Here is a 125,268-nt window from a genome sequence, read left to right on the forward strand (position 1 = left end):
AATCCTGCTGAATCAGTTACTTGTGTGTGCTTTCTGGGTGTGATTGCTGGTGCAAACTCTTGACACCTCCTTGCAGCAAATAGCAAACAGCCAGGTTAGCTTCAGCACATTATTGCAGCCTGATTCAGCATGAGCAGCTGATTGGTGGGTGGATTGGCCTCCCAGAATACCCCCAATCAGCTGTTCCAGGCTGCAGGGATTGCCACAGACCATCACTTCCTCCTTGCCTCATGTTTTTCTCTACGTTCGGTGTACAAGACATACCCAAAATTTCACCCTCTTTTAGGGGGGGAAAGTGCATTTTATACTCCGAAAAATACGGTAATTCTCAAACTTTTTGGCTTTTTGTGAGAGTTTTCCATACCTTGAACTGATTGCAAATAAGAAACATTTTCAGGAGCGGCATATTTAAGGTAAATTATTAGCATTACCCTTCTTTTGTAGTCCAGTGTTAACAAAATACAAGAAAGCAAAATGCAAAGAATGAGATGATTTTTTTTATTAAGATAATCCCAGAGCTGGAAAATGAAACATCCTAAATTACATTATGACATTCCTCGCCCTCCCAATTCATCCCCATCCTGTCTTTTACCCACCCCCAGGAAAGAAAGAAAAAAAAACTCTAGGAAAAAAAAAATCTTTACAAATTTACATATTTTTTTTACAATACAAAAAAAAACAACAAATAGTTCATTGCATATAAATATTACATTTGGTCTGCCATTCTCAAGTGGCATTAAAAATCCCTGAAGCGTTTATAATTTTAAAGGGACCTGAGATAGTGGATGCAAAGGTATGAACTTTAGGAACCAACCCCTGAAATCAAGACAAAAAAACCCCAACCAAAATAGAATCAATTTAATCATGTGCACCTTCTTCTTCTTCTTCTTCTTCTTGGAAGGATTAGGGGGGATTGGCAAAAATATTAAGTCAAGAACACAATATCCATGCAGGACATCCTTCAGCACTGCGTTCCACACAACTCAAAAGTAAAAACTGCAGAAAACCGGCATTTCTAAACCAAAGTTTCCGTGATGCTTTAATTTTTTTAAAAAAGAAAAAGGGGAAAGCGGTCGGCACGAGATTAAAACAAAACAGACCGAAGGATGGAAATAAGCTTAATACCACTTCATTAAAATTCACTACCATCACGTCTCAATACTGACAACCTCTGTTGGGAAGCACCACCAAGTGAGATCAGGGACCATCCTGCCCCAGCCAATTCGCCAGGACCAATCCGGCAGCAGGACAAGGGTCACATTAACCTCAAAGAAATAGTGGAAGAGAATCATTAAAGAAAGGATGCCAAAAAGGACGGACAGAATGAAATGCGAATGATAAAAATTAAAACGATTTTAAAACTTTTTTTAAAAAATTGAATTTTTGAATTCTTCCATGGCGAGTTGCCCATGTTGAGTTATCCCATGGCGAATTGGCCGGAGCGGGTTAGCTGTGGCCAGTTTCCCATTCGGCCCCAAGCGCTCTTAATCCTACTCTGACATAACATCCTTCATTCAATGAGGAGGGGAAACTCAAGAGAGCAGGAGCCATTATTCAATCAAGGTTGAGATCTGCTAATCGTATTACGCTGTTTTGAGTTGGAACACTTGGATCGAAATGTGTTCTTTTTTCAAAACAAATATCGACTTAAGGAGGCGGTGTGTAGGATTATTACCGTTTCCAGTTTCTTTTGTTTTGAATGCTCGACCCGAGTAACAAAGGACACACATTCATGCGTAATTGCGGACACGCATATTTTTCAAGCACCATATTTCTACACTGTGAAGAAGTTAAGGCGGTTAGCAGTTCTATTGAAAAACGAAGCAGAGGAAGTCGGCCGCTTGGGCGTTTTCCTTTGAGATCAAGAGATTGAGTCTTTTTGGTTCATTTTAAAAAAGGCTGGCTAGAGAACTGACCAATAGGATTGCAATAATATTTCTCTGAGATCCATTAATATATGGATAACATTGCTGCATTCAGTATTTATTTTTATATTGCGTGCGCTCAAAAGCCCGATTGGTCTTATTATCCGGGGAGGTCTTATTTTCAGGTAAACAGTATAGGGGTGTGTGTGTGTGTGTGTTTGTGTGTGTGTCTGTCTGTGTTTGTGTGTCCTTTGTGTTTCATTGTTCTCAAGAAATATAATTGCAAAAAAAAATATGAATTGATATATTACAACTTTAAAAAAAAATATAAACATCTGATCTAGCCAGAGTTTGGGGGGGGAAATGATCTCTTGTAAATGCACAGTCAGTTATAATACATATTTTAAAAATAATATCATGAGTCCTCTTTAGAAGTCTTCGACTATTTGATCACTTTTGGGTGTCAAACGGAGCTTTTTATCTATAAATATTAACACTATTTTTTTTAATCGAAAGAAAACATTCTCATGACATTTTATAGCATAACTTATGAAGCCAAAGCACAAATTTTTAAAAAGCATTTAGCATTATAATATACACTCAAGCAAAAGCAGTCCTCTATAAGTTGCTGATGCACTTAGCCTAAAACTAATTTCACTCTTTAATTCATTCTTTTGTTCCAATATGTTATCAGCTGCGCTAGGATAAATTATTCAAGTTAACCTCTATTTTTCCTGAATTCCCCCATCCCCCCCGTCCCCCCAAAAAGGAACCAAAACACAGACATAAAAATTGAAATCCCAGTTAGTTTTGCATGATTTGGATTGTTAAGAAATGTCTTGGAACTAGTTTCTAAGAAAGTAGGCAGGATTTTATTGGCAATCATATTCCTCCCTATATAAAATTATTGTTAGAGATCATGAGTTGACTGCTATTTAAGGATTTAGGACTACAGGCGCATAAGAAGGGACCATCTTATTCTACGTGGGCAAGAAGGCTCAAACAGCATCAAGAAATTAATAACCACTTCAAAAGATCAAGTCTCCACTGTTAACTCTTAGGGTCTGGTTGCTAAACATCCATTTATTTTTCTAAAGGGATTCTAGCTTTGGGAAGAAGATAATGCTTATTAGATGGTGAGGCTCGTGAATTTGTGATGTGGCCCACCTTTATGGTTAATTAGCACGCGCACATGCACACAAGTGCAACCCACAAGCCCTTTGCTTCTTGATAGAAAAGAACCCGAGAGAAACTAGCAAAGACCTTAATAGATAGGATCACCCATTTCTAAGATGCTCTCCCAACTTCACAAGTTCAAGGAAGCATTATGCACATCAGAACCATCTGTTATTGCTGTTGAGGATAGCACAAGATTTCATGTAATCACAGAAAGCACGTATATAAAAAGTCAAGTTATCTCTTGCCTTCATTCATGCTGGAGTGTTTTGTTTTGTTTTGTTTTTGATCAAGACACTAGTCACCGTTCTCCCTAATGAAGATAACTTCTAAAATGCACATGCCAAGTTGCAGTTCAGGGCCTCAAACATTAGAAAATGACACACATCAAGTAAAATACTCTTCGTATGACAGGCAAATCACATAAACAATGGAATGATGATTCCCTTGTAACAAGCAGATAGAAGCACCCGGTCTCCACTTACAGAATCAATTAAATCTATTTTGCCCAAATATTTACTGGCTACCTAATGGAATCAGGCACAATTCCCAAAGCAAGCTTTCTCTCTGGATCAGGGTTGTCCAACCTTGGCAACTTTTAAGACTTGCGGACTTCAGCTCAACCAAATTCTGGACATTGAAGTTCATGGGTCTTAAAGATGCCACAGTTGAATACCCCTGCCTTAAGTTTGCTGTTGCTGGTTATCACCGTTACCAAATGGGCATATTGGAGTTACTGGAAATGTCACTTATAATTAATTCAAAGAGCAAGGATGCACGGCTTGGAGAGAGGTCAAAAGACAGCAGAGAATGGAATAAAGCTAGAATGATCTCTTAAATAATAATAAAAAAATTGAGGAATACCAATTACAGCCTATAAAATGGAAATTACTAGATCATCAAAGGAAAAGATGGCTACAGATATGAAACCAAAAGGTAAAATCAAAGCAAGAACTACAGTTGCCAATTAGTAGTTGTTTGCAAGGCTTTGTTTGATCTAAAGTTTCTGACTTTGAATCTCCCCGGAGTAACCAGAAGAAATAGCAAGAGAAAGAACTCAATGAAAGTTCCCTGCTAAAATAGTTACTGCTACCCTTCTTCCTGACATGACGTAAATTAAAATAGTCCTCTTTGCTCCTTAATTATGTTGGGTATGAAAACCAACTCCAGTGTGAATCCACCCAGTGGCCATATTGGATTAGTCAGTAGTTGGCCAAATAAAACATGCTATATTGTCCATTTATTTCTCCATCCCATTCCTATATCTACAACAGAACCCCAAGTTTCCGTCTGAAAAACAAGAACCTTCTCAAGATGTGCCTTCTTCAGACCAAGAGCCTGTAAATAGAGGGGAAATATGATTTTTCTTTCCACATGCTTCATGCAAAGCCCTTTCCTGGACGAGTCTCTGGATTCAATTCCCCCAAGGGGCTCAGAAGTGGGAACAATGAACCTGTCAACCACTCTTTTAGAGCAAGGATGCCTTGATCATGGGTAGCTGCAGAAGATGTTCACATCCTCTCCAGAAAAAGATGTGGCTGCTTTAAAGAGTTGCCAACAAGTGTTACGTTCGTATTTTTAGCTGCTTCAAAAGTAGCTTTTCTAAATTATTTTCTAGAGCACTGCATTGCCCCAATTAAAACAGATCCAATTAATACTTAGTTCCCAATAAAGTAATCCTTTTTGCTGCCACCTATAACCTTCAAAGAGCTACATCTAAACACAGAGACTGACTTGCCTAAATCCATACCTATATTTTATGGGGGAATTAAACCAGTTTCTCGTCTCACTGAAAAATTCAGCTTAGTCAATACCAGTAGGATTCATTAAGAATTTGAACAACGAACATAAAACATCTACTGTTAGATACAACTTTAGTTATTTGGAATAACTTCGATTTGTCCTGTGGTGAGTATAAGACTATGAGGATTATGTCTGCTTGATAGAGTCATAACGTCCTGAAAAAAAACAAAAAATTAAGAGAGATTTCTTTGAAATATACGCACTTGCCCTCTATGTAAGAAACACATCCTGAGTTGTTACTCATGTGGAAGGATGTCCTTGGGATAAAGAACATTCCTCAAGTTGGATAAACGGAGCAGATACACATTAGCAGAAGATCAAATACTTCCAAACACATAACTGATGGAACTGCAGCAGCGGTTCAATTGAAATTGGCTCTAAGATGGTTCCTTATGCTTCATTCTTCACCTGTCGAGTTTTTTAAAATTTTAATACACCACACACAATTTGCTAAGTGCCTTCCATGTGGTCTAAAATACAAGCATGGATTTGTGTAGTTGTGAGAGGTCTGTCCTTGCTTCGGTGTGATTTAAATTAAAAGTTTCGGCCCTTGCAGGAACACAACAGCTCTTTAATTACTACCTAAAGCAGCCACCGATATTTGAGAAGCTTCCAGGGTGCCTTAAGGAGTCAGTTCATTAAAGCAGCCCTAAAAACGCTTCCTTCAGGGCCATTTGAGGACGAGCAAGGGATGCTACACTCACATGAGTTCCAAAGCACTTTTCTCCAAATCGATTTAGAATCACCAAAAAAACCCCCCAAGAATTGAAGTATGTATTTGCATTGCGGAAGATCTATGCTGCCTCTGTGTACAGACTTTTTATTAAATTATTATAGATCCTACTGTTATTTAGCGAAGATCAATCAACACTAATGGTTGGTGCCAGGCCAACCTCTCCCCCACTCTCCCCCCACCCACAAGAAAGCATCTGATCACAAAACGAGAAGAAAATACCTCTTCCTCCTATAGAAAGATTGCTATTGGGAATTCAATATACCATATTTTTCGGAGTATAAGACACACTCCCCCCTAAAAGTGAGTCAAAATTTGGGTGTGTCTTATACTCCGAAGGTAGCACTGCCCACCTGCCAGCCCCCACCCTTCGGCTTCCGCGTGTCGCGTTATAGACCTGTTCCAGGCTGCAGGGACTGCCATAGATCATCGCCCCATCCATGGCTTGTATTTTTGGCCTCTGCGCCTTGATTTTTCAGCCTTTGAACACTCTGTTTGAGAACCGTTCAAGGCTGCGGGGATCGCCAGAGCACATCGCCGCCAATCGCTGCCTCCGCACGCCATGTTTTTCGCCTCTTCGCGTTGCGTTTTTGGCGGCAATGTGCTTTGGTGATCCCCGCAGTCTTGAACGGGTCTCAAACGGGTCTTGAACGGAGCATTTGAAGGCTGAAAACGCGAGGCACTGAGGCAAAAAATGGCAACTGCTGCCTTGTCTGACGGCTTCCGCGCTTCGCCTGCTTTACTCACTGGCGCTCCCTCCGACGACCAGTGTTTTTGAAGCTGCGTATCAGCCCAAATGTGCGCTTATGCTCACAACCAGCGAACTGTGCTGAAGCTGACCAGGCTGTTTGCTAAGGGAGCTAGCCAGATGAATACCGAAGGATGCTGGTAGGCAGAGGTAGATATTTTTTTTCTTATTTTCCTCCCCAAAAACTAAGCAATTTATACTGCGAAAAATACGGTATGCACCTTGTCCATTTCAGAAAAGAAAACACAAATATATTTTAGGAACATTTAACACGCTACTATGGCAAGGGAAATGAAAAGTTTTTCTCTCTCACTGGGTGACATAAATTGAAAATTACTTTGAAATGCAAATACAAGAGCCGACTGCAAGACTTTTTTTCCCCCAGAATTAAGCAGCGCGTTAATTATTTTCGCTCCAAAAATCCCTACAGAGCCAAAATTCATATTGGACGTTCCATTATTTGTGAACTTTCCTCTATATATCAATTGGGGACAGCCCAATGGAAGGAAGAACGATTTAATCAGCTCCTTCATTGAAGCAACTAGAGCAGTGTTTCTCAACCTTGGCAACTTGAAGATATCCGGACTTCAACTCCCAGAATTCCCCAGCCAGCATTCGCTGGCTGGGGAATTCTGGGAATTGAAGTCCAGACATCTTCAAGTTGCCAAGGTTGAGAAACACTGAACTAGAGAAACTAGAGGAAACTTTTATGATATGTATCTCTGGTAAGGATGGGTAAGGACACCTAAATTCTTTTCCTTGAAGCATCATCGGCTTTCATGACTTAAAACACTAAAGGAAAAGCAAAAAAAAAATAATTACAACAGCACGTACATATTAAGTGAGCCAGCAAGGATACCTCAATCTCTTATTAAGTGGAAGTGTGAACGTTTTAAGAAACAAATAAAAATATAATAATAATGCAATGGTTGCACCGAGGAGACGCACGTGCATAGGGGCAGCCCCCATGCACCAACAAAGTCTGTGAGAAGCACCTGATGACGGATTATCAGATGGGAGGCCAATGAAATTATTCTGCCGTTTCTCGAGTGATTTTGTTCCTGCCACATCGTCTATTATAATGCCATCATTGAAGAAGGAAACAAAACTAAGCTCAGAAGTCTGCAGGTAGTTAACCTACTCAAGAAGACATCTGGATGAGGAAACCATTCCATGTTGATGTTAACACCTGGAGACCATCCGAAGGGATGCTACCGTGTTTCCCCGAAAATAAGACAAGATCTTATTTTCTTTTGACCCCCGAAATAAGCGCTTGGCCTTATTTTCGGGGAGGTCTTATTCTTTTTGAGGTGCAGGAGGCAGTGAGCGTGGTCACCTCATGGCTGTTGCAATATTTTCAGGGAGGGTTTATTTAAGCGCATGTGCTCAAAAGCCCAATTGGGCTTATTATCCAGTGAGGTCTTATTTTGGGGGAAACAGGGTATAAAAATACAAGGGCAGCAGAAAAAAAAAAGAAGGAAAAAAACCCAGATGTGAGGGTATTTCTGCGTTTTGGCACCTGTTGTATCTTAGATAATCCTAGTTCTCAAGTATGTTGTTCCTAATAACATGAATGTAGGTGTTAAAACATCTCACATCTTTGATTTGCTACATTATGTACAAGGTACCACCCACCCTCTCTTTTAAAACATAAATTAAACATTAAAAACCAACCTGGGAGGGGGAGGAAGGAGGGAACAAAGCATATCAGGACATCCGCATGGGGACATATTTCAGTATCAATCACAAATTCATGAACATTTGGCCTGCGTGGGTGGGTGGGGGTGGGGAGATCAAAAGCAATCCGGATCCTGCGCACAACAGAGAAAACTGTAAACATTTTATAGCTGCCTTTTAGGATCTTGTGTATTGTGCAAAAAGTTATTATGAGAAGTAAGGAAGTTCATGGCAGACCATGTTTTTTAAAAAAATTCTTGGTAAGAAGGTGCTGCTTCTATAACACACACATACACACACACAAAGGGGGGAGAGGAAAAAGAAAGCAACAAGGAGAGACTTCGTAAGCACAAGTCCTGTGACCAACTCAAAGAGGTTTAGTGTGATTTTTTTTAAAAAAAAGCATTTCTGCAGGTAATAGGATGTGCAAAGAAGACTTTCATAGCCTGCATTGGCCAGAAAGCAGAAGTCTCCAAACACATGAAAACCATATGAAAAAGCACCAGGGGGAGGTGAGGGTTTGGGAATCAACAGTTTCCCTCCCCCACAATTTGCTTAGCTGATTTTCTGGCGTGAAATCCCTGCAATTAAAAAGCCTTGGAAGTCCTAACCCCACTCTGCAGGTCTTTCTCCTCCACTGCCCACACCGCCAATACCCCGCCACCGCCGCCGCCCCCACCACCGCTGTGTCGAGGTCAATAATTCCATCCCATGAGATGGCTAACCCTGGCTTTCTCGGTCATTTTCCGTACCCTGCCCGACCTGGAAGTGCCAAGGTTCAGGGGATCCTCGGTGTGCACGAAAGTGTCATTGTCCGAATCGTCGTTGTACAAAACGGTCCGCCGGCCTTCGTTCCGGGTTTTAATCCGGGGAGGGCGGCCGAAACGCCCGCTAAAGGCGTTCTCGTTGAAGCGTCCGCCAAAAAGGTTCTCGAACTCGTCCTCAGCCATGCGGGGGCGCTTGGCCCGCGAGGCTCCTCTCCCTCGGCCTCGTCTTCCTCCTCGGCCTCCTCTTCGTCCCTGGCTGCATCCTCTTCCTCCCCGGCCCCCTCGGCCCCCTCGGTTCCACCGCCCCCACCGGCCCCAGCGCCCTCGCCTTCCGGTCCCCCTGCCCTGCCAATTTTTTCTCCTCCTGCTGGAAAGGTTCCTCCGGATCTTCCTTTTCGGCTTCACTTGTACGGATTTGCTGTAGTCGTGGTCTCCGTCGATGTAGTCTTGATCTGTCCTAGAGCTGGAGTCCGAATCTGAGTCGGAGCCAGCTCTGCTTTCGGAACTGGAACCCGAATGGGAGTCTCCGCTTTCGGACGATAAATCGGCCTTATCTTTTGGTTCCCTCGTCTCTTGGGTGCCCTCGTCCTCCTCTTCGGAGGCACTGGAAATCTTTCTCTTGACTCCCGTCCGAGATTCCTTCCCGTCCCCGTTCGTCAGAGGCTTTTCGGAAGGCTGATCTAGAGAGATCCAAATCGACCCACATGTGAATACTAACATCGAGTTATCACCAGCAAGTAGCACGTTGGTGAGAAAACCCCAAACTAGGTGAACAATTTTACTTAATAAGTTTGTTAACCAGTAAATCACAAGTTGCCTGAATACATCACCCCACAATGTATATTGAGGTAGAGAAAAACTAACCCGGAATATCTCTGCAACAGTGGAATGCTGCATTTTTTATAGGAATGCAACATGATTCAACTATTGCAGGTCATTTCTAGACTCATATTCTTGGGGCTGCTGTTGTGGCCCGCCAGCGGCCAGAAGAGCTGGCAGCAGAGTTGGACAGTGAGGAGGTCGGGGAGGAAATTGGGCCAGTTCTGGAGTCTGGGGAAAACTCAGACAAGGGTTCTGCATCAGAGGCAGAGAGGGGGCCAAGGCCATCTGGCAGTTCTCAGCTGCCTTTGGAACTAGACAGCAGTGAGGCAGAGGAACAGCTGGAGCCTGTTCTCAGTGTGCGCATGCACAGAGCTGCCAGAAGAAAAGAACAGCTAAGAAATCAGGGTCGACTTGGGAGTAAGGCCCCAGGTGGATGGTGAATGGCCCCTCCCATAGGAAATAAAAGAGGAGCGAAAGAGGAGTGAGCTTTTGCAGGAAACCATTTGTTCGTTCATTCGTTTCAGGAGTGTGAACATCTGTCCGTGAATCTCAGAGACTCTGTGCCCAGTCTTCCCTTGCACAGCACTGCATTTGGAAAATATTTACATGGCAGCTCTCCAAGCTAGATAAGGTCTGTGGTCATAACTTCACCTTTGAAAGACTGCTGAATGTGAAGGAGAGGAATTCACATTCGTTTAATAAAAGGGCTTTTGTCAGGACCAGGAATCTGCTTCGTGGTTTTTGAGGAAGCCTAGGTCAGAACAGCTGCTTCAATGCTGATCAAAGGGGGATGAGTCCCTGCTAATTTTGCTCTTCTCCAGCCCCAGAGAAAACCCCATAAGCTACCACATTATTAAAGCAAAAAGAAACAAAGGAGGGGGGGGGTGAAACCACAATTCACTTCTAATTTAGGGTAATGTTTCTCAACCTTGGCAGCTTACAAGATTTGTGAACTTCAACGCCCAGAAATCCCCAGCCAGCAGCATACAGAACTTAAAGCATATTGCTTGGGAAATCCTGGGAGCTGAAGTCCACACATCTTAAGGTTGCTAAGGCCGAGGGGCACCGATTCATAAGAGTTTGTGTGGCAAGGTTAATCAACAAAAGGAAAATCCATTTATATGGAAGGAGGAGCGGGGGAAAGGAAGGGACAAGCTTTGATTTCTGCAGTTACCTACCTTGTTTCACTGGTGTGGATTTATTTCTCACTGGCTTATTTTTTCCTGCTTCGACATCGTTCCCACTACGATTATGGCTGCTGTTGGAGCCAGATGAGGAGGAGGGCTGCCTTTCCATCTCTTCGGCAGTAGGTGAACCAGGGGGCTCCTCTGTATCTGAAACTTAAGAGCCGTGGTGGCACAGTGGTTAGAATGCGGTACTGCAGGAGACTTCTGCTGACTGCTGCCGACTGCCAGCAGTTCGATCCTGACTGGCTTATGGTTGACTTCCATCCTTCCGAGGTTGGTAAAATGAGGACCTCGATTGTTGGGGGCAATAGGCTGACTCTGTAAACCACTTAGAAAGGTCTGTAAAGTGAGATATAAAAGCTATTGCTATTAGGCAGATGCTCCGCAATGGAGCCATTTGGGGAAAAATATCAAATAAAAATGAAACTCCTAAATCCTAGAGAGAAAGGGGTTTTTTTTCAGAGCAAAAGCCATTTGCAGGGGCCACTCTATATTGTTCAAGGCAGAGAACTCTCTGATGCTTAAACATAAGCCTACAAAAGATTATTGATTTGGTAACTTTTTTCTTTACCTTTTAACTTTCTTCTAATTATAGCTAAAGTGAATGTAAAAGTTCCTCTCGCACATATGTGCTAGTCGTTCCCGACTCTAGGGCGCGGTGCTCATCTCTGTTTCAAAGCTGAAGAGTCAGCGCTGTCCGAAGACTCTGTTGTCATGTGGCTGGCATGACTAAAACGCCGAAGGCACACGGAACGCTGTTACCTTCCCACCAAAGGTGGTTCCTATTTTTCTACTTGCATTTTTACATGCTTTCGAACTGCTAGGTTGGCAGAAGCTGGGACAAATAACGGGAGCTCATTCTGTTACGTGGTGCTAAGGATTCGAACTGCCGACCTTTCTGATCGACAAGCTCAGCATCTTAGCCACTGAGCCACTGCATCAGGTACAATTACAGGCAGTCCTCATTTAATGACTGGTTGTTTTACAACCGTTCATTCTTACAATGGCCACAGAATGAGAGCTTTACGGCCCTTAAAACATCCCTGGTCATTATCAAAAGGTTGCATTGTCTCCCCTCATAATGTAAAGTATATGTTGGGTGGGTCATTTTTATGATCAGTTTTACGATTTGTGCTTTTTGCTGAGTTTAGGTATATATATATATACCTATTTAAATGAATGGTCCCTCGGGGAAGTTTTTCATGGCCACACTGAAACCTATTAACTCCAAACATCTCTCCAAATATCAGTTATTAGAGTAACACAGAGCATCCTTAAAAATAAGATGATATTTATGTCAGGCCTGGAAGCCATCTTTTATATTGGGCCTTCAGGCCTGTCACATTTTCTACTGTGGGAAAATGGGAGAGGAGATTATATGGAGTTGGGGAGATATATAGTTTAAATAACATTCCTTTCTCAGAGAGTCAAGGACAACTTGCCCTGCAGCTGGAGTGGTGTGACTGGGAGGCATTTCAGTTCGGATGGTGCCTGATTGGACCATGCGATGGACATGTGGGTGCTGGGCAGGGACTTGAATTTTCATTTGGGTGGGATTATATGGAGCATGGGAGATATATACTTTTACTTGGAAGCCTGACATTAACCCGAATCTTTTTTTCTGACCTGAACTGAATCCAGCTTGCTGGAGTAAAATTTATGGCACAAGCCACTTGAAACACGTTTTTAATTCATTAAGGTGGTCTGCCGTCCAGAGTCCCTTGCCAAAGATGGGTGATTGTACAAATTGATTGATTGATTGAATACATGAACCAACTAATCCTACTTACCATGAGATGAAACTGAAGAGTTAGTCCTAGTTAAAGGCAGTGAGGTATTCAAGTTTGTTTTAGGCTGCATCTTCAGTTGTTTTTGTTTTCCTTTTGGGCTGAAGGCATGGAAGAAGGAAAACAAATTGAACACCCAGAAACCTGATTAATCATAAGCAGCTTTCTACAGAGTTTTTTTCTCCCCAGTTAGACACTGTTCTGGCCCTTCTTTTCCTTTTTCCACCTTACAAAGTCTGGCCTAAATCTGATCTGCAGATCTTACTCTCTGCTATATCTTTCATCGCATGATGCATTGCAGGGTCTTAAAAAAAAACCTGCTTTCTCCTTTCCCTTCTAAAATCTTCCCATTGATTTTCTTGTGGGTGCAAAGGGCTAGAGAGTGAGCAGTACAGTGGATTGATGGCCACAATTAAGAAAGAAGGAGGGCACCGAATAGGAGAATAATAGGAGGAGGATAGGATAGGATAAGAAAAGTAGATTAAAGTAGAACTTAACAGGAATAAGAAGAGTAGAGTAGGAATAAGAAGGATAGGGTAGGGTAGGATAATAGAAGAAGGATAGGATAGGATAAGAGTAGAGTAGAGTAAGTAGAGTAGAGTAGGAATAATAATAATAGGGTAGGGTGGGGTAGGGTGGGGTGGGGTAGGGTAGAGTAGAATAGAATAGAACAGAACAGAACAGAACATGAATAATAGAATAGGCTAGGCTAGGCGAGGCCAGAATTGAAAATAACAAAATAGAACACTTTATTTGGTCAAGTGTGATTAGACACACAAAAAATGTGTCTCTGGTGCTGAAGCTCTCAGTATACATGCAAAACAACAGAGTAAGCATCATCATCATCATGATACCCACAAGAAAGGTTAGTCGGGGAAGAAGAGAAGGACAGTAATAACATAAGCACTGTTTCACATGCAACAAACCCATCTTCCTACCTTGGCGCTCTGCTACTAGAAGAAGAACCGCTGCTGCTGCTTCTGAGCCGTTTTCGGTACCGTAACCGTGGACGTCGCCTCTTCTGACACTGGACAGCTGACTTGTACTCGGAAATGATGGTTTTGATGTGGTTTTCAAATAAGGCAGAGAGTCGGAGTGTCATGCTATAGATCTATGGATGGATGGATGGATGGATGGAAGGAAGGAAGGAAGGAAGGAAGGAAGGAAGGAAGGAAGGAAGGAAGGAAGGAAGGAAGGAAGGAAGGAAGGAAGAAAGATTTGCATTAAAGAGTGATGTGGACCAGAAAGTTTGCCAACCTGATATTGTTTTGCTTGTTATTCATGTTCCATGAGAAGCTAATTGCTCAAGGTGTTTTCAGTAGGATGAAAAATCTTAATAATATGCAACCAAACAAAAAAGGAATCTTTTTTTAACCAATTTCATTGTACTTATTTTGTACAATGACAATAAAGACTATACTATTTTAGCTAGAACGCCTGATATTGACAATGCCTTTTTTCAGACTTATTACAGGTAATCCTCATCTTATAGCGCCAAAATAGGACCAAGATTTCTGTCGTAAAGCAGACCAACAGATTAACAGAGTTGGAAGGGGTCTTGTAGGTCATCTAGTCTAACTCCCTCAAAGCAGGAGACCCTACACCATTTCTGACAGATGGCAGTCCAGCCTCTTCTTGAAAGTGAAGCTCCCACAACTTCTGAAGGCAACTTCTGTTTCATGGGTTGATTGTTCTCACTGTCAGAGAATCTCTCATTTCTAAGTTGAATCTGAGGTGCTTTGGAAAATAGCTTGAGCCCCTCCACTCTGGCACAATTAAGAGAATTTGTTAAAAAAAAGCTCTATCTGGAATGAAGGAAACCAACAACTGTTTTCAGGTAAGCTCTGAATTTTAAAACATGACACTATGGTATTTAAAATCTGCAGGGTTGGGGTGGTTTTTTCATGTGCATCTTAGGCAAGAGATAAATAGAATAGCATCTTAGGCAAGAGATAAATAGAAAAGATGGCCTGGAAGCCATCTTTTGCATTGGGCTTTCGGGCCTGCCACATTTTTCTGCTGTGGGAAAATGGGAGAGGTAGGATTATATGGAGTATGGGAGATATATAGTCAAAATAACATTCTTTTCTCAGAGAGTCAAGGACACCTTGCCCTGCAGCTGCGATGAGGTGACTGGGAGGCATCTCCAGTTCTAGAGGGTGCCTGATTGGACTATGTGATGGACTTGTGGGTGCTGGGCAGGGACTTGAACTTTCCTTTGGGTGGGGAAAACCTGGAAACTTTCAGATTCGGCTTTTCCCAGATGTGCTAATATGACATCTCTAATAAAATGGAACTTTGAGGAAACTCAAGAACTCAGAGTCTTCTTTTGTTGGGGGTGTTCCTTGGAACCCTGCCACCCAGATAATAAATAAATAGGAGAATATAATGAAAGGTCATCCAAGCATTCAGCCTTCTGACTACCCTGTCACTACTCAAAGCTTTTGAATTGTAGAACGTTAGCTTCCGCACCGGTCCTAGAAGAATGAAATATTGTTGGAAATATTAAAAAGGCATATATTACATTTCCCTGTAGAGAAATGGAGAAACAAGCTCTTGAAAAGCAGCCCTCACCTTTCTTAATAGCCCTCAGATGATGTCAGTGTCAGGCAAGCCACATTTAATGCTCTGGGAAAATGGGAGGGGGATTATATGGAGTACGGGAGATATATTCTCTCTCTCTCTCTCTCTCTCTCTCTCTCTCTCTCTCTCTCTCTCTCTCTCTCTCTCTCTCTCTCTGTCTGTCTATCTATCTATCTATCTATCTATCTATCTATCTATCTATCTATCTATCTATCTATCTATCTATCTATCTATCTATCTATCTATCTATCTATCTTACATTTTCACATCTTACCCTTGATTTCTTATTTGGAGTGTACGCTTTGGAATTGTAGAAGATCAAGCGGACATCTTTGTAGAACTCGAGAGGGTTCATATAATTGCCCGCTTCCAAAGTTTCTTTCACAGTGCTGAAGTCCATGGGAGTGTCCACGATATCACGATAATCCTGGGAAGAATGTTTGGGCACCTGTGAAAACTTCAAAATCTAACAAAGCAATCTGAAGGACATGATTTTTTTTAATGTTTTATTTATTTTATTTATATTACTTTCCATTTTCACTAAACAGGGTGAGGTCGGGTTATAGCCATATTTGTTATTACATTAATCACAATAATATTACTAATATAACTGTATATCAATACAATTAGAAGAGTATATAACATCTTCATCATCAAATTCTCTTCACATTAACATTTCCTCCTTTTTATATTTCCTTCTTCCTAATTCTGTTTCTCATTGTCTAATCATTGGTAAAATATATCCCACGTCAAGAAATATTCAGTTTCTTCTTTATACTTAATAATCTGTCCATTTCTGCGCATTCTAATATTTTCTTAATTATGTTCTCATCTGACAGTATTTCATCATTTTTCCATTGTTGCGCAAATACAATTCTAGCTGCAGTTAATATATGTAAAACCACATATATACCGTGTCCCAATTCTGGAAATTAAACACATCCCCGCAGGAAAGAACAGCAGATGCTCTGTCAAGAAAACCGTACTAATGTTCTAAGATGTCTGCTTTATTAAATTGGAACTTTAAGGAAAGTTTTGCCTTGGACTCTGATTTAATTCTACATGATACTTGGAACGCTGACACAGTGTTTCCCCGAAAATAAAACAGGGTCTTATTTTCTTTTGACCCCCCCGAAATAAGCGCTTGGCCTTATTTTCGGGAAGGTCTTATTATTTTCAAGGTGCAGGAGGTGGTGAGCGTGGTCACCTCATGGCTGCTGCTGTGCTGCAATATTTTCGGGGAGGGCTTATTTTCAGGGGAGGGGTTATTTTAGCACATGCACTCAAAAGCCTGATTGGGCTTTTTATCTGGGGAGGTCTTATTTTGGGGAAAACAGGTGAGTCTTTTTATCGTATTTTTCCAGTAGAATGCCCAACAAAACACCTGTGAAAGCTTCAAAATCTAACAAAGCGATCTGAAGGCCATGCTTATTAACTCAATATCAATTTACCCAGCTGGTCTGACTAAGGAGAGGCTCTGCCCCACATTTTTCATCCCGGATGTCAAAGGAAGGATATTAAAACTTACTTCCCCTAAGTCTCATGGAACATTCTTACTCCAAAATGTACTTTGAGCCCAGAAATGTGCCAGATGTTTTTTCCAACCTGTGTTAGTGGCTGGAAAGGCCGAACTCTAGGTGAAAAGAGCCTCAGAGACAAAATTGCACCTTCTCAGGTAGTTGTTTTACCCGCCCTCCCAAACTCAGAAAAAAAAAGCAAAACTTACAGGGTAAGAAAAGAGATCAACGGGTTGTCGGAATGGCTCAGAGTCTTCCCGCTCATAGATCAGACTTAACAATTGCTTGCAGTGGTTTTTCCAGGAATCAACACATCCTTTCGAGGGTTGCCTTTTCATTTGCCGTTTGACCTTAAGATTTTTTTAAAAAATAAAGCAAAATGTGTAAATTGAATAATCTCTAAAATAATAATCTCTAATCTCTAAATCAGTGGTTCCCAAACTTGGCAACTTTAAGACTTGTGGACTGGAGCTGGCTGGAGCTGGCTGGAGAATTCTCCAGCCAGCTCCAGCCAGCTCCAGTCCACAAGTCTTAAAGTTGCCAAGTTTGGGAACCACTGCTCTAAATAATCTCTAAAATGTTTATTTTCATCTCATTTAACAGGCACCAAGTACCCAGAATCATAGTAGCACAAATGAGTTCTTTTCTTTAAAGATTGCCCATAAGATAGGTAACTTTTAAATGGAGTGCTTATTAACCCAATATCAATTTATTCAGCTGGTCTGGCTAAGACCAGATATGTGCCAATATGATATTTCCAATAAAAGTATTCTTTGAGGAATTCAATTGCCTCAGAGTATTGCTTGCCATGGATTTATTACTTGGAACCCTGACAATTCATGAGAGAATTCTTGTTAATGAGAACTGACTTTTTTTAAAGAGGAAGAAGCTTGGTTTTCTAACTTAAGAAGCATTATATCGCACAAAGAGAAATCAAGGGGCATCGGATGGCCACGCGTATCAATCAAAGTATTTTTGGAAAAAATAAGTGCACAGCTAGGCTTCAACGATAACTCAGTTACTTACTACTCGTTTTCCAGAGGAGGTTCCTGGGCCCTCTGAATCAGGAGACACTTCTGCCACCTATAGCAAAAACATGATTACTACAACTGAGAGAACATCTAAAATAAATTAATTCAAAATACACGAACAGGGACGCGGCGGCTCAGTGGCTAAGACGCTGAGCTTGACGATCAGAAAGGTCGGTGGTTCGAATCCCTAGCATTGCCTAACAGAGTGAGCTCCTGTTATTTGTCTCAGGTTCTGCCAACCTAGCAGCTCGAAAGCACATTAAAAAATGCAAGTAGAAAAAATAGGGGCCACCTTTGGTGAGAAGGTAACAGCATTCCGTGCGCCTTTGGCATTTAGTCATGGCGGCCACATGACCACAGAGACGTCTTCGGACATCTCGGCTTTGAAACGGAGATGAGCACTGCCCCTTAGAGTCGGGAATGACTAGCACATATGTGCGAGGGGAACCTTTACCTTTACCTTACATGCACACATGGAAATTATGGCCTTGGGCAAGGCCTTAATATTTGGTGGGATCCCAAATCATCCATGGGCTTTTTGAGAGGCAAGACAAGAGCAGCTAGTTTTGCAGTTTTCTTGGCCAGGTTTTTCAGAAGTAGTTTCCTAGAACTCTAACTTTTGGGTTTCCCCCCCACAAATTCACTTCCGGTCCAAACCAATCCCCAAAAGACCCTTTTCTTTTTACCTGCTCTTCTTCCTCTGTGCTACTCAAGTCTTCTGCTTTCACTTTGTTGTAGATCTCCAGAATATCTGTACAACTCTGATCCCTACAGAGTAAGAAGGGGATCGGCATGAGGGCGAAATAGAGATTAAAACAAAAACAAAATAAAACCTCCTCCCCAAAGCTTATTATGGTTGTCAATTCCTACATCAAAGATTCCATTAAATGTTCATGGATCGCCTAGTAGGGATTCTATCGTAGGAAGAAATTTTTCCATGTGCCTTTTTTTGTTAAAAAAAACTCCATCAAGAGACATGCACATATAATGAAACAGGGGAGGAAAAGATCCGATCCAGGCAAGTTTTCAGAACAGTATTTCCTTCCGCCACAAGGGAACTGACTGCTCACCCAATGTAGTGCAGTAAAACATCGGTGACGATTTTGGCTGCTTTGACAATAGGGCTTTCGGGCTCATTGAAAGTCCTTGCGTTATGTTCAATGTATCGTACCTCCCACATTAATGCTGATATTCTCCTGGAAAAGGAGAGAAGACAAAGACACTTGTTTGGATTATCTAGGCAACTGAAAGAGGTTGGACAAGATATACTGTACATGGATTCTGCATCAGGTGTTTTTAAAAGCAATTTCATTTTTTAATACAAGTTTTAATAAGAACGAAAAAACTATGTGTTATGGAGATAAGAAAGCATTCTGGCCCAAAATGCCATCACACAGAACCCTGGCACCATTCCTTTCAAGAGAGCCCAGAACTTAGTCAATCTGGAACTGCACCACCTGTGATTTGATCTAAGCATAATCCCCAAAATTGTCTGCTATAATGTCTTGCCTGTCAATGACTTCTTTAGGTTCAACCACATTAATACACGGGCAAACAATCGATACAAACTCAAAGTAAACCAAACTCGATTGCAGAAGATACGACTGGAAGGCTCTACCCGACTCCATTGCTTCAGCCTCAAACCCTCACAGCTTTTACAGCCCTCTCTAAGCGGTTTACAGAGTCAGCCTATTGTCCCCCAACAAGCTGGGTCCTCATTTGACCCACCTCAGAAGGATGGAAGGCTGAGACAACCTTGAGCCTGGTGAGATTTGAACTGCCCAACTGCAGCTAGCAGTCAACTGAAGTAGCCTGCAGTGCTGCACTCTAACCATTGTGCCACCTCGGTTCATTGTTGTTACGTAATTAACTCACTGTTGTTAGTTAATTAAAATAGTTTTCTTTTAAATCAACTTTGGTGGACTGCAAAGCCTATTTATAGATACAGAAAACAGCTAGCTTTCTGAGCGCATTTGTTAGAGTGCAGTACTGCAGGTTACTTCTGTTGACTACTGATGCCAGCAGTTTGGCAGTTTAAGCAGTTTGGCAGTTTAAGCCCGGCTCAAGGTTGGCTCAGCCTTCCATCCTTCTGAGGTGGGTAAAATGAGGACCCAGATAGTTGGGGGCAATATGCTGACTCTGTAAAACCACTTAGAGAGGGCTGTAAAAGCACTGTGAAGCGGTATTTAAGTCTAAGTGCTATTGCTAGTGCTAGCTACTGAAGGTCACACATCCTGAATCCGGATTTGAAAAATTAAAATTAAAAAATCAAACATTACAAATATCCTTTGTGTTTATTAGCAAATTAGTCCGTTCAATCAGAAGAACTCTGGTTCCCTTATTATTATTATTTTTAAATCACTAGAACAAGTTGTAGCAGAAGTTGTTTAGCATAAAACCAAACAATGCTAAGAAACTCTTTTATATATTAGTGACTATTCATCCAACCTGTAAAATCTGTTTTCAAGTCTTCTCCTTATTGTGGTGAGATCAGTTGGATAAGCAACCACAGTGCAATACAGAGGATAGGCCGATAGGTCGACTGGAACTGCAAAGGGATTAGAAATCTCTGCAAAATACAATAAAATAAAGGTGAACTGAATAAAACTTTTAAGGAAGATGGTAGACGCATTATGCGTTTAAGGGGAAAAAAAACCTCTCTGATAATAAATGTGAAGTTTGACTTCATATTACTCTAAAGCCCTAATACGAGGTGATGCCCCCAAGATAGCCTCCTAATTTAAATGTTGACAAGTAAGAATCAGATTTCTTCTGTACGTGTTATGATGCTTCAGCGAGGCCTGCAGGCCTGGAAAGTTCATCATTTTTTTATGTTTTGAAAGATTATTCCAAGGAATTACAAACAGGAATAACAGATGCCTCTTTAATGTTCTGGAATTGATAGTGTCATTTGGTTTCTTTCTTTCTTTCTTTCTTTCTTTCTTTCTTTCTTTCTTTCTTTCTTTCTTTCTTTTCTTTCTTTCTTTTCCTTTCATTTGTTTTCTTTCTCTTTCTTTTCATTCTCTTTCTTTCACTCATTCTTTCATTTTCTTTCTTTCTTTTTCTTTCTTTTTTTCCATTCATTCATTCATTCATTCATTCTCTTCCTCTTTCTTTTTCTTCATTTATAAATTTATATGCCACCCATTTCACTTCCCAAAGTGACTCCGGATGGCTTAACAATTAAGAATGAACAATTCTGCTGATTCTAGCCCCCAACAGAGGCAATAGGAGAAATCCAGACCTTATGAGTTAATGTTGCCCTACCTAGAGAAAGAAGCTGATCGATGCCTCGGAGAACTCGCACGCATTCTTCATCTCGGGAATGGGAGCCCCATTCTCCTTCCTGGGGCTTGTATAGCAAAGAGGCCAATTCCTCGCTAGTCACAGGGACTCCAGCCCCCACCTCATCTGGATAAGCAGCTGCAGGGGAAAGGGGGAAGGGGAGGGAGAGTGAGTGACTTGGATGCATCCAGTTGTTGCATCATGGTAATGATATATCGTTATGAAGTGTCTAAAGCAACGCTATCCATATTTCATTTAAGGCAATCTCTGCAAAATGCATCCTGAAACAAAATCTGGGTATGGCTGTAATTACCGCATTTTTTGGACTATAAGACGCACCGGAGAAAAAGACGCACCACGATTTTGAAGAGGTACATTTAAAAAAAAAAGTTTTTGCTCACCCCGGCCCCCAGAAGCACTCTGCAGGCCTCCCAAACTCTCTTCACGCCCCATTTTTTGTGAAAAATGGAGCATGCAGAGAGTTTGGGAGGCCTGCAAAGTGCTACTGGGGAGGACAAAAATGTGATGCATTGGGGGGGGGGGAGATGGAAAACGGGTCCGTTTTTCGCAAAAACAGGTTGTGCAGAGGACTTGGGAGGCCATTTTATTGTTGTTTCCAGGGCGGCCCTGTGGGCTGGATGCGGCCCACGGGCCTTGAGTTTGACACCCCTGCCATAGATAAACAAAACTGCCAAATGCAGGGTGATTGTACGGTCAACCCTAATAATTTAAATTTATATGCCATACGACTCCACCTTATGTGGTGCGGTCCTCATCTGACAAAACACTTTATCCAAACTTCCTATCCTCCTTCCCCCGGGAAAAATGCCCCATTACGTTTTTTTTTTTATAAGAAAGTCCTCTGTTATGCAATTAAAAAGTTGATATTTTGACTTTCTCCTGTATTCTTCAAATATATCCTTTTAGTGAAATTGTTCTGGCAGGTCTGAAAGGGCTTTGATTTTAATTTTACTATGCTGCTTTTTTTTTTTTTTAAGAAATCCGTGTAAACTGAAGGTAGCCCATGCAGTCAAGTTAAACATTATTATTATTTTAATTTGTATCTCATTTCTCTTTTACTTGAAGTTACTTAAAACTTGTCAATGAAATGCAGTCATTTCAATCCAATTCAAATTGAATTCTTTTCTATGCACAGTAAAGGCTTGGAAAAACTGAGTCCAATTTGATCTAAAAAGCTGCCATAATATTTTGCTGTTATAAAAAATAATCTCTACCGTTTTCCCCCGAAATAAGTGCTTGGCCTTATTTTCGGGGAAGTCTTATTATTTTTGAGGTGCAGGTGGCGGCGAGCGTGGTCACGTCATGGCTGCTGCTGTGTTGCAATATTTTCGGGGACGGCTTATTTTAGCGCATGCGCTCAAAAGCCCGACTCGGCTGATTATCCAGGGAGGGCTTATTTTCAGGAAAACAGGGTATCAAAGAGATTATTTGTGCCAGTGTAGTCTGTAATATGTATATACCATGATATAAGATCATACACCAGAGTAGTGTACATATTGCACAGAATACGACATATATATGGAAAGGTATGACTAGTCCCCCCCCCCGCAACTACTTGTATAAGGATTATTCTTTATATTATTCATGTTGTCTTGTATTCTTGTATAGACTGCACCAGTAGAGGCTAAACCAATTTTGTTGTATACATGATGTACAATGACAACAAAGGCTTTGAAATTAAATGAAATGATATTAATTAAATTAAAAGGAAGGAGGTAAGAAACAAGCACTATTTACTTCCTTCTGGAATTGGTTCCATGTCCCAGGGGCTCATATTTTCTCTTTCATTGTTGTCCCAGCTGCAAAATAACAACAATAACAACAATAATAAAACATCTCAGAAATAGCTTAATCAAGTTAAGAAATGCACTGCAAGATTTTGGGGAAATTTTCTTGCTCTGCAAATTTTGTCGAGATCCGGTTCATATATACATGATTTTTTATCCGTTTGTCCTCCTTATCCCCATCCCACTAAATTTGTTCCCATTTTGCCTATCCTGCCAATAAAATCATAACCCAGTGTACATAATTTATTTCCAACTTTACACTGGGTTGCAGAGACTAAAACAAAACATAAAAATCAGCTTTTCATGGCAATTGAGCAGAAATCTTGTATTCTAAGAAACGGGACACAAATATTTTCAAACCAGCAGATTATCAATGCTCACGATTACTTAATTTATATACAAAAACTTGGTTATTTCTGGGTTGGTTTTTTTTTTTGTTTGCATAAAATTCCGACACTTAGATTCATCCTTACTGAACACTGTAGCACTGGAAGGAACTGTCTGGATATTCTGCTTGGAATGGCTGTTGACTCTCTACGGTTCCAAACCACCATGCATCATCAATTATGCTACGAAATCTATCCCCTGCAATAAGAAAAACAGAGAGAACAAAGTGATACCTGCAGAGGCTGGTAGAACAAAGTTGGAAGGGACCTTGGAAGGCCTTCTAGTCCAACCCCCTGTTCAAGCATTCCATGCCCTTTACTGTTTTGGACCAATGGCTGTCCAATCTCTTCTTTAAAAAATTCCAATGATGGACCACCCACAACTTCTGAAGGCAACCCATTTTCAGAATCTATGTTTTTTTGGGTATCAAACTTTGAATGGGCAGCAGGAATTTTAGAATGATTTGGTTCTGAAACCATTTGTTCTGCTCACCCAAGTGAGTGCAGAATATACATAATGTTGCTGTATCAGATTAGACTGGGAAAAACTTGAAGGTTTCACAGTTAAACAGGCAAACATACCGATCTGCCAGTTTCTTTCTTTGGCTTCATTGTAAAATTGATGCAACACAAGGAAATCAATGACGTCAGGCATGTCATGATACCTGAGGGGGAAAAATGACACAACTCAGTCAAGAAGAAGATGGAGGTGGTAGCAATAATAATAACATAGGAAACAAAAGAGGAGCGAAAGAGGAGTGGGTTTTTGCAGGAAACAATTTGTTCATTCATTTCAGGAGTGTGAAGATCTGTCCATGAATCTCAGAGACTCTGCCCAGTCTTTCCTTGCACAGCACCTCATTTGGAAAATATTTACACGGCAGTTTTCCAAGCTAGGTAAGGTCTGGGGTCATAACTTCACCTTTGAAAGACTGCTGAATGTAAAGGAAAGGAATTCACATTTGTTTAATAAAAGGGCTTTTGTCAGGACCAGGAATCTGCTTCATGCTTTTTGAGGAAGCCTAGATCAGAACAGCTGATCAAAGGGGGATGAGCCCCTGCTAATTTTGCTCTTCTCCCACCCAGAGAAAACTGAGTTCCCCATAAGCTACCACATTATTAAAGCAAAAAGAAACAAAGGGGGGGGGACCACAATTCACTTCTAATTTAGGGCAGTGTTTCTCAACCTTGGCAGCTTTGGAAAATATTTACATGGCAGTTTTCCAAGCTAGGTAAGGTCTGTGGTCATAACTTCACCTTTGAAAGACTGTTTGCCAGGCCTTTGCTGAATGTGAATGAGAAGAATTCACATTTGTTTAATAAAGGTTTTTTTTGTCAGGACCAGGAATCTGCTTTGGGCTTTTTGGGGACACCTAGTTCAGAACACTAGTCCAGGCAATTGCCAAGAACTAAAAACTGATTTGAGTGCACAATCATAAAAAGAACAACAAAAGTAGCCATTGCTTAGGAACTGTCTCTTTCAGCAACTGTTTACAGTTATGGTGATGAAAAAGTAAGTTGGACTAATCCTTGCATTTATGACCTTCACAGTTCTGTAAAGCAAAGGAAGTAAGAGCAAGGAGGTAAGTGCTTATACAGAAAGATCACTTAGCAATTGTTTTTGTTTAAGGACTTAGTTGCCAGTCCCAACTGTGGTTGTTAAATGATTAAAAAATGATTTAAATGTCTATAGTGACCAATGACTGGGTGGTTCATAACAATCCAGAGACATTATAATAAAATTGTTAAAAGATGGCAAGTGCAACGAAGTGAGGGGGTCTCACCCTACCCATCCTAAAATCCTGTATGAAGAGCCAGGTCTTTATAATTTTTCTAAACATGATACTTTTGATTTTATTTAAGCATCACTTAATGCAACTTTTTGGGAACCCCTAGCAAAAAATAGGATAGGAAGAAGAATGGGAGGGGAAGAAAGTCAACAGCTCAAAAGCATCACAGTGCAGTTTTAACTGGAGCCTTAGCAAGCCACTCACTTTATGGAAAACGATTCCCCTGTCATTTTGCCCGAGATGGGGTCAAGAAAGGCAAGCTTCAAGCAGCACAGCGTAGGTGGTCCAACTTCATACTTAATTCCCACAATCTTCACAAATTCTTGTTCCTGTTGGTCAAAGAGCAGAAGAGGTCAACAGCTTTAAAAATCAAATTGCCCCCCCCCTGTGGGGCATGGACCCCCACGTTGAAAACTACCAATTTAAACGGAGTGCGCCTTTGTTAAATTAGCATCTAAGATAGAAATGTCTTCTAGCTCAGATTCTAGCAAGACCAGGAATGAAATATGGATGCCATCCCTGAATCCTTAGAATCAGAGTCAAATCAGGATAAGGTTATATATACGGAGCCACTGTACTGTTCCTTTGCTGGGGGCTTAATAAACAAGGGAAATCCTCACCCCACCCCCGATCACAGCTTACTGTTATACGCTGAGTCCTTTATTGTTTCACACCTATAGACAGAATCTTGTTAGCTCTTTATTGTGTGAAACAATACAAGTTTTAGTTTGGAAGAATTGCCTTGGTTTTGGACCTGACACACACACTGTCCTATTTTCCTTATATCATGATACATGTAACTGGACTCAGGATTTATTATTCATATTTATTCTATTCTGTTCTAACCTGTTTTCTATACTTCTATTCTTCTATCCTTCTATTGTTTATCTCAGGGTGGATTTGATTTAAATCACTAGTAAAAAGGCTTGATTTAAATCAATGTATAGAATATATAGCTGCATGCTACATAACTAAGCTCCATTTCATGCTGAATAAATGAAATTATTAATGTATCTTAAATATAAAATCATCTTTAGACAGATTTTTACTCCAAAAGCATTTTATTAGAATAAATTTGATTAAAAAAATCCAATTTAAAATTTAAAAATCCATTTTTTATATTATTATTTTTTTAAAAAACATCGATTTTTATCCACCCGGATTTATTTATTTATTGGATAAACTGCACTGCAGAAGACAATCAGGCAGATGTGTCCACATCCTATCAAACTCCTTTGTCAAAGGCAGGGCTGTTTTCAAGAGCTCTTGATATACAGGCAGTTGCCAGGCTCAAATCACAGCACCTCCAGGCAGGACTGGGGAAAACCTGGAAACTATTGCCTGAAAGCTGCTTTTGAATAGAACACAGCTGCCTGGGGAATTCTGGGAGTTGAAGTCCACCTATCTTAAAGTTACCAAGGTTGATAAATGCTGGGGGTAGACTAATGATTACTTGATATAGAGAGTACATTCTGGCCATAATTAATAACCCACAATAAAATCTTCTTGACTGCTTACCCTGAGTTCCATTTTATTCCATGGCTGCTTTTGTATGTTAACACTATAAATTTTTGCTTTCCGAATTGCCCGCACGTAAGCTTCGTGCCCTTGCCTGAAATAGATTATCTGGAAGGAAGGAAGATGAGAAAAGAGGGCTGTTTATACACTGGCTTCAGAAAGCAATTTCCATTAAAACGCTTCAAATACTGAATCCTAAAAATAAACCATTTACTTGTTTAAATTACTGCTCAACTTTGGAGCTCCGGAAAGTATATCATTTGCATATTACAAGAGAGAAGGGTTCCTGGACTAATATTTGCTAATGAATCGTAACTTCACATGTTCAAAGTCCATTTGGCTGTTTCATTAAATCATAGGGGGGGAGGGGATGAAAATTTTGCATGGTATCCAAATCTGGAGACATAGTCTGTTGCATAAAGTAGATGATAAGTTGTGTTTTGATCAAAAGAACTCACAGCTGCCTAAGCAGGTGAGAGGCTTATGTATTTTGAACATGCAAAGGAGCATTGGACTGAGACGGCAGCATAACTGACACTGGATTCTAGTCCTTTGGGACACTTATTGTTCCACTTGAGACAACCTGTGCCAATGTGTTTGTAAGCCAAAGCAGAACATCAACAGGGCTGAAGTGTTTTCCAGTTTTACTTTACTTTCAAGTCGTGAAAAGGACAGCAATCTCAGAAGGCCTATGTTTTTATAAAAGACTACCAAACGAACCTTACTTACTTTCTTTCTCTCTCCATCCATCGATCTAACATCTATTCATCCATCCATCCATCTCATCCACCCGTCCATCCATTCATCCAACATCTATTCATCCATCCATCTCATCCATCTATCCACCCATTGTTCACCCGTCCATCCATCCATCCATCCATCCATCCATCCATCCATCCATCCATCCATCCATCCATCCATCCAACATCTATTCATCCATCCATCCATCCTTCCAATATCTATTCATCCATCCATCTCATCCATCCATCCATCCTTCCAATATCTATTCATCCATCCATCTCATCCATTTATCCACCCATCATCCATCCACCCACCCATCCATCTCATTGATCGATCGATCGATCGATCGATCGATCGATCCATCCATCCATCCATCCATCCATCCATCTAATCTATCTAACAAATTTATATAGCCACTCAACTCACACATAGGTGACTCTGGGCAGCTTACAAACTGTAAAAAAATTTAAAAGCTCAACATATAATAAATAATTTCTTCAAAGTTGTAGCCTTTCAGTAAACTCCTCCCCATCCCCAAAAGTATTTAAAATATTGCTGGTATAAATACTTTATTCCAAATAGCATTCTTTGTCTCGACATAATTAATTACTATACTTTGAATCTACTGTAGTCATTCCCCAAGGTAGAGTCCAACATGGAATGAGATTGTGCCATCATGTCTGAAAAGATTTATCCCTTCAGTTTTATTATGGATGGCTAAAATTATTTCTGTGAACTTCATCGGAGGGTTATCAATCAATCAATTTTTATTATGCTCACAGGTCATCACTATAAACAAAGCGTTGAAAATAATAAAAATAAATAAAAGACAAAATAGTTTAGTGTGATTAGTGGTGGGTTATCGGTGGGTAGTTAAGAGTCTGCCCAATTTTGCATACAGTATGGCCACATTCAAAGAAGCTCCTTCATGTTGACCTGGTAAAACTAAGGTAAAGGTAAAGGTTCCCCTTGCACATATGTGCTAACCATTCCCAACTCTAGGGGGCAGTGCTCATCTCCGTTTCAAAGCCAAAGAGCCAGCGCTGTCCGAAGACGTCTCCGTGGTAATGTGGCCAGCATGACTCAATGCCGAAGGTGCACGGAACGCTGTTACCTTCCCACCAAAGTTTTTCCTACTTGCATTTTTACATGCTTTCGAACTGCTAGGTTGACAGAAGCTGGGACGAGTAACAGGAGCTCACTCCGTCACACGGTTCTAAGGATTCGAACCACCGATCTTTCTGATCGACAAGCCATCAGTATTTCCTGGATATTTTATTAGATGAGATGTTATAAATTGAGTCCATGACCCCTTATAGCAGATGTAGTATAGTTATCGGAGGTTAACTTGAGCCAAGAATTTAAATCTGTGAGTACCTCATCTCCCATTTGAGGGACAAAAGGAGAACGCCGTGGGATGGTATCCAAGATCCAGTGAGGAGCAAACCATTCTTCTGTAGGTTCAGCATCCATGGACAGCAATCCACTGGGTTTCTTAAAAACGGAAACATTTTTAAGTTTGAATACAAGCAGAGAGACCGAGTAACTGATGCACAGATCGTAAGGCGGGTGGTGAATGACCTTGCCTTAATCCAACCTTTCTAGGTGGGTCTTCTTTGAGACTTGCTTACCTTTTTCCGAGTCTGTTTGGGTTTCTTGCGCTTCTCTTCCTGTCCTTTTGTCTCTTTGACATGCTCATCCTCAGAGCTGCTGCTGATCTGGCGAGCCGTTTGTCTTGTCTGTCTTTTCGGAGGTTGGAGATTGATCCCAGCGTCGGCGGTCCAGTCAGAATATTCACTAGACGAATCACTGGAATTGTCACAGAAAGAAATAATAAGAAAAAATGGGTGGGATTAAATGAAATTCGAAGGGCTACAAAGAGAAGTTAAGAGTGTGTTGCCTATCTAGAAGTAGCCGTACAAAGGGAAATATTATTCGTCTCAAGTTTATTCCTTTCTAGTTTAATACTAATTTTTTCTCGTTTACCAGTAATTCTAGTTAAATTGTCATTTGCCACCAAATTCTATTTTCTTCTTTCCTTCCGCTCAATTGTGCCAATTCTCAGAGATTTAGATTAGATTTAGATTAGATTTGTTTTATTTATATGCCACCCTTTTCCGGGAGGGACTCAGGGCGGCGAACAACTCAAAGGGGGGAAAGGGAACATAGAACACAATACAAGCAGTTAAAATAGCCAAGAATCACACAGCCACACAGGTCGAGAGGGGAGGGGAACTCGTCAACCCCAGGCCTGCCGGCACAGCCAGGTTTTGACGGCTTTCCGGAAGGCCTGGAGAGAGGTGACAAGACCCTGGAGTTTTCTTGACAAGATTTTTCAAATGTGGCTTGCCATTACTTCCTCCCTAGATTTGAGAATTAATGATTGATCCAAGCTGATTTTGCACCCAAGGAAGGATTAGAACTCACAGTCTCTTGGTTTCTAGCCTGGTGTCTTAACCAGTATACCAAACTGGCTCTCAAATCTAATGAACCATCTACAAAATTCATTCATTCATTCATTCACTCACTCACTCACTCACTCACTCACTCACCCACCCACCCACCCACCCATGGGCCTTAGAATAGTATTGAGAAGAAGTGTGCTTTTTCTATGATAAACTATTCCCTTTTCATGAAAGGTAATTAAAATACCTGGAGCTGCTTTCACTCTGCCACGCAGCTACGTTGTCATCTCCAGAGCCATCACTGGTGCCCACGGAATTGACTTCCTGGTGGAGACAAAAACACAAACATTCTTCAAATCCATAGAGATTTTCAGCCATCCAGGTAGTGGTTGTCCCCCCCACCCCCCAAAAAAGTTGCTGTTTCAGGAGGCAACTGAACTTCCTTGTTTGTTTGTTTTTCTTTGAAGATGTTTTGCTTCTCATCCCAGAAGCTTCTTCAGCTCTGACTGGATGGTGGGGAATGGAAGGATTTATATTCCTTGCAGACAGCTGGTCATTTGCATCATTTTAGGGGGTTGTTGAAGCACTTGGAGGTTTATCTGTGTCCTTAGGGTTACCTGAGTAAGTGCTTCTTGTTCCTGTAGTCTGAGGACATGGATAAATCTCCAAGTCCTTCAATGACCCTCTAAAAGGATGCAAATTCTTGGATGAGAAGTGAAATGGCTTCAAAAGAAAAAACAAAGTCCAGTTGCCTCCTGAAAAAAGCATCTTTGGGACAACTGACCTGGATGATTGAGAATCTCTGCAGACGTTTAGCTACACAATTTGGAATGAACACCCTTGGAATGGTGCAGGAGTAGGGATGGCTTTCCACAGGAGGAAAAATTGCAGACTACAGGAACCATTTGCACTACTCAAGTGACCCTAAGGACACCGATAAACCTCCAAGTGCTTCAATGATCCTCTAAAAGGATGCAAATGACCAGCTGTCTGCAAGGAATATAAAACCTTCCATTCCCCACTATCCTGTCAGAGCTGAAGAAGTTTCTTGGATGAGAAACAAAACATCTTCAACAGAAAAAAGCAAGAAAGTGCAGTTGCCTCCTGAAAAAAAAGCACCTTTGGAGCAACCATGTTCTGGATGACTGAGAATCTCTACAGATGTTTAGCTATACAATTTGGGATGAACATCCTTGGAATGGTGCGGGAGTAGGGATGGATTTCCAGATGAAAAAAATGCAGACCAGAGGAACCAGGAGCACCACTCAGGTGACCCCGAGGGCACAGATAAACATCCAAGTGCTTCAATGACCCTCTAAAAGGATGCAAATGACCAGCTGTCTGCAAGGAATAAAAATCCTTCCCTTCCCCACCATCCAGTCAGAGCTGAAGAAGCTTCTTGGATGAGAAGTGAAACGTCTTCAAAAGAGAAAGCAAGAAAGTCCAGTTGCCTCCTGGAAAAAAAAACACCTTAGGGACAACCATGACTTGGATGACTGAGAATTTTTTTTCTTTTGGATGAGGTCTTCCTAAGTTAAGCTTAGCAATAGAAATAGCAAACTGTGGTTGTAAGTCAAAGACTCTGTGTTTGTGTGTGTGTGTGTGTGTGTGTGTGTGTGTGTGTGTGTGAAATCGTAAAAACAAAAGAACCTTAGGCAACCACACCACTAAAACAAATCAATGAAAGAAAGTCTGGGTCATCTCACCTCCGAGGAGCTCTCCGAGTCTTCCTGGGTGTGGGAACTTCTCCTTACGCTTTGTGAGTGACGCTCAATGGTGGAGCGCGTCTGGTACGCATGCTGCCGCCTGCGCTGGTTTCTGCGCAAAGACCGCCCACTACCGGGTTGGTAATCGCTCTTTGAGAAGAACCAGGGAGAAAAAAAAGAGGACATGGAAATTTAAATTTGCAAAGGGAAGCGTTTGTTGCAAGGGAACGTTTTTAAAGCGAAGTGAGTTTTTATGTTCTTGAAGGTAGCTATGAATGGCATCTCGGATTCTAGGCACACACATCTGTCTGCCTGTCTGCCTTTTGGCTTCCTTTATGTAGGTAAACCACAACTACAAATCTGGGAACGTCTGCTACAATTTTGTTTGGATTCAGGTTAACTCTGTTATTTTAAAGTTTTAGAATTTTAAAAAACTGAATCGTGTTCAAATACAAGGCTTTTATTTTATTATTGAGTCTTGTCATCTGCACCTCCATAACTGTCTGGTTGGCTCTGCAACCCAACAGGACAGACACAGGCTCCAGAGGATAATTAGGTCTGCAGCAAAAACAATGGCTACAACCTGCCTTCCATTGAGGACCTGTACACTGCACAAGTCAAAAAGAGGACTGTGAAAATATCTACAGACCCCTCACATCCTAGACATCAATTGTTTCAACTTCTACCCTCAAAACAACACTATAGAGCACTGCACACCACAACAACAAGACACAAGGACAGTTTTTCCCCGAATGCCATCACTCTGCTAAACAACTAATTCCCACAACACTGTCAAATAATTTACTAAGACTATATTAGTATTATTTTTCTCTTCCTTACTAGTATCTATTTCTTCCCACTTATGACTATAACCATGTAGCTTGTATCTTTCAATTTCTATTGTTTTATTTGTTTTTAGTATGATATGATTGCTTATTAGTAACCTATGACTATCTCTAAGTGTTATATCTTATGATTCTTGATGAATGTATTGTATTTTATTTTTCTTTAGGTACACTGAGAGCTTATGCACCAAAGAGAAATTCCTTGTGTGTCCAATCACACTTGGCCAATAAAGAATTCTATTCTATTCTATTCTATTTTCTCCATAGGCCTTGCTTCTTTCTACCAAGAATTTCCCTACATCTAAATCTTTCCTTTAATGTATTCTCTCATCCATCCATATATAACATGGCTAAATTTCCAACTGGTTAGTGAAGAAGGTCTGTGCCTGGAAAAAAAATATTCCCCTTTTTGAAAACATTCCTCACCCTCTGCAAAGTGTAGGATGGCTTCCTCTTCTTTTCAAGGGTATACAGGTGGATTTCCAATTCACCTTTGGCTGCTCGGCATTCTTCCTGAACTCTTCAAGAAGAAAGATCAAATTTGGGTTATTGTCCAAATATTTTCAAAGATCTCCTGTTACTTGGTTCTAAAGATTTTTTTTTCCTTCCAAGAAAGAAGGATTAGTAATTTTACCTACTGTCCATGGCTGAAGCTTTCTACTATGCCCTTAAATTGCCTAGACTTTTGTTTTTCAACCTTGGGAACGTTTAAGATATGTGGACTTTGATTCCCACAATTCCCCAGCCAGCATCCTGAGCTAATTTCACAAGGTGCTAAAGAGCCTATAAAAGCAGTCCTCGACCTAGGACCACAATTGGGACCGGAACTTCATTAAGTGAGGTGGTCATTAAGTAAGACATCCCATCACTATGGTTTTACAACCTTTTCGGGCACAGTCGTTAAGCACATCTGGATTTCCCTTCTTACTTTGCTAGCAAGGAAGTCCCCTGGGGAGATCACACAAAGGATGATCAAGTGACCCTGCGATGCAACGGGTTGTAAATACATGCCAGCTGTGAAGCCTCCAAATTGTGATCATATAACCAAAGGGACAGTGTGATGTGATAGTTGCAATGGCAAGAACTGGTTGTCACATTTTTAATCGTAAGTTTGAATGAGACGCTGAGCTTGTCGATCAGAAAGGTCGGCAGTTCAGCAGTTCGAATCCCTAGCGCCGTGTAACGGAGTGAGTTCCCATTACTTGTCCCAGCTCCTGCCACCCTAGCAGTTTGAAAGCACTTAAAAAATGCAAGTAGAAAAATAGGGACCACCTTTGGTGGGAAGGTAACAGCATTCTATGCACCTTCGGCATTGAGTCATGCCGGCCACATGACCATGGAGACATTTTTAGACAGCGCTGGCTCTTCGGCTTTGAAACAGAGATGAGCACCGCCCCCTAGAGTCGGGAACGACTAGCACATATGTGCGGGAGAAGCTTTACCTTTTAGGTTTGAATGGTCATAGAACAAATGGCCGTAAATTGAGGACTTAACCCTAAGCCCATGATGGCAAACCTATGGCACGTGTTCCAGAGGTGGCACTTACAGCCCTCTCTGTGGGCATGTGCGCCAGCCAGCTGCTCTTTGGGTTTCTGATGCACCCGTGTGCATGCACACATGTTCCAGTTTGGGCACTCGGTGCCAAAAAGGTTTGCCATCACTGTCTTAAGCAGTTTTTTTAAGCAACCCCCAACTTCCTTGACAAAGCCTTTTTTCTTTACCTGCTAAGTCCAGGAGGCAGCTCATTTACTACTACTCTCCTACTCCATGCCATGAGATCTCTCTCTGTGGCCATCTGACTTCTAGGAGCATTGTGGTGCATCTGACGGACACCTTCAATCTGGCCACTCCGTCTGAGCCCGACATTTGTGGGGGAAGCCATATCCAGGCTTGGGCTCCTCAAAACTGCCAAAACAAGCAAAACAAAATCAGAACAATAAAGGAGAATATTTGCAGCTCAGGGCTGAAATGCGGGCTCCTTATTGCTTTCTGAGCTTGGAGGTTTTCTTGCAGACCACAGATTAACAGAGTTGGAAGGGACCTTGTAGGTCACCTAGTCCAACCCCTCACTCAAGCAGGAGAGCCTAATACCAGTCTCTCCTTGAAAGCCTCCAGGGATGAAGCTCCCACAACTTCTGAAGGCAACTTCTGTTCCATTGGTTGATTGCCTCAGTCAGAAAGTTCCTCCTTATTTCTAGGTTGAATTTCTCCTTGTCCAGTTTCCATCCATTATTCCTTGTCTGGCCTTCAGAGGCTTTGGAAAATGGCTTGATCCCCTCTTCTCTGTGGCAGCCCCTCAAATATTGGAAGATACTTCTCATGTCTCCCCTGGTCCTTCTCTTCATTAGATTAGCCATGCCCAGTTCCTGCAACTGTTCATTGCATGTTTTAGCCTCCAGTCCCCTAATCATCTTGGTTGCTCTTCTCTCCACTTTTTCTAGAGTCTCAACATCTTTTTTATAATGTGGGGACCAAAACGGGATGTAGTATTCTAGGTGTCGTCTTACTAGGGCTTTATAGAATGGTATTAGTACCTCACTTGATCTTGATTGTATCCCTCTATTATTATTATTATTGGCTGCCGCCGCACACTGCTAGCTCATATTTAAGTGCTTGTCCACTAGGACTCCAAGATCCCTCTCACAGTCACTGCTATGGTTTCACCCAGTCTATGTGTACTTTTGAGTTTTCTTGCCTAAGTGTAAGACTTTATTTTTCTCTACACTGAATTTCATTCTGTTAGAGAGGAGGACCCAGTGTTCAAGTCTGTCAAGATCCATCTGGATCCTAAGCCAATCTTTCAGATATTTCATTACCCAACTAGGTACCGTCATCAGGGCTAACTGTTATCTAGTTTGGGTAATGAAACATCTGCAAGAAAACCACCAAGCTCAGAAAGCACTGATCTAAGAAAAAAAAAAACAATCCTTCTATCATGTTTGCTTTATTAAAAAGACAGCAAAAGCAGAGACATCACCCTTACAACAAAAGCGTGTATAGCTATGGTTTTCCCAGTTGCAATGTATGGTTGTGAAAGTTGGACCATAAGAAAGGCTGAGTGCCAAAGAATGGAGGCCTTTGAACTCTGGTACTGGAGAAGACTCCTGCGAGTTCCTTGGACTGCAAGGTGATCAAACCGGTCAGTCCTAGAGGAGATCAATCCTGGCTGCTCTTTAGAAGGCCAGATCCTGAAGAGGAAACTCAAATACTTTGGCCACCTAATGAGAAGGAAGGACTCCCTGGAGAAGAGCCCAATGCTGGGAAAGATTGAGGGCAAAAGAAGAAGGGAATGACAGAGAATGAGGTGGTTGGATGGAGTCACCAAAGCAATCGGCGTGAGCTTAAATGGACTTCAGGATATGGTAGAGGACAGGAAGGCTTGGAGGAACGTTGTCCATGGGGTCATGATGGGTAGGACACGACTAACAACTAACTAACAACAACAAAAGGACAGTGGAGAAAGTTCAGATTTCCCACGTTCTGGCAGGAGGACAAGAGGAGGGGACTCTTACTGTGCACAGACTGCAATCTGTTCTGTGGGGGATTTGGCGGTGCTTCACTTTCGCTGAGCCTCCTCAGATCTTGCTCCCGTTGCAGCTCTCTGATCATCCCGTCCAGGATGCTCCCTTCTTGATCGTTGGTCTGTTGTCCGATCACTTGCTCCACCACTTCGCCATCACCTTTGGGGGATCAAACATAGCGTAAGGCGGAGAGGAACCAGCGCAGGCGGTCCTCGACATACAACAGTTCATTTATAAAAAGAGACTCCCATTAAACCTAACCCTCAGAATGTAGACCAGGTGCAAACAAAACAGACACTCCTGTTTTCATCTACACTGTTCCTTTTTTTTTGCTGGAAGAGATTAACACTATTTGTCTTCTGCAAAATTGTTGCAAAAGTGCAAGTTTCGTGGAAAAAAAATATGGCAGACGGCAAACATAGGCTGGATGTCAGGCATCTGAAATGTGGTCAAGGGACCAAGGGGGGGGGGCAGCCATTGGAACTAGGTTGTAAGTACCTTTTGGGGGTTCTAGCGAAACTTTGCATGGCCACTAAGCGATCGGTCATAAGTAAAGGACTACCTGGGCGTTAGTCCTCAACTTACCATTTGTTTACCCCATTTCCCCCCAAATAAGACCTCCCCGGATAATAAGCCCAGTCGGGCTTTTGGGCCCATACACAAAAATAAGCCATCCCCTGCAAATAAGCCCTCCCCGAAAATATTGCAATGCAGCAGCAGCAGCAATGAGGTGACCACGTTCACCACCTCCTGCACCTCAAAAATAATAAGAGCTCCCTGAAAATAAGGCCAAGAGCTTATTTCAGGGGTCAAAAGAAAAGAAGACCCTGTCTTATTTTCGGCAAAACATGGTAGTAACCGTTTGAAGTTACAACGGCACTGAAAAAAATGACTTATTACACACTTAGGAATTTTTGCAGCATCCCCATGATCAAAATTTAGACGCTTGACTTATGTCAACTCTCTGTGTTGACATTCCATGCAGAATGTCGGCAGAATAATAATAATAATAATAAATCACTACTTTTTGTACTACAATATCGGGTCACTTATTATGAATCAGGCACCGCTAGGGGAACTTTACAACTTATTTATGACCATTGCTGTGTCCCAGAGTCACATGATCCCCCTTTGCAACCTTCTGACCAGCGAAGTCAACAGGGAAGCCAGATTCACTTAACAACCAGGTTACTAACTTAACAACAGCAGTGATTCACTTAACAACTGGGTAACAAAGGTTGCAAAGTGAAACAGAATTCACTTAACAAATTTCTCGTTTAGCAAGATAAATGTTGGGCTCAATTGTGTCGAGGACTACCTGTATTACATTCCAAACGTACAAAGGGTACCGAGGCATTTTTAAAGAAACCACCATGCCGGGATCATGACAACCCATAACCATCTCTGGGCCATTTCCAGAGGCCATCCCACCAACAAGGCCTAGATAAATGATCTATAAATGATCCCCACTGCTGCTAGATCAGTTCAGTTGTGTTAGAAATCCTGTACCGTTTGCTACATAGCCCAGTTGAGGGATAAGTTGTTCGTCTTTGCAATTTTCCCGCCCGGGCACCAGTCGCTGGTATCTTGTGGGGTGAGGGTTCCCATCCACATCTACCAAGAAGGGGGGAGGCATGAGATGGGGTGCTTGTTGGGTTTGTTCATCGAGCACATAATTGTTAGCATCACGGATCAGTGGCCGATAATCTGTATGGAAGAACATCTGATCTGGAATCTACATGAGACACAAAGAGTGCATATCTATATGAATCATTGTTAATGAATAATATTATTCATATATTATTATTATTATACTTTATTCATTAAACATGAAACTCAGACAACTGAACATTCAAAAATGCATCACAAATACCATTGACTGGTGCTAATGGTTGATACAGGTTGCTGCCAGCATCCTAGGTATCAACCAAGTACCTTCTTAAGATGTACAATGTTCTGAATAGCGCAGTTTTTTGCAGTTCTGCTGTTGTTATTGCAAGAAGCTGCAGTTTCTGGATGTATCGTATAAAATTCTTAGACATGGTACCAAGTGCTCTGATGACAATGGGTATCACTGTTACATGTTTCATCCATAATCGGGTAGTTTCGATGGCCAGGTCGTGGTATTTCATGATTTTTTCCAGTTCTTTTTCTTCGACTCTGGCATCTCCTGGTACCATGATGTCAATAAATTGTACATTTCAGCCCTCTGCAACTGTGATATCTGGCATGTTGTTTTCCAAATGACGATCCCTCTGTATTTTAAAATCCCACAAGATCTTCCACCTTCTCATTTTTGGTAACTTTTTCTACTTTGTGCTCCCATGACTTTTTGGATTCAGGTAAGTTGTATTTTTTACATAATGACCAGTGGATTAATTTAACAACTCGGTCGTATCTAGCTTTGTAATCAGTTTGTGCAATTTTGCTGCATTCACATATTAAATGTGAAACAGTTTCAACTTTGTCATTGCAAAGCCGGCAGTCTGGATTGTCAGTGGATTAATAATATTATGCATATATTACTGTGTGGTTAATCTTTGGTGGGATTCACAGCCTTTGGGGCTGGTTGGTAGCTCAACAGCTCGAGTCCTAACCAAGGACCTAAGAACTGTTAAGGTAACATCGGAGGATATAAGCTGTTCCAAGTAGGGTGGTTTTTGTAGAATCAGAATGTTCAAGTCCGATTTAGAATTTCCAAATAATGAGGTAGCCCTTTGGGTACTGCTGCGATGATGATGATGATGATGATGATGATGATGATGATGATGATGATGATGATAATCTTTGGTGAGATTCACAGACTTTGGGGTTGATTGGTAGCTCAACAGCTCAAGTCCTAACCAAGGACCTAGGAACTGTTAAGGTAACGTTGGAGGATATAAGTTGTTCCAAGTAGGGTGGTTTTTTGTAGAGTCAGAATGTTCAAGTCAGGTAAATTTAGAATTATTATTATTTATTAATTAATACAAAAATCAGGCAATAGTCTTCTCTTTAATGATGTATATGTGTGAGAGTTGGACTCTAAGAATGGCTGATCAAGGAGGAATTGACACCTTTGAGTGCTGGTATATATTACTGGGTGCATCATGTTCCCCACTGCCCCCCAGCAGCCTGAATCTGCAGAGGAGGGGGAGGACTGAGGGGGCAGCTTCGGAGGAATATGGGGAGGAGCAGGCCAAGGCAGGCCAGGGCCCCTCAGGATTGGGACGGCTTGTTGGCAGGGAGGAATGGGGGGGGGTGCAGGATGACTGAGAGAGGGCAAGCAGTAGACATGAGGAACAACGAAGCTCAGGCGATGAGCAAGGACCTCCCCCTCCTGATCCTTGAGTAAGGAGAGTGGAGATTTAAGGAGACACTGTGGGGAGGGGCATTTGTCAGGTACAAACGCTGAATTGGTAAAGGTTGGTATGCCAGCACAGATATTTGGAGTTTGCAGAACTGCTTGCTTCTTCCTTACTTTGTGGGCTCATTACTTGTTCCTTGTTTTCTGGACTCATTTCCATGTTCCTTTGTTTTGTTGGACTGGTCACAACCAGAGGCTGCTCTGCTGTGTGTCTGTGTGTGTGTGCACACGCTTTGCTCTGGAACTTGCCAAGAACGTGGGAGAGTTTGAGGGGAAATCCGGAGCATTTGAATTCTCAGCTGGCTACGTGACCTTCATGCCTTGTCCCAGGTCATAACAACATGCATCATGGATAGCCAGAACTACCACCAACAAGAGAGGTGCTGAATGGTATAAAGCCAGCTCCATCACTAGAAGCCAAAACCACAAGACTATCTCTGACTTACTTTGGCCATGTCACAAGTGGAAATTCATTGGAGAAGGCAATGATGCCAGGAATGGTTAGTGGAACAGAAAGAAGGAGCAAGCAAAGAACTCGGTGGCTTTGGATACCATCAAAACTGATACAAACAACAATGAAAAGAAGCTGTGTTTGACAAGGTTGCATGGAGAGCACTTGCCTATAAAGTAGCCAAGAGTTGGACACAACTAAACCATTAAAACTGTTTATACAGACTCTTTTGAAAACCAGCAGATTTAATCAAATTGACTAATCTACATGTCTACTACACACAATAGAATAGACTTCAATGATTTCTTGTTTTTATTAAACACGCATAACTTTTACTTTTGTCAATACAAGCAGAAGTTCTGGGACTAGTGGTGTATACAGTTTCAAATATCACAAGAACTGAGATCATAATAGCCTATCAATTCCTCAGAAGAAAGAATTATATTGTACTTATTTTTCATAACCCATTCATTTCCAAGACCAATTTAAGGTACAACCGACAAAAATTATAAGATAAAGGTAAAGGTTCCCCTCACACAAATGTGCTAGTCATTCCCGACTCTAGGGGGCAGTGCTCATCTCTGTTCCAAATCCAAATGTTTCCTCCTTGCATTTTTTACATGCATTTGAACTGCTAGGTTGGCTGAAGCTGGGACAAGTAACAGGAGCTCACTCCGTTACACGGCACTAGGGATTTGAACCGCCAAACTGCGGATCTTCTGATCGCCAAGCTCTGTGTCTTAGCCACTGAGCCACGGTGTCCCTTCACGTCCCACACAGAAATTATATGTGACCTTTAATCCAACGTATTCTAAACACATGTGGAAGGAATCTACATTAACTATTGCAAATATCACAAATCCAAAAGGACAAAGCTAATTTATGGGAAGCTTCTATTGGCTTGAATAGAGCCCAAAGGACATGCTTAAGCTTATGCATATATTTATAGTATTTATAACCGTTTAATCTGAATTGTATAATGCACATGCTAAGCTTATGCCCAGTGCAAATGCAGCTCTAGAAATGCTCAGCCTTACCTTTTCAAAGTATTTATTGCACCCAAAACCAAAGAGCAAGAGGTGTCCGTGTGAATCTGTGCAAGCAAAATGCTGACCATCTGGGGAGAATTTGCAGTCAAATACAGCACCGTGACCCTGGCCCTCGATCTGTTAAAATATATATTTATTTTGTTTATTTTTTTAAATGCAAATTATATAAACATAGACATATACATCTAAATACAAAAAAGGGGGGGGGAACTAATATTACAGTGCATCCCCCATCCCCTAGAGACCCTGCTTCCCCCCCTTATATTTCTTCTTCAGTAACAACTAAAGAATATACAATATATTCCAAATGTGCCCTTATCCCCTCCAAAACGACATATATTCTTGAGTAGGTTTATTCCCTTTGCCTTCCACCAACACTGATTTTATAAAATCACCCCATATTTCATTATAAGTATTTGCTTTGTTCATCTTTTTTAAATTTAATTTCTGTTTAATTTATCATTTGTTGCCATACTCCAGATTTCATTGCACCACACATTTCTCTGAATATCCCAATTTCATCCCCAACATTCAGCCATCGCTAGCCTAGCTGCCATTATCAAATTTACAATCAATTCCTTTTCTGCTTCATTTATATCCTGTTTTTCCACCAGAAAAATAATAATAATAAAAAGACAGGAGAGAAGAGAAAGAGGGCATGTTTACAACCATTTGAAAAGGTTTAATTTTTCAAACCAAGCCCCTCAATCAGGTCTACTTGACTTGCTCAGTTTCCAAAAAATGTTAGAGTTCCCTCAGTCAGATGAGTAGCCATGTATATACAACTGAGAAATAAATGCCCAAGACATTAAATGGTTGTCCTAGTGGACAACCATTTAAATAGGAGCCAGCCGTGTGCAGCAGCTGCCCAAAAAGCCAACACAGTTCTAGGCTGCATAAATAGAGGGATAGAATCAAGATCACGCGAAGTGTTAATACCACTTTAGAATGTCTTTATAATGGCCACACTTGGAATACTGCATCCAGTTTTGGTCTCCACGATGTAAAAAAAGATATTGAGACTCTAGAAAGAGTGCAGAGAAGAGCAACAAAGATGATTAGGGAACTGGAGGCTAAAACATATGAAGAACAGTTGCAGCAACTGGGTATGTCTAGTTGAATGAAAAGAAGGACTAGAGGAGACATGATAGCAGTCTCCCAATATCTCAGGGGTTGCCACAAAGAAGAGGAAGTCAAACTATTCTCCAAGGCACTTGAGGGTAGAACAAGAAGCAATGGGTGGAAACTAATCAAGGAGAGAAGCAACTTAGAACTGAGGAGAAATTTCCTGACAGTTAGAACAATTAATCAGTGGAACAACTTGCCTCCAGAAGTTGTGAATGCCCCAACACTGGAAGTCTTTAAGAAGATGCTGGATAGCCATTTGTCTGGAACGGTCTAGGGTTTCCTGCCTAGGCAGGGGGTTGGACTAGAAGACCTCCAAGGTCCCTTCCAACTCTGTTATTGTATTGTATAGAATCCAATGTGTGCTCATTCAAAAGCCAGTTTGAATGGAATTGATGGAATTAGTATAATTGTTGGATACCCATTTGTCTGGAACGGTATAGGGTTTCCTGCCTAGGCAGGGGGTTGGACTAGAAGACCTCCAAGGTCCCTTCCAACTCTGCTATTGTATTTGTATTTGTATTCATGAAATTCTCTTCACTGGTGGAAAAAGCCAACCACCTGACAGATACATCCCACGCCAGGTCTTACCATGTTAAAGTAATTGCGAATTTTTGTTCCTTTTTCAAGGTCCCAAATGAAAATGTTCCCATCGTGGCCCGCAGAAAGCATGATCCTTTGGTCAAACGGGTGAGCCTCTAAAACGAAGACTTCATCATCGTGGCCCTGTAACAAAGGTAAAAGGTACAGGTAATCTTCGACGGATGACAACAGTTCATTTCGTGACGGTTCAAAGTTACAACGGCACTGGGGGAAAAAAGTGACGTGCGGCCATTTTTCCACAGTTACGACCTCTGCAGCATCCTCGGGGTCATGTGATCAAAATTCAGACTCTTGGCAACAGTGTTAAGGTAATGATGATTTAATGGCTGACCAGCCGCTGAAAGGCTGTAAACTGAGTTGATGAAATAAGAATGAGTCAGCAGGGTTACTGCCACTTTAAGAAGCTGTCTATATAAGAGGGGCCATCCGAGGGTGTTTCTATCTCCATTGTAATTCTCCGTGTGTGCTTCCGTATTATAGATGAAGATTGCCTGGCTTTGCCTAGTATGTGTGTGTACGTATGTATGTACATACTTACGCATATATATGTATGCATGTATATATGTATGTATATATCAGATGTCCCTGTGAGACAGAAGAAGAGGGAGGAGATGTGGGAGGAAGCCAGAGAGAATGTTGTTTAAGCAACATCAGACAGCTCAGCATTATTTCCTGGGGATGAACAGCCCAAGCTGTGTTCGATAAGGGAGGAAGGAATAGGAGCATCGTTTAACATGCTACAAAAAACTAAAAACAACAAAGCTAATTACAGTTGAGAGGTGGGTGGATGGGCCTATCATGCACGCAACAGCCAAATCGATTAATATTGTATAAAGGCAGGCATCACCTTAATGGCTTTTACACTCTGACGATGTTAGCAGTAGCTAATGAAAGTTAAGTGAGCAATATATTTTAAAGTTCCAGAGATCACAATGTCTGTTTCTTTTATATACATACATACATACATGCATGCATGCATGCATGCACACACACACACACACACACACACACACCTTGTAGATAAACCACTGTTTGAAAAACAAAACCTCTGTGTACTGTATTTTGCTCCTGGGTTGTCTCAAAATAGTAATCCCCTGGTGCACACTCTGACAAACAGTCTCATATTTATGACGGTTGCAGTGTCCCAAGATGATGTGATCACTTTTTGCAAAGCAAAAGTCACTGGGGAAGATACTGGGGAAGATCCACTGAACATCCGTGTGACCAATTTATTACAATTGGGGTTTCAAAGTTTGAAAGGCCTACAGAACTTTTAAAATGTTGATCTCTGTAACAAGTCAATTTGGGTAGGTTTTGTTTTTTTAAAAAAATAAACTTACAGATAAAGTATGGAGAAGCTGCCCGGTGGAAGAATTCCACACTTTCAGAAGGAAGTTGTTCACTGCTGTAATAACAGTGGCGTCATATCGATCCCAGGCTACCATAGTCACCTTCAGCTTGGACACTTTGTCTTCTCCAGACAGGACATTGTTCCTGGGAAAATTAAAGCAACAACAGCATAGCAAAGGGAAAAATATAATGATTCATTGATCAACATTGAAGTAAAATACCAATAGAAGAGAATATTTGTAGCTCGGGGTTGGCCCAGTGGACTCCTTGGTTGCTCTGAGCTTGATGGTTTTCTTGGAGACGCTTCATTACCAATCTATATATACATATAAATGGCTGGTGTGTGTGTGTGTGTGTATATACCCTCGAGGTGTGTGTTCTGTTAAGATACAGCCTGTTGTACCTTAAAATGGCTTCTACTGTACTGCTGTAAATTGTCCTACTATATAGCGCAGTGGAGTTGCCATGGTAACGGCTTCACAGTACTCCACAAGGGGGCTCCCTTTGGTAAGGGGGAAAATCCAACATTAGAAATTACATTTGGTCCGGACATTTTCCCCCTATAAATAAATACCCGGGCGACACCAAGTTATCAACTAGTTAGGTAATATCCTCAGTGGTAGAACAAAATGGGGCTTGCTTTTATTTTTATGTAGTAGTGGCTTGCCCCATCAGTGTTGGTGGGGATATTCTTGGCCATTCCTTGGTTAGACTGTTGTTTAATATGAAATTGTTTGTCTCCATTTGTCTTTCCTGATTGGGGGTACTGTTTACTTGATTGTTGGTCTAATATTAATCTTGGTTTTAATCTCTGCTTAGCAAAAACAAAAACTCTTGATTTTATTTTTTTTACCCAGTCATTTTAGTGGACATATCCAGGACTATGTGCTTCCATTCTTGCTGCTGGTATTGCCAAACTCGGGCTGTTCCATCTCTGCTTCCACTGACAAATCTTAGCCTGCATTTCAGAGTTAAAAGAACAATTACTCCATGCTGCTTGGACCAGGCCCTGTTTTATCTATGTCCATTTCAGCCTCCTCTCATTTTCTTTCTTTCTTTTCTTTTCTAATAATATTTATGCACTTTCCTTTAACATACATAAACATTGTACTGTCTGGGTCAATACACAATCATTGTAATAATAATATTATTTACTTATATATAGCGATATTCTTCTAATTCTTCAAAAAAACACCTGTCCTTGTGTCCAGCTGTTCTGGTGGGCACTGCACACCAGAACAACTGGAGACAAGGACAGTTTTTTCCCCAAATGCCATCACTCTGCTAAACAACTAATCCCCACAAAACTGTCAAATTATCTACTAAGACTGTATTACTATTATTCTTCTCTTCATTCCTAGTACCTATCTCTTTCCGCTTATGACCATAACCATGTTTCTTGTATCTTTAAAATTTATATTATTTTGTCTCCTAGTATAATTTGATTGCTTATTTGTACCCTATGACTATCATTAATTGTTGTACCTTCTGATTCTTGACAAATGTATCTTTATGTACACTGAGAGCATATGCACCAAAGACAAATTCCTTGTGTGTCCAATCCCACTTGGCCAATAAATATTTCTATTCTATTCTATTCTATTCTATTCTATTCTATTCTATTCTACTCTACTCTATTCTACTCTATTCCTAATTTCTAATTTCTAGCTATATTATCTAACCACTGGTAAAACCGATCCCGTTAAAAAATATTATGTGTCTTCATTATCCTTTATCTTTAACCTATCCATTTCCGGACAATCTAATATTTTTTTAAATTACATATTCATCTGTAGGAGTTTCCTCATTTTTCCAGTATTGTGCAAATACAATTACAAAACATGTAATATCCAGCCAGTAACTATATATAAGCTAATATGAAAGAATGTTAGCTTTGTAGCTGGAAGGAACCAGCCACAAGATAATGTTTTTAGGGCTATAAACTCTGGTGCTGGAAAAGACTCCTGCGAGTCCCTTGGAGTGCAAGACGATCCAACCGGTCAGTCCTAGAGGAGATCAACCTTGACTGCTCTTTAGAAGGCCAGATCCTGAAGAGGAAACTCAAATACTTTGGCCACCTAATGAGAAGGAAGGACTTACTGGAGAAGAGCCTCATGCTGGGAAAGATTGAGGGCAAAAGAAGAAGGGGACGACAGAGAATGTGGTGGCTGGATGGAGTCACCCAAGCAGTAGGTGTGAGCTTAAATGGACTCCAGAGGATGGTAGAGGACAGGAAGGCCTGGAGGAACGTTGTCCATGGGGTCGTGATGGGTTGGACATGACTTCAGCACTAACAACAATTTTTTAGAGCCGAGGTGGCGCAGTGGTTAAATGCAGCACTGCAGGCTACTTCAGCTGACTGCAGTTCTGCAGTCCAGCTGTTCAAATCTCACCGACTCAGTGTTGACTCAGCCTTCCATCCTTCCGAGGTGGGTAAAATGAGGACCCGGATTGTTGTTGGGGGCAATATGCTGACTCTGTAAACTGCTTAGAGAGGGCTGAAAGCCCTATGAAGCGGTATATAAGTCTAACTGCTATTCCTATTGCTATATCAATATATAAATCACCAGAGGATTGCAGCAACCAGCAACCTCTGACATTTCTTAAAAGCTGGATGTTTTACATGGAACTGATCTGCTCAGTCCAGTAGTGTTTGCACCCAGAATAACCTCTTCCTGCCCCAAGCCACCTCTGTGTATGTTCTTTGGCTGGGACCTCGGGTTATCTTTATAGGTACCTCTTTTAGGTATTAAGGGAAGAAAATTCTACAAACAAGAGTACAGGTATTTCTTGACTTTAAAATCGTTCCTTTAGCACCCATTTGAAGTTACAATGGCACCGAAAAAAGTGGCGTAGGACCAATTCTTGCCTTTTATGATTGGCGCAATGTCCCCATGGTCATGATTCGGACACTTGGCCATTTGCGACCTTCCCAATTGGCTTCCAACAAGCAAAGTCCAGCTGGCAGGGAAGGTTGCAGGTCACGCTCACATGATGTCTTTCTTCATGACCGCAATGTTCTGTTGAACTGTCACTTATAGTGTGGTCATCCAATGTCTCATTTAACAACCACACCACCTAACCATGAATTTTCTACCCCAATGGTGGTTGTATGTCAGGAACTACCTGCATTTCTCTGTTATGGGGGCCAGTTTATGTCCTTTCCACAGTTAACCTTCTTTTGACCTTTAGCAGTACTGTTATTCTTGTTCTATAGATTACACAGGCTATTTTACAGCTGTTGTTTAGTTTAAGCATCCACATATTGTGGGTATATTGGCTGGGAATTCCAGAAAACTGCAAGGGGGTTAGAAATATAACGGAACAGAAACACACACACAGAGAGAGAGAAAGAGAGAGACACACACACACACACAGATATACAGAGGGAGAGGGGCAGGGAGGAGGGACAGAGAGAGAGGGAGAGAGGAAGGGAGAGAGGGAGAAGGTGAGAGAGAGAGGGAGAAGGGCAGGGGGAGGAACAGAGAGGGAGGGAGGAGGAGGGAGGGAGGAAGGGATGGAGGGAGGAAGAGGGAGGGAGAGAGATTATGCAATGAAATGCATTTATATTTAATAACTACATACTATAAAATTAAGGATGAAACACTACCTGTATCTATTACTAACTTACATTTTAATTTAGGGATTATTTAACAGCTCATGCGTTTAATGAATGCTGGTTGTTTAATATTTATAGAACATGTAAGGCATTACAAAAGGTTGGGAGAATATGTACACCATCAAAAGTTTAGAACTAGACCTTCCAGTTGTTTCTGTTTTTTTAATCACTCTCTTAAGGTTTTTTTTTTTAATAAAGGTTTTGAGAAAAACAGCACTCTAGTAGGGGAACATCTTAAGAAATCCTTACCTGTCGCCATTGTTGCAGAACTGAATAGCAACGACCTTGTCCTTTAGAATAATAAAACAATGGTTGTAATTAACATCTTTGTTTCAGTCAACTGTTCAATATTTCTTCCCTCTGCTCCCTTCCTCCCTCAAGTATTTCTCACAGTTGATGCAACCCAATTAAGGTCAGTATAGTAAACCGCATTAGGCCTGTTAGCCACAAAAACCAGGAAAGACATGTGGCAAATCTTCCAAGCAAGTTTCTTTATTGTTCCACACCTACAGACAGAATCTTACCAAACTGAAGCAGACTACTATTTACATCAGTGGTAGTCAACCTGGTCCCCACTGCCCACTGGTGGGCATTCCAGCTTTCATGGTGGGCAGTAAGGTTTTGCTGTAACTCTGCTTTATAAATTTTCTAAAGTAAAGTTACTTCCCTACTTTATAAATCAACATTACCGTGGAACTGATGGGCGGTTAGAAAATTTTACTACTAACAGAGATACAAAAGTGGGCGGTAGGTATAAAAAGGTCGACTACTCCTGATCTACATCAAACACATGTTCTGGGAACCATTAGGGAGGAGTGTCTCTACCTTCCTTCTTTCACACAAACTATCTAAACTTAGTTGCTTCTTGCTCTAGAACAGTGGTCTCCAACCTTGGCAACTTTAAGACCTGTGGACTTCAACTCCCAGAGTTCCTCAGCCAGCAAAGCTGGCTGAGGAACTCTGGGAGTTGAAGTCCACAGGTCTTAAAGTTGCCAAGGTTGGAGACCACTGCTCTAGAACATACTCCCCACCTCTTGAAAATCCAGCCCACAACATTCTAGCATAGGTACTCATTGATCGTGACTACTAAGCATTGATTTGTGGTTTGCAGGTGGAACGTTCTAGGACCAACAGTAGAAACTGATGATAGTGCAGCCACATATATAGTACCTGTTCTAGAATGCAGTGGGCTAGATTCTCAGGAGGTGGGGAGTATGTTCTCAAGCAAGAGGCAACTCAGCCTCTACTGGCACATGAACCATCAGTCATTCTCTGATTCATGAACCTTCCTCAAAACTTCCAAATGTGTGGATTTCAATTCCCAGGATCCCAATGCGTATGCTTTTGGAAGTTTTGGGATCCGAATTCCAAGTATTGGAAGAATGTCCAGATCAGAAAAGATTGCTATGCATTGTAGAATTACAAGACATTGCATCTCCGTGAAACTATATTTGTATTTTCTTACTTGCTGAAACGTTAGCTTGCTGGAGCCACATTACTATTATTGAAATGGCTCACAACACCAAATCGTTCTTTAATAACCAATGAGCATTCTACTCCTTTGAAGAAGCTTGGCACACGGGTTGGTAAGCAAATACTATATTTTTATAGGAAAAGGTTTCCTATAAGATTTCCGAAATGGGGAAAAATGTAGGGTAGCCAAGAGTTCTTCTCCAAAATTGTATGTTTTGGGGGCATCTCTCACACACAACACCAAAATCTTCTCTTCAAATCAAATGACTAAATGCAAGTTTTTCCTGGGATTTAATCATTACCATGTGAGATTCCAGCTCTGCTATTTTTTCAGGAGATTCAGAACCCAAATAATATATTCGGATGATGTGGTCTGTGCTTCCTGTTGCAATAAACATGCCACCTTAAAAAAAAAAGACATCAGAAGAAAAATAAATGGAAAGTTATCTTTAGTATTTCAATCCAGAGCAGTTCACACAGTCCTGCCAGATTTCACAATTAGCTTTGCAAAGGAGCAACCCATTTGATGAATTTTAAGCATTCTGTACACTCCCCTAAAATCTTTCCCTGAAATTACTGTATCATTATTGCAATTTGAGAAAACCGGGTTTGAAACGTAACCAATCAGCCTAGCATTTAGAATGCCACTACCGAGGAAGGCCACCTGCATATTTCATTAATGTATTTTAAAAGGGGGGGAAATAACAAAAGGACATATTATAGCCATTGTCTCCTTTAGAAGCAGTCAAGGGTGAAGATCCTTCTAAGATAGTTTTGCATGTAAAGTAAATTGTTTGCAAAACCGGTTTGTTCCAAGGCTGAATATAAATTTAATGCCTGGTTTATTTTACCGCAAGCTACAATGTCTATATATAAATGTACAAAACTTACATAGTCAACAATTTTAACCAAAGAGCAGCTAGTGCATGACTAAGAATCAGAAAATTTATTTTATTTATTTATCAAGTCTATTGGCTGCCCAGCTTACTAACAGGCAACTCTGGTTGGATTACAGTTACATATACAGTTAAAACATGAAGAGTTAAAATCAGACATGAAAAGCTAGGATACGTGGGGAGGGCGGGGATGGAGGGGGAGGTGGGATCTGTTATTACTCAATCAACCATCTCCATTGCATTGTTCTCCCACTGGATCCCCAAGCCAACTGGCAAAGTCATATCTTTAGGCCCTTATGAAAAGAGAGCTGAGGCTCATATCACATTGGGGAGGGGCAAGATATTTTTCTATTAACTAGTGTATTGTCTGGGTACAAATACAATACAATACAATAGCAGAGTTGGAAGGGACCTTGGAGGTCTTCTAGTCCAACCCCCTGCCTAGGCAGGAAACCCTATACCGTTTCAGACAAATGGCTGTCCAACATCTTCTTAAAGACTTCCAGTGTTGGGGCATTCACAATTTCTGGAGGCAAGTTGTTCCACTGATTAATTGTTCTCACTGTCAAGAAATTTCTCCTCAATTCCAAGTTGCTTCTCTCCTTGATTAGTTTCCACCCATTGCTTCTTGTTCTACCCTCAGGTGCCTTGGAAAATAGTTTGACTCCCTCTTCTTTTGTGCCAACAATTAAATTTTACAATCTTATTCATTATTTAATCTCCTCTTAGCTTAATTTCCAATACCTTAAGTGTCTGATACTATAACAATCCTCATTATGATTTAACTCTAATTATATAAACTATTAATACATTTTCTATACATTACATAACTTCTTTTACTATTAATTCTTATGTCTATTCTTTAACCACCGGTAAAGAGATTCCCAAATTGTATAACAATCAGTTTGTTCTTTCTCTTTTTGATAGCCAGTGTCAATCTGCTCATTTCTGCACATTCTAATATTTTCCTAATCACATTCTCCTCTGTAGGGATCTCTTCACGCTTCCAATTTTCCCCAAAAATATAACTATTCCTCATACAAATTCACACATTCCTATTTGGTTTCTATTTATACGTACCTGAACTAAAAGAGGAACAAGATATTTGAACACCAGGTCTGGATCTCTCTGTAAATTTCACTGGCCGATCCCTGAAGTTATGAGACAACATTTTAATTATTTTATATTAGACAATGCAAAGAGACTTCAATTCTACATTCAATTTCCTGTATCAACAAACCCAGTTTGGAGTATCCCTAGATTGTATTGAACTGTTAGCTGGATTCCTTAACACATCAAGATTTCATTGTTTTTTGGATTCTCAGGCCTCCAATACGATAAAACTTTAGTATGATTGTACATTAGCTGATCAGTTCTGCAGAACAGATTTACTTTCCCAGAATTTAGCTGGTCTTTTTGTAACATCCTTAATTTCTTCTCAGAAGCATCACATTCTACCTAATGTTTGGATGTGGTACGCATGGAGAAAAAAGATTTGAAACTTCCATTTGAAGAGGCAGCATTGCTTTATTGTGGAAACCATGCTTTGCAGGAAAAAAAAACCCAAGACATATCTTTATCGCCCCTGGTAAGATCCTGTTATGAAGAAATATTCAAATAGGATCAAGGCAGTCAAGTTAAAAAGATTTTAGGGAACGGGGCTGAGAAATCTGTCTCAACTGTCTCAAGATCTAATTACTTGGTTCACACGTTGCATTAAACCAGGTTTCTCAACTTTTTCAACTTTAATATATGTGGACTTCAACTCTCAGAACTCCTAGCTAGCATGCTGGCTGGGGAATTCTGGGAGGTTCAGTCCACCCAACTGAAAATTGCCAAGGTTGAGAAACACTGCACTCAACCAAAACTCAGTCAAACAGATGGATCAAGATATGTAAGGGCAGCCAATTGAATTGGTAATTACATGTTTTTCATCCAAAAATACATAAGGAGATAAACTGGATATTTTCATTTGCTCAAACAGAGTTATGCTTTCCATTTCCACATTTTTCCAATTTATCCGAGAAATTCTGTACCCTTCAGACATCTGGGATTTTAACATCTACATGCCTGAGCCAGCAAATTCAGCGGAAAGGTTTATATGAGTTATAATCAGAAAGAACCAGAAGAATTCAGATTGTTGGTCTGTCTTCATTCTCAGGTGATGCTACACTTAATTATAATGCACATTTTTTTTTACCTTTTATCTCTTTTATTGCAGCATTCTGGGGATTCTAATAAATGCTATCATCCCTATTGAAACTTATACAGCATTGCTGCTCAGTCGCAAAACCCAACATGATAGATCAAATAAAACAACGTACTTGAATTTCATGGTGTTTAAATGCCATTGCCAGAAACAAATTGTTCCATCAGCACCAGTAGAAGTGAGGTATCGAGTTGTTCCTTTTCTTGCAGAGGAAAACTAAAAATCAAAAGAACAAAAGTTGTAATAAACAGGCAAAAAACTTTCTTCATATACTTTTACAAAAATGTTAACAGCGGCCATTTGCTACACAAAAAAGTTACTGTTTTGATATGGACCATATTCAGATCAGATCAGATCAGACAAGAATATTCAAAGAGCAAGTGATCTGACGATGCCAAAAACAGTTTGAAGATTATTAACTCAGAGATAGCAAGGAAATGCAGTTTTAATTCTCGCAGTTTAGGAAATCCTTCCTTCTCTCACCTGTATGGAAGTAATGGAAGCCGAGTGGCCCAACAGCACCGCCACTGGTGCACAAGTTCGAAGGCACCAGACTCTGACCACCTTGTCACAACTGCCTGCAGCAAGGAGGGTATTCTCATAGCTGACAGCCATGTCAGAAATTTCAGCTGAATGTCCTCGGAGGGTTGAAAGCAAGCGCCCGTTATCCGTAGCCCAAATTTTCACCAAGCAATCATCTGAACCCTAATGTTTCATGCAAAAAAACAAAACAAAACAGAATAAAAGAGTCGGAAGGGACTTTGGAGGTCTTCTAGTCCAACCTTCTGCTCAAGCAGGAAACCCCATGTCAATCCTGAAGTTGGCTGAACTGTGGCCATTTCCTTTTTGTTAGTTTTCTTTAGGGAGGTTTCTCGTCTCACGGCTTCAGCCTGAAGGGGCCAGGGTAGGGGGTGGGTGGGCTGTAGAGATAGCTGGGGTATTTAGCCTAAATAAAATTCTTCCCCGCGGGAATGGAGGACATTGGTGCAGGTGTTCGAACATTGGAGACTGAGGTCACCCAGCAATTCGGCTGTACGCTGATTAGACCATGGGACTGGAGACTCTGGGGGGAAGTGACAAAGTTTTACTTTTAATTGGGTGTAAAACCGGCAGGAACGTAGAACCGGTTTTCCACCAGAAACGTGCCAATTTGATATGTCCCGATAAAATGTTCAAGGAATTTGCCTGCCTCAGAGTTCTTATTGAGTGGGATGTAGTACTTGGAACCTTGACACCCTATACCAGTGATGGCAAATCTTTTCAGCACCAAGGGCCCAAACCGGAATGCATGCGCATGCGCAGGAAACCCAAAGACCATCTGGCCGGCACACGCATGCCAATTTTTTGCCTGTTTTGGGGGGCCATTTTCAGGCTGTTTTACAGGCCATTTTCAGGTAATTTCTTTGGGCCGTTTTCCGGCACTCCAGCACCGTGACTGGCGAAGGTGCATGTGCCCACAGAGAGAGCTCTGCATGCCACCTCTGGCAGGTGTGCCATAGGTTCAGCATCACAGCCCTATACCAGTCAGACCATTTCAAACCCCAAAGTCTAGCATGCAGAAATGCCACTATTTTCCCCGAAGACTCTTATACGGTAGAGTTTCTCAATTTTGGCAACAGTAACTAACAAACAAATAACGTTTATTTGTAGGATTCAGTATTTGAAACATTTTAACGGAAGTCGCTTTCTGAAGCCAATAAGGATACAGTAACGCCACCCCATTTTAGAAAACGTATTTTACAAATTCAAGGTAAAACCCCCATATGGTACGAGAAGCTATTAAAAAAAAATCGCATGGCAAAATTGTTCAACGTTGCGGAATATTTCAGTTCTGTTCCACTCACAGTGAAAATTCGTCTCCCAGCACGATCAAACGCTATGCAATACACAGATGATAAATGGCCCAGGATTCTCTTGTGCATCTTGATGTGTTGATAAAAAGAAGTTGGGAACAAATGGCTGAAACGTCCATATCCCGTCAACTGTCTGGCTCCTGTCAGAGTCACTGCCGAATGAGAAAAAGGCTGTTATCGTCCTGAGTACACTTTTCTTTAATCAACTTCATTTTAATGGTCCATTCCTGTCCATCGGTAAAAGACTATTAGCCTGGGAAAGAACTAGCGCCCGTTTCCCTGAAAATACAAAAGTTAAGTCCTAGCTTGATTTTTACACGTGTGCCCAAACTAAGCCCTAATTAAGATTCTGCCCACTCCAGAGTGCACGGGTAAAAAATAAGCTAGGGTGGGGATTGGGGGAGGGTTGGAGCTGCCCTTCCTTCCACGCCCCCGAACTGTTCTCCTATCTTGATTTTTGGCTCTGCACATGCACAGAACAACTTTCTTTGCAGAAATGTAATTTTATTTCATTTTTAACGTTTTGCGCATGCACAGACCTTTTTATGTGCAAATAGGCATGCATGAGGAGCCAAAAAAAATTCCGCGTGCCAAACCAGCAATGATGCCGGCAGCAACCCACCCCTGACTGGGGGAAGGGGGGAGAAGAGATGACCGGTTTCTCTTGGCTAAATATACCGTTTCCACGAAAATACAAACTACCCTGAAAGTAAGTCCTAGCTTGATTTTTACATGTGCGTCCAATATAAGCCCTACCTTCCCAAAATAAGCCCTAGGTCAGGTTCCAAAGGGTTAATGAAACCAGCCAAACACAGAAACAGTTTGAAATGCAGACTGTATTCTTCCTTCGTCAGGAACTGACCAACAAAGCACTAAGGCAATGAATAAATTGTCAGAGCTGCCACCCTGTGCTTCCCACCACGTTTTATAGCTACACTTATTTATTTATTTGTCTTGTATGCCGCCCACTCCCGGAGGACTCTGGGCGGCGACTTCACCTTTTCATTAACCCTTCGGAACCTGACACCCTAATTAAGATCCCCACCAACGCCAGAGTGCACGGGTAAAAATAAAGCTAGGGTGGGGATGGGGGCAGAGGGCGGGCGGAGCTGCTCTACTACTTACATATGTACAGTTGTAGCCGGGCCTCGCACACCCCAACACCTGCCTCACTGGTCCATTTCTTCTGCAGCCAGCAAGACTTTCCTGAAGGCTTCTGTAGCTGATAACAGAGCTCCGGATCGATCCAGAACTCTGTTATCGGCTGCAGAGGCCTTCAGGAAAGCCTTGGTGGCCGCAGAAGTTTCTCACAACGAAAATCCCCCCCCCCCCCAAAATAAGATCAGGTGCCTTTTTTGGTGGCAAAAAAAATATAAGACAAGGTCTAATTTTTGGGGAAACATGGTCTCTGCTCTAGGGACATTTTGGGAAAGAGGTGACATCGGGGGGGGGGATTATCTTTGGCAACTTCAAAAGAGGAACTATTGAAAACTTTTGCCGTTGCTTTAACAAATGACGAAAGGCCAAGGGCAGGGTTAATTTACAACGGAACAGCCCAATGACATACCAGCAATTTAGGGAATTATCCAGAGAGAAAAACATGCCTAATGCGGAAACTTCTCTGTGTTCGTTTCAGTCAGGCAGTCACAGTAATGTTTATTCGCTCAATGACTGGCAAATTCTTTGAGCTTAAATTTGGGTATCTAAGCTGAAGTTACAATGCAGCACTGTCCTAATTTAATAGTTCTGTTCTAGGTTGCATTCTTAAAATTATGATGGGTCCTTTGGCTTAAAATAGCAGCTATGTTCTCATTATTAAGAGAGGGGAGAAAAATAAATCCTTTTTACTTTAGCTTTGCAACAGTAGGCCACCATTTTCAAACTGACCCACTGAAAGTTTCCCTGCTGCGGTTAAGATACCAGGCTAGAAAGCCAGAGGCTGTGAATTCAAGACCTGCCTTAGCCATGAAAGTCAGCTGAGTGACTTTGAGCCAGTCAGTTGTGGCCTGCCAATGGCCAACGGAGCTGGCAGCAAATTCGGACAATGAGGAGGTTGGGGAGGAAATGGGCCAGTCCTGGAGGCTGGGGAAGGCTCTGATAAGGTGCTCTGTGTTGGAGGCAGAGAGGGGGCTAGAGCCATATGCCAGTTATCAGCTGTCTTCAGAGTCGGACATCAGTGAGGCAGATGAACAGCTGGAGCCTGTTCCCAGTGTGCGCATGCACAGAGTGGCCAGACGAAGGGAACAGCTAAAGAACAGGATCAACTTGGGAGTAAAGTCACAGGGGGACGATGAGTGGCCTCCTCCCAGAGGAAATAAAAGAGGAGCGAAAGAGGAGGGGAGTTTGCAGGAGACAATTAGTTTGCTTAATTGGTTTGTGATTCTCCGAGACTCCTTGCCAAGTTTTGCAGATATCGGCCTGGCAGCTCTCCAAGCCAGATAAGGTCTGTGACTGTAAATCGTCCCTTGAAAGACTGCTGGATGTGAATGAGCAGAATTTACAGTCAATTAATAAAATGGGGTTTTCTTAGGACCAGGAGTTTGCTTCATGCTCTTGGGAAACCTAGGTCAGAACACAGTCATTCTCTAGGAAACCATGGTGATACAGTGTTTAGAATGCAGCACTGCAGGCTAACTCCTCCCACTGCCAGGAGTTCGATCCAGACTGGCTCAAGGTTGGCTCATTTTTCCAAGGTCAGTAAAATGTGGACTCAGTTTGTTGGGGGCCAGATGCTGACTCTGTAAACCACTCAGAGAATGCTCTAAAGGACCGTGGAGCGGTATTCAACCCTAAGTGCTGTTGCTAGCATTCAATTCAACCCACCTCACATATATTGTTGTGGTGAAAATAGGAGGAAGGGTGCATTGGATATGTTTGCCGCCCTTCGTTATTTGTAAAAATAATAACGGCAGGATAGAAATAAAGAAACAAAACATTGGAATATAACATTGGCATATAAGAAAAGTTATTCCTTACCCACATTTGGTGGCCTCCCATAGTTTATGGGGACTTCGGGAGGTCGGCCCCGATGCAGGGCTGCAAACGCGGAACCCTTCCAGGCTGTGTGCCTGCATTCTGTGCAAACAGGATTCGGAGCGGGTCATTCAATCAATCAATCAATTTATTACAGTCTTAGACCAGAGACCAGAACAAATAAAAACGCTCGGTAAATATACAATTAAAAATTCTAGTATAAAATAATAAATAACAACTAAAAGCTATAATAAAATCCACCCTGTCAATTATTTGAGGTCTAACTATACTACAATTAAAATACATAAGCTATGTGGCCCATTGTAGGTTCAACGGTAAAAGCTAAGCAGTGCAAAGGGTTTGAACCATTTGTTATATGACACCACTATGGTGGAGAAGACACGGTTCCACCACAAATCCGCGAAGCCCTTATCCACGGAGACATAAGTGCGAAGACTAATTCGCGCCATTCGAAGCGCTAAGGAAAAACGCGACCCTACCGCGATGACATAATCGCGGAGGGCAAATCTGCGCATTCCCAAGCACTCAGCATCCTAAACCTAACTCTAAACCTAACCCTAAACCTAACCCTAAAACAAACCCCTAAACCTAATCCTAACCCTTACCTTAATTTAAATCCGCTTTCTGCCGCCGCGCTGTTTTAAAGCGCCCTTCTGTCGCCGCGCTGTTGTCGCAGTGGTGATGACGTCGCGGCTTTAGCGACGCAATTTTATCACCGCTATTTTGACGAGCGCGGTTTTGTCGTGTCACGGAAGACACGTGTTTGCGATGAATCCCCAGTACTGCTGTGCAGAATCTGTCCACCTGTGCTGTAGTTATGGACTGTTCATCCTTAAGCAGCCACTGGAGATAGGTAGTATCGGAGTGGCCAGGATACCTAGCAGTTATTGGCAGAATATTCCCCCCCCCCCTAATCTTTGCATAAAATAACATTTAAGGAGCATGTGAACCAGATCTCCACCTCTCCTGAGCCGCAGGGACAGTGTCTTTCCGTCAGTGGTATCCTTTTCTGTTTTAAACAATTTTATTATTTTTCAATTTCAAAAATAAACATTCCGTCTTTCCTTGTGCAGGGTGTTGTCTGGGCACAAACATCTCTAGGCAACATCGTTCCTCTTTTGCCACATCTTTCACATTCATATTAACATTATTTCCCTAAATTTAGTATCATAACACATTGAGCATTTAAACGGTATAAAATCCTCCATTTTTCTTTTTACTATCTTCTAGTAATAATATATCAACATTAAACATCATTATTCTTATCATACACGTACTAACCGTTTCATATCTTGATCTAAGTGTATTGTCTACTTATTTTTTTAGTTTTCTTCATTTCAAAACTCCTTTCTTCTTCTCCAACCTGCCAATGGTATCCTTTTAGACTTGCCGTACAGGACGGCCAATGGAAGCGCATGGCACCGTGCGAGTGAAAATACTTTTTGGTGGTTTGCTGACTCCAACTGACTAAGATAGCTGGCAGGAGCAACAACACATCTAATGGCATCTGGAGCCGGAAACAGCGGAGCTTTCCCTAAATCCGCTAAAAGAGGGTCAAAATCTTGACCTGAGGACTTGGCCTCTGCAGCCCAGTTATTATTTTTTTCCTGCTCAAAACTATCAATGTGGGTACGCCTTCCCTGCTCCTTCCCATCCCTTTCTTCTCTGTCAAGCTGTTTGCAGGAAACGGTTTTAGTTCCTTTTTCAAAAAGCAAGACATTTCAGAAAATCCATGTTTCCAAAAGACCCCTTTTCCATGCCTTTTTAAAGTTTTTATGCACCCATTTAAGTTACACTGTTATTAACTTGTCGGAAGAGGGATGCAGTTAAAAAATAATGCTTCAACTGTTTACAGTTCGTCCTATTGTACGTGACTTTGGCTGCAAGTTGCTTTCCTTGCCTCTATAAGGTGGAATATAAATAAAAGAACAATGGCTTACCTTTGGCTGCCCTTAGTAAAGACTGCCGTCCCACTCCTAGTAAAGTTTGCACTCCGAGTACACTTTGTGGGATCTCCTTATCTAATAGAGGTCCAATTCGCTCACAAATTTTGAGGAGGTAATCTGGGGGGATGTGAGCATTGGCTGCTACCTGAATATTTTTAAAAATAAAAAAGCATCAGCAGGCATTCCTTACGTCCAACCTGAATTTGAGAGAGGCAAAGAGAAGTCAAGGTAGATAGCATTAAAGGTAGTCCTCGACTTATGACCACCGCCAGGGCGAGAATTGCCATTGCTAAGCAAGGCAGCTAAGAGAGACATGTCCGATTTTATGAACTTTTGGGGCAACGGTTGTTAAGCGGATCATTGCAGTGAATCTTATCGTTGTTAAAAGAATCAGATTTCCGCCACTGACTTTTCTTGATGACTAAATGCTGAAGGCACGCAGAATGCTGTTACCTTCCCACCAAAGGTGGTTCCTATTTTTATACTTGCATTTTTTACATGCTTTCGAACTGCTAGGTTGGCAGAAGCTGGGACAAGTAACGGGAGCTCACTCCGTTATGCGGCGCTAGGGATTCGAACCGCCAACCTTTCTGATCAACAAGCTCAGTATCTTAGCCACTAAGCCACCGCATCCTTCTAATAGTTGTTAGACACTTGGAATCTATGCATATAACAACTAACAGTACATAACCACAGAAACGTTCGCCTAACATTCTTCCCCGAAGAAAGGGATAGCCAACATTCACTTGAGGTTTTGGTAAAGGATTAGGGCAAATTAAATTTTAAAAAGGCACATTATATGCATTATGTTGTATGAATGGTTGAATTCTGTCCTCCACAACTTTCCAAGTATCCATAGGGATGAGATTTCGATCTCATTCAAAGCATAGTTAAGGCAGCCAAGAAAGAAAGTAAGCCCAGACTTTCTCATATTTCATGAATGGTGCAGTGACTGGACCAGGGGACCCTGTGCAAATGTGCCTTCAGCCACCATGCAGACTTGAGCCAGTCCCTTTCGCTCAACTGGAGTCCCTTTCTCACAAGGTGGCTCTTCTGGAAAATTATAGGAGGAGGTGTTAGGGACACCACCAGGTATAAATAAAAGGAAACAAACTGCTTCACCAGTTAAATTGTGTAAAGCACAGGTGGCAGGCTTGTGGTGTCACATTGCCGTCATGTGAAGTATTGCAACGTTTTTTCCTTAGCCGGCCCCTCCAGCAGCTGAATCACATGAGGAGGAGGAGGAGGAGGAGGAGGAGGAGGAGGAGGAGGAGGAGGAGGAGGAGGAGGCGGCGGCATGGGAGTCAGGGTCAACATTAATAAGGCAACCTGAGAGCTCCGAGCGGGAAGAGGGAATGGAGGTGGCAGAAAGAGAGAGACAGAGGTGGAGCCTGGGCCATCCGTCAGCCCTCAGATGGAGAGTCAATAGCCCCCAGGTCTGGAGGTGGCTGATGAGGAAGAGGAAGATCAGTTGGGCCCAGTGCCTGATGCGCAGATGCGCAGAAGGCAGAGGAGAGGAGAGCAGTGGAAATCTGTGGGCTGATTCTGGGGAAGGAAGAGCCACCGCTGCCAGTGAGGCCCCACTCTAGCTTTGGGGATAAAAGGCAGGGGGTGTCCAGTTGAGTTTGGTTTTAGGGGGATGTGCTCATCTCTGTTTCTTAGCCGAAGCAGTCAGTGTTGTCTAAAGACCTTTCCGTGGTCATGTGGCCAGCATGACTATATGCCAAAGCACATGGAACCTTCTCACCGAAATGGTACCTATTTATCTACTCACATTTGCATGCTTTTGAACTGCTAGGTGGGCAGGAACTGGGGCAAGGAATGGGAGGTCGCCCTGTTGTGGGGTGCTCGGGTCTTGAGCTCAGACTGTCAGCTTTCCAGCTGACAAGCTCAGCGTCTTTCATCACTACATACTTGATCAAATTAGGAAAATCATATCAGAAAGACTGCAGATCTAAATGCCTCGAATAATTCTTACCAAGAAGTTCAGTTTCCCACAATAGCCAGATGCAGCTCTCTGCAAAACCCATAAGCAGGCATGAAAGAAGAAAGCTTAAATTGAAGAACTGAGGAGCAAAGGAGGGTCAGTCTACCCCTGACAACACCTTTAACTATTATTTTAATTACAGATTAGAGAATAATCTCCAACTGGTTCATACAACATGCTATTCTATAAAGCATGGCTTATATAATTCTATAGCTGTATCCCACGTGGCATTTAGCCAAAATCAAAGATGTCCCATTAAGGCAGGGGTCTCCAAACTTGAGAACTTTTAAGACTTGTGGACTTCAACTCCCAGAATTCCCCAGCCTGACTTAAAGTTCCCAAGTTTAGACACCCCTGCATTAAGGCTTAGTAAAATGTATTAACTCAGATGCTGTCTGAATAGAGAAGTTTGTTTTAGTAATGAAAGCTCAGGATGATTGTTTGCCTGTGTCCGTTTCACAGTAATTTCATGTAGGGATTATTGCCATATTTTGGGAGGAGGAATATCATTTGTTAATTAAATTTATACAGCTATAAATATTAGGAAAAACATTTTTTTAAAATAAATTAAACTCTCAGAGAAGATGGCCTTAGAGGGCAGAAATAAGTATGAAATAATGTTCTGACATTCAATCAATGTCAAAACAACCAATACCACTTGCTCAGTGTAATGCAGTGGTGCCCAATGTGGGGCCCATGCCCCACAAGGCGGCAATTTGATTTTTAATGGGTGGCAATTTGAACCTGCTTTAAACCAAGTTGATAGCCTTTTAGGCTTCCTCCCCATGAGTAGGAGCTCACTTTTTGAGCAAAGTAAGAATTATATGTCACGGGGTGGGGGGGGGGGGGGATAAGGATTTTAGAGATGCTTAGGTGGGGCATGGCTAAAGGAACTACTGGTGTAATGGATGTAACATACCTAATGAACTGTACACCATAAAAACAATCAGTTTTCACCCTTAGTGTTTTATACAGAATAAGCAAATAAAAAACACAATGTCAAAGCTTTCCCTGCATTTTGAAAAAAATGGATTTGGATTTGACCTGCCCTGAGCGATGTGGACCAAACTGAACCAAATTTGCACTGGTCCATGATAGATGCTCAGCTGCCCTCTGTAAGCGTGACAAAATACTATCACCGAACTGTGACTGTAGGGCCGAAAAACAAACTATTTAGGGTAACACATGAGCGACTGAGTGTCAAAACAGAGCCTGTAATGGAGATTTCGCTGATTTCCTGGCTGCAATGAATATAGTAAAAATTATATTTGCAACTTAAGATGTACGTTTGCAATCTTCTGGTCAAGGAGTTCAGATTTTATATTCCACGTTTTGTATTTTACCGTGTTCCTTTTACTGAAATATGAAGTGCCATAAAATAAAGAAATAAATAAGCTCCTAAACAGACTAGGACAGCCAAACTGTTATAAATGCAATTCATTTGTAAATTAAGAACTACTTGATGCTGGCAGACAGGTGTTAATGGAGGGACATTAAGAGAGCTGGAGAGCTGGAGGTGGCAAAGTATCTTGGCTAAAGGCAGGGGGTTAACAAAATAATAAAGCCCCTTTGTGTTGTAAAAACAGCTGCAACCACAAAGAAAGGGAGGGGCATTTTCACACCTCTTAGGAACAGTGTGCATTATTATTCAGCTGGTAGCTAGAAGGCACAATGCCTTCTCAGACCATCTACGTTTTCGCCAGCAATACCCCATCATTGCTTTATGGCAGTTTTATTCCTAATTTAACTGAGCTGGGAAGCAGGCAAGCATGTACAGCTAATTGGATTTGCTCTTTGGTGATCATCTTGTTCAGGCTCAAAAGTTACTCAGTCAAGTTTTTTTAGATTATAAAAGCGGAAGTATGGGTGGAATTGGAGGTGATGTTTTTTAACCCTCAGCTAGCATGACAGCGATGTGGATTTTGGGAATGTTTATACAAACCAGGTAAAAAAACAAAAGAATCATGAGAAATCATACTGAAGAACAACGCCAAGTCCTTTTACAAGTAAGTTTCTTGTGGTTAATGGGGCTCCCTCGTAGCTATATGTATCAAGGGCTTTTAAAGTCGTAAAAGCTATAATTCATCTAAGATGTATTCAAAATCATTTCAGTCTTAGCTGATTAAAACAAGAATAAAGAGGATAAACAGTTCTTAGTATGAGGGGGGAACCTGCAATTTTTTTATGCAGCTTCACAAATCTTACCTTCAAACTTTGTTGGCTTATTTCAATTGTTTAACATTGATATGAAATATTAAAACAGACAGGCTAATATATTAAAAGGGTAAAGAGGAAAGGTGTGTCCATTACAATTAAGCAAATCAAGTTTTAAATAAGGTTTCATCTTCCTATTCACACAGATTATTTATTAGGAATCATATCCATTATTATTCCAACTTTTCCCGTATTTAAACAGCAGTAATGTCAAAAGACATTATAAGGGATACAGTGGCTCAGTGGCTAAGATGTTGAGTTTGTCAATCAGAAAAGTCGGCAGTTCGGCAGTTCGAATCCCTAGCGCCACGTAACGGAGTGAGTTCCCATTACTTGTCTCAACTTCTGCCAACCTAGCAGTTTGAAGCTTGTAAAAAATGCAAGTAGAAAAATAGGGACCACCTTTGGTGGAAAGGTAACAGTGTTCCATGCACTTTCGGCATTTAGTCATGCTGGCCATATGACACAGAGACGTCTTTGGGCAGCGCTGGCTATTCAGCTTTGAAACGGAGATGAGTACCGCCCCCTAGAGTCAAGAACAACTAGCACATATGTGCGAGGGGAACCCTTACCTTTACCTTTTAATGTCAAAAGAAAACTGCTATAATAAACATGCTGGAAACTTCCCAAAACTCAGGGGGGAAAAAATGCAAACTGATATTGGCTTTCTAAGAAATTATCAGTTGCAGGATAAAACAGGGATTATTCTGAATGACTAAGTAATTTCACTCTGCTCTCCACTGTATTTACACTTTGAGATAAAGGGAATTACTTCATAGACAGGCATGTCTTCTGGTCTATGACAATAACACTGAAAGTTAGAGAGTACAAAATAAATATTTTTCTAAGGAAAATCAACACTGAAAATTGCAAAATCCCTAATAAAGCTCACAAGGCGTTCAGTTTGTTCGTTTACCATTGATCTGACCGGATAAATGCCTGGACACAAAAACTCTGTTTTTTGAACTATTTCCCTACAAATGTTTGAAACAAATCAAACCAATGGAATCAACCTAGACAAACAATGAGCCAATAGTATTTAGAAAAGTTTGATATTACTTTCTCCTACTTTCATGTGTTCCCAATTTATATAAAAGCACCTGATATACTGATACAACCATTCATGCTACAAAAAAAAGGAAGGCCAGTACAGTGTGTCATGCTAGAAATTGGGAGACTGTGAGTTCTAGTCTCGCTTTAAGCACCAAGCCAGCTGGATGACCTTAGGCCATCCCTTCTCTCTCAGCTTTGGGAAGGAGACAACGGTAAACCACTTCTGAAAACCTTGCCAAGAAAACTGCAGGGACTTTGTCTTAGGAAATGTCTAAGTATCAAGATTGACTTGAAGACACACACAACAAAGCTACAATAGAATATGTATTCCCACTGAAGTAATCATAAAATGCAAGCACAAACAACTGTAACATACTGATTATTTTGTATCAAATGTACTATTTACCTACTGTGCAGCTGGTTTTCAAATCAGAACTGAAAAGGTCATTCCACATACTTTGCATCTAGCAAAATTAATCTGCACCAATGCATTAGAGGAAATAGCTGCCTCTGGACCCCATTTCATCTTCCTATTCACACAGATTATTTCTTAGGAACCATATCCATTATTATTCCAACTTTCCTCCTATTTAAACAGCAGTAATGGCAAAAGAAAACTGCCATAAACATGTTGGAAACTCAGGAAAAAAAATATGAAAACTGATATTGGCTTTTTAAGAAATTATTCCAATTCTTAGAAATGGTGTTCCGTCCCATTTCTGTATTATTCTTTTACCGGAATAAAAAGCCATAATGAACAAGTTCCAGTCAAAACTTTCTAATCAAAGACTTTTTATTTTGGCTACTACTGTTTTGTATAAATTGGGATAACGACTGCCTTTCTTTTCTCAAGGAAACATAGGAGCTTTCGTCATTTAAAATTATATTTTAAATGAAGTACCACCTCTGCAAGCAGAATGTAATTGTTATGTTTAAACATTCATTTGCATTTTGTCATCAGGGCCCTGAACAGACTTAAAATGGGGACTAAATATCACCGTCCTTCAATAGGTTTTCTTTCTAACTCTAATATGACAGGTCTGTGGAGAAAAGGGATAATATTTTTTTTCCTTACTAATACAGAAAGATGAGAAGAAGGGAAAAAAACGCCTCTTTCCCTTGGTTCCTGTATTGAAAGGTACAACCAATCAGCTGGCGCCTCTCATCACCCACAAGGAAGTCCTATCTGATAGACGCAGCACTATTGGTCCGGGCTGAAACTTCTTGTACGTGCCCTCAAATAACCCTCACTGCTTTCTCGATGGTAGATTTTTCTTAGGAGGAAAAAAAGAAAATCACACAGAGAAAAATTCCACAAACCAGCCAACAACCGACTCCTATTATCCACGCTTTTCCTTTTTCCAGATTTTCTATTGCAGCTGTGAAAAAGAAAAATGAACAAGCAGGCTTCTTCCTACCCCCCACCCCACCCTAAGCCAACCCCCAACCACTAAAATAAATGCTGAAATTTTAAAAGCCAAGATTCACTCACCAGATCCTCAAAACTTCTTCGGTGTTCCTTTCCCTGCCAATCCAAGCGCCTCGGGATCAGCTAGCAAAGAGGAGGGGGAAACAGTGAAATACTGTGCAAAGCGAAAGGTCAAACAACTCCCTCCTATCTCCCCCACCCCTAAAAAACTAAGGTTTTTGCTCATCCATGATATGCACAGAGGTTGCATTTGCACATTGGGGACAGCTACTCTTTCTTAAACTATGGTTTTAGTCCATCAGCTGCCACATGCAGATCACAAAGGAAGGGTCCTAGGCCATTCCATCAAAACTAAATCACATCTTGGCTTACTTCCCAAATGAGAATGTCTTCCCAGGGCCTACTCGCGCTTGACTTTTGAATGGGGTACTCCCCATCCAAAGTAGATATCTAGGAATCATTTCTGGGCCCAAAGGCTGAATTGGCACTTGGTTGTGTCACACAAGTCTTCTATTGGATATGGAGCTGCTAGTCCCTTTTCAACCCCTCTTAAGGCTTTGCCCTGTGAGAACCAACACAAAGGTTGTCCCATCAACCAACTCCTGGGTAAAAGGAAAGAAAAAAGTTTTTTCTTCCCCTCTATCCCACTGCTGCCTCTTTATATCCCTCTTCCCCCCACACCCCACCCTCAACAAACCAGTAGCAGAAATGAGCAGGGTCTCTGTCCACGAAATCTAGGAAAAGTCCAGAGGGTTTTGAAAAGCCGAAGAGGTCCAATTTGCTTTGGGATTAAGCCCAACAGGCAACCTTGGAGGGCTGGGGGGGGGGGGAGAACCCGCGTTCTTCATGGTCTAGCTCTCATCTCATGCATGTGTGCGTGTTCGTAGGCACGCATCTTGTACAGATGGAGAGAAAGAGAGATGCAGGGAAGAGATACACAAGCATTTTATGAAAGGGAGGAAGTGGGAAGAAGAAGAAGAAGAAGAAGAAGAAGAAGAAGAAGAAGAAGAAGAAGAAGAAGAAGAAGAAGAAGAAGAAGAAGAAGAAGGGGAGGGGGAGGAACTTGTTCTGTTTATAGAAGCTTTTGCTAAATAAAAAACCTACCCCAAGAAGAAGAAGAAGGGCCCTTTCTTGGATTAGGGACCCTTCCCATTAGGAATAAAACCCAAGTTCAGGAGGGTCCCACATAAGGATAACTCCCAAGGGGCTGAAATGATGACACCCCCCCCATTAGCTTCAGCCCAGGGGTCCCACATCGGGACGACCCCCCTCAGTCCTCCTTCCTTTAAAAGGAGTCGGGAAGACCCCTCCCCAATCCCATTTTTTAGTCTCCCTTACCTGGTGCTCCTCCAGCTCGGCCACCAGCACCTGCGGAGAGGAAAGAGGCAGACAAAGGGGTGAGGAGGGAAGGGGGTCCGCGACCCCAGCCCCAAAGGGCACCCTAATCTTTTCCTCTCCATCCCCCACCCCCGAGACCCCCATCCCCAAGACCCCCCACCTGAGCCGATTTCTTGCAGGGTCCGGACTGGAGGAAGCGGGCGATCAGGTAGTAGAGCTCTGCGGGCGAGGCAGGGAGAAAGGCGGTCAGTGCAGGCCGGACAAGACCCCCCCCCAAGACGACCCCCAACTCCCCCCCGCACACTCCTTTACGTCCCTGCTCACCGGCTTCCAGCTGGGTCGGAGCCCCCGCCATCCTCCGTCCGCCCGGAGCCGCAGGCCCGTCAGGAGGGGCGGCGGCGGCGGGTCCGAAGCGAGCGGCGCTTCTCTGTCTCTCTCTCTCTCTCTCTCTCTCGGTCTCTCTCACGGCCGCCGCCGGCGAGCGGGGCGAGGAGTCTGGACGGCCGCCTTCGCCCTCCGCCGCCGCCGCGCCGCCGGCCCCATGGAGCTGCGCTGGCCGCGGGACGGGCCACCCGGCGACGCGCTCCCACCGGCTGCGGGAGGAAGGGGAAGCAGCGTCGTCGCCCTGAGGGAGAGCCGGGCGAGGGGAGCCTGGGCAGCCTCGGGGAGCCTCCGTGCCGCGCGGGGGCGACGAGCGGGCCTGGCGGGCAGGCAGGCAGGCGGGCAGGCCGCTCTCGGAAGAGGCGGGGAAAGAGGCCGCGGCCTGCGCCCCAGCCACGCTCGCGCCCGGCCCTGCCCAACCTGCCCAGCCCTGCCGCGGCCTGGAGGGGAGGGTCGGACGCCCTAGGGTGGCCGGCCTCGCTGCCTCCTACAACAGCCCCGTGAGGTAGGCCGGGGCAGGAGGAAAAGTCGAGACCTTCCCCCAGGTGGCCCTCCCCCCCCAGGATGAGCTATATATATGTGGGGAGGGGGTTTCATTTAAAAAAAAAAACACATTGTATCTCCGTTTACCCCCTTCCGATTTAGCCGATTTAGAAAGAGTGCGAAGTAGTCTATATACTGTACTGGTAAAAACATGATATATGTATAAACACACACAACCATACACACACAAATATATACGCACAGAAAAATATATACACATAAACATAAACATCTTGCATATACACACAAACATGTATATACACAAATACATACACAGACAGGCATACACACATGCACACACATATACAAATACATATATGTATACATACATGTATACAAATACATATACAAATATGTATACATACATATACATATATATATGTATATGTATGTAATGTATGTATGTATATAGGGATATATGTATGTATATGTATGTGTGTGTGTGTGTGTGTGTATGTATGTATGTATGTATGTTTATAAATATAAATCTCTCCCACTGGACTGCAGCAGCATAGAAGTGCTAGTAAGTAAGTAAACAAGCAAGCAAATAAACATGTATATAAAAGGCAAAGGTTCCCCTCACACATATGTTCTAGTCATTCCTGACTCTAGGGGGCAGTGCTCATCTCTGTTTCAAAGCCAAAGAGCCAGCGCTGCCCGAAGACGTCTGCGTAGTCATGTGGCCGGCATGACTCAACGCTGAAGGCGCACGGAACGCTGTTCCCTTCCCACCAAAAGTAGTTCCTATTTTTCTACTTGCATTATTTACGTGCTTTCGAACTGCTCAGTAGAAGCTGGGACAAGTAACAGGAGCTCACTCCATTACGCGGCGCTAGTGATTCGAACCGCCAAACTGCCAACCTTTCTGATTGAGAAGCTCCGCATCTTAGCCACTGAGCCACCACGTCCCTAAACATGTAGATACACACATACATATAGATAGGGATATACAGTAGTTATGGATATCTCCCACTGGACCGCAGCAGCATAGAAGTGCTAGTAAATAAGTAACTAACTAAATGAATGAATAAATAAACATATTGTATATACACACATACATATAGATAGGGATATACAGTAGTTATAGATATCTCCCACTGGACTGCAGCAGCATAGAAGTGCTAGTAAATAAATAACTAATAACTAAATAATAAAAGAATAAATAACAGCCTAGAGTTACTGGGAATTGGAAGCATGTAATTGTACCAATAAAGCAAAATATGTATAGCTCAAGGTTGAAATTAGGGGCCCTTTGTGTTCTTTGAGCTTGGTTGTTTTCTTTCAGACATTTCATTATCAAACTGGGGAACATTATCAGTACTAGAAGGGAGTGGGGTTTGCTCTCTGCTTATATTCGATATAAACAGTTCTGATTGCCCCTTGTATATAAGCAGAGAGCAAACCTCACTCCCTTCTACTACTGGATGATGTTACCTAGTTTGAGTAATGAAATGTCAATAAGAAAAAAAACCAAGTTCAGAGAACACGAAGCACCCTGCATATAAATGTAATGAATAAAATAAAAATACATATATTGTATTTCTCTGTGTGCATATGCACATCTTAATTTATTTACTAGAGATTCTATGCTATTCCAGAAAGCTGGGGAGGGGGAGATGATTATTATCCTGCCTTTTTAATATTTATATATAACTCAAGGTGGTGAACATGTCAAATATTCCTGCCTTCTGTTTTCCCCACAATAACAATAAAAGATCGGTTGGACTGAGAAAAAGTATACTCAAAGACACATTTCTGTGTGTAGTTATATATTCTGTACATATCTCAAAGTTTGTGTACTACCGTGCGGACATCCAAAACATATGTACAAGGAACCTGCCTAGTACTTGGATACACACTCTTTAGAAAATCTCTAAGCCTGGAGTAAAAAGCCATAACATATCCCAGAAAAAAAAGCAGAAGCAAACCATTCCATTTTGCTGCCCAAATACTTTGGAGAATTATTACCCCAATCGAGGTCAACACAAATTTGTGTTTATTTTTCCCAGGGCTACACTATACAATACAATACAATGTCCTGCCAGTCAGTGAATACTTCAGCTTCAACCACAACAACACGGGAGCACACAATAGATACAAACTCAAGGTAAACTCAAGGTAAACCACTCCAAACTTGATTGCAGAAAATACGACTTCAGTAACAGAGTGGTCAATGCCTGGAATGCACACTGGTTCCTTCCTCAAATCCCCATAATTTTAATGTAAGATTGTCTACTGTCAACCTCACTCCATTCCTAAGAAGTCTTTAAGGGGCATGTATAAGCATAAGTGTGCCTACTGTCTCTGTCCTAATATTCTCTTGTATTCGTATTCATTTCATGTATTCATAATCATGTTTATACTTATATCTGTTATCTAATTCATGCTTGGCTAAATAAATAAATAATTAAAAATACACCAAATGGATGTTGCTATGAGTGAAATTATAATTCATTGGGGCATTTGTTTTGTGCTTTTGATAGGCACCCAAGAAGAGCCTCCTGTGTTCTTGTGGTCCTTCCTGTAAAAAGAAGGTGGAGAGCTCGCCAATCTGTGTTAAGGTTAGTAACCTTTTGGGACACAACTTTGATTGTTTGTGTCCGCCTTCCTAAACGAGATAGAAATCACAACCCCCTGCACCAATTCTTCTTTATTGTAAATCTATATTGACAGAATCTTGCAAATCTGAAAGCAGAGTTCTCTCCCTCTGCCCCCACTCCATCTCCTTTACAGCCCAAGAAACTAGGGAGGGTCCCTCTTAAACCCCCTGCCCTGTCAGTTATCCAACTCTAGGCTACTGTAAGAGAAGACAGTTATGCTATCTTTTATCTGATTGTTCTCTTGGCTGTATCTCTTTGCTTTGTCTTCCAAGGCCGTTCCCACACACCATTACAAAGGGGAATTGAAATTTAGAAACTGGGAATGGCGCCTTCTGTTCCTCTTGCCCCTCCCATTATCTAGCCATAGGCTATGCTGTCTCTTATCTGACCATTCCCCTGGCAGTGCCTGTTGTCTTATTCTCCCAAGGTCTTTCCCATAGTTCTAAATTGAGAACCAGATAGGAATCACAACCAGATGAGCTAATTATTATGTTAAGCTACATTGACAGAATCTTGCCATGTGGGAGTTTCCTTAGATCTAGGTTGGTTCTGAAGGTGAGACTCAACCTGGAACTAAAGAGAAACTTCCTGATGGTTAGAACAATTAATTAGTGGAATAGCTCGCCTCCAGAAGTTGTGGGTGCTCCAAAACTGGAGGCTTTTAAGAAGAGATTGGACAACCATTTGTCTGAAATGGTATAGGCTCTTCTGCTGGAGCAGGAGGTTTGACTAGAAGACCTTTAAGGTCCCTAACAACTGTTCTTCTGTTGCATAGCATTACAATTTGCAAGCAAAGAAAAACCTAGCTCACGTACAGGGCTAACTCTCCCTGCTTGCATCTAGCTGTCACATCCATTTGGCAGGATGGATGTGCTCTGTGTCCTGTCAGCTAAGTGTTGTGGCCCACCAGTAGCCAGCAGAGCTGGCAGCAGATTCAGACAGTGAGAAGGTTGGGGAGGAACATGGGCCAGTCTTTGAGTCTGGGGAAGGCTCTGCGTCGGAGGCAGAGATGGGGCCAGCACCGTGTGACAGTTATCAGCTACCTTTGGAGTCAGACATCAGTGAGGCAGACGAACATCTGGAGCCTGTTCTCAGTGTGCGCATGCACAGAGTTGCCAGACGAGGGGAACAGCTAAAGAACGGGTCGACTTGGGAGTAAGACCACAGGTGATGAATGGCCCCTCCCAGAAGAAATAAAAGAGGAGCAAAAGGGGAGTGGAGTGTGCAGGAGACAATTCGTTCATTCCTGCATTCTTGCCAATTTTTGCGGCATCTGAAAGATATCGGCCTGGCCACTCTCCAAGCCTGATAAAAGTTGGTAATTGTGAACTATCTTGAAAGACTGTGGGAGAGGAAAAACTTTGCTGGAAATGAATTCATTGTGAATTAAATAAAAGGGATTTATTGGGATGAGGACTCGGCTTCGTGCTGCTGGGGAAGCCTAGGTAAGAACACTAAGGAGTGTGATTGTCAAGGCCCAGAATGAGAGCCCTTTTTGCCATGGCGTCCACCTTCTGGAATATTCTCCCTCCAGAGATCAGATTAGCTCCATCCTTCTTGGCCTTCCCTAAGACCTTGAAGTCATGGTTCTCTGACTGCCCTGGGTCCCACGTATGGGACAAAACCCATTGCTCAGCTATGTTGAATGCCAGAATGTAGCTTTGTGATCTTTTTTCCAGCTGTTCTCTTTTTGATATTTTTCTATATCAATCTGAATAGAGCTAGAAGGAACCTTGGAGGTCATTATTATTGTGTTTTTTATGTTTTTAATAGTGTAAGATGCCCAGAATCAGGTGTGCCAGATAGATATTGGTAGAAATCCTTTAAAATAAATAAGAATGTATTTATTTAGCGGGGGGAAACAGTAAGGGAACATTGGTTATCTGCCATGGCATAGTGAGCAAGACATTTCTTTTTTAAATATTTTGAGGCTTTGTTGTTTGGACTGAACTATCAGAAATATATTATCATTGTGTATAAACAAATAAAAAGCAGTTACTTTCTTTCAACTCCTGAAGTAGTTGGTGTGGATAACTGATCTTTTTATTCTAGAAACAGAGGAGTGGGGAGGAAATATTCACTGTTTGAATTTAGTGACATTTTGTACAGGGGTGGCAGTATGTTATTATTTATAGTAGCACAAAGAGGCTAAAAGTTACAAGTTTAATTAAAAAAGAGATTATCAATGGCATATAAATCACTTTTGTACAAGACAGCCCTGTGACATTGCCAATTTTTTCATTTATTTATTAAATTTATATGCTGCCCTCTCACTATCAAGCAACTCTGGCCAGCATTGGTATAGAAAGCGAGTTTGTAGCCACTTTTTTGTGAAGAGGAAAAGAAATTTATATTGATGAAGAATGTATAAATGATTACTCTTTTGTGATGCCAAAAGGATAGTGGGTTACTATCTGAAAACAAAAGGCACAAAGACTTTGTAGAGTTCAGCGGAGAGTCCGTGTTGTTCTATGAACGTTGGTTTGGGAAAGTTGAAGCTATTGTTCATTCAGTTCCTTTCAGATTTTTAAAATTACAATTCATAAAACTAAAACAGATCATATGCTTGGAAAAGCAGTGTTTCTTAACCTTGGCAGCTGTGCGAACTATAACTCCCAGAATGTCCCAGCCCGCCATGCTGGGAGTTAAAGTCCACACAACTTAAAATTGCCACGGTTGAGAAACACTACCTTAAAGAGTGTGTGTGTGTGTGTGTGTGTGTGTGTGTGTTTGTGTGTGTGTCATTATTCTCTCAGCAGATGGCAGCACTAAGCCAGCCATGGCTGATCTTGAAAGTTAAACAAGATCACCCCCCCATTAGGAATTGGATGGTACATTTTGACTAGCTGGGAAATCCTAGGATTGTAGTAGTGATGGGTTCCGAATCCCATTCCAACTGGTATGCGCATAGACATGCACAGTGGACACGCACATGGACATGCACAGTGCATGCACACATGCGCAGTACACGCATGCGGCGTACCTGCCAGTGACACCTCCACAAGCCTCCGTGACGCTCCAGCTGAGCGGAGGAACATCGCACAAACGCTGTACAGCCACGCGCATTCGCGGAAGCACTGAAGGCTTTAAAGGACAGGTAAGGAGCTCAGGCAGGCTGGTGGGTCCTCCGGAGCACCGTACCGGAATGGTACCCGGTGCTCCGGGAAGGCTCCGGTACGCCTGTACCGGGGCGTATCGCCTGCAACCCACCACTGGATTGTAGGCTAGACAGAAATCTGGAAGAAACAGTAACAAATTGCTTTTCTAACACTGCCCTGAAAACTGCATAGATGCCATCATTTAGTCTAATTCTAGGTTATCTTCAAGGTTATTATTTAAATTACAGACTTTAATGCCTATATGTTTTAGGGCAGTTTCAGTGTCAAGCCATACAAAGGACAGCTTAACTTACATGTGTAGAATATTTCTTTGCTTTTGAGATGACCGTCATTTCCGGAAATTATGCCTGCACTTGTGTTAAGAAACAAGCAGTGCAACTTCTCCACCCTCACAAGGAAGTTATTTTAAGGAGTGGCCAGGAGAAGAAGTGACTCAGCTTCTGACAGACAAATAATTTTATTTTGCTGCCTTCCTAATCTTTCTCATCTGCAACTTATTAGGTAGCTTTAACCTTGCCTTCCTCCGAGCCTTGTTAACCTAATAAAGAGTTAAATTCCCAAAGCAGCATACCATGGGATATTTTCCAAACTACATTAAATAAATCCTAGTTTGGCATCCCATATAACAGTATCCCCCAGCTAATTCTGTCTCTCTGCTGCATGTATCTCTGATAGCACATAGTTTTCTCAAACAGCTGTTCGCTTGCTGACACATATCCTTAAAATGCAGTACAGTATTGTATATTAAAACCAGCTTGATTTCCTGAACGTATGTGTTATTTTAATTTTTTTTTAATTGCCTAACTTTTAAATACAATACAATACGATAGCAGAGTTGGAAGGGACCTTGGAAGTCTTCTAGTCCAACCCCCCGTCTAGGCAGGAAACCCTATACTGTTCCAGACAAATGGCTATCCAACATCTTCTTAGAGACTTCCAGTGTTGGGGCATTCACAACTTCTGGAGGCAACTTCTGTTCCACTGATTAATTGTTCTAGCTGTAAGGAAATTTCTCCTCAGTTCTAAGTTGCTTCTCTCCTTGATTAGTTTCCACCCATTGCTTCTTGTTCTACCCTCAGGAGCCTTGAAGAATAGTTTGACTCCCACTTCTTTGTGGCAACCCGTGAGATATTGGAACACTGCTATCATGTTTCCCTTAGTCCTTCTTTTCCTTCAACTAGACATACCCAGTTGCTGCAACTGTTCTTCATATGTTTTAGCCTCCAGTCCCCTAATCCTCTTTGTTGCTCTTCTCTGCACTCTTTCTAGAGTCTCCACATCTTTTCTACATCGTGGCGACCAAAACTGAATGAATATTTTAAATATAACGTTAGGGGTAGGAATAGTTTTATAGAATTAATGTAGCCCTTGACATACAAGAGTTCAATTAATGATTGTTTGAAGTTACAATGACATTGGGGAGGGGAGGGAATGACTTATGGCTGTATTTCACCCTTATGACTGTGACCAAAATTCAAATGCGTGGTGATTGACTCATATTTAAGATGCAGTAACCCCAGTTATGTGATCTCATTTTGGGACCTTCTAACAAGCAAAGTGAAGAAGGATACCCTAGTCACTTAACAACTGTATTACTAGCTTAACAACTGCAGTGTTTCGCTTAAGAACTGTGACACAAAGGTCATAAAATGAGGCAAAATTCACTTAGCTGTCTCATTTAGCAATGGAAATTTTGGACTTCAATTATGATCATAAGTCAAGGACAAGCTGTACTGTATAAATCACTATTTGATATAAAATGTAGGTGTTACAATGGCTACATTGAGTTAGCAACTGGGCCTTTCATGTGACTGGTAGGATTAACCCTCAGCCACAATAGAAATTGTCCAGTGCCTCTTCATTGCATCACCCAGCGCATTTACACCAAACTTGACTCAGACAAACATGATCCCACCTGGCTGAAGCAGAAATTAAGGAATATCTAAGTGAAATGGTGGTAGGAGGTTAGAAAGACGTTAGTAAACTTTCATGATAGCTAAGGATACAGTTTTATCAAGCATTTGTTAAGGCTTAACAATCAAAACCAGAAAATAGCAGAAAATAGGATATTATTTGGACCAGTTGCTCTCTCAGTCCAACTCACCTTAAGGGGTTGTTGTGAAGAAAACAGGAGGAGGAAGGCGTATTGTGTGTGTTCACTGCCTTGAGTTATTTCTAAAAAGAATTAAAAGTTAGGTAGAAATAAATAAATGTGTCCTAAATTTGGTGAATATGTACAATAGTTAGAGAGGTGGCATTTATGCAGTCAAATTTGTGTACATTGTAATATAGAAATCAAAATAAAAACAAACAATACCTGCCTCTGGTTTATTACTCAAAAAACAGACACATCTAGGTTGTAACTTACAGATCAAAATGCAACCCACAGGATCAGTGCAATGATTCAGCAGGTAGCCTGTGAGTTTGTTGTTGCTACTTTCTGGGGGATAAAACATATTGTAAAAATTGTTGACTTTCATTGGCATGGTAGATCGCATAATGGTTTGAACCTTTTACATGCTACATTACTGTGTCTTTGGGGTTTTTTTTCTCCTCACATCTAATATGGTGGTATTTTTGGGGAGAAGTTATTTATTTCCCACACACCTCTATTTTGTGTATAAAATTACGATCTAGCAAATCCCTTTATAAAATGCTTGCGTGTGTGTCTTGAACTGTACCGTCAAACAATTTTTGTTGTTGTTGTAAGGGCCTTGCCACCTCTTCTGTTAATTTGTTCTCAGCTGATCCCTGACCCTCTCTCCGCATTTCAAAAGTGTCATCCTGCTTTGCCTTGTAAACACAGTTATCCTCCCTCATTTTGTAAAATGGGGAACTCTAGAAAAAATGTGGTGGGCTTCAGATTCAATATTATTGATCTCTATGTCAATCTGCATCACTCGAATATTTCCTCTAGGTGGCGGACCACAACCAGAATTGCAATAAATTTGATTTATTTGGGGGGGGGGGTTGGTCTTTCTCTGCATGATTTCAAATATCTATTGCCTATGAAATATTAATAAATTAAATAAAATAGTGCATTGGTGGTAAAAGAATGCTTAATACTCTGTCCAAAACCAAACCAAAACAAAAGGTTGGGAGACTTAAATCAAGTCTGGCGTCAACTCCATTTTTTCCCTTTATGTCTGATTTGTTCCACATTTATTCATTATTTAATATTTAATTCATTAGATCAGTAGAGATTTCTGGTAGAATATTTGTTTTTATTGTTAAAAAATTATATAATGACAATACAATAAAGTTCTTAGTAATATAACAAATAGCATGAAACAGTAAGATAGAAATAATGTCAGTATACTACTCTAATGCTTACATACTGTTAATCAAAAACATATAAAAAGTTCAGAGAGCTAATCCTCACCCATATATAAAAACATCTGTTTTTAAATATAATTATGTTAAGTCCTCCGTCTTTTGATTTTATATATCTTCTTGGTGATAATAGATAAACTTGATCGAGCAAATGAACTTTTGAGTGATTAGGTATACACAAAACTTCTCATGCTTCCTTTTCTAGACTGCATCCTTTTATGCTTTTCAAATCATCAAGAAACCCACCAATCTTCAGTAGCAATCTATAAATATTTATATATGTAAACCGGTGTGTGTGTGTTTGTGTGTGTGTGTGTAGAAACAGATACTCTCTGTAGAAACAAATATTGTAGGGGTAAGACACCCCCGCAAAACCCCTTAGGGTGTGTTCTGTTAAAATACAGCCTGTTGTGCCTTAAAATGGCTTCTACTGTACTGCCCTAAAATGGCTTCTATTGTACAGAGCAGTGGAGTTGTCATGGTAACGGTTTCACGGTACTCCACAAGGGGGCTCCCTCTGGTAAGGGCGAAAATCCAACATTAGAAATTACGTTTGGTCTGGACATTTTCCCCATATAAATAAATACCCGCACAATGTCGGGTTATCGGCCAGTTCATCAAAAAACAAAGCAATGCAAGAGCTGGAATTCATTTTTCTGCAAAATGTAATATTACGGAGCAAGATGTTCCGTAGAGAATTTTGGAATTGGATTGAGTTCAGGAGTCTGGTAGCACATTTCCCAACTAATATATTTCATTGAAAAGCATAAATTTTGAGCTGAAGCTCAGTTCATCAGATATATGGACTTCGGGGAGGGAGGAAAAAGTTAGGCCTGTTATGCCGATGCAGATTTCATATGAGAGAGATTACAAGTACCTTATCAATTATAATGTGTTAAAATGTGTTAAAAACCCATTGTGTTTATTGAGACCTTCTGAGATGGTCTCAACCCTTTTGATGTATGTGAACTCAATAATTTCTCCCTCAACAATGCAGTTGAAGTCCTACTTTTTCAAAGCAATCACTTTGTGGAGTGTCCTAGAGGGGTTCGAAAACTCTGATATTATCTGGTATTTGAGTCCTAAAGTCAAGCATGTGTATCCCTGAATTCTTTTGTGCAAAGTTTGTCCTATGTAAACTCTTTGATTTATTTAAATCAAATCAAGTTTATTATAGTCAAAATCCAGACACCAGAACAAATAAAACACTCAAGGAATATCCAGTTAAAAATTCTAGAATAATTGATTTGATTTGATTTAGATAACCATCATATTTTATAACAACTGTTAAATACTTCATCTGGTGTGTGTGTGTGTGTTATTCACTTTGAAGGAAGCGCATGTGATCGAATCTTATCTGTAGGCGTCAGCCTCATCAATCTATCTCATCCTAATATGGGGTATTAGAAGGTGTCTGTTAGAAATATGTCAATTTCTTTTGTAAAGCAAGAGCAGGATTTACACAGAAGTTTGGTGATAGCAAAATCTATCATCAGTCTCAAGGGTCCCCAATCCCAAGACTGTGGCCCACTAACAGGCTGTGGCCCATTTGGAACCGGTCTGCGCAAAGTGCAGGTGAGCATGCATACACAAACAGCCTGCTGCTTGCCGGGAACCATCCGCCTCCCTTCTGCCAATCCGTCAAGCCAGTCAACCTAGATATCAAATCTGACCAATAATATGTACAGGTAGTCCTCAATAGATGACCGCAACTGAGCCAAAAATTTCTGTTGCTAAGTGAGACAGTTGTTAAGTGAATTTTGCCCTTTTTTACGACCTTTCTTGCTACAGTTGTTAAATGAATCGCTACAGTTGTTAAGCTACTAGCAATAGCAATAGCACTTACGGCTTCACAGTTCTTTCCAGCTGTCTCTAAGAGGTTTGCAGAGTCAGCCTATCGCCCCCAACAATCTGGGTCTTCATTTTACTCACCTCGGAAGGATGGAAGGCTGAGTCAACTTTGAGCTGGTATGGATGGATGGATGAGTGGATGGATTGATTGATAGGGAAGGGAAGGGAAGGGAAAGAGGAAGGGAGGGAGGGAGGGAGGGAGGGAGGGAGGGAGGAAGGAAGGAAGGAAGGAAGGAAGGAAGGAAGGAAGGAAGGAAGGAAGGAAAATAGTTATAGCACTTAGTCTTATATATCCCTTCACAGTACTTTCCAGCCCTCTCTAAGTGGTTTACAGTGTCAGCCTCTTGCCCACAACAATCTGGGACCTCATTTTACCCACCTAGGAAGGATTAAATGCTGAGTCAACCTTGAGCCGGTGAGACCCGAACTACCAAACTGCTGGCAACCGGCAGTCAGCAGAAGTAGCCTGCAGTACTGCACTCTAACCACTGCGCCACTGCAGCTCTTAAGTAACATGGTTGTTAAGTGAATCTGGCTTCTCCATTGACTTTGCTTGTCAGAAGGTCGCAAAAGGAGATCGCATGGCCCCTGGGACCCTGCAAGCGTCATAAATATGAACCAGTTGCCAAGTATCCAGATTCTGTGTCCATGGGGATGCTGCAACGGTCATAAGTGCGAACAACAATCATAAGTCAAATTTTTCATTGCTGTTGTAACATTGAATAATCAGTAAACAAAAGTTGTTGACTACCTGTAGTCCTTTAAAATACTTAAAAGCAGAATGATTTGGGGATTAGGTGGTATGATGAGGATTTTTTTTGCAGGATCTAAAAAAACTGTGATCCAAACAGACCCCAAAAAGAGGATTTTTGCAGGATCCCCAAAAAATTGAGATGATTTTTGTAGGTGGTAGTTGATTAGAGAACTCGCTGCTTCTTCCTTTCCTTTTGTCCCTTAGCTAGGAGGGAAGGCTAAGCATACATAACACCTACATTTTCTCCAAGCACTTGTTTTTTCTCATATCATCTACCTCAATTGAACATTTTAGTTATTTTTCAGAGCCAGGCTCAGTGTGTATTCCCATGTAAACATCTCTTTTATATTTTCCCAAATGAAATTTCTTAAGGAAATAGTAAGTTGCTTTGACCACCCCCACTACCCCCCAAAAAAAATCACTAACCAGACAAAACAAACTTGCTTCTGTTAATTGCTTCAGTTAGGAATCCAGCCAAAGTAAAGAGGGTTGTTGTTTTTTAAATTGCCAAATGAACGCTTCATTTCAATGGGGTAAATGTATCATGGAAAATTTTATGAAACATTTGTGTGTTTGTTAATGAAAAATGTAACAATATGGCAAAGAGTATTGTGAGCCTATTTCGTCTTGATCCTTTTCAGTGTATAGACATTATTTTAGCTGTTGGAGCACTATGTTAGCATTGGATTGACAGAAACTAATAAATTGCATTCTTGTTTCGTTTCTGTTTCCTAGGCCTTAAAAGTCCAATTAAGTTTTTCCCCTTGCTCTTTCCAACTTCGACATTCTAGCCCCCAACTATAAACAGCACACCTTACTTGTGTGTTCTGTTGATTTCAGTCTGAATCTGGATCATAAAACCTGGCATTCTCTTTTTCAGCATCTTTTGTTGTGATAATATGATAGATAACTGTCATATTAAAAAGTTACATGTGAAGGCTAATCAATATCAGTGGTCATTGACCAATATATCTAAATATTGTGTGCTATCTCTTTTCTAACTATGAAAAGCAATGCCATTCCTTCGTTTTATTTTGTTTTTTGTTTTGTGTCTATCCTGAGTAGTAAATAATATGATCTAAGTGAGAGTATCCAATTTCATGTTTCTTACATTACAGGTTCCCACTATAATTCTGTTGCTTCAGATTTTCTGCATGGCAACATCAGCAATTAGATGTTCCAATGGGGTTTTTTTCCATCTAGTTTTTCCTCCTCAAATTCTCCATCTCTAAGATGTGGCTGTTCTTTGAAGGTCATTAGGACCATATTTGCATGTAACATGTCATTTAGGACTTTTGATTGCGGGATCCTTGAGAGATTTCACAGATTCTACCAATAAAAGCTCTGCATCTTTACTTTGCTGTTGATCATTTGTTATTTTCATTATGATTAAAACAATGCTACAAAACCCCAGAATTTGAGCTACTTAGATTTTTATTCCCACCCCATTTCTGAAAAATGAAAGTTACTTCTTTCATAGTTTTTTTTTAAATCCTTTAAATGTGTTTGAAACCTTAAATCTCTTTTGTGTGTTGAGTAAGTTTATGTCAGATTTTATACCAAGCACAGCAATAAATCTAGATTTATTGCTTCAGCCCATATATAGGAATTTGCTTACAGCAGAAATGTCATACATCCAGCATAGCTAGATAAGTTGTTTTATTGCAGACAAGATAGAAACTATTGGGGCGGGGGGGGGGAGAGGAGAAAAGAGAGAAAGAGAGAGAGAGATCTATTAAGCTATATATACAGTATACATGTCTGTTAGGTTACATTCCAAGTTTCCCTTCAGCTTTTGCAAGCCAGTGAAAACTTGCCCTTATCTGGACCTGAAACTGGGAAGCATCTGGTCAAATCTTACATAATGATTCTCTCTAACTTGGGGTTACCCAACCTTGATGTCAAGCATCGGGGAAATCAGGACATTCAGGCAGTTCAAATAAGTATAAAGATTTATTACAAGCTTAAGCTCTCTACAAGAATCTGAGCTACTAACGGTCAAGGGAAATTAGCAGGAGTTAAGAATAGAAAGCAATTCAAGGAGGGCTGGTGTCAGCTCCTCTCCATTAGTTAATTAGGAAAGAAAGACATAAATTTCAGTTTGCCCCGTTTCTCAGTCAGGGGGTCATCAAACCGTCTCTTGAAAGCTCCCATAAACGCATTGAAATTCCTCAGGAGGGGGGAATTTGATTGGTGTAAGCCTGTTCCCCAGTCAGAGGCCTCTCCGTCTAATGCCAGCAAAACCATGCGTATTCTCATGGTAACTGATTCAAAATCGGGCCCATAGATTTCCATGTAATTATAAACTTGCATGATGAAAGACCCCAGCTTCTTAGGGTTTCCATCATATTTTACAGGTAATGGGGGGACTTTAGCCATTCTGCGTCTTCTGGGGGGTGGGGCCCCTGGTCTGGTAGCACCCCTGGCAGGGGGGGTGAAGCTGCTCGTGGGTTTTCTTGCTCCCATCCCCTCTCGGCCTCTTCACCCTCCCCAAATCTTTGCCCAGAGTACCTCTGTTCCAAGTAATCAGGTTGATCTCTTTCCTGGGGTCTTCGTTCGGCTCCCGCCTCAAACGGCCTTTCCTGGTGTCTTCTTCTGGTAATGGCCGCATCCCAGTTTGCCCCCTCCTCTCTTTGTCCCACCGACACAGACCAACGGGGGGGACTAGCAGGGCTCGATATCTCCAGCTGAGCCAATTCTTCAGGAAACAAGATATCAGTGGGTTCTTTGTCCTTTTCTCCATCACTGGCTGGTGAAGATTTTTTTTTTCCCTGTTCTGTCTCCTTGTAATTTTGCACCTTCCACGGTAGATTGTAGTCTCCTGGAAAGGTGTTGTTGTGACTTCGCTAACTGTCAGCTCCTCTCCATTAGTTAATTAGGAAAGAAAGACCATGAGACTCCATGCGTAGAAATCAAATGTACTTTTACTAATTAAAAATGGTTAAAGGCAATGCATAGCGAAGTCTGATTAATTAGGCGCGAAAGCAGTTGATATATAGAATAGCCCATTCCCCACCCCTTGGCATCACAGTCCCAGCCCAATCATAAGTCTTCCAAATGTCAGGTGCAAGATAACTTCAAAAGGCATCATGAAGATGGAATGTCAGTGCCGTTAGACCTGGCGGGAAACACCCACGCATGCGCAGTCCGATCAGTCGGTGAACTCCAGAACCTTCCACCAGCACAATGAGTAACCCCTCCCAAATACCATGCCCTCCCTCCCCATTTCATGGCAGCTGAAGCGATAGCAAAGCAGAAGCTGACATCTGGATTTGGACATCTTGTGGGAACTTAGGAACTCATGACTGATGACGCATTGGACCGCTCCCTCGGGCTCAGCCTGGTCATCTCCTATGTTTGGTAACTTGAATCTTAAAGTTAACAATGTTTGGAAATCCAGCTCTAACCTGACAACTTTTGATTCCTGGCTCACCAGCTTCAGCATTTATTATTATGGTATCCCTATGCAGCTGCTGGTTGCTATTGTTTCTTTCTCCTATAAGAGAGTTAAGTGTTGTGGCCCACCAGCAGAGTTGGTGGCAGACTCAGACAGTGAGGAGGTTGGGAGAAACATGAGGCACTCCTGGACTCTGGGGAAGACTCTGACGAATGCTCTGTGTCAGAGGCAGAGATGGGGCCAGGGCCATCTGACAATTATCAGCTGCCTTCGGAGTCAGACATCAGTGGGGCAGAAGAATAGCTGGAGCCTGTTCCCAGTGTGCACATGCCCAGAACTGCCAGGAGAAGGGAACAGCTAAGGAACAAGGGCACAGGTGAATGGCCCCTCCCAAAGGGAATAAAGAGAAGTGAAAGGGGAGTGGAGTTTGCAGGAGACAATTAGTTCAATTTATTAGGGTGAAGTTCTCTTCCTGACTTCTTGCCAAGTATTGTCTGCTACAAAGTGACGTTTGGAAGATATAAGCCTGGCAGCTCTCCAAGCCTGATAAAGGTCTGTAGTTGTGAAATCTCTTTAAAGACTGTTTGCTGCGACTTTGCTGGAGAGGAATTCCCTTTAACCTAAATAAAAGGGGTTTTATCTGGATGAGGAGTCAGCTTCGTGCTTTTGGGAAGCCTAGGTCAGAATACTAAGAGAGATATCTTTATCCAACTTAATTGAAAGGGATTCTTACCCTAAAGTGAATCAGGTCAATGTACAGTATTAACATCATTGGTAGCAGATGTAAGTTGAATTGCAGAAATGGGAGGCTTGCCCACACATCACAGTTCCATCTGCTGTGTTCATTTTATTATTACTCTTATAGCTCTCTATTTTGATTCAGCTCTCTTTACTCCATCTCCAAAACAATTTTTAGACAATGGAACTTCAGGGAATTGAAGCCCTGGTAGAAAAACTTTCTGATAGAGATGTACTAATTGCACAAGTTAAAATAAAATGATTCCATCACACTGGAAATCCAAAATGAAAAATGATTATTTTTATCCATTGAGACGGTTTTGTTTCTATATCCTTCTTTCTTTGGCAATTGGCCAGGCACTATAGGAAGAAGAATTCAGGGCTGGATAAATATTTTGTCCGTATAGCAATCTAAAGTCATGTTTAATGTTAGGGTTAGGGTTTAAATGACCCATTTACTCCATCAAGCTCAACTCATTCATGCCTTTGACTTAAAGCTGAGTTAAATTTGGCATAAAAGGAGCTTTCAGCTCAGTCCTAAGTCATGGTCAATTTAACAGTGATTTCTTGAATATGCCAAAACTGGGTGGTTTCACTGAAAACTAAGCCATAAACCTTGATTTCCAAACAATGGTAGCTGGGAGTACACATTAAACAAATAGTGTGGCTTCCTAATTCCTGTTGGGATATATGATAAGACGTTGCAAAAGAGTTTGAAGGTTGCTTTCTGACTTTCAAAATAAAAAAAAATAATTTATTTTTTAACCTTAATGTCATGGATCTTCCTTCAGTACACAAATCTGCTATCAAATCAACATAGGTGGTTTATTAGGGTTTGTTGTTGCAGCTTTTTGTGGCATAATGCTACAATTATAGTTAGGTGGAACTACATAAATTCTTGTTTCTAGAGATGTCAGATGTTACAATCCATTTCTGCTTGTGACTGTACTTAAATGATGCTACCCGTTAAAAGCAGTAGAAAGTTCCACTGTCCTACAATCCTGGGACCAGGTTATTAACTGTGGCCAATTAAGGTTCCATTATTGGCCTTATCACAATTTCACTGAACATCTTGCTGGGGCCAAGTTTCTTGAAAGATTATTTTCCTTCCCCAAGTCTCCTTTGGGCTTAACATATGATGGAAGCCAGAAGTGGTATTCAGCTGGTTCTGACTGGTTCTAGCGAACCGGTAGAGGAAGTTTTGAATAGTTCGGAGAATTGGCAAATACCACCTCTGGCTGGCTCTACCCAATCTATTTGCAGCCTCCCGAGTCCCAGCTGAACAGTGTCCCTGTTCATCGTCTGTGACTTCTTCTGTTGCCCTGCACAGGAGAACAGAGCTGGAAAGCAGGTTAGTGGGGTGGGGAGGGAATGGAGATTTTCAAGTGTCCTTCCCTTTCCATGCCCACCATGCCACACCCACAGAACCAGTAGTAAAAAAAATTGAATCCCACCATTGGTGGAAGCCCTTTCTTTGACCCCATCCTTGTAAGAGATACTTTGCATGGAAATCCTAGAAGATACTGTTTTGACTGCTTCTCTGAAGTATGCAAACTGCAGCCTACATAAAAGCACTTTGGGGGGGGGGGTCTTAGGATCTTCTTAGACAATAGTAAAGTTTTGATTGAATGGCTGACAAAGCAAAATCAGATGGTACTTCATATTGTCCTTCCAGTGACATTATTCGCCTCACACACTAGACAGCCTTCATTTGTTCGATATTCTCCCCCCCCCCCAAAAAAAAAATTCAGAACGTGTGGCTTGGGAGCTGAAATAGTTTGAAGCCTGGGCGTGGCTTAGCTCTGTAACTCTGAGTCTGTGCTGATCTCTAAACTAGTCTGCTGCTCTGAACTGAAACGGTTCTCTCCTCTGCCTATGTTTGCTTGTATTTGCTACCACTTTGGAAACCCTGCTTTTGGTATTGCATATTTACTTCATGTGTTATTTTATATATAAAGAAATGTTAATGAATCCTGCTGAATCAATTACCTGTGTGTGCTTTCTGGGTGTGATTGCTGCAACAAACTCTGACACCTTCTATTTCAAATCTTTCAATATTCAAACACGTGGTTTTGTATGTCTCCAATCTATACTACATCTTTCTTTTTCTCTCTCTTGTAGGATAGCATGCTTCATTTTATGAACCTTACATTCCATATATAAGGTAAAATTGTACGTTATAGCATGTGTGGGTCCCATTGTTCTTTGTGCGATACAATCTCTTCTAAATTGCAGTTCCCATTTCTCTTTTCCTTTTTGATTTTTGATTTTTATAAACTCTACAGTCTACTTCAGGTTTATTACTGCATTTCCAATTCATTTTAAAATCATTCTCCGTTCATGTAAAATGAACACAACCTTCTTGACTGAATGGTGATGATGGTGGATCAAGTAAACCTTTACTATCCCAACTTTAGAATTCAGAACCTCCTCAGAAATCTGTTTTTGTTTCTGTGTGCACCCAGCATTTTCCTGATTAAAACTATGCCTCTTATTTTTCTGTTCTGATCAAGTTACATTTTTAGATGCTAAAATGTACCACTGCTTGCTGTCCCCCCTAAGAATGCTGAAGCTCTTGATTGCATGGCTTAAAATGACATCGTTCTTCAGCCTGCTGTAGCTATCGGAGATACTGGGAATAAACACTGGGAATGGCCTCCTTCTCCAGACATGCAATAATCATGTACATAAAAATGAAAAGCCTCAAAGAAGAGAGGCAGTATATGCCAGGCCAGTTATCCTCAAATAAATAAATAAATTGTGTGTGTGTGTGTGTGTGTCCCTCTACATTAGCTGGTGGGAGAAATGCATTCATGTTCCTTACCATCAGTTTAATTGTGCACTGTTTTTGAACTAATTAGGACCATAGCATGATCCGAGGTCAGAAATGGAACAAATGGGTTTTTTTTTTAAATCTGACCCAAGCTTTTTCCCTCCCCCTTCCTCTTTTTTTAAAATGCCATCTGCCATTACTGTGACAGCGCATTTTGCTCTAATAACTAGAATATATGCAAGGTAATAGAGCCATTTCCTTCCCCCAGGGAAAAAAACCACAAACCTAAAACTGCTTCCATTCTGTTTCTTCCCTTTATCCTTTTCCAGACACTCGCAATTTAAAAAGAAAATTGCGCCGAAGGAACAAAACAATGTTTTATTTTGAAATCATAATGGTACTAACTCAGCTCCCCATTTTATCATGCAAGCAGCTGCAGAAGCTTTCTCTTGCACATGGGTGATGCAAGAGCATCTTTGTCAGCCAAAGCTGTAAATGAATAAAAACCCGAGATCCTAAATCCCAGCAATATTTGAAGAAGCCTGTAAGGTGTTTGGTACAAGAGGCAGAGCTGCTGAATTCAAGCTTGTAAGATTGAAATGAAAACAAAAAGATTAAAATGCTGTTTTAACAGAGTCCTGCAACCTTTTTTTTCCCCTTTAGACAGCAGGAATGGGCGTGTTGAAGCATCAAACCCCATCAAACTACTTGCTTTTCAACTTTTTCATTGCATACAGATACAGATTAACAGAGTTGGAAGGGACCTTGTAGGTCATCTAGTCCAACCCCCCTCCCCCGTCCAAGCAGGAGACCCTACACCATTTCTGACAAATGGCAGTCCAGTCTCTTCTTGAAAGCCTCCAGTGATGAAGCTCCCACAACTTCTGAAGGCAACTTCTGATCCATGGCTCCCACTGTTAGAAAATTTCTCCTTATTTCCTGGTCGAATCTCTCCTTGCATGTATAAGAATAGTTCCTATTCTGCACTTTTGCACCAAAAAATATTTCATGTGGGTACTTAGACATAGAGTCAATTTTGAATTCACGATGGGTGTAGTCGAAGTTCCAGTATTTTTAAATCTGCGTAATAATGAGGAGCGAGATCCAGTTTGACGTAATGGTTGAAACACCAGGCTAGAAACCAGGACCATCCCACCTTTAGGTGTGAAGCCAGTTCCCTTTTCTCAGCCCTAGGAATCAGGCAAGGACAAACTGCTATTGAAGTCTTGCCATAATAACTGCAGGAGCTAGTCACAGGAGTCAACACAGACTGGAAGGCAAGTACACACAGAGCAATGCCTAGTAGGTGAAGTTCAGCAGAAGGGGAAATAGAACCAGAAGGACCAGTAGAAATTTAACTAGCTGTGGCCCTTTGCATTCTTAAGTGATTTCCATCTCAGCTGTTTGTTATACAGTATGCACCATCTGGTGTTTTTCCTCTTCCTTCTCCAATATTCTTCCTTTTATGCTATCTCTCTTAATTAGATTAGTTTGCTGACAGTTTGTTTCTTATGTTCCAGAGCTTTTTCTATTAAATAGTAGGTTAAATCAACCAAGAAATAAGTGAGCAAAACCCGTTTTTCATGATCAGCAAATTCCAAATATTTTTACCCTTGTTATACCCCTGTATAACAAAAGGTTGTTATTAATGTGTATATATGACATTTGAAAACTCACTCTCCTCTCTGCACAGAAAACAGAATATTAGAAAAAGGGATTCCTGATATTCTCAACATCCTATTAGTCTTTATTCAGGAGAAGTTTACAACAGGTTTCTTCAATTCTTTGGGGATATTTTGTACTTCAGAACAAGTGCTGAGCCACTATTGTCCATCCACTGGAAAAATATTCATAAGGAATAGATGTTTTTCCTGATTACTGTCTAATCTGTTGCCTGAAATTGTACATACTGTATTGCTCATGAGGACCTAGTCTTGCTACATTTGTGAAATCTTCATGAGTACCACAATCTTGGTGTATTTCAATGGTGATTCAGTTGAATATATATCTGTTTCTTATCCAGTTAATCATATTTTGGACTGATATAAAAATGCCTGATTATTTGTTTTGAAGATTAGTGATGAGAAATTAGAAGCTTATGCAAGGACTGTTTAATAGTTTTATATATTAAGATTACCATATTCTATAGAAATCATAGAAACAGACTTCTGTCTTGACAATATCTTTAAAACATTGCTCTGACATTCAAGAAATATGGAGATATTTGAATACAAGCCTGATTCAGTGTTTACTCACCTTTTACTTTATTTATTGTATTTTTTTCTTCCTAGAAGAAATTACATATTTTAAAATCAAACCAAAATGGAACAATCCATCCACCCACTGCCTTATTATTTTCTGCCCTTTCTTTGAGTTATGACAGCTGATAAGCAAAGAAAATTGAACTCTTTTTGCTCTATTAGAGTTTAATCTGCCTTTTCAAATGCAATCTTTTTACCTGCTCCTTCAAAGAGGTTGCCTATTTGTTACCCTTAAAGACCAAAACCATTTTCCCAACTTTATAGGCAACAGTCAATCAAAAGCTAAATAAATAAGTTACTATGGTTGCATAATTAGCAATGCTTACAGTCTTCCTTATTCCATAATATATTGATTAAGGAGAACAACACCTAGTTAGTGAATACCATGAGAAAAGCTGAAATCTTGTTATGTCTGCAATGGGCTTGTGTTTTATTTTTATGCTTTGCTTCCTGAAACAAGGCAACTGTGTAAAGAATAGTGGGCTAAAGAATGATGAACCAATTAATTCCTCAGGGTTATAAATTACATCTTCAATCCAAAGTGTGATGTGCTATTTTCAAGCAGTGGAATATTAACAGATTAACAGAGTTGGAAAGGAGTTTGCAGGTCGTCTAGTCCAACCCTCCACCCAAGCAGGAGACCCTACATCATTTCTGACAAATGGCAGCCCAATCCCTTCTTAAAAGCCTCCAGTGATGAAGCTCCCGCAACTTCCAAAGGCAACTTCTGTTCCATTGATTGATTGTTCTCACTGTCAGAAAAGTTCTCCTTATTTCTACTTGAATCTTTCCTTGGTCAGTTTCCATCCATTATTCCTTGTCTGGCCTTCAGGTGCCTTGGAAAATAGCTCTGTGACAGCCCCTCAGATATTGGAAGACTGCTACTTTGTCTCCCCTGGTCCTTGTCTTCACTATGCCATGCCCAGTTCCTGCAACCGTTCATCATATGTTTTAGCCTCCAGTCCCCTAATCATCCTGGTTGCTCTTCTCTGCACTTTTTCTAGAGTCTCAACATCTTTTTTATAGTGTGGTGACCAAAACTGGATGCAGTACTCTAGGTGTGGTCTTACTAGGGCTTTATAGAGTGGTGTTTGTACCTTTCTTGATTTTGATTCAGTGGTGGGTTTCAAAAATTTTTGGAACCTCTTCTGTAGGTGTGGCCTGCTTTCCGGGTCCACCGGTGGAACCTCTTCTAACCGGTTCGGTAGATCCTTCTGTTAATGCAATTTAGGATTGCATTGGCGTTTTAAGCTGCCACTGCACACTGCTGGCTCATATTTAGCTGGTTGTCCATTAAGACTCCAAGATCCCTCTCACAGTCACTGCTATTAAGCCTGGTTTCACCCAGTTTATGTGTGTACTTTTGGTTTCTCTTATCTAAATATAGGACTTTACTTTTCTCTACATTGAATTTTACATTGAATATGAAGAGCTTAGGTTCTGTAGGGCATCCACATTACAGTTAATCCTCGACTTACAACAATTCATTTAGTGAGCATTCAAAGTTACAGTGGCACTGAAAAAAAGTGAATTATGACTGTTTTTTACAATTAAGTTTGTTGAAGCATTCCCATCGTCACATGATCAAAATTCATATGCCTGGCAACTGACTCATACTTATAACGATTGCAGTTTTGCTGTGCCATGTGATCAGTTTTGCAACCTTCTGACAAACAAAGTCAATGGGAAAGCCAGGTTTGACCCAAGGTTTCATAGGAAAATTCAAAATCCACCATGCCTTTTAAGCTTTGACTTTCATGGCAACGCTGGACTTAGGATAGGATAGGATAGGATAGGATAGGATAGGATAGGATAGAAGAACAAGGATAGAATAGAATAGAACAAGGATAGCATAGCATAGCATAGCACAGGATAGCATAGAATAGGATAGAATAGAATTCTTTATTGGCCAAGTGTGATTGGACACACAAGGAATTTGTCTTTGGTACGTATGAGTAAAACTAAAAAGAAAAGCTTATTTCTGATGTTTTGTTTTCACTTTTCTCCAAGCACTTGAATTTGTTTCTAATGTTGAAAGTAAAGTGTAATAGAATTGAGTCAAAATACTTCCTTGCACAATGTATAATAAGGAATTCGCTGCAGAAAAACCCTGAAACTGTGCTTAGTATTGATCTCCAATTTGAACTGGAAGTGGAAGAGTAGGAAATAACCATGCAAATAGCCCTTATATGTTTCTTTTCCTCTGTGCCAACAACCTCCAGCCATTGTCCTTCATCTGTCCAGTAAACTCAATACTGGAGACAAATTGAAGAGAAAGCTAAGAGGGAGAAGTCCACTCTTCCTGCTCACTGTTTCTAGCTGTAGAGACTGTTATGAATATAATCTATTGGTTGGGTTGGCAATATATAAATCATGTAACAATGCTGTATCTGTTTCTTTAAATCATGCTGTAAATGTGATTGGTTGCTGTTTCCTCAATCGGCCATAAAATGGCGCCAGAATGACTGTTAGATGCTGATCTAATCTGAGTGTTTGGAAGCTGGCTGTTAGAAGTGCTGTATAATGATCAGCGTGAGCTGTTGTAAGTTTTGCAACTGCTAGCAAACTTTGTGTACCGGACTGTTTGTATGATTATGGACTATGTTATTTGGATTATCCCTTAACTGAAAGACATTGATGACTGACTGTCTTATCCGTGTATGACTTGGACTGTTTGATGGACTCTGATACCTCTATTTCCACGAAAGTCAAAGCCTATTTAAACTGCAGTGTCTCTGTATGCTGGTTTGTGTGTTCTCCAACACCACTCTCACAACGCTTCTCTGAACGCACTTGCTCTCCCAACAGGGGGCTGACCTAACAGAGACTCTAAAAAGTCTGCAGAGAAGAGCAACAAAGATGTTTAGGGAACTGGAGGCTAAAACATTAAAAAAAACAATTGCAGGAATTGGGTATTTCTTGTTTAATGAAAGGAAGGACCAGGACTGACATGATAGCAGTGTTCCAAAATCTAAGAGGCAGCCCTTAGAGGGTGTCAACCTATTCTCCAAAGCAGGTCAAGAAGTGATGGGTGGAAACTAATAAAGGAAAGAACCAACCTAAAAAAAAAAAGAGAAATTTCCTGAGAGTGAGATCAATTAATCAGTGGAATAACTTGCCTCCAGAAGTTGTGGGTGCTTCATCACTGGAGGTTTTTAAGAAGAGATTGGACAACCATTTGTCTGGAATGGTATAAGCCCTATACTATAGGGTTTCCTGCTTAAGCAGGGGGTTGAACTAGATGACCTCCAAGATCCCTTCCAACTCTGTTATTCTGTTTCAGTCCAGCTCTCAAGTATGCTTGGTTTGTACCAGGGGTGTCAAACTTGCAACCCATGGGTTTGATGCATCATATGCTGTCCCTGCCTCCACCCAGTTTAGCGAAGGAGAAAGGGGTCCCGATACGTCACATGACACTGCTGTGACGACGAGGGTTTGACACCCCTGGTTTATACTGACCATTTGGTTTATCAGCTTCTGCTACTTCCCATCTCCGCTGTTGATAGTAAATGAATGAAGGAATGAAGAACCAGCCTACATGAAAACTATTTTCAGGCAAGCTTACCTTGCATTATTTAATGTCCAAATAATGATTAAAGGACGTATGCTGAAGCTTAAGTATTTTAGTCAGGTTAGGATATTAGTAAAGAATCAGATACGCCCAGTGAAAAAATGAGCATGTTGTCTTTATATCAAACTAGGTGCTATGAAACTTATAAACTATACGATACAATACAATAGCAGTGTTGGAAGGGACCTTGGAGGTCTTCTAGTCCAACCCCCTGCCTAGGCAGGAAACCCTATACCATTTCAGACAAATGGCTATCCAACATCTTCTTAAAGACTTCCAGTGTTGGGGCATTCACAACTTCTGGAGGCAAGTTGTTCCACTGATTAATTGTCCTAACTGTCGGGAAATTTCTCCTCAGTTCTAAGTTGCTTCTCTCCTTGATTAGTTTCCACCCATTGCTTCTTGTTTTACCCTCAGGTGCCTTGGAGAATAGTTCGACTCCCTCTTCTTTATGGCAACCCCTGAGATATTGGAAGACTGCTATCATGTCTCCCCTAGTCCTTCTTTTCATTAAACTAGACATACCCAGTTCCTGCAACTATTCTTTGTATGTTTTAGTCTCCAGTCCCCTAATCTCTTTGTTGCTCTTCTCTGCACTCTTTCTAGAGTCTCCACATCTTTTCTACATTGTGGAGACCAAAACTGAATGCAGTATTCCAAGTGTGGTCTTACCAAGGCATTATAAAGTGGTATTAACACTTCACGTGATCTTGATTCTATCCCTCTGTTTATGCAGCCTAGAACTGTGTTGGCTTTTTTGGCAGCTGCTGCACACGGCTGGCTCCTATTTAAATGGTTGTCCACTAGGACTCCAAGATCCCTTTCACAGTTACTACTATTGAGCAAGGTACCACCTATACTGTACCTGTGCATTTTGTTTTTGTTGCCTAAATGTAGGACCTTACTCTTTTCACAACTGTTTTAGAAATTCCGTGGTTTATCCTATCTTTTAAGTTAAGTTCATAGCACTCTCCGCTTTAGAACCAAACTGTTTACATTCTTATTAAGAGCTCTATCAATTTTTGATTGAAAATACTCTGGATAATTACTGTATTAAAGTTGCAGCACTGCATTGTATCATAAGATAGATGGCTGAAAACTTATAAGCAATTCTCCTATTTTTTAAATTAAGCATTTTAGAGAAAATTCATACAATTAAGAAAGAAAGACAAAAGAATAAAATACAGATACATAGTGATTAAAGGAATAAATGAGGGGTTTACAAATGTCATGGAGGCTATAGTTTTCTGATACAAAATCAGTTAATTAGTTAATCAGTAATTGAATGTGGTGTACTACATTAAAAGACAAACATCACTATTAAGCTCTAAGCAAAAAGTGAATATCAATAGCAGCGTAAATCATTGGGGGAGATTACATTCTACAATAAATTCTATCCACATTACCAAAAGCCTGCTCTGATTTGTAAATCCTGTAAAATTAAAGTATAGACTTTACACAGAGAAAAATCCAAATTTTGGATGTGGTACAAATGCATGTATATTAGATTGTGGTTTGAGAACAGTTGCCAATTTGAGTTGAGTTCTGTATCAGATTTAATTTTAAGGGAGGGAGATGTTTTAGAGATCAACACTTATTCCCACAGCTTGGTTAGCCAGCATTCGAGGGATCAAATGATTTTCCCAGTTAAAAATTATATTTAATATCCTGGCAGCAATAAGCAAATACAATGTTAGTTCAGTATATATTGGGGGATTCTGTCTGTCTGTCTATCTCTTCTCCCCCTCCCCCTCCCTCCCTTTCCTCCTCCCCCTCTCTCTCCCTCCCTCCCTTTCTCTCCTTCCTCCCCCTCTCTCTTTCCCTTTCTCTCTAACCCTAATATCTCTCTCGCTCCCTCCCCCTCTCTCATTTTCCCTCTCTCCTCTCTCTGCATGTGTACAAAATATTACAGGTTGAAATCGGAGTTTAACTTTTAAAACCATTGCTTTTTTTAGAGTTAATGCAATGGGAGTTAATATAATATAAAAGCTAAATTGTATAATTAGCATTGCAGCTTAAAAGCAGAGGTATGAGGCGGCCACTCTGTGGCAGAGCCATTTTGGTTGGCATTCTGGGCCAGCTGCAGTTTTTGCAAGATCTTAAAGGGTTGCTCCAAACAAGGGACGTGTGCAGCTGGCAAACAAGACAGAACTGGGCAAAGGCTTACCTGGGCACAGCTGCTACCTGTTCCTTGAGAAGGAACTGTGAGTTAAGGGAGAAGAGGGTGAGAAACAGGCTATTAGCACCATCTGGACAAGGGCACCCCATCCAATGACCAAGTTACTGACTTATCAATTGCAGTGATTCATTTCACAACTGTGGCAAAAATGTCATAAAAAGGAGCAAAACTCACTTAACAACAGAAATTCTGGGCTCAATTATGATCATAACTCGAGGATTACTTGTAGATGTCTTCAGGGAGACATTCAAACAAAATGGGTGAGAGCATCAAGCTCCAGTCAGGGTTCCAAATAGCATCCAAAATTAAATCAGAGTCCGAGTCAAAGGATTCCTCAAAGTTCCAATTTATTAAAGAGAGCCATGTTGGCACATCTGGGAAAACCCAAATCTGAAAGCTTCCCGGTTTACTCCACCCAATTGAAAGTTCAAGATTTTGTCCCCACAGCCACAAGTCCATCACATGATCCAATCTCCCACTGCCATGTTGGCAATTCCACCCATCCAGTTCCGGTCAGGTGCAGAGATGGAAAAACAAAGGATGACCTTGGCTTTCTAGAAAGAATTTTGTTATGGCTACATCGCATCTCACTCCTACAATCCCCCCGTTTCCCACAATAGAAAACGCATAGCAGAATAATAGAAAGTGTGGCAGGCCAAAGATCCAAAAGAAAAGATGTCTGCAGGCCTGACAGCTCCAAGACCTTCCACAAGTTATAAGCTTCTGGCTCAACTTTTCCCACACAGCCCAATACCATCTGCCTAAGAGAAGGAAGAAGGACCAGTGGAAAAGAGTACCCACCCCATCCCATAATCTGTATTACCTTAAGCTTTCCGGGAGAAAGCTGGGCTTTAATGCCATCCAATAACTTATTTCCAGGATATTTGATCCTGAAGCGAGTGTCTAACCAAACAGCGCCTTCAGAATCTGCATCAACAGATAACAGCTTTGGAAAAACAATTCTTCAGGCTTAAACTGAAAACGATAGATGTTTTATTTTTTATTTATTAAATTTTTATGCCCTACAAAATGACTCTGGGCGGCTTGTTGACATGCAAGAGCAGGGAAGCCACTGTCACCATCCCCCACCCCCACTGCATGATACTCCATTATAAAAGATTGTGAGTGATATCTGCAATACAACACCCAATTCATAGAAACGTAAAAGAGGCCTCCTCGTGAATGCACATTCATAGGATTACATAATGAAGAAGCCAAAGGAAACTGTGAAAAATCAACAGTGATTTGCAGGCGAGCATTGGCAGTACATAAGCACAATAATACAAGGAGCACCATGCAAATTGGGGACATATATATATATATATATATATATATATATATATATATATATATATATATATATATATATATATATATATATATATATATATATATATATATATATATATATATATATATATATATATATATATATATATATATATATATATATATATATATATATATATATATATATATATATATATATATATATATATATATATATATATGTGTGTGTGATTCTGCTACGAAGTAGATGGACCCAAAATGCGTAAACATCTGCTCTTATGCAGAGCCCAAATTGTTCCAAACATTATAATTTTCAGAATTTAAAGAAACTTGGCAGTTGCAAGCAATAGCACTTATCAATATACTTTTTTTTAAAAATCTATCCGACTTGTCATTTATTCAGCAGCATTCAAAATCGGTCACCAAAAATGCTGGTGTTGGGGGGAAAGGGGGAGGGAGTTTATCTATTGCTTTTTTAGAGGAAGCAGCTGCCCACTCAGAAACAGATGGCAGGAATGTTCTGAATAAATCTGATCATTTAGCCTTAAAAAAAAAAAAAAAAGGTAAAACGCGTGCTTAAGCATTGCATGCTATTATATGCATGCCACTGATCTAATGAGTTGCTCATCCTATATCCATGATGGGGAACCTATGGCACGCAGGCCTTGCCTGTTTTGTCTTCCGGGTTTCTGGCGTACATGCGTGTGCAATGATCAGCTGTCCTTCACACACACAGCAGTGCCGAAAACCATCCTGTGCATGCGTGAGGGCCAGCTGATTGTCAGGCGCACATGGGCTAGAACCCGAAAGTTCGGCTTTTCCAAAGTGCAGCCCTGAGGATTGTGCATACGTGTTTCCATGCGACCTTTTGGGCACTCGGTGCCGAAAAGGTTCACCATCTCTGTCCTACATTAATTTGCAGGGCTGTTGTGTCCATCTTTTGAAAGCAGCTCAAGAAATGTCTTCTAGATGTGTTGGATTCCAGTTCTTATCACCCCCAGCTTTGTATCTGCTGAGAGATTTTTCCTGGTTTGTTTTTCGTTGTCCCACTCCCTCCACTTTATTAAATGATTTGCTACAGGTCTTTTAAAAAGTTGTTTAAAGCATTTGCAAATATCCTTGAAGGCCGTTAGTTTCAATCAGCTTTAGGTAGCTTAAGCAAGACATTCGCTATAATACAGCTAAAATTAACCTGTTCTATTTGCTATATAAACATCCTTAGCTTTCCTTTTTCCTATATTCATTACCATTGTTAGCAAAGTTTTTACATCATTTTAGTGCATATCAGAATGACGTGGAAATCACAAGAGTTCAAATAATGCACTGACTAGAACTAGATGAAACCCCAGTATGGTAGTTATCTGGAATTATTAGCTGGATTTTTTAATATTTGCAATAGTAATACTATATTTGCATTTCGACCAAAATCAGTAGGCCAATAATGTAGCATGTTTAGTGGGGTACCTTAAGAATGACACAGCCTTACTATATGTTAAGATGAATTTGATTTTGAGTCTGTGTGACATGCTAATCCAGCCAACCGTTAATTTATTATACTGTTAAGCAAGCATAAGTGTTTCTGATTTAAACCTATAATTAATCTAATATTTGACACTGATAAGAAAACAACTTTCTTGACACATGAACAACTCATGAACTTTTAAAGTATGTTTGTGAATACTGTAATGTTTGATGACTTAGCAAAATAGGAAGCAAGATTGGAAGAGTAGTGAGTGATTTTGAGTGACTGAAACACAGCTTTATACATCTTTTCAGTCTGTTCCAGAATTCAGTGTTCAGAATTTCTTTTTCTTCTAGTAAAGTGGCATATATGCAGTAGGCGTTTTCCCAAAAATAAGACAGGGTCTTATTTTCTTTTGACCCCCCCCTCCCCCCGAAATAAGCTCTTGGCCTTATTTTCAGGGAGGTCTTATTAATTTTGAGATGCAGGAGGCGGCGAGCGTGGTCACCTCATGGCTGCTGCTGTGTTGCACATCGCTGGGCCTGCCGTTCCTTTGGCGGTGGCCATTAGCGTGACAGAAGGGGCACGGTTGCTAGGGTTGCGGGAGCAGCCATTAGGTAAGGGCTTGCCTCCTCACCTCATGTTGTTTGTACAGCAAACAACCAAAGGAAATGGTGGGGACTGTCTGAGCATGCGTTTAAATATTTTTAGGGAGGACTTATTTTAGTGCATGCATTCAAAAGCACGATTGGGCATCCCAGAAGGGCTTATTTTAGGGAAACAGGGTAAAATTCTGCCCGCATTTACCTAAGGCAGTGTTTCTCAACCTTGGTAGCTTGAAGAAGTGTGGACTTCAATTTCCAGAATTCCTAGATGAGGGAATTGCCTGAGGAATTCTGAGAACTGAAGTCCACACATCTTGAAGTGTTTGGTTTAAAACCTTGACTTTCACTGTACTTTTACAAATATACCATTGTGGATTCCTTACACTTCCTCACTTTACTTGCAGATAATCCTTTCTAAATAAAGATGAATGATTTCCATCTGGAGAATACAAAGCTGCCTGAAGATGGCTTCCTTAGAGACCACCAGATTCCATAGCTCATCTGTTAAAGCTCTTTTTAACCTTCAAAACCATCTCCCCCCCCCAGTGCTTTACAGTCCTCTTTAAGCAGTTTACAGCGGTGCAAACGATGGTTTCCAGGCCTGACAGTCTATTGCCCCAAAAAGTCTGAGTCCTCAGAAGGATGGAAGGCTTCAACCTCAAGTCCCATCAGGATCAAACTCCAGGCTGTAGGCAGTTTGCCTGCAATGCTGCATTCCAGGCTGCAGGGATCGCCACCGCCCATCCCTGCTGCTGTCTATCCTAAAAACGGCGTGCGTGAAGGCCGAAAATGGAGCGCGTGGAGGCAGTGATGGGCAGGGATAGGCAGCGAAGACTCCCGCAGCCTGGAACAGCTGATAGGTGCTTGTGCTAAATTAGGCTTTGCTGAAACTGATTAGGCTGTTTGCTGTAAGGAGGCAAATTGCTAGGCAGAGGCAGAATTTTTTTTTCTTATTTTCCTCCTCAAAAGGTAGGTGCATCTTATAGTCCAGAGCATCTTATAGTTAGCTATAACATAAGGCAGCCCAAAACCACGAATCTTTTGAGGAGACATTTTATTAAGATAAATCCAGTAAAATTCCTAACAGTGGGTATATTCAGTCAAACCTGTCCTTCTCTATTTTAAAAGTTTTTTTTGTATTTCATTTAAAAACATGAATACATATTTTAATATTATTCTCCAAAATGTGACAAAATAAAACTACATTTGGGATACAACAAGTTTCCAGCTTCTTAAGATTTTTCATGAAAATATCTCACCTTCTTTATAAAAGCAAGTCACAGAACCACCGGAATGTCTGACGCAATTGTGGTTTTTGTGTGTATTTTTGTTTTAGACCTCCCCACGTTAAGAAACCATACAACACGCAACAAGGGTAAAATTAAAATCTGAATTCCGTATGACTGACACACAAAGGGATTATATACTGATAGAAGTCAATAGCTACCACCACTGATTCTTTCCGGGTACCATACAAACTATGACAATCACAAAATTTTAAAAACAATGATTTTCTTTTTTTTTTGTTGGTTGGTTGGTTGGTTTTGAAGTCCAAGTAACCGAGATGAAGATGTTCCATGATTAAATTCATGCTAAAAAAACCTGCATTTATAAAATAGTTGATAAAAATATTCCTCTCTTAACAATACAGTATGGAGGTACGAATACCAAATGATGGAAATGAAGAGGGTTTATAATCTGTTACTCGGACTTGGCTTCCTTGACATCAGATACTTCAGCAGCTGGTGCCTGTTAGTATTTGAGAGAAACACAAAATTGAATTATGTTAGGAAGAAAATCCACTGCAGAAGATACTGGGCGTAACCATAGCTCAGTCCCACAAACAATGAATGCCGCAGAGTTTACCAACTTCCATTCTTGCACACAACAGCAGCAGGAGACTCCCCAGCTTTTGCTTATTAGCTAACTCAAGCACCAAACCGAATTTCTTTCCTAACTTTGGACTCTGATGGCACAATACCCCTCGGTCTGTAAGGAAGCCTATCTGAAAGCATGGAGTAGTACGGCTTCCTTGTATGCCTACCTTGACCAGTATGCACAAAGCCAGCTGCTGAATTTAAAGAGGAAAAAAAATCCCTTTTGAAAACACATTGTACCTAATAGAAACCTGCATGCCCACATCATATTGGTGGCAGTTTGGGGTAAAATAAGAAGCAAACGTCCAAATTAGAATAAGAGAGAGCGGGGTAGAGAGGAAAAGAGAGAGAGGGAGAGAGAGAGGGAGAAACAGGCAGAGAGGGAGAGAGATCTGCATGTTAAGGAGAAGAAAAAACAGGCAAATAAATGAATTAAACTGGAGACTAATTTCTCCCTGCTGTGCATGCTTCCCCTAAATAATTATTATCTTTGTGGGAGAGGGTACCATCCCCCTCCATGCTTGTATTATTAGGGAGAAAGTAAATTAAAAACGAGATGTAAAAGTTAAATGTTAGGTTTCCTTCATGACTGCGTGGTTCACTTAAGTTGTGGCGATTTGCTTAACCACCACAACAAAAAGGTCCTAAAATTAAGTGTGTTGTCACTTAACAACTGCTTTGTTTTAGCAATGGAAATTCTGATCGTAAGTTAAATACTGTGCATATAACGGCTGGATATAAAGCAGGACCTGTTCAGAGCAGAGTTCCCCGATTTCCTAAGTATTTGGAAACGATTCTCGGGATGGTGAGATAATACAGTACCTCGTTAGTTTTGGTATCTCCGTTCTCAGAGTGGTTTTCTTCTTTAGCATCTTCTTGCTTAGTTTCATCTTTTCCTTTGGCTCCTTTCTTCCCTTTTGTTGCTACCTTTTTGTCCTCTTTCTTATCATTTCCCCCTTTTTCTTTCTGTTAGAGGGAATCACAGAGGGAGAGAGAGTAAAATTTCACTTACTCACCAATCCTTTTTCAGTAAAGGTTCCCCTTGCACTTATGTGCTAGTTGTTCATGACTCTAGGGGGCAGTGCTCATCCCTGCTTCAAAGCCAAAGAGCCAGCGCTGTCCAAAGATGTCTCTGTGGTCATGTGGCGGGCATGACTAAACGCCAAAGGTGCATGAAACGTTACCTTCCCACCAAAGGTGGTTCCTATTTTTCTACTTGCATTTTTTATGTGCTTTTGAACTGCTAGGTTGGCAGAAGGTGGGACAAGTAATGGGAACTCACTCCGTTACGCGGTGCTAGGGATTCGAACTGCCGACCTTTCTGATCGACAAGCTCAGTGCCTTAGCCGCTGAGCCAGTGGCCAGCCTCAAAACACCAGTCATTGGCACTCCTATATAAGACTAATACATTAATATCAGTTGAGAGTAGAGCAGAAGTGTTAGTCCTTGTTTTGTGACTGCCTCTTTTAGCAACCATTTAGAGTTTCAACTGATGAAAAAGTAACTTCATGACAAATGTTTTTAACCTTTTTAGGGCTGCTACTTTTCTACATGTGCGTATTATCTTTAATTTTAAAAAAATTAAAAAAGGGTGGGGGTTGGTATTGGCAATTTCATTCTGAGGTACGGATACTACTGAAAAATCATCTCAAATAATTAAAAAAGTATATAAAACTGACTGAAGAAAACATTTATCTGTGTTTTCAGAACAAGATAATCATATTTGGATCCCAGGCAGGGAGAACAAAAGCTTGAGGGATCAGTGTTTATGTTAACGCAATTAAAAAGGCTAATAAAATGTATCCAAATTTTATAAAAGTTTTCTATGCCAGGTTTCCCAGATAATTTCTAAGAAACCCTGACTTATGCAGACTGGGCGTTATCTTTTTAACTAGATGAAGGGTTTTGTTTTTTTTTACTTTGCAATACAAAATAAAATAAGATAAAATATTTAGGTAACCATTGGCCTGACTTTAACTCTATTTCCCTTGTACATTGTAACCTGGGAAGAATGGTTATTTAGAAACATGTTCAATCTGAGTTTCCAGGATACATTGTATCCTGCAAGTAACAATCTATAAACCAATTTTAACCTAGAGAGAAAATGCCAACTATAAGACTTGTTTATTTCACATGAATTAGTTAGAATCTTAACGTAACTTTTCTCATTTCTTCCTCATCCCCATCACCAGATCTGTTAAAGTGACATTTTCAAACTTTTATCTGCATTTTCACTGAAGTTCTGGCTCAAGTTCAAAGTCATACAAAGTCCAGTCAATATAGCAGAGCTAAAATCAAGGGCCCTTCTAAATAGCACTAGCGCTTAAGACTTATATACCACTTTATAGTGCTTTACAGCCCTCTCTAAGCGGTTTACAGAGTCAACCTACTGCCCCCAATAATCATTGGATTTAGAGCTCCCAATCCCAAGTGAGGAGATTTAGCAACTTCTCCATTTTTTTCCTTCTTTTAATTTAACAAATTCACAGGAAAATCATGAATGTAACTGAACAACAGAATTGAAGGGACCTTGGAGGTCTTCCAGTCAATCCCTGCTCAAGCATGAGGCTATTTCAATCAACTGGTTGCTCATTCTCTTCTTAAAAACCTCTGGTGTTGGAGCATTCACAATTTCTGGAGGCAAGCCATTCCACTGATTAATTGTGCTCTCTGTCAGGAAATTTCTCCTTATTTCTAGGTTGGATCTGTTTGATAAGTTTCCATCTTTCCATAGTCATCTTTGGAGAATAGCTTGACTCCCTCTTCTTTGTGGCACCCTTGTCCTTTTCAATATAGGTTCCTTGTTCTCCTTTTGGAGGTAACTCTTAAATAAGTTAAATTGAAAGTGACCCAGTCAAGTTAGCAGTGACCTTTAAAGGTAGTGAATTAAGCTATCCTTCTCCCACCCCAATGAAGTTTCACAGTTGAATCTGGTTTTCTGAGATGTGCCTGTATACCTACTCTAATAAATGTCAGCGTTCCTGAAAAGCCCAACTCCAATGAAAAACTCCGAGGCAGGCATTTTCTCAAAGCTTCCATTTATTAGAGTAGGTATACAGGCACATCTGGGAAAACCCAAATCTGAGATTTCCGAGCTTTTCCTCAGTAAGTCAAAAGTCCAAACCAATCCCCTGCACCCATCAGTCCATCACCTCGTTCAATCCTAATCCGTCCCAACTCGAGACATCACTTCAACCACTCCTCCTCCAGGTGCAGGAATACCATGATCTTGACCAAAATGAAGAATGCTATTTTGTCTAACTACATTCCCACTACTAAATCCCCCCCTCCCCCCACTACTTTCCCAGAATGTGGCCGTGTGGAATCTTCCGGTGTTAATATGGCTTCCAAAGCTGACACCACTATGCGTCATTCAATGACCCCCATCTTACTCAATAAATCTTGTTTTTTATGCCTTACATGAATGACACTGTACCGTCTTCAGATACGATCTGATCACGGCAGAGATTTTACTTGGCTCCCACAGATAAGTGGCCTGGAAAGCGATAGTTCTTGTTGATGGTTTTAGGCTGCCAAGCCTATCCCAGACTCTGGCACCATATTTTGGGTTACTAGGGATTTGTTCCCCTTCTAAAACCATCTCAGTTACAGTGGACAGCACAGCTGCTCAGGGGAAGGAATTTTCATTGAAAACTCCAGAGTAGGCGTACCTCTTTCACATCTGCACACCTCTTAGGTGTGTAGTTGTTCATCCTTTTTTCTCTTTTAGATACATCTCATCTACTAGTTAGTTCCTTGGCCTAAAACAGTTCTCTCAAAGTAAACAATTGACTAAATACAGTAAGGCTGGATTCTCACATCCATGTAATCAAAAGCTACTAATCCAACCTCTCCAAATACATTTCTCCCTTAGTAAAATTAGATGGTAGATCATCATCATCTTCCTCATCATCACCTATCGTGTTTCCCTGAAAATAAGACATGGTCTTATTTTCTTTTGACCCCCGAAATAAGCACTTGGCCTTATTTTTGGGGAGGGCTTATTATTTTTGAGGTGCAGGAGGCGGTGAGCATGATCACATCATGGCTGCTGCTGTGTTGCAATATTTTCAGGGAGGGGTTATTTTGGGGGGGAGGGTTTATTTTAGCGCGCATGCTCAAAAGCCTGATTAGGCTTATTATCCGGGAGATCTTATTTTGGGGGAAACGGGGTATATCATGTCATCAATACACATGCAAAAAATAGAAAAAGAAATCAAGACTTCTTTAAGGGAATAAGAGTTCATTCTGACATCGGAGGGAATCCTCAGCTCAAGGCATTTGATGACACAGGCATGTCATTCATTTACCTTCGGTGGCGCCTTTTTCGGCTTTGGCTCTGGTTTGGGTGGAGCAGGCTTCTGCAAGAAAAGCACACAGATACGTTGTTAAATAAACACAGCATTCCTGTTAGTTCAATTTGCTGTAACAATCTCAAACTTCTGTGGTCCCTTTAAAAAGTCTGAATTTTCTGGCCCTTAGGATTACAATGGTCGCCTTAAAATAAAGTGGCAGCTATCATTTCATAAAGCACCATTGACTCTGGGAACATTTATTCCAACACATTGGTTATTTTTATACGAGATATCTATTTTGGATCTGGATATTGCTTTTAGGTGTTGTAAGCTACCTGAGATCATGTATTTGAGATGAGCAGCTATAATAACTGAAATAGTAATCCCCCCCCCCCAATTATAACTGGTGAAGTAAAATACATATGTACAAAGAGAAGGAGGATCTAGATCAGTGTTTCTTAACCATGGCAGCTTTGAATTTTATGGACTTCAATTCCCAGAATTCTTAGCTGTGGCCATGCTGGCTCAGAATTCTGGGAGATGTGAAGTCCACCTATTTAGAAGCTGCCAAGTTTGGAAAATATTCAAGTAAGTCTTTAGCTCAAGATGTGGCTTATCATGGTGAAGCAATCGTGTCATCTATTTATTTAGAGTAAATATTGCATTTAGTCTTGGAAATAATTCACAGGGGGCTACTTGAACGAAACTTTGAAAGATATATTGATTTTAACAGCTTTAATGTAATATAGATTTTTTTAAAGAGGCGTACACTCACAGCAGACAGTCTAGCCGATCGTCTCTTTGGCTGCAGAAGAGAAAAACAAATTACTAAAACCAACCATCAGTTTTCTTAAAAGTAGAATTCACAGAAATTCAAAACAACGTACCTCAGGCAACCATGCTCTTCTCGTTTAACACAAAAATCCCACTACATTCATTAAGGCTTACTCCCCCACAAAAAAATATGCATCAGATACCATTTTGCAAAAGCGAAATGTTATATTGAAGGAATGCCAGGACTGCGGGGCTGGTTTGTAACTCTTACAGCCTAATAAACCATAGCTGACTGGAACAAAAACAAGCATTATGTCTAGATATTCTCTTCTCTTGGCACTTTTATTAATACAATAAACTCTGTAGTCTGTTAAACTAGGATTGTCTTAAAACCAAACTGGGATATTCTAGCTTATCTGCTGACTACTTATCAGGATGTAGAAGTTGGTATAGTGAGCAATTTCCCAAAATGTTTGCTTTATTGTGCATAAAAAAAAACAAAAATGATGCAGATGAATGACAATATTTGTTCTCTGCCCAACTAAACACATTTTGTTGGACAGAGATGTGTGAGTGAGCCATTTTGGTGTGGTAATGAAAACACCAGGAGACAGTGAGTTCTAATCCCGCTTTAGGCCAAAGCCGACAGGGTGATTGTAGGAATCTTAACTGTGAGAAGACAAGGGCCAACCACTTCCACAAATGTTGCCAAGAAAACTGCAGGGAGTGTTCTGTGTAGTTGCCTGGAATCGAAAGCGATATGAAGACAAACAAGAACAGAACTAACCATTTCCTGGGTTCAGTTTGCATCTCCATTCTCCGATACTCCTGTGGAGCTCATTTTAGCTTTTGACCAACTGTAGCCCTCTGTGATACTAAAATATGGTTCGAAACAAGACCTGATCCCAAAGTCCAATGTCATCCTGGCCCTTTTTCATGCTACTCATAACTTCAACAAGCTACAAACTTTTGACATCGGGGCAATAACAATTTAAATTGAAAGGTAGAAGTCTTTTCCTTCCAGGAGAAACAATAGCTTTTGAAGTTGGCTGCAACACGTTCTCCAAGCACAAAGACAGGTTTCTTGTAACAATTAAACTGGGGCAGAATCCTGAAACCACACTGTGATTTGCAATCCGTGGCTCTAAGATTGATGTACTGAATACAGCCAATTGTGGCTGGTAGCATGACAATACTATGAAGAAACTATTTTGGGGTGGGGAACCCCAATGTTCTTACTAAGTGATTTTCTCTCTTAAGCAAGTCCAACTGCACAATATTTTTTTTCATTGCATGTATAGATTACTCTGCATATAAATTGTGTGTACACTGATCAGTTGCAAATTCTTGGCAAATCAATCTTCCAACATCCTTGCCATGTAGATTTAAAATCCTGCCACATGCTCACATTGCACGTCAATCCTTGTGGTGCATGTTTTCCCAACTCCTTTGAAGACAACTGAATATACATATATAGGTATGGGGGAAAAACCTTACCTCCTCCTTTATTTCACCTTCAGCTGCAGCCTAGTTTAATAAAAAAAAAGAAACAAACACAATATAAACTATTTACTTTTGTTCCAATTTCATAAAAAGAAATGGATGCCAAGAATATCTAGTGGAACACTTTCGTTGACTAAAATAAATGGCCCAGTAGACATTTTTAATATAAAAGGTGAGAAATCGCTTTATTGGGATCAATCAATCAAAAGTGACACATGAGAGCAAATGTATTGATCTTGCATCAATCAAAACAGTCTACAAAGTTTTGAATTCTGGAGGCAAAACCGAGCAAGCAACTAGATTTACACATACAGTAGTGCAAGAAAACTTCAGCAGGAACCGATTAATTTCTTTCTGGACTTTTTATCAATTCCATATCAAGCCTATTCATTCTTCCTGGGTTTCAGCAAAATAATAATAATACAAATCAAATATAGCCCAGGACGCATGTTTTAAAAAAAATTAGAAATAGGATCAGATTCTTCTGCCAACAGCTGCAATTTTTAACAGTCCACCAGACTTTTTTTTTTACATTGTTCGAAACTCTCCTTCCAAACTCCCGGACTACACATCCCACAATGCACTTGGGGCGGTCCGTTTTGCTTGACGCCATCATGTCCTAACTTTAAAAAACGGGAGGCAAAAAAAATTCCCGCCAAATTACCTGCAAGAACAAGGTCGTTTGCAAACGACCTGCAAAGGGCGTGGAGCCTTTAAAAACGCATCTCGCTTTTAGAAACTCCCCCCCCCCGGGGAAGGCGGGGACATAAAAGCGAGACTGCTCGGCGGGGCCCCCTTCTGCTTGCCCTGCAACTGTGCACAAACCGATCACCCCATTTTTATGACATGCTTCCCTCCCGCTCCTTGTGCAGCTGCACTTCCAACCAACCCCCCCCCCCCATGGGTAAATCTCGAGCGGATTTGCAAAAGGATAAACAGTAAATTTAAAAAAAGAGGAGGGAAACAAGGAAGTGGGGTCAGAAAGAGAGAGACGCCTCCTCGCTAAAGTTGCACCGAATTAGGGCTTAGGAAATCTCTTGCCACATCTCAGCCCCCCCCCTTTCCCTCGTTCTCCCCAAAGGCGGGCAATGGCAAAGCTCTGCGCCCCTACCGGCTCCGAGCCGCCACTGCACCGCCATCTGGTATGACAAGTAGGAGGAAGGGCCGGGGAGGGGGGAAAAATATAAAAAGAACAAAGGCAAACGCAGCAGAGGCAGAGACCCCAATCGGGGAGGGGGAAAAAAAACCTCAGCTCAAATGCCCCTCGGACGGCTTAGAGGCAGCCCGGAGGCTCGGCAGGGCTTCTGGCAGTTTGGAGGAGGAGGAGGAGGTGGGGCGCCAGCCGAGCCTGCCATGCCTGCGGTCAAAGCAAGCGGCACACTATGGCTGTTTGCAATCCAGCATGGAGACGCACCGAGCAGGCAAAACAAAAACTCCCTACTCGGCTCCGCAGCTTTCGGCTGGGGGGCGATCGCGGCTGCCAAAGCGCTTGGGAGCCCTCGCTTCCCAAGCGCTCGCTTTTGCACGGCGCGGCGCCTGGAAAAACGCTTCCACGAAACCCCCGCGCACACACACAAATACACACCGAGCACACGGGGCCCCAGCGCGCGCGCGCAAAAGGCAAGCCATCTTTTCTCCCCGCGCAAAAAAAGGAGGGGGTCTTTCCCTTCCTCGGTCCGTTGCCCCCACCATCCCCACGTTCGTTCGCTTGCTTACCTTTCTTTTGGGCATAGTTGAGCCTCTTGGAACAGTTGGTGGCCGATCAGAAAGAGATGCGGATCTTTGCAAAGGGGGAGGAGGGAAAGGCGGTCGCCCTCCCCTCGAAACAAATGCAAAAAGATGAAGGGGGGGAAAGAGGGGGGGAAATCAAAGCACCGCGCGCAAAACAAACCCTCTTTTTAAAAGAAAAGGCCTGATTTTTGGTTGGTCGGCTGGGTTTTTAAAAACAAAAACAAGTCTTTTTCTTTCTTTGCAAAACTGTACAAAAAACACCCACGCGCGACTTTGCAGCGGCAGCAGCAAAAAATAAAACCCAAACAAACACCCTGAACCTTTAAAAAAATATTATAATAATAATAATTCCCCCCCTTCTTTATTGCAAACAGTAAAATACACCAACACTCAACCAAACTGCATGAATGGGAAGCGCGAGGAAAGTCCGGGCCGAGAATGACGCGCGCCGGGGCCAATAGCAAACTCAGGCCAGACCTGGGCGAAAGCGCCGATTGTACAATTCGGGCGGGAGGCGGAGCCAGACTCTTAGCGCGAGAGAGGCGCTCGCGCGCGTCGCCCAGTGCCCCCTTTTTTTTTGCCGTCTGCGCAGACGAGCGGCCCTTAAAAAGCGCTTCCTGACCCCCCCTTTTTTTCCTTCTCCCCCTCCAAATGGGCAAGGTGGCCCAGGGGCTCCCGGGCCAGCCCCCCCTCCCCATTCCTTTCATGCTTCCTCCTTTTCCCTGCTCCCCCCCACCCTTCTTTGCAAGCTTGCACGACCCTCGTCGCCTCTCCTGGCGCCCAACCTCTTAGGGCGACGGAAAGGAAACACCACCCCCGCTCCCCGTGCAAATCCGCGCGCTCGCAGCAGCCTCTTTGCAGCGCCCCCCTCTCCCTTTGCAAGAGGCCCAAGGTCCCCCCGGGGAAAGGGGCTCGTGCAAAGCCCTTGGGCAGCGTGCACACACGGGCGAGCTCGCTTTCCCCTTGCTTGCACGGGCTGCAACATGGCTGCCCTGGCGCCTTCTCTTGGCGAAGGCAGTGGCTGCGGAGGAGGAGGAAGAAGAAGAAGGGTGCAGATGGGGGAGGGGTGCTAAGAGTTCCCTCGGGGGGGGGGTGGAGGCTGGCCTGATGGCTCTGCGTGGAAGGATCGCCCCCCCGAGCAGATTGCAGCGTGCAAAGGGGATCCTTTCTCGCAGCGGGGGTTGCTTTGCAAGGTGTGGGGGGGGGGGGACGAGCGTGCATTGCTAGGCCGTAGACCCGAGGCTGCGCCGCTTCCTTCCCCTCCCGAACGAAAGACGAATTTGGGACCCTGCATTCCTTATGATGTCCCTGTCCTACTGTCCCCACTTATTCGTATCCATTTCCTGTATTCATAATCATGTTTGTACGTATATCTCTTACCTTATAAATGCTTGAGAAAATAAATAAATTAAATTAAATTTATTCCTGACTTTGATGGCTCTATCGCTCTTCTCTTGCAAAAGATCCCCAGAGCGGTTTTTAAAAGGGAACAATGGAAAGTTTTAAATAAAAACCCACATCGCTCAAGCGTCGTCCCTCGCTACTTAAAAAAGCCCTCGAATGGGCCGTATATTGTAGCCTGCCTGGCTGAATCGATACTCTCTGCACGCATCTCTAATCCCAATAGATAACCTTTGGAGGCTCCTAACCGCTTTGTGGATTGGGACTGGTTCCCACCTTGGATGTTTTTGCAGGCTTTCCTTTTCAAGGAGAGGCTCTTTCGCCCTTAGAGAACTGTTCAGCAATAGGCGCAGATTAACACTTTGTTGTTGTTTGGAAATGCTCACTTTCTTAGGCACCTTTTCATGTCTTCTCTAGGCAGACCTGATTAGGACTTCAATGCCAGTCTATGAAGCGTTACAGATACCCACGCTGCAGACTTTCCATTGGAAACATTGTATCTGAATTTATTTAGGGTGAAGATGTTTATTCCCCCCCCCCAAACAGTGAAAAAAATTGTTTGGGAAAGTAAATATTTTTTTTGTTTTTGTTTGGGAAAGTAAATATTTTTCTTGTTTGGGAAAGATTTTTTTTTTCTTATTTGGGAAAGAAAATATTTATTTTTCTTGTTTGGGAAATGTTTTCTTGCTTGGGAGAGAAAGAACGGGTTATGGTTCAATTCTGATTTGCTTTGAGTTTTGATGTTATTGTTGTTGTTAGTTAGTTATGAAGTCGAAGTTGTGTCCGACCCATCACGACCACATGGACAACATTCCTCCAGGCCTTCCTGTCCTCTACCATCTGGAGTCCATTTAAACTCACGCCCGACTGCTTCGGTGACTCCATCCAGCCACCTCCTTCTCTGTCGTCCCCTTCTTCTTTTGCCTTCCATCTTTCCCAGCATTAGGCTCTTCTCCAGCGAGTCCTTCTTTCTCATTAGGTGGCCAAAGTCTTTAATAATAGACTTGAAAATGTGAAGGTATATCTAGTATGTCCCTCGCTTTTAGGAAAACAGCTTTAAAAAGGTACAAGGATTGTGTTTCTGTAGAGCAGTGTTTCTCAACCTTGGCAACATTCGCTGGCTGGGGAATTCTGGGAGTTGAAGTCCAGACATCTTCAAGTTGCCAAGGTTGAGAAACACTGCTGTAGAGTATTCTTATTACGGGTGAAAAGTATGATCAGCAAACCTGTGCAATGGGTGCTGTCTTTACTAGAACTTTTAGAGCAGTGGCTCCTTTTAAGAAGCATGTCTGGCATTCTTTTCCCTACATTCTGTTCACTGGTAGTTAAAGGCATCAAATTTTATGGCTGCAGATGCCATGCTTTGTCAATCTCTTGCTTCTTTATTTCAGGGCAGGCAAAAGTGTAAAAACCATCTTTCGCAGACACAGGAACTGTGGGCACCAGTCAGCCAACTCTATTTTAGTTGGTTGGGGTTGCTTTGTAGTTCAGTGAATGGTGTCAATCGAGAAAACCAAGCTAATGGGTAGGAAAATTGATTTCTCTACCCCAGGAAATGTAGACCTGAATCGAATAAAATTCTTTATTGGCCAAGTGTGATTGGACACACAATTTGTCTTTGGTGCCTATGCCCTCAGAATACAATAGAATAGGAATTAGAATAGAATAGAACAGAATTCTTTATTGGCCAAGTGGGATTGGACACACAAGAAATTTGTCTTTGGTGCATATGCCCTCAGAATAGAATAGAATAGAATAGGATTAGAATAGGAATAGGAATAGGAATTAGAATGGAATAGAATTCTTTATTGGCCAAGTGGGATTGGACACACAAGGAATTTGTCTTTGGTGCATATGCTGTCAGAATAGAATAGAATAGGATTAGAATTAGAATTCGAATAGAATAGAATTCTTTATTAGCCAAGTGGGATTGGACGTACAAGGAATTTGTCTTTGGTGCATATGCCCTCAGAATAGAATAGAATAGAATAGAATAGAATAGAATAGAATAGGATTAGAATTAGAATTAGAATTGGAATAGAATAGAATTCTTTATTAGCCACGTGGGATTGGACGCACAACAGTGGTGGGTTTCAAAAAACTTTGGAACCTCTTCTGTAGGTGTGGCCTGCTTTCCGGGTCCACTGGTGGAACCTCTTGTAACCGGTTCGGTAGATTTGACGAACCGGTTCTACCGAATAGGTGCGAACTGGTAGGAACCCACCTCTGACGCACAAGGAATTTGTCTTTGGTGTATATGCCCTCAGAATAGAATAAGAATAGAATAGAATAACAAATAGGAATAGAATAGAATTCTTTATTGGCCAAGTGGGATTGGACGCACAAGGAATTTGTCTTTGGTGCATATGATCTCAGTGTACATAAAAGAAAAAATTCATTCATCCTGAATCATAAGGTACAACACTTAATGATAATCATAGCGTACAAATAAGCAATCAAATCATACTAGGAAACAATATAAGTCGCAAGGATACAAGCAACAAAGTTACAGTTATAAGTGGGAGGAGATGGGTGATAGGAACAATGAAAAAATTAATAGTAATAGTAATGCACACTTAGTATAAATAGTTTGACTGTTGAGGGAATTATTTGTTTAGCAGAGTGGTGGCGTTTGGGGAAAAACTGTCCGTGTGTCTAGTTGTTTTGGTGTGCAATGCTCTATAGCGTTATTTTGAGGGTAGAAGTTGAAACAATTTATGTCCAGGATGTGAGGGATCTGTAAATATTTTCATGGCCCTCTTTTTGACTCTTGCAGTGTGCAGGTCCTCAGTGGAAGGCAAGTTGGCAGTCATTGTTTTTTCTGCAGTTCTAATTATCCTCTGAAGCCTTTGTCTGTCTTGTTGGGTTGCAGAACCAAACCAGACAGTTTATAGAGGTGCATATGACAAGACTCGGTAATTCCTCAATAATATGCTTACCTCTATAGAGAAGGACACTTAACCTGAGATTTGTGTGCCTCCAGATGGGCATCCAATTGACTTCAGCGGGATTTAAATTAAAGCGTCCTTCCTTTCTGAGGAAAGGTCAACAGAAACACAGGTATAAAACAATAGGGACTTAATCGTTGGAAGAGATAAAAGAAAACACCTCTTCTCTGATGACAGTCGCTGATCTTTCATTTGGAAGGCTAGATTGCAGGTGATCCGTCAAACCTGTCTGGTCTACTTCTCCTGCTCTGAACCGTTTCTTCACTTCAAGCAGGTCAAAACTGAACAGAACACACCTAAGGGCAGATGCCTTCCATTTCCATGTTCACCCAATCTTGAATTAAAGCAGGAGTGGACAAACCGGCAAAGAAACTATGATAGATTTGGCCGTGGCACGACATAACCGCGGTAGACTAAAGCGCGCCGACAACACCGCAGTGCTAAAACCGCGATGTCAAAAGCGCGCCCACAACAGCGCGCCGACAGAAGCGCGATTTAACTTAAGGTAAGGTTTAGGGTTAGGTTTAGGGTTAGGTTTAGGGTAGGTTTAGCGTTAGGTTTAGCGTTAGGTTTAGGGTTATTTTTAGGGTTATGTTACAGCGCGCTTCTGTCGGCACGCTGTTGTCAGCGCGCTGTTGTCGCGCTGTTTTGACGGTGCGGTTTTGACACCACGCTTTAGTCACACGCGCTTTAGTCTACCGCGGTTTTGTGGTGGAACCAATTTGGCCAGGTGACATCCAGATTCTTGCCTGTTGTGACCAAAGTAGATGGGCTGGGCTATTGTAGGAAAAGAGATCTAGAGATGAGGTTTTACAATACAATACAATACAATACAATACAATACAATAGCAGAGTTGGAAGGGACCTTGGAGGTCTTCTGGTCCAACCCCCTGCTTAGGCAGGAAACCCCGTGACCCGTCAAAAGCGCGGACGGCAAAAGCGCGATCGACAAAATCGCGCCTTTGACGTCATCACAGCGCGACGAAAAAGATCGAAAAATTCAAATAAAAATTAATAAAAATTAAATTAAAGCAAGCCGATTCACATAAAGGTAAGGGTTAGGGTTAGGGTTAGGGTTAGGGTTAGGTTAAGGGTTAGGGTTAGCTTTAGAGCGTTAGCGTTAGCGTTAGGGTTAGGATAAGGGTTAGCGTTACGTTTTTCGTTACTTTAACGGTTAGGTTTAGGGTTAGGGTTAGGGTTAGGTTAAGAGTTAGGGTTAGGGTTAGGTTTAGGGTTAGGTTTGGGGGGTTAGGGGAAGGTTTTAGCTTTATTTTTACATTTTTTCGATCTTTTTCGTCGCGCTGTGATGACGTCACAGCGCGCTTTTGTCGAGCGTGATTTTGTCCTACGCGCTTTTGTGGTGGAACCGGAAACCCTATACCATTTCAGACAAATGGCTATCCAACAGCTTCTTAAAGACTTCCAGTGTTGGGGCATTCACAACTTCTGGAGGCAAGCTGCAGCTAGAACAAAATGGGTGGAACACCATGTACCTTCCTTGGTTTTGGCATAGTCTTTTACAGAAAGTTAACTGGTATGAGGGCGGAGGTTCGTTCTCCGAGCTTGTGGGTTGGTTTCTGAACATTTTGCTACCAGGCTAAGGTAACATCTTCAGCAGAGTGTAGGACAGTGAAGGCAAACCTTTTTGGCACCGAATGCCAAAAAGTTTGCTCAGAAACATCACATGTGCCTGCGAGAGCTTGGTGGGGCCGCGCTCTGGAAAAGCTGAGCTTCCAGGTTCTAGTACACATTTGTGCCTAACAACCAGCTGGCCAGCATGCATGCACACACCGGTTTTGGGCACTGCCGCACATGCGAAAAGATCACGCTCTGGAAAATCCAAAACTTCTGGGTTCTAGCGCGCAAATGCGACCGACAATCAGCTGGCGGGCACACATGTGCATGTCGGTTTTCATCACTGCTGCGCACGCGAAGGACGGGTGATCATTGCATGGACATGTGCACCAGAAATCCAGAAGACAAACAGGCAAGGCGGTGCGTGCTATGCGACATGGCTTCACGTGCCACTTTGGGCACGCATGCAACAGCTTCGCCATCACGGTGTAGGGGATGCAGTTAACTAGTATGTTTTGAAAACCAGTGATTATGGCTTCGCAGCTGTGTAAATCCAGCCTTTTTGATTTATAAACTTTTATTTGAATGGCCCTTGTTGCTCTCTGAGCTTGGTTGTTTACTCAAACTGGGTAACATCATCATAGCTATTAAAGAATGGGGCTTAACCAGTGGTGAAATTCAATTTTTTTTTTACTGTCGGTTCTGTGGGTGTCGCTTGGTGGGCGTGGCTTGGGAAGGATACTACAAAATCTCTATTCCCACCCCACTCTGTGGCCAGTCAGAGGTGGCATTTACCAGTTCCCCAAACTACTCAAGATTTCAGCTATCAGTTCCCCAGAACCTGTCAGAACCTGCTGGATTTCACCACTGGGCTTACCTGTTGATGATGTTGCCTAATTTGGGTAATGAAACATCTTCAAGAAAACCACCAAGCTCAGAGACCAATAAGGGCTCCTCATTTTAACCCTGAGCTACAAATAGTCTCCTTTATTGAAATTTTAGTTCATTGCTTAATGCATGGATTGCCAACAGAGCCCTTGGCATCACCTCTCTTGCCTTCCCTGATTTTCATTTGTTCAATTAAAAATGAGATAAGGACATGTTACTACTAAGCAGAGCACCTCAGTCTCACATAGTATGGTACTTTTAAACTAAGGAGAAGTTAGAACAATTAATCAATGGAACAACTTGCCTCCAGAGGTTGTGAATGCTCCAACACTGAAAGTTTTTAAAAAGATGTTGGATAACCATTTGTCTGAAGTGGTGTAAACAGTAGGTTGGACTAGAAGACCTCCAAGGTTCCTTCCAACTGTTATTCTATTTCTATTTTGCAACACTATAAGGGCATCCAGTGTATCATAGTGGTTAAGATTCCATGGATGGATCCTGTGGCTTTCTAAAAGTTTTCATGTACTCTGGAATCTCTAGTCAATCAGTTTTTGCTCCTGGAACAAATCTGCTTGAAGTCACATTATGCAATACAAGGAACTTAGGAAGTTCACTTATAAGTCACCAGCTTAAGGGCTCCCTCAGTAGCTAAAATAGCCAGAGCTCATTTTATCCAATTCAGGTTCTGGAGCTTGACATCATCAATCAATCTATATACTCTGTGTGTGTGTGTGTGTGTGTGTGTGTGTGTGTGTGTGTGTTCCAGCATAACTGTGAAAAGTCTCAAGCAATTTCAACCAAACTTGGTACACAGATGACTTACTCTCTGGAAACAAATACTGTGGGGGTAAGACACCCCTAACATACCTCGGGGTATGTGTTCTGTTAAGATACAGCCTGTTGTGCCTTAAAATGGCTTCTACTGTACTGCTGTAAAATGGCTTCTACTGTACAGCACAGTGGAGTTGCCATGGTAATGGCTTCACAATACTCCACAAGTGGGTTCCGTCTGGTAAGAGGGAAAATCCAACATGTTAAGAATATAATCTAATGGTTGGGTTGGCGATATATAAATCATGTAACAATGCTATACCTGTTTCTTTAAATCATGCTGTAAATGTGATTGGTTGCTGTTTTCTTCAATTGGCCATAAGAGGGAGCCAGAGTGACTGTTAGCTCTCTGTTTGTTAGATGCTGGGCTGATCTGATCTGAGTGTTTTGGAAGCTGGCTGTTAGAAAGTGCCGTGAGCTACTGTAAGTTTTGCAACTGCTAGTAAACTTTGAGTACTGAACTGATTATATGATACTGGACTATGTTATTTGGATTTTCCCTTAACTGAAAGACATTGATGACTGACTGTCTTATCCGTGTATGACTTGGACTCTTTTTTCTTATTTTTTTCTCTCTTTTTCTTCTTTTGTAAGCCACCCGGAGTCCTTCGAGATTGGGTGGCATATAAATTTTAATAATAAATAAATAAATAATAAATAAATAAATAAATAAATAACTGTTTGATGGACTCTGATACCTCTATTTCCACAAAAGTAAAAGCCTATTTAAACTGCAGTGTCTCTGTATGCTGGTTTGTGTGTTCTCCAACACAACTCTCACAACACTTCTTTGAACGTACTCGCTCTCCCAATGGGGAGCTTACCTAACACAACATTAGAAATTACATTTGGCCCAGACATTTTCCCCCAATAAATAAATGCCAGGTTATCGGCTAGTATACAATAAGATTGCAACATTGGCTAACTTTAAGGGATGATGTACCGAACTACTTACAAAAAAGTTGCTGTCCACATCAAAGAACCTGTGAGCCAAGATTCACCCCTCTCTTGTTTCTCCTTGAGTTTGCCTTTCTTTCACATAGTGGCTTTACTTTTTACTCTATACCTTTATTTTCAAGTTCTCGTGGAACTTGTACATCAGCAGAAGTTACCACCGGTCTACGGTAATATTTTTGAGTTTTCCCCTAATCTTTGTTCTGAAGATATACAGTAACTGCCAGCAGACCTGAAATCAATACATGCAGTGGATAAGGCAGAATTGGGCATGGGCAAATAATTTTTTCCAATCAAAACACATGGAACAGCCAGTCTTTTGCCAGGATATAGTCTGAATTGATTTAATTATATGGGTGCTTGGCATAAAGATTGCTTATTATGCCTAAAAGATTAATGGAGTGGTTATTTAAAGCAGTGTTTTTCAACCTTTTTTGTGCAAAGGCACACTTTTTTCATGAAAAAAATCACGAGGCACACCACCATTAGAAAATGTTAAAAAAAATTAACTCTGTGCCTATATTGACTATATATAAAGTGTTTTTCCCACGGCACACCTTACACTATGTCACGGCACACTAGTGTGCCGCGGCACAGTGGTTGAAAAACACTGATTTAAAGTAATGGAAGTGATATAATGTGATCCTGAAAGTGGGGGAAAGGCCTCTAAGGTGTTTGTAAGAAGCAACTCCTTAAGGATCAATTCAAGTGTTTCTGTTATGTGTAATGTTTTCTATTTTACGTTTGGAAATGTAAAGAAAAAGGCTGAGGTTGTAAGTATTTTTCTACTCTACTGCATTGAAGGAAAAGTCAAAATTCACTATTTTCGTCTTTCTGCACTTCCCTAACTTTAATTTTTTATTGCATTTGTTTTATCTTTTATTTATCAAAATGTTTACATTCTGGAGTTACTACATATTTGTACTTAGATTTTTAAAATGGGCAGGGAAAGAAGTACCGTAGTAAGGAATTTGTTTTCTGTTTTCAAAAGAAGACTTTAACAATGTTGGTCTTGGGTTTCCTTGTTTTTCTGTTCCGCATTCTTTTTTCCTAGTTTATCGTGTTTCACAGATGGGAAACTTTCAGGTAGAGACAGTCTTGTTTGCATTAATTTTTACAGAAGAGGCACTAAGAGTCCTTTTAGGTGGTGAATAATGTCTACTGGTAAATGCTTTAAATAAACAATGCATTTAAAAAAAGCAGAAAGTAATTGAAGCATGGGAGGGGTAAAAATACTTGCAAATCTCTGGCTTCATTCATCCTGTATGTTCATCAAAGTCCTGCCTACAAAACATCTTGCTTTAAAATAAAACAAATGCAAGCGGTGAATACCTTGAACTGAATCAAAGCAGAACCAATTCGGCTGCGTGGCACGACATAACTGCGAACATCAAAAGCGCACCGACAACAGCGCGCCAACAACAGCGCGCCGACAGAAGCGCGATTTAACTTAAGGTAAGGTTTAGGGTTAGGTTTAGGGTTAGGTTTAGGGTTAGGTTTAGGGTTAGGTTTAGGGTTATTTTTAGGGTTATGTTACAGCGCGCTTCTGTCGGCGCGCTGTTGTCGCGTGGTTTTGACGGTGCGGTTTTGTCACCGCGCTTTAGTCACACGCGCTTTAGTCTACCGCGGTTTTGTGGTGGAACCTTCAGCTGACCAAATTATCATCTCCATGGTAAGCACCCTTGTTCTTCCTTGTTGTCACAAATGAGGATAATGTGTTTAATAGTCCTCTACAAACATTTGCAGTGTAAAAGTGTGTAGAGATTCTCAGTTGTCCAGGTCATGTTTGTCCCAAAGGTGCTTTTTCAGGCGGCAACTGGAAAATTTTCATGTTTTTTTTTTCTTGAAGACATTTCACTTCTCATCCAAGAAGCTTCTCCAGTTCTGACAGGATGGTGGGGAATGGATGGATTTATATTCTTTGCAGACAGCTGGTCATTTGCATCCTTTTAGAGGGTCTTTGAAGCACTTGGAGGTTTATCGGTGTCCTCAGGGTCACCTGAGTAGTGCAAATGGTTCCTGTAGTCTACATTTTTTTTTCCCTCTGGAAATCCATTCCTACTCCCACACCATTCCAAGGATGTTCATACCAAATTGTCTAGCTAAAAGTCTGTAGGGATTCTCAGTCATCCAGGTCATGGTTGTCCCAAAGGTGTTTTTTTTTTAGGAGGCACCTGGACTTTCTTGCTTTTTTTTTAAAGACTGAAGACTTCAGAGCTGAAGAAGCTTCTAGGATGAGAAGCGAAACACCTTCAAAGAAAAAACAAGAAAGTTCAGTTGCCTCCTGAAAAAAAGAGAACCTTTGGGATCTTCAGCATAACATTGATTTCGGGACCAGCCCTTTTGATCACTTGTTAACCTGCAAAGCCAGAGCCTTCTCTTTTTTTGAGGGTTACAGAGGCTTTCTTGAGCAAACCAGGCTGTTTCTAATTTCCCCGTGGAAGTCAAGTAGCAGTTGAGAAAGGTTTCCACCATCACCCTCCTTCCCTGCCAGGGCTGAACTTTTCAGTTGTAGTCTGAGAGATGCTAGTGATTTCCCCCTGAATCTCCAGCTGTTTCTGTTTTTTGTTTTGGTGGAAAGAGAAGAGCAGATTGTTGGCTGGTTTGATGGAGAGGACATTGAAGAAACAGGCAGTGTTAAGAAGGACATGCACATGTCTCTTTGTAGGGATGAAGGGATGAACATAACAGAGCTGTGTGAAGCTGGGATGATTTTCCATGGATTGACTTGTATCTGGGTGTGGTTAAAATAATAGAAGAGAATACTATATTCTTGGGAGTTTAAGACGCACCTTTCCCCCCCCCCAAAAGGGTGAAAATCTGGGTGCATCTTATACACCGAATACAGCATTTTCAGCCTCCCAAAACCTCACCCCCTTTGCCAAAATGGACGTGCATAGGCTTTGGGGGGAGGGCTGCAAAGTGCTCCTAGGGGCTGGGGAGGGCAAAAATGAGCAGAAAATGAGCCATTTTTTGCCCCCCCAGCCCCCAGGAGCACTCTACAAGCCTCCCAAAGCCTATGCATGCCCTGTTTTTTTTTTTTTTTTTTTCAAAAAACGGGCCCATTCCATTTTTGCTCATTTTTGCCCCCACTAATCTCCAGGAGCACTTTTCAGGTCTCTCAAACTCTCTGCATGCCCCATTTTTCACAAAAAACAAGGCATGCAGAGAGTTTGGGTGTCCTGGAGAGTGCAAAAACTTTTTTCTAATTTACCTCTTCAAAATCTTGGTGCGCCTTATAGTCCTGTGCATTTTATAATCTGAAAAATATGGTAATAACTTTATTGTGACTTTGTACACTAATTGGCATACATTACAATGAAATGTTGTTGCCTACAGCTTTCAAAGGGTCATTACCTCCAATATACACTACATAAATAAAATACAGAATTATGCATATGCACACATATATGACACAACACAGTCTAGTTCGGATGTATACATGTAGATGGCGAGAAAAATGAAACTTGTGAGTTTACCAGGCGGATGGCCTAGGGAACAAAGCTGTTACAGAATCTGGAAGTCCTGCTAGAAAAGAGGGGCGCAACAGAAACAGACCGTGAAGTGGGTGTGTGGGGGTCTCCAACAATGCTTTGAGCTCTAAGCACATATAAGCAGCACCTTGAATAACAGGAAGAGAGCTTCCTTCAATCTTCTCGGCTGTCCTTACCACTCTCTGTAGGGGCTTTCTATCTCAGGCACTGCTGCCACCAAACCAGACAGTAATGCAGTTTGTTCTCTCAGTTGTAGCAAGGACAGGAGGAGAAAGATGTGCTCTCCTCATCCGAAGCAGGAAATGCAGATGCTGGTTTGCATGCTTTGCTAAGGATGACGTCTGGTTGCCTTGAGGTCCGGCCCCACCCACTTTGCCTTTAGCTCCACCTATCTCCCCCCCCCCAAAGGATGCAGTCAGATTGCTGCAAACATCACTCTGCCCTAATCCGTATACCCCCTTCTTATCAAACCCAAAAGCAACTTATCCAGCTCTCACAAAACTGCCTTCTTGACACAACAGAAGAAATATTGTATGATGTTTATTTGTAGAAGTAAACATACCCTTGTTCCATGAGTCACGTGGCTAGAGGGCCAGGTTGCCTGTAAAACTCTTCTTCTTTTTTTCCCACCTCCGCCCCCCCCCCCTTTATCCACTGCCAGTAATAGGTCTGTGGTGACTGAGATAAAATGCAAAAGTCCATCAACGTTGGGGGATAGAATGGTGCTTCCTTCCTATGGTGTTTCATTATTTAAGCCTCAATGCGCAATCTTTTCTAAGGTAGCGATGGAAGAGTCCTTGTTAATCCACCTCTCAATTGTTCAATTGTTGCTCCACCAGTTGTCATGGCCACTGTTTGCTGCTTGTCATCCCAGCGGGCCTTCCCCAGAGCAAAGTGCTGTGAATCCAGATCAACCGGTGAAGCATCTCTGCAGCTCCTGTTTGATTGCAAATGAGGTGTAAAGAAATCTTTGGCTATTGGGCAGTTTCAAATCAAAAGTAAATACATTTTTTTTAAAAACTAAGTAACAGTTTTAAAAGTGGCCGGAGTTATGCATTATGAAACCAAGACAGTGTTTCTCAACCTTGGCAACTTGAAGATGTCCGGACTTCAACTTCCAGAATTCCCCAGCCAGCATTCACTGGCTGGGGAATTCTGGGAGTTGAAGTCCGGACATCTTCAAGTTGCCAAGGTTGAGAAACACTGAACCAAAATGTAGTTTGTTTACTTTTGGCCTCGTAGGTTTTGCCACCCCTCTTAGCTGCATGTTATTAAATAAACAATTGGTTACTTGATATGTAGACCCCCTTGGCTTCCAACAGAAATAGCACTGAGACATTTTATAGAGATCTACATTTTTAAAAAAATAAAAAAATAGAACTAGGGTGACTTGCATATCCCTTCCGCGCAAAGAATGGGAGGGTAAGAATTGTATACTGAGTTCTGGGTTTCTTGCTGGGACCAGTTATTCCAGTCATGCTGGCTGGGCGAATTCTGGGAGCTTGTAGTCCGCGCATCTTGTGAGTTGTTAATGTTGAAAAAACAAGTTTGAGTTCAGTCCCTTTAATTTCCTAGCTGTTCCAGCAGGGGTCTCTCTTTAGTTGCAAAGTGCAGCCATGCTTCTTAGCCACTCAAATCCAAACCCCTCCAACGACTCTGACCTCCACCGCCATTTCCAAATTCCAACTCCTTCAGATACATCAGGGGTGTCAAACTCAATTTCATTGAGAGCCGCATCAAGGTTGAGCTTGACCTTGGGGAGGAGGGAGGGGAATGGGCATGGCCAGGATGGGCATGGCCAGCTCAACATCACTTGTGTCCGGGGCGCCTGTGGTGGCCCAAACACTCTGTCAGTGAAAACAGGCTCCTGAGCTCTGTTTTGGCTGCGAATGTCTCCTGCAACTCTCCGCCAGTGAAAACCGAGCTTGGGAGGGGCAGTGGTGGGTTCCTACCAGTTTGGACTGGTTCAGACGAACCGGTAGTGGTTTGGCATCCTGGGTTGCTGGAACCGGCAGCGACCCAGGTCTGCCACGCCCCTGAACCGGTTCTCCAGGTGGTGCCTTGGGTGCCACCATCTTGGTTTTTTTTGCTTCTGCGCATGCGCAGATCAATTTTTATTGCACTGCGCATGCATGCAAAGCGCAGGCAGGTGGGTGGCGCGCCCATGAACGAACCAGCAGTAGTGACTGCCGGAACCCACCTCTGGGGAGGGGGGGAGGGTCCCTCCCGAGTTCCGTTTTTCCTGGCGGAGGCACTGCGGGCCAGTCCTTTGCTATTTCCAGGGTAGCCCCATGGGCTAGATTTAAGCACACACACACACACAAACACATACACACATGTCAGAACTGGCTTCCAGGCCTTGAGTTTGACACCCATGAGCTAGAAGGTCATGTTTAAAGTGTTGAAAACCTGTAACATTTTGCAAAAAAAAAAAAAAAGTCTGAAACTCTGGAGACCACTTGCTAATATTATCGCAGACTAGATGCATTTCCTTATTTATCGGTCAGTCCATCTATTTTCTACACTGCCCTTCTCGGTTAAGCGACTCCAATGGTCAAGAAAAGACTCAACCAAGGTTGGAAAAAGCTTAAGAAGCCCCTGATTCTTGGGCTTGGTAGAAGCAGGCTGCTGGCACATCCCTGGAGGTGGTGCGAGCCATTCTTTAAAATCCCCACAATGCCCTGTATGCATTTTTTTTTACTCCAGGGCTTCCTGTACTTTATTACACGCCATCAATGATGATGTGTATTATAGTATACATAAAGCCCTGCAGTAAAAATACTTGACTCATGATGCAGTGCATTTCCTCAGGGAAGACCATGCAATATTTAAAGCACATTCACGCACAGTTTACACCAGCAACTTAAATACACACCTGTTCTGACCCCTCTCCATACGGTGAGTCACGCTGACACAAGATTACTGCTAGACAATTTATTCACAGTAAATTAACACACCGACAAGACTTTGGCAGCAACCCAGACTTCCACAGATAAGAAATACACACAAGAGCTTCTCCAGCTTTAGTATAATAGTTGTGTCCTGCAAACAGCCTCCTCCCAAAGTCTCTTCTTATATACTCTCTTGGGAGGAGCCTAATCACAACCACCTGGCCCCAATTATCTTCTGTATCTCCGTAGTTGCTGTCGGTGCTTATCTGCCCGTCTTTGCCTGGTGTCCAGGACTAACTCCCTTAGTTCCTCCCCACTGCTCCAGAGCCTGACGTCAGGGACAGACTTCCTTTGGCTTTCACCGCTGCTCCATGCCTCAGGCACCTCCTGGCGGCCAACCAGCCTCTCTGGTCCCTGCTCGGAGTCTGAACCCTGCCCAGGATCCTCCACATCTTCCAGAGCCGACTCATAGGGTCCCTCGCTATCAGAATCTTTGGCAGCTCCAATGGCTCCTGCTGGGCCACAATACACACCTAAGTGCTGGGGGTGGGTGGGAGTGGGAGGGATACTTCTTCAGCAGGTCCTACCACTCCCAAACTCATACCTTCCAAAAGACAGCCTGGGAGGCAGGCAGGATTAGAGCTAACCAAAGTTTTTTGGGGGGAGGAGCTGCTGTGCCAAAAAGAAGGTGCACCATAGGATCCTTGCTGTTCTCTTGGTTGTTTTCTTGAAGACATTTCATTACCAAACAAGGTTAACATCATCAGGGCACCCAAACTAGTTAACACCACCAGGGCATCAGCACCGATGATGTTACCCGGTATGGTAATGAAATAATAATAAAAGTTCAGATCTATGGCACACGCGCCACAGGTGGCAAGCAGAGCCCTCTTGGCGGACACGTCAGCTATTACCCCAGCCCAGCTCCAACATACATGGACATCCCGCCAGTCAGCTGGTCTTTGGCTCTCTGCCAAGCATGCACAGGGGGGTGGGGCACATGCGTGGGAGGGCAGGGCACATGCACAGGACGCTTGCATTGCATTTTGGGGGTTCGTGCGGCACCCCCGCACCCTGTTTATGGGCAGGGAAGGCCTCCTGCGGCAACCTGGAAGCCAAAACAGGGCATAGGGACCTGCATGAAGCCCCCCTCCCCCGTGCCCCGTTTTGGGCCTAGAAAGCCTCTGGCACCAAGCTGGAAGCAAAATATGGGTGCAGGGCAGGGGTGAAGCTCATGCACGAGGGGCACAGGGGGGTATGCACAAATATTCCATTATGGGTGCGTGCACCAGGCACACGCTTTCAGCACGTGACAATAAAAAAGGTTAGCCATTACTGCCCTCCCTGCCTTTCTTTGTAGAATTCAACCAATCGTTTCGTTCATTTCGTTTCGTTACGTTTATTGGTTTTGTATGCCACCCACTCCCGAAGGACTCCGGGTGGCTCACAATGAAATGGGGGAGGGGATAAATAAGACAATACAAACAATATGGATTATTGTAATGCGCTCTACATGGGGCTGCCCTTGAAGAGTGTTCGAAGACCCCAGTTAGTCCAGAATGCAGCCGCGCGAGCGATTGTGGGTGCACCCAGGTACACCCACGTCACACCTATCCTCCACGAGCTGCACTGGCTACCCATTAGTCTCCGAATCCGCTTCAAGGTGCTGGTCGCTACCTATAAAGCCCTACATGGCATCAGACCTGGGTACCTGAGAGACCGCCTCCTGCCGATTACCTCCCTCAGACCGATTAGATCTCACAGGTTAGGTCTCCTCCGGATTCCATCTGCCAGCCAATGTCGGCTGGTGACTCCCCGGGGGAGAGCCTTCTCTGTTGAAGCTCCAGCCCTCTGGAATGATCTCCCTGTCGAGATCCGGACCCTTACTACCCTCCCGGCCTTCCGCAAAGCCACCAAGTCCTGACTGCTCCAGCTGGCCGGGGGGGCCTGTGAAATATCCAGCCCCACGGAAATTGTGAATGTTGCGGTTTTGTTTTTAAAGTGTTGTCTTTGTCTAGTTTTCCCCCTTTCCCTTGTCTATTGTGAGCCTCCCGGAGTCCTTCGGGAGTGGGCGGCATACAAGACAAATAAAATAAAATCAAAATCAAATATTAAAATACACAACAGTCACAAATGAAGCGGGGCTGGATACTTCAACAGCCCCCAGCCTGCCGGAACAGCCAGGACTTGGTAGCTTTATGGAAGGCCAGGAGGGTAGTAAGGGTCCGGATCTCCACAGGGAGCTTGTTCCAGAGGGCTGGAGCAGCAACAGAGAAGGCTCTCCCCTGGGGGGTCGCCAGCCGACATTGGCTGGCAGATGGAACCCGGAGAAGGCCGAGCCTGTGTGATCCAATCGGTCTTTGAGAGGTAATCGGCAGGAGGCGGTCTCTCAGGTACCCAGGTCCGATGCCATGCAGGGCTTTATAAGTAACAACTAGCACCTTGAAGCGAGTCCGGAGACCAATGGGCAGCCAGTGCAGCTCGCGGAGGATAGGTGTAACGTGTGTGTACCTAGGTGTACCCACAATCGCTCGCGCGGCTGCATTCTGGATTAGCTGAAGTCTTCGAACACTTTTCAAGGGCAGCCCCATGTAGAGCGGCTCACAATGGACT

At 41.8% G+C, this 125,268-nt stretch overlaps 2 protein-coding genes and 1 long non-coding RNA gene across 5 annotated transcripts; 1 reads left to right on the forward strand and 2 right to left on the reverse strand.

The window, feature by feature from the left end:
• Positions 1 to 8,301: 8,301 nt before the first annotated feature.
• Positions 8,302 to 67,254, reverse strand: BRWD3 (bromodomain and WD repeat domain containing 3). 2 transcript variants are annotated; one of them, XM_087727388.1, is made up of 40 exons: positions 66,961 to 67,254; positions 66,797 to 66,855; positions 66,637 to 66,666; positions 65,362 to 65,421; positions 58,610 to 58,760; positions 56,652 to 56,750; positions 53,667 to 53,827; positions 52,306 to 52,527; positions 51,938 to 52,038; positions 50,694 to 50,764; positions 49,020 to 49,120; positions 47,494 to 47,534; positions 44,479 to 44,583; positions 43,616 to 43,769; positions 42,264 to 42,398; positions 40,536 to 40,664; positions 37,211 to 37,436; positions 35,693 to 35,860; positions 33,902 to 34,085; positions 32,607 to 32,700; positions 31,336 to 31,485; positions 29,877 to 29,953; positions 28,856 to 29,033; positions 28,602 to 28,718; positions 26,484 to 26,591; positions 25,170 to 25,294; positions 23,758 to 23,840; positions 23,263 to 23,374; positions 22,740 to 22,801; positions 20,964 to 21,119; positions 20,145 to 20,265; positions 18,767 to 18,892; positions 18,383 to 18,464; positions 17,692 to 17,748; positions 16,875 to 17,015; positions 15,423 to 15,596; positions 13,504 to 13,676; positions 12,569 to 12,666; positions 10,770 to 10,931; positions 8,302 to 9,449 (listed from the first exon to the last, which is right to left on the reverse strand). In XM_087727388.1, exons 1-40 carry the CDS (start codon positions 66,989 to 66,991, stop codon positions 8,698 to 8,700), a joined length of 5,376 nt encoding a protein of 1,791 aa, XP_087583514.1. In that variant the 5' UTR covers positions 66,992 to 67,254; the 3' UTR covers positions 8,302 to 8,697. The 2 variants fall into 2 exon arrangements, with proteins under 2 accessions (XP_087583514.1, XP_087583515.1); XM_087727389.1 differs by having other exon boundaries at positions 15,423 to 15,575; positions 66,961 to 67,246.
• Positions 67,255 to 67,283: 29 nt separating this feature from the next.
• On the forward strand, positions 67,284 to 98,451 carry LOC148043161 (uncharacterized). The gene is made up of 4 exons (XR_015698301.1): positions 67,284 to 67,522; positions 69,570 to 69,667; positions 70,044 to 70,121; positions 97,898 to 98,451. It is a non-coding gene; the product is annotated as an uncharacterized LOC148043161 (long non-coding RNA).
• A 79-nt stretch (positions 98,452 to 98,530) lies between these two features.
• On the reverse strand, positions 98,531 to 108,107 carry LOC106540045 (non-histone chromosomal protein HMG-14A). Of its 2 annotated transcripts, none has more exons than XM_014055024.2 (6): positions 107,659 to 108,107; positions 105,937 to 105,966; positions 104,435 to 104,470; positions 103,681 to 103,731; positions 100,193 to 100,336; positions 98,531 to 99,242 (listed from the first exon to the last, which is right to left on the reverse strand). In XM_014055024.2, exons 1-6 carry the CDS (start codon positions 107,671 to 107,673, stop codon positions 99,195 to 99,197), a joined length of 324 nt encoding a protein of 107 aa, XP_013910499.1. In that variant the 5' UTR covers positions 107,674 to 108,107; the 3' UTR covers positions 98,531 to 99,194. The 2 variants fall into 2 exon arrangements, with proteins under 2 accessions (XP_013910499.1, XP_013910500.1); XM_014055025.2 differs by having other exon boundaries at positions 104,441 to 104,470; positions 107,659 to 108,104.
• Between the last annotated feature and the right edge of the window lie 17,161 nt (positions 108,108 to 125,268).

This window comes from Thamnophis sirtalis, unplaced genomic scaffold, assembly GCF_051295495.1.
Source record: "Thamnophis sirtalis isolate CommonGarterSnake01/CBP01778 unplaced genomic scaffold, rThaSir2_p1.2 scaffold_13, whole genome shotgun sequence".
Classification (NCBI taxonomy): Eukaryota; Metazoa; Chordata; class Lepidosauria; order Squamata; family Natricidae; genus Thamnophis; species Thamnophis sirtalis.

Excerpts from the sequence above, each read along its gene's own strand:
- BRWD3 (XM_087727388.1), bottom strand. The coding sequence starts at position 66,991 with ATGGCGGGGGCTCCGACCCAGCTGGAAGCCG. Across the intron at positions 29,034-29,876 it reads CAGAGTGAAAGCAGCTCCAG|TGATTCGTCTAGTGAATATT; the intron begins GTATTTTAATTA and ends TGACAATTCCAG. Across the intron at positions 26,592-28,601 it reads TCCCTCAAATGGGAGATGAG|ATAATCTATTTCAGGCAAGG; the intron begins GTACTCACAGAT and ends CCTTCCTTCCAG.
- LOC106540045 (XM_014055024.2), bottom strand. Across the intron at positions 104,471-105,936 it reads AAGGTGAAATAAAGGAGGAG|CCAAAGAGACGATCGGCTAG; the intron begins GTAAGGTTTTTC and ends TCTCTTCTGCAG. Across the intron at positions 100,337-103,680 it reads CGAAAAAGGCGCCACCGAAG|AAAGAAAAAGGGGGAAATGA; the intron begins GTAAATGAATGA and ends TCCCTCTAACAG.